Source organism: Anopheles gambiae, chromosome 3 (assembly GCF_943734735.2).
Source record: "Anopheles gambiae chromosome 3, idAnoGambNW_F1_1, whole genome shotgun sequence".
NCBI classification, from domain to species: domain Eukaryota; kingdom Metazoa; phylum Arthropoda; class Insecta; order Diptera; family Culicidae; genus Anopheles; species Anopheles gambiae.
The window spans coordinates 62,790,099-62,929,349 of NC_064602.1; the positions used below are offsets into that span (position 1 = coordinate 62,790,099).

At 39.6% G+C, this 139,251-nt stretch overlaps 3 protein-coding genes and 1 long non-coding RNA gene across 6 annotated transcripts; 1 reads left to right on the top strand and 3 right to left on the bottom strand.

Annotated features, from left to right (window-relative positions):
* Positions 1-15,640: 15,640 nt before the first annotated feature.
* LOC1269203 (somatostatin receptor type 2) lies at positions 15,641-38,946 on the bottom strand. The gene is made up of 2 exons (XM_061662731.1): positions 37,710-38,946; positions 15,641-19,562 (listed from the first exon to the last, which is right to left on the bottom strand). The coding sequence occupies exon 2, from the start codon at positions 19,417-19,419 to the stop codon at positions 17,905-17,907; it is 1,515 nt and encodes a 504-aa protein (XP_061518715.1). The 5' UTR covers positions 19,420-19,562; positions 37,710-38,946; the 3' UTR covers positions 15,641-17,904.
* Positions 38,947-46,353: 7,407 nt separating this feature from the next.
* On the top strand, positions 46,354-48,229 carry LOC4577923 (uncharacterized). Its single transcript, XR_009766037.1, has 2 exons — positions 46,354-47,384; positions 47,508-48,229. It is a non-coding gene; the product is annotated as an uncharacterized LOC4577923 (long non-coding RNA).
* A 19,329-nt stretch (positions 48,230-67,558) lies between these two features.
* Positions 67,559-109,100, bottom strand: LOC133394082 (uncharacterized). 3 transcript variants are annotated; one of them, XM_061662733.1, is made up of 4 exons: positions 108,907-109,100; positions 71,689-72,224; positions 71,345-71,607; positions 67,559-71,255 (listed from the first exon to the last, which is right to left on the bottom strand). In XM_061662733.1, the coding sequence occupies exons 2-4, from the start codon at positions 72,188-72,190 to the stop codon at positions 67,728-67,730; spliced, it is 4,293 nt and encodes a 1,430-aa protein (XP_061518717.1). In that variant the 5' UTR covers positions 72,191-72,224; positions 108,907-109,100; the 3' UTR covers positions 67,559-67,727. The 3 variants fall into 3 exon arrangements, with proteins under 3 accessions (XP_061518717.1, XP_061518716.1, XP_061518718.1); XM_061662732.1 differs by lacking the exon at positions 108,907-109,100 and adding an exon at positions 88,958-89,155; XM_061662734.1 differs by lacking the exon at positions 108,907-109,100 and adding an exon at positions 88,958-89,155 and having other exon boundaries at positions 67,559-71,607.
* A 1,488-nt stretch (positions 109,101-110,588) lies between these two features.
* Positions 110,589-113,874, bottom strand: LOC1269202 (2-methoxy-6-polyprenyl-1,4-benzoquinol methylase, mitochondrial). The gene is made up of 4 exons (XM_061662735.1): positions 111,437-113,874; positions 111,238-111,370; positions 111,087-111,175; positions 110,589-111,018 (listed from the first exon to the last, which is right to left on the bottom strand). Exons 1-4 carry the CDS (start codon positions 111,874-111,876, stop codon positions 110,805-110,807), a joined length of 876 nt encoding a protein of 291 aa, XP_061518719.1. The 5' UTR covers positions 111,877-113,874; the 3' UTR covers positions 110,589-110,804.
* Between the last annotated feature and the right edge of the window lie 25,377 nt (positions 113,875-139,251).

A 139,251-nucleotide genomic window follows, 5' to 3' on the forward strand; every position in this document is an offset into this window, starting at 1 on the left:
AATTGACCGTGCCCCCATACGTAGGACTGACTATCCAGCTATGGTAACAATAAGTCACTGAAAGCCAAGCTCACTTCAGCAGTGGGGGTACAGGCAGGCCTAGACCGACAGCGAATGTTGTGCCAAAGAAGAAGAAGAAGAAAGGCGTGATAAATGTGTTATGTTAGGAGGGTTTGTAATGAGTTCTATTGTTTTATTTGTAAAGGACATACTTTGTCTTTCCTTTTAATGTCTGTAGGCTAAAATGGTTTAAATTAGTGTATGTATCATACCCTCTTATTTCCAATCTTTCATCGTAAACCTCTTGTAAACATACAACATCTACATACATTAATCTAATTGTAGCTTGTAGGAACTCAACTTATGCAATGCTTGAAATATTGCACGTGTTTATAGTGGCGATGCGTAACCTTATGTTTATTTCACTAGGCATTTTAAGATTGACCGAGCACAAGCGATGTTTTTTTCTCCTTCTCTCCGACGAAATGTCCCTTAAACTATCGTTATCACTGTCACTCACAGTTAATGCCTCAACTGAGAGAATCATACGCCGGTTAGATGAGCATAGCTGTGGTTTGTTCGGTGGTGATGAGCCCGTTGTTTCACTTGTGCTGGAAGGCGATCGTTCAGCAGTTGATTTAGCTTGCGAGCGGAAATCACTCTCAGCTATCGTTTTCTCTTTTGTGTCACTTTCTTCTTTAGGCTATTTTTTATTGCTGGTGTTAGATGCAACCGCATCTGTGTTAGACTGTATTAGGGCGATGGCAATGCTGATCGCATGCGATTTTATCGGACGAGATTTATATGGGATTTAGTTGTCCGAAGTTATCTGTCAAATCCCACATAAAAATTTGACAGGCCGTCCGATAAAATCGCATGCGAAAAGGCGTTGCCACGGCCCTTAGTCTCCTGTTTACGCTAGCTTTTTGTACTTTTACCTTTGACGCTGTTACACAGTTCATCCCGAAATGTAAATTTGCTCCACAATACTGACACGTTCTGGCCTGACCACGATACGTGGCCAGTGTTGTTTTACCTTGTACAGTGATGTATGAAGGAATCGCTACGAGTATGACCATCCTTACGTAGTGATAGCCGTTTGGAAGGCCAGCACAAAGATATTTTCACAACATACCCCTTGCCTAATTGATAAAACCTAACTGAAAAATACATTGCATGAAATATTAATTCATTCGATGGGGAGGGAGGGGGTGCATGAGTACTGGAATGAAATATGTTATTCGTCTAAAGTAAAAAAGATGCACTTTAGACGAACAACAAGATGGGAATTAGCTATGTAATTATAAAAAATTAACCAAATAATTAGAAAATAGCTGGTCTCGTGGTACAGTCGCCAACTCGTACGACGTAACATTCCCGTCATGTATTAAAGTTCCAAATAGACCGTGCCGTCATATGTAGGACTGACTATACTGCTATTGGGGGTAATCCAAAAGTCACTGAAAGCTAACCGCACAAGTGGTACAGGCAGGCCTTGACCAACAACGGTTGTTGAACCCAAAGGAGAAGAAGAATAGGAAATTAGTTAAAAAAGGCGACCGAATTTAGCCTGCCACAACTGTACTAATGGGGACGCCTAGTACCTCATATACCTGTATACCATGCAAAAAGTTGTTCAAACGGCAGTCAAATATGTGAGACAGCTGTGCTGTTTAAAAACATCTCACGCGCGTTGAATGCTGTTCTATACAAACTTCTTAGTCACTTTAATTAGTATTTCATTCTAGTTTTTAGTCATCATAATATTAATATTATACTCGACTGTACTCGATCGATCTTTTAGAATGGGCTTAAGAAAAAATATAAAGCATATTATTATGTAGGTCTTTTATGAATTTAGAAAAAGGAGAACATGTAAATATTTCTCGTATGTATGGAAGGACAATAGCCCAAGATGAAGTGGCAAGATAAAGGGATAACGGATGGGCAGACGAAGCTTATTTTGGATGTTTTACTATAAAAAAGCTGTTCGAGATAATAGTTATTATATTTTATGACAGGTCAACTTTAAGCTTAGTATATCTGACATCAAAATGCGTGAGTGCATGACATTATTCTGACAGCTCCAATAGCATCTAGCTTAGTATTTTTACCTTGTTTTACATTCACTAGGAACAGCTTCGGCCATGTTGCTTATTTTAACCTTTATTAGTTGATGATTCTTTGAAACCCGTATTATTGAATATAAAAAAAACTTTTTAGTTTAGATGTCTGGGGGGAGATCGTGATGTCTCGAAGTATATATTACTTAATCACTTAATCATCACTGACAATTGAATAAAAAAATAAGCGAAAAAGTAAGTTGATTTTTTAGTACGATTCTACAAAATAATTTTCCTGAAAGTAATCATAAATCAAAATAAAGAATGAATCAATATATGTTTACCCACATGTTGTTTCAACAACTATCTATATAGTATGGCTGACCCATGTATAATTTACCCATTTAACATTGGTGATATCGGTTCATGATATCAGTTCAATGAGTTCATTTTTTCAAACAAGCAATTGAATCTTCATTTTTCATTATCAAATACTATTAAACAATGCAGTTCAGGAATAAAATCGAAAACTAATATCGTTTTAAGACTATTTCATTGAAGAATATCTTTTATCGCTGATCTGAATGTGATTTTGTGTTTTCCCACATTGCGAGAAAAGCAGCTGCTGAAAGTTAAAAACTAAAACCATGTTTCCTTGATTTCTTCCGAAAGTTTGATACAGATTTCACTTAAAAGTTTCCTTTTTACACTCCCGGCCAGGTTAAAACCCATGCTGGTGTTACTGCTTAATCTTGTGCTCGAGGCACCCTTGTTCGTTTTCATGGACCAAACGCATGCAAACCGATCGATTGAACGGTCGGATTTGGAAAGTTTCTGGTTGGCCGAGAATATTGCATGGTCACTATCCTTATCATTGCACTGGGATACAGTTTAAGTTGCTTTCCGCTTGTCACCCTTTCGCCCGTGCATTGGACTACTCAAACGTTCGCACACCGTCCGACTGTGCCAAATTAGGTCAACCCATGTGAGCTTTCCACGGTTGCGGAAACAATTTTACGATTATTACTACCGCTCTATACCAACGACCCTGAAACCACCCCACCGGCGCATGGGCACCATTTAAGTGCATCCTTGCCGGATCATCGTTTTGGGCTGCATTTCTCCTTTCAGTCCGGTGCACACCACCGGCACACCAGCGCGTACCTTGCCTGCTAGGAAAGAGCTTAAATTTTTAGCGCTTAACTTTCGATTCGTGTTGGCAGATGAAAGAATTTCGCCACGTTTAAGGCGCTGGGACCTGTCATGGTGCCAGGAGTAACCAGTTGTCGGAGGGAGAAAGAAAGAGTGTAAGATAGACAAAGAAGGATAGAGGAAGAGACGGAGCTTTCAGCAGCTTAGATTCCACGAAAGTAACCGTAAAATACCGCTGCCTGCAAACACGTTAGAACTGATCCGTAAATAATGCAGAACTACTGCATTCATCAGAGCACCACCTCTGCGTAGTGGCGGATGGGAATGTGCGAGAAAACATTTCACCATTTCCACTAGCCGGTAACCGGTCGCGTTGCTCCACGTGCTGATGGATGATATTTTTCTCCCTTGGGAGAAATGTGCTTCACATAATAATTTCTTCACCTGAAGAACGAGCGCGGTTCACCTCCGGCTAGACGTGCCCAACGATTATACGAATTGTTAATGTAGTACGAAATCAACACGGTGCAGAGATTTCGCTAAACACTTTCTACTGACCTTACTATGCTATTCTTATACGCTACGACGACGGAAAATAAAGGAGCAACACAAGTTTTGCATTTCCTGAAAAGGGTTTCTCGAGCTTTCTGTTTGGTATAATACTCTACTACTTGAAAATTCCATTAAACAACATCGAGATAAGAATTAAATAACGATAAACAGGACGTGCTCTCCAGTTAAATACGAAATCGTAACAAAATAGAGAAAGAGAAAAATGTAAGATTTGTTCCCATTTTTCCCAAATCGCTTCATGGGGTTGAATTTTAAATATCTTGTTCCTAGCTCATAGTACAATTAATCAAAATAATGGCCTTTTATCTTTCTTTCTAAGAAACAACTTTAAATTGTATTAATTTACTCGATTAGATCATATATATCTTTGAATCGTTGCTATTATATCTTACTAACATCGATAACTATATTACAAGCGGAATTTTATTATATTTATAATAATGTAGTAATATCAACATATTTCATAATTGTCCACATACTTTAGAAATATTGATGATAATCTATGCAGATATCAGATGATAGATAAGCAATATGTTTTATACATAACGTATGCATTATGTAAATGAAATGCGTTTGCATAGAATAATGCTTTAGTTGAGCAAACAGTATAATTTTATGTTTGTAAGATAAATATTACATTATCGTTACTGTTAACATCTTTAGCCAAGAAAGTTTGTCCCCAACATTACTGCTGTGATAACTAGCGCGTTAACTTAAGGCATAGTTGAGTTATGCTGTAACATCTAGCATTTTGCCAATCATTATTTCAGTAACTCAATACAGTGTCAAAGATGGCCCGTTTAATGACGATGCACTCACACTATTGCTCTTTGTTGCCAAATAAATGCCAAACGCTACATTGCGTAAGCAAACTTTCCAGCAAAGTTCAATCCTCTCACTTCGGAGCGCCTCAAATTGGAAAACTGAAAATTGATTCCCAAACTCCGGTCCGATCGTAAACAATATCGCAACAGTTAATCTCTAGACGCAGCCCCGTTTTATCGTGCTTACCATCTCAGCGAAATCAGACACCGGTGCTCGTTACTCTAAATCAGATCATAAATAACCGTGCCCAAAACTGACCCGAAACCAATCTGGGTCGCCACACGAAGAGCCGCCCTTGCAGTTTTGCTACCATCGGGCTGCGAGAGCATAGTTCTTAATTCGCTTTTCCCCAGTGTCCATTAAATTACCATTTTGCCACTGCCGGCCAGGACAGGACCGAGGGTCACAAACGGAAATCAAACGCCGCCGGTTTCGGTGTCTCTGATGGTTTGATGCTTCTTGAAAAATGTTGGCAGAACGTCAACCAATGACCAGAAAATTGTTCGACAAAAAAGCCCCCAGCATCGTAAAACTTGAGGACCGCCTCTTAAAGATTGCTCGGACACTCTACAAGTTGGTGGTTTCCGTTTGTTCACTTTTTGTCGCTCGGCAAAAGTTATCGATTTAATGAATGAAAATGGAAAACAACATAGATTAGTTTCAATTAATAAAGATTCTTCTTTTGCTTGTGCGTACTATTTTGCTTTGGAAAGTAATGGGCGTGCCACATATTGTTAAGATCATACAATGTTTTAAACACTCTGCAAAGTCTTTAATTTGGAACGTATATGCAGTAAGCAATATAGGGAGTTTTGATCATTTGTTTCTAAAGTTGAAATGATTAATTGTAAGTCGAGCAAATTTAAACATTCAAGAGACTCAAAAACAAATAAACTGAGCAGCACAAAAAAATCTGACGATCGTTTCTACCCCAACGAATTGGCAGGGTCACATTCAACGGTTGGCAATCACGGCGAAAGGAAAACAATTACCAACTTTACTGCAAGGAGCTGCTCGGCGCAAAGACGTTAAACTTTACGGTGCGGAGAAAATGAGAAATAGTTGAATGAAAATAATAAAAGTTACTTTTGAAAGTGTTTACTGCGGGAGGTGATTGAGATTGTTTTCTCGAAATAACAATAATATTTTTTTCCAATAATTCTGAGCCCTACATTATATAAATATTTATGAAATATAATTATTTTACTATTTCTTTGAATGTGTGTTGAAAATGTGAAAGTTTGCAAATATCGTAATAAATTATTCACTACACGCTTCAATGAAATTGTCATGTTGTCATATCAACATTTTGTCAAGCGAGGTATCTTTTTTACCTAGGAACATATAATTTCCAATATATCTTTTATAATACACTAAGCGTAAAATTGATGTTCATTGACCTTTTGGAAAATTTAAATCACTAAAATTGCGAGCAGACTGTAATCAATGTTGGCATTCTTTGGACATAGATGAATTTGTGTAAGATAGCATCACAGAGTGTTAAAACCAATGCCTTACATTAATACTTTAGATCGCAGTCAAAAGCATTATGATCGAACAAATCAAATAGTCAAATATTAAATATATATTTTTATTAATGTTAAATAAAACAATTTTAACTTAAATAGTCAGTCTTTTTGTCAGTCACAAAGACACTACCTACTCCCACAGAATGTACATATACTGTCATATGTTATACTAGATAAAGCAAAGATGTACTGAAAATGAAGGAACTGCAACATTTTCTATATTATAGCGGTTTTCCAAATTAGAGCGATTACAAATTACAAACAGTTGATTGTATATGCATGTATTGTCTAAACACTTATCAACTCGTTTAAAATGTTTAAAAACAAAATTAGGTTTGCCAATTATCAAAGTTAAAATAATTGAAATGCACATTTTTCTAACTAATCCCTGAGCACTTGATACATGCATCCACTGTAGCTACTGTAGATATTCATGATTAATGTTTTTTGAGGCGTTTTTCATTAGCCCAATTAAAAATAAATATTAATCATGACCTCATGAAAGAAATTGCCCGGATAAATACACAATCACACTCTTCTTCAATGGTCACGCACATTTACGATTCCACAGGCAATTCAACGGTGCGCTGCCGAGCCCGGTAAACAATTTATTTTTAAATGTTTCGAACAGTTTGCCAGCTTTTTCTTATCTCGGCTCGTAGTACCGAAGGAGAAATGTTCTACCCGTTGCAAGACATGATGGTGGATTAATGTTAACCAAAACCATCACTGTCAGCGAACTAAACCAAATGAAATCCATCATCATCCCCAGCATAAGTACGCCTTCACCAAGCGGCGTTTTCTTGTTCATTCTTCACACTGCTATTACTGTTGGTGCCGTTTTCTCCTCAAATGCACGGCCCTGGACGGGGTCGGCAGCAGTGTACCCACTTGAAGGGCAGCTACTCCGTTACAGTTACATTTCCCTGATCGATTCGTTCAGCTTCCCTCGGGTGGCGCTGACATTGACGAATGATGAAGATGGTCTAAAAGATCCACACGCACACATATACGCCGTGTACATTTGTTTGGTGAAAACAGAAGGGCAACTAATCTACCGTCAGCGTGGCAATGTAATTTGTTTTGCTGCTGCTGTTGCTGTTGCGGATTGCACTACCGCGGGCAGGACGCTTTCTGTTCGCGCTGTCTTGCAGTCAATCAGTAGATTGAGCAAATTGACACTAAAAAACGATTGCTTTACAATCGTGCTTAGATGGTTTACTATTGATTGACAGAAACAGCCGACAGTAGTGTGGTTTACACTGATACGATTTGTTCATGAGCGTACAACTACTGCTCTCCACAGCTTGGCAAATCTTGGAAAAAGTGTACAAAAATCCGCATGGATTTAGAATGGTCAAATTAGCAAGATTACAAAGTACCGGCAAAGGCTAGAGGCTAACGAAAAATGAACGAAATGTGTAACCAAAGCAACACACTTTCATAAAATTGCTCGAAGAACATAATTAACGGAATTAACCGAGCCTTCAACCACCATTAGATCTTAATCAGTCTCTGCTGTTTATCTAGCTTGCGAGTGTGGTTAATCGTTAGGTGAGCTTGTAATTAGCGAACACGGCTTGAGTCATGTTTGCATGGATATATTTTCGTAATATTTTTTTGTGTGGTTTTCCTTAAGCGCATCCGCGGAGGCATCAGCATAAGTTAAACAGAAATGATTATTTCTGTTCGTCTCAACAAAATAGATACTAGCGATGTTTCCTATGCTTAACTTAGTTACTGCTACATTTTTTAAACTAATCTCTTTGATGTTGTGGGTGATTTATCTCCTAAGATGCTTACGCCTATTGATGTTTGAATAATGAACAGTGACATTCGATTGGAAAAGAGCATTTACTAGTGTGGCTTTCATTTGCGATCCTTTCGATTCGTTTCACAACGTTAGGCATCACCACGTTACCGTCCGTTTGAGTCATTCATGGAGTGTTATTTATACCCGCTCAAGGATGAAATCTCATTCGCTGGTATTGATGGTTCCGAAGGGACTGCTTCAACATCAGCTACAAAAAACCCCGAGCTGTTCAATAAAATGAATGCTGCTGAAAGCTTTGAAGCAGAAAAAACGTCATGATCTAGTTGTGACCTTTGTCACTCTGACAAATCGTTATGATATGCGTTGTGCGGTAGAGAAATGGCTAAGGATGTAATCATTTTTCACGACAGGTAAGAAATAACGTTCCACACGCAGCCACAATACAAAAAAAAGGTGAACGACAAGCATCATTACTCGATGCGAAGGGTGTTTTTGGTAACCCAATCTTTCTAACACCCATGAAGCTGGTTAAGGATTTTCTTCATTGTCGTTTATCACTGTGTTGTCAATAATCCGTGTCTGATTTGCTGCACTACGCTTTCATTTCACTGAAAGGTTTTCCAAATCGCACACTGCATTTTATCAAAACGCTGCGGAGTGGTATTGCATGATCATATTACTGATTGCTTATTTCTTTTCACAAATCCAAAAGGCCTTCTTTGTGTTTAGTATGCATGTTGAAACAATTTTTTTAACATCACTACATAGTTGGAATTTATTATCCCTTGAATAGATTTATGTCTGTAATACATAAAATCATCTCATTTGCGTATCTCAACCAATTTAATTTATAATATAACTCACCTAATTTTTCATTTAATGAAAACATTTCTGAAATGTACTATTAGTTTTTGTATTTTTTTTGTTTTTTTTTGTTTTTGTTGCAAGGTGTGCTATGATAACAGCTGCAAGCTATGTGCCGAACCTGTAACTAATATTAAGATATCTAATATTAAGATATTAAGATATTAAGATAAGACTAATATTAAGATAAGTAACTCTTATACCGTTAGTAAGTTAGTTCTTTTATTTCCATTTTTAAATTTTGAAATCTTACGCGATAACAGGTGCGAAATTATGTTCTCTCCTCATTGAATTCTATGCTTAATGGCAATCTTGGCCGGAAGAATTTAGTAGATTTAAAAAAAATGCAAAATTAAAAAAGAATTTAACTAAGGGGAAAAATACAATTGAAATTTACAACCCCTTGGCTGAATAAACTTTTATACAAAACTAAGCTATTGAAACTAAGCAATTGTATAAATATGACAGACATGTCTTAAGAAGAAGTAATGTAAATGTAATCTCTTCAATCATACAAATAATCACACAAACCCAAGGTTTGCTCACACCTTTACTTAGAAAAACTATTATTAAATAAACTTATTTGCATACACCACATGGATCAGGATAAAAACTCGAGCTGTCTACTAACAATGACACACCTTAAACACAGCTTTACATACAAAGTTTTATTTACCATCCAACCATCAACGGAAAAAAACAATCACACAACTACACCGTGCGAAAGATAATACCAAAAAGAAGTTTTATGTAATCCACAACTTACAACTGCAAGTTTTCCTTGCAGTGCAAACCGATATAACAGGATTAACGCCTCGGAAAGTTAAGTCAAACTGGCCGCGACTAGCATGAAAGCAGCGATAAAATAATCGCGCTTCCGCTTGTAAGGAATAATTTTCTTTCCGGCCGTTTCTTTTCCTTGCCTTTTTGCTCGTATCTCAGCCAGAGTACTACACCTTCAATCACCATTTTGCATGTTGCGAAAATCATTACAATGCATAACATCTCGTTAAGGTGCAAAGTACAGCAGCGCACCAGCCCTTTGCATACGCAAGTACATTGAAGAATAAAAAATATGCTCGCCAGCACCCGGTTTTAAATTTTCCGGAACAGTTTCTCTTTCATCCGCTTCTTTCTTCCATAGATTCAATTTCCAGTGAGTCCTTGGTCTCGTGAAAGCAACATGTACACACACGGTCAAGCAGGGCCGAGGTAAAGCAACCCTTACCGGCCTGAGCCTATAGTTCCCATTACAACAAAAGCCGCCCGTAAAGAAAGCTTCGGCAGGGTGGGTTTTCTGCAAATTACACATATAACTCTAAGCTTATCAGCAGTTTTCATCCTACGCGATTGTATTGTAGGTAATGAGAGGGAAGGAAACACTACACACAGACACACACACACACACACACACACACACGTACGCTACGGTACATTTCCATCCGTCTATTCGTGAGGTTGTGCCACAAATTTACTAGCACGTTCGTTCGTTTGCAATGTGAAGGTTTTTTATGTCTTCCTGTTTTAACTCCCCGCCTTGCAGATGGTTCAAGCTCCGTACGGATCAACGCGGCTGCATTGATATGCATCCCTGACAACGATAATGAGAGTGGGTTGTGCTACCTTAATAATGCAAAACGGCCCCATTCATCAGGCTTCTGACGATGCACGGATACGATCTGAAATGTAGCTCAAACGGTCGAAGCGTGAGGACTTACCGCGGGCACAGAGTTCATTTCACCTTGTTGCATCTAAGCAGAGGTAACGCAGCTGACCAGTTTAGATGTGTTGAGCTAAGAAGCATGGTCGTAGCCAGAGACAATGTTACGCGTGTGTTTAACGTTGTTTTTGTCCATGACCTTAAAGGTGTTTATAACTTGTTTCACAGTTTCTGTTCAAATGTGTTTCATCGATTTAGCTACCAACGGAAGGAAAATGTTGGAAAAATCGCAATTAATTGTTATGCAAGTGTTGTAACACACTCCATCCCGACCCCACTGCAGCTAGATGTTGTTTGGTGGCAAATCTTTCAAACTCTCTAAACCTCACGTACGCAAGTAAGATTAACAATTATTGCTCGAATTGTTCAACAGCGAAACAGTTGGATATAAATCTGAATGTAAATCTAGCTCACATTCGCTTCGCTCCATTTGCGTGTACTGTTGGTAATCTCCTGGTACGGCCGTTCCGTTGAATTCTAGACATCCTATGCTATGCACTACCGGTCACTGCTATTGTTTTCTTATCGGATATTGCTTTTGTACGCCTTCCTGCCGTAGCATCTCTGTTCGCCTCTCTGGACGGGATCTGAGTACGATGTTCCCCTCCTAATGGATACGCATCCCGAGCAGGAGCTGTTACGCTGCAGTCTCTACAATGAAGCCTTTGTCGCCACCAAGCCGGTCAACCATGAGTCGGATAAACAGCTTTCACACTGAAAAACCGGAACCATTCTGCCTCTCCTTCCCGGCGCAGGCCAGTTCAGTTGTGTGGAAAGGACAAAGTTAAAACACATCTGCACACCTCCGTTTTCTGCACTTACTGATCCACCCGGTTTCTTTCTCGGTTTCCACTGGTTCGATGCAATTTAGTATCCAGCAGCTGAAAAGTATTCCAGGATCCATGTCGGTACAACTGTACCGACGACTGTTTCTGATATCAGCCACCACGTCTATTCCGTCCTCGCATTGGGAAGAAAATCAATGACAAGCCAGCGAAATAAAAGTATTGATCCTATCCAATTGGTTGAATCAATATTGCCTGCAATATCGTTCAATATCGGTGGTCATCCTCTCGGGAGCGAATCTCGCACTGCTGCGGCTAGTTCGTCTGCAGCAAACCGCACTCGCCCCTCCGATGACAGCGTCGGTGACGACGAACGATCGACATACCGCTATCACAGCACCGCCAGCATGGTCTAAGCTGGTGCCTACCCACCAGGGCCGTCCCGCCAGATTAATCCAATCAATTCGGTGTCGGGAGCGTCGTGTCACAAAGATAAACACGTAAAGTTTGCAGAGGGGCAATTATTTCCAGCTGGCAAGGTTATTATGACTTTATTGACACACACTTGACACTTTTGGAGAGAAAAAAAGCTCCTCCCAGTGCAATGGCATTGCCTGGTGCACCGGCAATACGGACCAGTGCGGATTGGCATTAATTGGACGAGGAGGGCAACGCTGCTCAGCAGTTCAAAACCGACCGAACAGGCGCACAGCCAACGACGAATGTCAAGCTGGATTGCAGGAAAAACTTTGCAGACTAATGGCACGCCATTTCGGGATGATGTTCTGTGCGTTGACCCATTCCGCTGTGGAAATGGTTGGAAAAATAAATCATGCATTGATTTCGATGCACTTTTTGGAGGGATAAGTTTTGTCGGAAAGTCTTTAAGATAGAATGCGCGTGAGTGAATCGATAATTTTTGTGCAATAGTTCGGGGTTTTTTTTATACTTGAAAAAACTAACACATTATAAATAACTGTTTTCTTAAGGGATGTTGCTTACCATGACTGGTGCTTCGTATGAATCGAATGAACATGAAAGGTTCAAAATGCTACTATTTTGGAAGGATTAATTTGAGTCATTCTTTGATAATGTTTAACAATTAACGTTATAAAAATAATTTTAAGACTATTTTTCAAAGCATTTAACAAGCTATGATTTAACGAAAATGCGCACTAAATACGATCGCTGCTAATGTTTGACATTAGCCACAGCCATAGCCGTAGCACCTGAGGTTTACATTGAAATTATATGTCTATATAATAAATCGTAGCTCTCCACGGGGACAGCTACAACCGAGTGCTACGTAAATCAGTTTATAAGGTTATCCGTTAATTTGCGATTCCCAGAACAAAAACAGTGAATCAACTGCGGAAGAGAACGCGTTCTACCAGCCAACACCATCCCGTATCAACTGATGTGATACTCACCCAATACGCAGGATATGACCATTTACAACATCCTTCCCCATCCTATACACCAGCGGTCGGCAAACTTTTAAAGTAAAGTACTCGATAAGTAAAGGGCCAAATTTGGCTAGTAATCCAGAGTCGTGGACCAAGGAGCAAACGTTTGTTGTTTTTTTTTTTTTTTGAAAAAAATTCTTCTTCTTCTTTGGCACAACAACCGTTGTCGGTCAAGGCCTGCCTGTGTACCCACTGGTGAAGTGAGCTTGGCTTTCTTTGACTTATTGTTACCATAGCAGGATAATCAGTCCTAGGTATGGGGGCACGGTCTATTCGGGGCTTGAACCCATGACGGGCATGTTGTTAAGTTGTACGAGTTGGCGACTGTACCACAAGACTGGCCCAAGGTCGGTAATTACTTTTATTAAAAGTAATTGTAAAAATTTATCAGTAAAGGATTGGCAACAGAGTGCGTAAAAGTGTGATCAGTCAAAACAACAAGGTAATATCAATAATCTGAAATACGACCTTTTCTTACCATTCTTCCAAATATATGTAAGTATACAAAACAGTACAACATCCTAAACGAGTGAAAAATTATTTGTTTCTATCAAGTACTGTTTGGCAAATTCATAACTGATTCCATATGAAAAAGCTCTTTGACAATCATTGTAAAATACACCTGTGTATAATCACAACAAGTATTACATACTGAAAATTAATTAAATAAATAATGATTCATCCGTAAATCCATATTATAATAATCAAAGTTGGAAGACTTTGACGGTATAAAGTTTCATACTAAAAGACGTTTAGTAATTTTTATACGAATAGGTTCTTTCCATTTTTCAAAATCAGATAAATCCTTTCGGGCCGGACCCTCTTAGATGACTAGTTTTAACGGTTTGCCGAAACAGTTGAAAACGTCCAATTCAAAGATTAAGACTCCATTTCATCCACTACAATACCGATGCAGCTGATCAAGCACTTCAAGTAGAAAGAGAGATTAAGTTTGATAAAAAAAATCTTTGAATCAACCTCCATATGAACAGCAGATAATGATGCACAAAAAATGGACTTTATTTGGCGAACTGCAACGCTCACGAGCAAGATCATATTTTTAACCTTTCGAGAATTGCTATTATAATTCCGAGATCGAACTGAAGACAAAATTGAATAGAAAGGCCACACAAAAAAACACAAAACGAACGAACATAAGCTCGTAGAATTTTGATAAATGCTAGGTAATGTGAATAAAATTTAAGACAGTTTTGAAAAGTTAACACTTTTTCTTGTTTTTTTTTGCTGTCATCACTCTTAGAAAACAATTAATTTTGAATGCAAACATTATAAAAAAGTGTATGTTATCTTTTGTTTGATTCTAAATTACTTCTGAAAACAACAAACAAAGCCTTATAAACAGTATAAGAAACATGTTAGAATCATTACTACAATGTGTGATACATATTAACTTGAAGCGATTATAGAACATACATTTTCAAGCAAAACCATCCAATTGCGTGTCTTGTTCAACGCCTATCGATGCAAAATCATAAAAGATATTTGCATATATATTAGCAAATTAATAAACGCGCCCACGAACGCTCATGAGTGATGGCTATAAATTTTACAACATGTTTATGACACGACACCATGCCGGCAATGCACATCTCATGTTTGAACATTGCGTGACATTTTCCGATGTGTGTTTTTCCATCAAGTGTAATTTGCAAATGGGTGTGCTAGGAAGTAAGCATTCCTGTATTACATTCGTCCTCGTTTGCACGTGACTAATCGACGATTGCAGTTGACGCCGATGGCCACAATGTGTACCAGGTATGTAGGGAGTATTTTAAAATGTTTTTCAGTGTGTAAGCTGAAACCGAGCGTGACAACAAGCGTACTATTGGAGTTTTAATTTTAAAACGAAACGATGAAAAAAGTGTAAAGAAGTGAACAAAATAAAAATTAAAATAACTCATATGCCCAAACTGTCTCACATTAATCATGAAAGCTTTTGCTCCAGATACCTAAACTATCTTTCAAAATCGGTTACGCAGCAGCTTACGCTTGCCATCTATCTCCGCTCTAATGCGTAACGCTTTGATGGTGCCGTTTTGTGAAATAAGATTCGTGACATTCTTATCGCAGCAGCATGTGCTACCTCCGTCTGCTCTGGTTAAACTTATTCATCAGAATTAATCACACGCATACCTTGCAGCCCGGGACTGGAATGCAAGCTCTGCATACTATTTTCGGGCTTTGCTAGGTTTTTCGGGATGATCAATCGCAAAACTATGCTAACGGTGAATAGATCTCCGAGCACATGCCGTTACGAGTCAACGATCAAAGTTATTCGCTAAGGTTGCCTCCTGTCCGCCTGGGCGCGCCCGCGGTCACATCCCAAACGTAAGCGTCGCCGCTAGCGTTAATGCGAGCCGGTAATTTACGTGCAGAAGATAAATCGTCGCCCAATGGTAGTTGCATGCCGGATCTGGCCCGAAAGCAGTCGAGTAGAAACGAGAATCGGAAGGGATTTTGTAGCCATCCAATTTATTTCAATCCTGTCTGGTGGAATACTTCAGACGGAATACTGATAGTAATTAGTTAATTTCATGCCCTAATAGGTTTCGTTTTGATCCGTTTTCCTTCGAATGTGGGAGCTGCCAACGTAATAGTGTCAGGATGTGGAACGAACTCGCATGGAAACAAATGTAGTTCAAATCCAAATATTACAGGGTTTTGTGAAACCGTTAATACACATGCGGGAAGTATGACGCAGTACGGTCCCATTACTTAAAGCTGGGGTAAGTATATTTATGATAGATTTTTGGTAGATTTAACAACACACGAAAAAATATATTTTGTACATTTATTTTTTTTTACTTACCTTTATGTCAAAACAAAACAAAATATTGAATTCTACCCAATAGAAACATTCTAGCGAACTTATGTGTGAATTTGGTTACGTCTTTATTACAGCGTTTATTCCATTTAATGAAATAGTATTAAATTCGGTACAGACGTTTGATATTGTTTCCATAAGGAAGGGAAAATTGATTCGTTTCGTTTTTTTAAGAGAACTACAATTCGAACAATTTTGCCTAGCCCGTTACCCCCTGCCCAGTTCGGCAAGTTTTACACATTAATCGCTCGATTCACGTACAAAAAAACATATTTTATTGTATCTTTAGCTTTAGCTCTGTTGTCTCATATTTCGTACCATACTCCCGATAAAATCTGGATCACAACGTACGAAGCAATGTTTGCGGGGTTCGGGATTTTGTCGTTTAAAAACCATCCTGCGACTGCAACAGTTTGCTATTATCATTGTGCTACACCTTTCATCACTATACTATGCCATTAGTAGTCGTAAGAGCTGTAAAAACCTATTCGTTGGGCTTCGACGTATGTTTATCCTGCAGGGCGTTGAGGGAATATTGGCTATTAAATTTACATCTAACCTCCATTAGCACTGATGCCTTTCTGCCTTTTCCACTGGGAGAATCAAATGTGTATTATTTGCCGATTTTAAATCTCTTCGAATGCGCTCGACAACCTCACGGGCAACATCTTTTGAACATCGGCTCCTCACCTACAGTATGTGTCGTGTTTGTGATGAAATATGGTGATGCACTAGCTTAATTGATCTACCACCACGGTTTGTTAAACTATAGCCGTTCGTTGATTAATATATTCCAGCGGCTGTAAACATACCAAATGAAACATTCCAGCTGTCAAAGCAGCCCGTCTTTCTCCCTGTTCGCTCCCTCTGTTTCTCCTAACCGATTGGACCATCCGCATAGTTCCCTTCCCCCCTCTTTCCTCCCCTGGACGATAGCCAAAGGGAAAACTAATGTCTTTTTTGTGCTGTTGCTGTAAATCGGAATTCCGCACAAACAAACCTCCATTAACCGAACGCGATGAATTCCGATGATGAATGCATTCGATCGTACCTCCGTGCATATCGTTTCTGCCTTCCGTCCCATGCGCAAGCAAGCAACAACTCAATCAAACAATTTTAATCGAAACACCATCGCACCCCTATCGCACGCTAACATAACGAACCGAGAATGTATGGGTACGAAGTTCGCTAGGGCGATTTGAAGTTTGTGATGAGTAGAAGAGGAAAAACAAAAGGCAACGGGCAATGGGAACCATCCGTTACAAAAATCTATCACGATCAATAAATTAAACAAATCCGCATTGCTTAAGCCCACTCGACCCCGATTTATAAAAGCGATAAATATTTCACGTGCTACCAAAGGCACTCAACTGTATGTGAACACCATCATCATCAGCATCAACAACTACATCACCATCATCATATCCATAATCGGACTCGTAATTTATGTCTGTAAGTGCTATAAGTTCGAAAGATGTTCATTGCCGTAGTTTGTTTGCTTTCTTTCCGCGTGCCAGTGCGTGTTGTGGTACGGAACTCGTGAGCTCAGGTTTTTTTTTGTTACCGAATTCCGTCCCAGATTCCCAGGTCTGCAGTCGCACGCCGTGATGGTGCATGTTGCACGAAATGTCATCCATCAAATATTACTCCCAAAGGAATCATGCGTGTTTATTTGCATGGATTGGTTGTGTGTGAATATATATGTGTGTGTGTGTGTCTGTGTGAATGCGGTAGAATATATGGAATCCAAATTCCATCACACGATGGATACTTTTGGAGCGCGTGTTGGCTCACTGCCATCGTTTCACGCGCGATCACGTACGCGATCGACTGCAGTGGTGGCAATGCGGTGCAGAAAGTCTGTTGAGCGCAACCAAAGAGATTAACACGAGCGATCTTACCGTGATCGACCAGGCCGATTGGACCGCACCGGATGCTTTACGCCAGTACAAAAACACATACATGCTTCCCCACGGTTTGTGACATCGTTAACATTAATTTATCACATAAATAAGTTTTGCTTACTTCCCCTGTTGCCTTCGTGCGATTATCCCTTGGTATGACTTTTACTGTTTAACTACTTCAATTTTGGCAATGTTTATACAACACAAGAGTTGTAACGCTTTCGATTCTGGTTTCGTTCGTACTCTAGAGTATAGCTGTGTCAGCTTAGTGAAATCTGTTTCATACTCCAACCCGACTTTAAACTACATTTTACTTAATATTTTTGACAAAAAATTGATTTAGCTCGAAAGAACACACCAGTGTCCTTAATGCCCTAGGATCCATTACCAACCACTTGTACGAGTTACGTTAGTTTGACTAGCTGCTCCTCCAAACCGTTCCCGCACGGCACACTCAACGCTTCATTACCGTCACAGGAATCGGACATGTAATCACCTTTCCCACTGCTAGTGTTGCCACCATTGGCAGCGTGCAGTTGACTTCTGGCCGTGGCGTTCGTACCGGTCGTATTGGTATCGTTATTATTGTTACTATGGTTGCTACCACCATTGGATGATGCACAGGCAGGTGTTCCAGGTACGGTAAGGAGATGGTTGTTGTTCCGCTGGGTTTGGGCGGGCGGAGGGCTGGGATTTCGGGACGATACGCAGGATGCCGCCGTCGTGGTGGTGGTAGCGGTCGTTGTCGGTTCCACGAGCAACCGGTGCTGCACCTTCGAGCCGGTAGTTAGCTGCGTCGTATCCGAGTTGGTACGGGTGCGTGAGCGCTTGGGCATCACGCTGTTCTCTAGCTTCAGCTGTGCGTTTACCTCGGCCCGCGCCGCGCACGTGCAAGCCTTCAGGAAGCTCTTCTTAAAGTTCTCACTCAGATATGCGTACAGGATCGGATTGATGGCGGAGTTGATGTACCCAAGACAACCCACCAGCAGAAACAGGATCAAATCCAACCGCGTACTACACGTCTCGAAGTCGGACGTAATCAGGGCGACCTGCGATATCCAGTACGGTAGCCAGCACAGGATGTAAACGGTGATGACGGTCAGCACCAGCTTGGTTACCTTTCGATGCGAGCGCCGCTTGCCACGCGATTTTCCCGTCGTTTTAGGACCTACGTTTCGCAGCTTGCGGATCACCAGACAGTAGAAGGTCATGATAAAGCAGAGCGGAATCACGAAGCCCAGTATTAGCGAGTACAGTGTGAACGTGTACCCAGGCAGATGGCCATGCGTTTCAGGCCACAGTATCTGGCACGAGTATGTGTTCGGTTTTTGTTCTATCACGTCGGCATAGATCATGATCGGCAGCATGATCAACGCAGACGCAAGCCAAGCCAACAGCGATACGATGCGCGACACCAGCGGCGTCCGGTACTTGGGCGAGGAGATGTGATGGCAGATGGCAATGTATCGATCGGCGGACATGATGAACAGGAAGATGGACGACGTGAACTGTGTGACGGAGGTGCTCACCATGTACGCTTTACACATAGCGCCCCCAAGCGTCCAGCGCTTCATGTGCATCGTAGCGATCAGGAACGGTATGCCAATCAGGAAGCATTCGTCCGCGATCGCTAGATTCAGTATGTACATGTTGGTGACAGTTTGCATGTTGGAAAACCGGAGCACCACGTAGATGACGAGCGTGTTACCCAGCACACCGACCAGGCAGACGACCGCGTACAGGAACATGAACAGATAGTAGGTCGTTGGCATGTCCGTGGGCGGACAGGTAAAATTACCCATAAACGTTTGGTTGGGGTCGCTGTTCTCCAGGTAATTGCCAAGCTGGGACACATTTTGGTCCGTTAATGAGTCGTACTCTCCCAGGAGAAAGAATGACGTTGCATTATCCTCCTTCATGGTTGTGCTTAGTTAGCAGTGTTGCTTGAACTTTCTTCTATCCAGTTTTGAAATTCATTTACCTTTTACACCATTCCAAAAACATTTCCTAATGGGTTTGTTTGGAGGTTTTTTTTATTCCGCTGTAGCTCACGTTGGTTGCGCTGAAACGAAAAGAGACGAAAGAAAAGGCGCTATTTTAACAATGGCAATTTAATTTCTTCATCATGCAGAGGTTTTAACACCCGGCGTAATGCAAACACTAACCAATAAATGCTAATGGCGAGGCAATCTCTAACACAAAAACCCATCCTTGCCCAGGGAGTCATCATTTACATCTCAAGGGAATCCCGCCGGTTCTGGCGGTAAAATGTATTCGCCTACCATCGCGCACAAAGTTAATGGCCTTCTAATTATTCCTCGACAGAATCGCTAAAGCTTCCCGCGCGACAAACGCGTGGGAGCAGCCGGTCTTTGCAAATATTTCATAATTGGGAAACCATAAGCTGATTGCTGCTGTAGCCGGAAAGCGTTCTAATAAAATATCGGAATCGATATACCATCGATAGGTTTCGGCATTGTTGTGCGAAGTTGGCAATGTATCTTCTCTCAGGGAAGATATAAAGAATCTGATTACGGGGTGATTATTGCCCACCCGTTAAATGATGTGCACGGTAGAATTCTTTCCCGCCGCAATTTAGTGGCAGGTATGAGAAACCACTTTACTCCCTCCGGACAGCTAGCATCCCTCCCCATTCGGCCAGGAATATCCTTTAGTGGCATCCCATTCGCTTAGCATCACCACAGAAGAAGAAATTGGCACAGAAAGGAACCGCAAGGAGCGAAAGCCATTGTTTGACGATTTCAATTGCTACATCTTGCCCCATTCACCGGTGGTAGGTGGTAGTCATCGAAATTAATTAGTTTCTCATTGTCTATCCCATTGGGTCGGTTTACCTTTTTCACCACCTTCACACAGCCAACAGCTCACACAAGCAGTTCGGCGGGAGTGCGCTCCCTCCTCCGGTGACTTTGGAGGTTAATTGGAACCCCTTTGGCTCGAAATCAATACAACCGGACGTGCCGTCGGTCGCGTGACGTGAACGGAACGGTTTGACGGTACGCTTCCGTTCACGGGTTTAATGTTCCACTGTGCCAGCGGAAGCAATTTGCTAGCAGCTAACCGGAGCGCAAATACACTCCCGTTCACACAAAGGTGCACACTGTGTAAGGTGAAACTTGGCCCTTTATTCATTTGCATTGAAGCAGAAGTGCCCGGCGCGGGTCATGTGGAATTACATTGAAATCGGATTAAATTGCAGTTTAAATGGCGGTTCTTCGGAGCGGTTCGACCTGTTGAAGATCCACAACAAAGAGTGCGCGCAGTTTCGATTAATAGAGTTGTTTGTTGATGAATGATGTGCGCACGTTAGATTCTGTTTTATTTCCCTCGGCTCTGCCGACTGCTGCTTATACGATTGTTTGATTGTTATGGAGCTCGTGTTTATCAAGCAGTTTGAATGCATCTGAAGCAACCCCCCACGCGTAAACGGGATTGGTTCTAGTTTTTGCGTGGCGTGGAAAAGCCTCAGCTGGCATTTGTTTGCTTTTTGTTCTTAAAAATAGACCAACACTCCTCACGGGTCATACCGGCCACTGCTGCTCGATTCCTTGGCCAATCCATTGCGTAAACACAGCACCGAGCCAGTAGCAGTGATAAACCTGACACGCTGTTTGAAGCTTCAGCTTGCCCCGTCATGCGACACGGGGGGCGCGTATGGCTGGCTAACCGACCGTACCGTGCATTACCGCCATCATCGGCCGAGCTCCAAACAAACAACTGCAAACACCCGTTGGCGTTCGATTTGCGACACAAATGCGCATCGATTGCACGCAAGCAAATACTTTCTGAAGCGGGATTTCGCTAAAAATAACGCCCACTTCCGGACGGCGGCGACCACAAAACGGTACGGTTCGGGATTTACCGCGCAATTTAAAATGATTACCACTGCACATTAAATGGCCCTGCTGGAAATGGTCTTTCGAAACACGCAAGGATAATCAATCATAAACGGTAAATAATAGGCTATGTTCGGGTACCGTTCACGATACTTCCATATCCTTGACGCGGCCATTCAATGCCCAACGGCAAATAAGGAACGTGTAGACACGGGTGTGCGCTTAAATGGGTTATGTGTGATTGTGGTGTATGTGTAGATGTTTATATGTTCACATGTGCGGGTTTGATATTGGGTGCCGTTAGTAACGATGCGCGGACTGCGATTTTTCCTCCACACAGCGGACCATCTGGCAGATGAGATAGTATTACTGCTTAGTTTATGAGATACCCGTTACCAGCAGCTCATTTGGGGGTACTTTGGTTGCTCCGATTTCCTACAGGGGTAGCTGGCAAATTAGTATCATACAGGTCAGCGATTTCTCAGTAATCGTTATTAATATTTGACTTGATCACAATAGTGTTCTAATCGGCTAGATGTTATAAAATGACAAATTTTATTTTCAAGTGTTGCATAATTATATCATAAGATTGGCTTCTTTTTTATTAAATCCTCTACTGGTATGTAACGCATGGATGGTTGTGCACAGTGCATACCGCTAGACGATTTTTTTTATAAATATGTTAACATGTAATTCCAGATCAAATTGTGTTACTCGCGGTTACCTAAAACACATTTGGAGAAAGACATGATAATTATCAATGATTGAATTTTTAGCTACAATAAAAAGTGGCTAATTATTAAATGTGTATGAGCACCGAATTCCCTGTTTCAGAGTACTTTTCTAAGTAGTTTTTTTTATTTACCAATTTAATGTTTAAAGGAAATATTTTTCCTTAGCCGACTATAGGCTGGACAAGACTAAGGTAAAATGTAAAGATTAACACCATTGCCAAGTGTTGCCATGCACTTTATAATTATGATAATAATTTTTACAATTTTTATCCATTTTTATCCATTTTTTTTTCGATGGGCAAATTAATAATTAATAATTATTCATGAAACATGTTAACAACAAATGGTTAAAAACATTCAACCAAAATAAAGAGTATGAGAAAAAGCAAACAAATAACATTTGTGGGCTATAAGTCCCTAGGCCATTACAAGCAGAGAGGTGAGGGATACATAATCTGTAACTACTAAATTGTAAGTAATAACATAAAGCTTTAAGCTTGAGTTTGAAGAATAACTAGTTCTTTCCCTACCGCCTATTATAAAATTTAAAAAATTTTGATCTCCCACAACACAAGAAAATGTAAAAAATATTATACTTACTTATCCTAGTATTCCTAATATAAATAAAGGAAAATATTATAAAGTATTCCTTTTTCAATCTTGCTGTAATCGACAGATACTAAAACAAAATAATTTTGCCATAATAATAACCCTCAACACTCAACGGGAAACAAAACTCTGTAACTCCCGCTTATCAAATACCGAAACGTCCTCCGGCAGCGAAAACAGCCCTTCGGCAAACACGCATCCTCTTCTGCGCGATCGAAAGCAATCGAAAAGTGAGAAAACTTGTTTGTTTGCCTTGGCCATATTTGTCCTGGCTTTTAGTTGCCACTAATTTTGCCACCGTTTGCATTTCGGGCGCTGGGTGTGCTGGTGTGTTGTATGTGTTTCTTTTTTGTCTTTATTTTTCTTGCTATCGGAAATGCCCAGTGGTGGCCATCATCCGCAATTCCTCGAAAACTTCATTGTCATTCAGCAATTTCATCGCATTCCACAGTGCGTGGTCGTCGTGATTCAATAAATCGATTACAAACACACAGATCGACTGATAGCAAATGGACTGTGTGATCGAACGCAGAGCCAGCCTCTTCAAAGTTACAGGAGTGTCTTAAGAATGCTTTTGACGGTTCTGGTACTGCTACTGAGAAAAGAAAAATTGTGTAAATCCCGTTCACCCCAACGTTCGTGCTATCAGTTTGAAGAAATTTTCCAAAAAGGTAATAAAAATGAGATTGCACACCCGCTAAATTGCAGCCAGTCTAAAATTGCTACTAAACGCTTCGCAAATCAACTGTGTCCGAACCGGTTTCGATAGCTCTCATGTTTTTATTGCTCCGCCAAGTAAAGTGGTTATTAAATATTTATGATATTTATGAGAAATCGGTATTGGTGCAGCATGAATAATAACAACAACAGCTACAAGAAAATAAAATGGGATATATATGCGTCTATATTGAAAATATTGAAAAGTTTTTATTGAGTGATCAATGAAACTGACGAAATTCTTCAACGAAACTGAAGCAGAAGCGAATAAAAAAATAACACTTTCTATTGAGCCACTTTCACAGCCCTCGCTCTATCAGTGTGTTTACGTTTGAACACATTTACAGTGTACTTTGAGATAATAATTTTAGAGCTATATTGGCGGTTTGTTCGTCAGAAAAAAATAAACATAAATAACATTCCGCGGACAGTTGTAACATTTTTGACGATGTCAGGATGGCAAACACTTAAAACAAGCGCCTCGTTCGAGTGTGCGTTTGTTAGAGTCGGTTTTTGTGTGCGTTTTACCTACGGTAGAATTTAATGCTTCTCCTCGCCTGTTCGCACTCGTACCATCCGGAACAATATTTTTCCATTTGCTTGAATCAACGTAGACAACACGGACACACAAAAAAAACATCCCCACTTACACGCACACACACACACAGACACGGTAGCAACATTTCCGCAATGTCCGTTACAACAAACTGGGTCACGTGCAATCGATCCATCCAAGCGCTGGTGACCGACCTACACCGATGATCCGGAATTGGCTTCCGGTATGGCACGATTGTGCAACAGTCGCCTTATGTCACCCCGGGGCAAGATTTATGACACCGAACCTGTAAACCCGAGAAAATCCATAGTGCTGGCGTCACATTCCCACCACTAGCGTCCAGACCGATGTCCCGGCTTCAACCTACCTCTACCATCCCTAGTCCTGCTTCCCAGTCAACAGCAATGCAATGCTCATAATTCCCCCTCCTGCATTCCCTTTTTGCCTACGTTCATCAGTCCCGGAAGATAGCCCCGTCCATGGCCGTTATCAAGATTTGACGCGGTGGATGGAGAATGGGTTCTGCTGTAGTGTGTGCAGGGGGGCGAGCGCTTTCATTAAATTAAAATCATAAAACCACCTGTTTCGGAATCAGCTTAGGAACTTTAATTTTATCTTCCGCGCGGAAGATAATACCGGCGCGTACGGTGTGATCCGGAAATCGAGAATAGATGTTTACCGCCTGGGGTCGCACCCATGGCGCCACAGTACACACTAATAAGTTTACCTTTACGGAACAAACAATCTGCGCACGGTACGTGAACGCAACCGGTGTGGACAGTGCGGCGGATCGAGTCGCGTACAGTGTTGGCGGATTTGTTAATTAAAGATTTTCCACATTCTACCACGTCTGTCCTGGGCAGAGAGCTGGTTGGTGGGTTTAGTGTCTAGCGACACTGCAGTACATAAGAGCAACGATTGTCTCCAATGCCAATTCTGGTGCCCGATAGTGTACAAATGATTTGGATGAAATTTTATTAAACCTTCACGAGACTGTCAATCTAATCCCTTGATTTTATGGCTGCACCGTTTACGAGCCTAGTAAACCCCTAGGAACAACGGCACTCATCAACTTGATCCTGGTTTATAACCGTGCTTAATAAATTTCAAGTGAATCTTAGATGATGAATAATAAAACCAAACTGCGCAAACCCCCCACGGTGCATTATGTTTGCGGTTCTGAACGAGTGGTATGTTTACGGGCCAGGTTAGCACAATACCTGATACTCGACACATCCCCATATTCAAACAATGTCCACATGTTGTTGGTTTTCCGCAAAACAAAATCAATTTGCTTGCAACTTTTTTCGCCTGCTATCAAGCGAGCAAATATTTGTGTTGGTTTGCTTTGGCAACAAGATCAAGTAACCTGTCAAAAGACATGCTCGATAACCTATCCCCCATTTTTGGTGCCGTTGCAGCGCGTGACCTATCAAATGTAATGTGTCCGCCGCCGCGCCCCGTGTGGCCCAGCGAAGGGCAAACTTGTAAAATCTATTCTCAGATCCCAAACTGTCCCGACGCCCGCCAACCGGAGACGAACGCTATCTCATTAGCATATAGAAAATAAACATTACAATAACCATACCCGTGCCGCCACGCTGTCACCATTTGACAACTGTCGACTCGATGGTATAACGGTGAAATTTGCACTATCCTTGCCACCATTCAGTAATAGCGGGGAGGTGTATGTTAGTGTGTGTGTGTGTAGGTCGGTCTGTGTACTCTCACGCACGCACGCACTCATGTACAACCAAGGGTAAGGCCACACCACAGGCCAGTAGGTGGTGGTTAGCCGTACAGATTCGTGCGATAGTGTCCCAAACAGCAAAAAACAACCTCGATACACAGAAAACAACACCAAAAACACAAGGACGAAGAAACTGGTGTCGCGGGAAAGGTCGGAAGACCTTCTTCCCAGCGCCAAACTGGTACACATTGTCTGGTTTGGGTGTGGAGAGCAAGTTGAGTGATGTTCATTTGACGTTGCCACTATCCATCAATAGCGCCCATGACGTCAGGTATCTTGGGTGGGATGAAGCATACCCTTCGAAACATTTCAATACACTGTGATACGCACGATTACAAGAACCGAAGCATTAGTCTGACCTGGAGTCCTCGGACTCGGACTTATTGGGCGGCAGATAATTAAATATAAACAAATTTCCATCCCCTCGAACGCACAAAATAGATAAACAAAGGCAGTAAGTTTTACTGCTGCGCAAATATTGCAGACCACTATTGATAACGCGTCCGGGTAACATGCCACCTGCCACCCGCTCCGATCGGTGCACCAAACAAAGCAAGCAAACAAAACTGTTAATGAAAACCCATCCCAAACAGACCTTAATTACAACCATTTCCCAAAAAACACTGCTATTTCGTAGGAAAACATGGCGCCAAATGAGACAAACGCACCCTTAGTTTGCCTTTTTCTGAATATCCTTCCTTTTTTCATCATCTGAAAGATGCTATAGTGTTTGCTTTTACATGTTGATGATGATGGTGTTTATTAGCAAGCGCTGGTACCAGCTTTTGTATTCCTTCTTGGGAAAACTGTAGCCACAAACTGCTGCATTGCTCGCATAAGAAAAAATACAACACCAAGCCCCTTTTGAAAGCTTGTTAAGGTGTCGTTTTTATTATCATTGAATTGCCGTTCAGTTTGGAAAGGCGTTTCCCGGACTGGGTCAAAACTTGGTTAATAACAATTCATTCATCGGATCAACGACCGGAACAGTCCGCACAATATATTATTCTTCCGCACCCGCACGGCCTCTTGGTCACCGGGCTAGATTGGCTAATATGCGCTCATAAACATAAACCTTCACCAAATTAAAATTTATGTTTCCACCACGGTTGTTGAACAATAAAAATTCTCCAGTTTGTTTTTTCGTTATTTTGCATGTTGCGCAGCGCTTCATATTTTCATTTTCTCATGAAATATGAAAAAAATATATATTCTGCTTTGTTTCATAGAAAGTTCCAGAACTGTGGTAGTTATTTTACAGTGATGTTTTTTAGCTGTTAATCGATGGGTTATGTTACACATTTTAATTGGGCTTTTAACTGAAAATATTACTGTTTTTTATCAATTACATCAAGTGGCTTTTGATTCACTTGCAACTGTTCAGCACTATAATTTACAATATTTATTTTTCTAAAATATGTGAGGTCGGATAAAAACAGACACGGTTTGTACAAAGTATCTATCACAGCATTATATCGTAGTAAATCCTGGATACTAGAATACTTTTCATGTAAACGGTGAAGATGCCATCTTAACGATACTTGTCTTTAATTTTCAATTAATTATGTTTAATACATTAGTATCACGAGTTTTTGTGTCCATTTTTAAAATAGATTGAAATATAATAAAGGTCTGGTAATTATTTCAAAACACGAGTCGACAAGGTTTGACGGGATTCCCATATACACCATCGCCCTTCGACTAACATTCCGGTTGTGTTATAATAATAAGTCTAGGAAATCTATAGAAGCCGTCATATGTCAAACGGAAAATTGTCAAACAAACCCATTCCAAACAAACGGAGATTTTATCGGTATTATAGAAGGTTGTTAGAGTCTTCACGCGTTGTGGGTTTGATCTTAAAATAAAAAATAATAATTCGTGCTGAAAAATGTTTACTTCAACCAGTTGTTCAATTGTAATGACACTGGCTTATTTTGGATTAAAAAAATCTAGCAGGAAATGTCTAGCAGTTGAACGTCAAAATTATTGTAACGTTTTCCATTTTTTAAATTATTTTCAATAAATGCATACCAGCACATTTAAGATCATGGAAACAATTATTTCATTTTGCATATAGTATTTCATGCGCATAGTATGGAAAAGAGAGTCCCACATAACGAGTAAAGCACTAGAACGGATTAATCTCGTGTAGGGTTCCATTACATTTTATTAGGGGACCTTTTGTGTGTTTTGCTATTCCCAAACTTTTTAATGTAATAAATGGTAATCATTCATTTATAAATATAATTACTTGCAACGAGTCTGGTAGAAATTGCAACTATAATAAACCATAGAAAGCTATAAGCTATGTTTGGCAAAAACTGGTCCCCGTTTTTGTCAGATAATGCAAATGTGTGACAAAACCCTGCGTTCAGTTCGAAATATCAAACCAGAGACAAATCGAGATGTCAAACATGCACTATAATACCAAATCTTCATTTTTAACACTTTTTCTCAAAGTAAACAGATGTTCTATTTCGCATGCTGTTTTACAAAAATATGAATTATGTTACTTTACAATACAATACAAGGTAAGAAACTTGATCAAGTCATTTAGTGCCAATCATTCAAGAATATACACCACATTGATTTAATTTCAATGCACTTGGTGTTGGTACAGCTAAATGGTAAGTTCTACAAGTTCGTTTTGTGATTTTCTTCTATTCTAACCATAACTACATAATCTTTTACCGGTCTTGTCTTTAAAATTACGTACTATATGTCAATTTTAATCACGCATTCGCATTTTAATAACGCAATGCTTTTAATGTAACGTTAATCGACACATGTTGATGTTATGCATAAACGTGTTAATCGTCAGATGTTCATTCGGTTTTCTATTATTTCGTGTCATCTAACAACCACTTTTGTGCTATATCACCGACTATTTTGAGTCACATTTAGAGTAGGGTAAATGTACCAATAGTGGTGCAATTTGTGGTGGTACAGATGTATTTTAATGGATTTAAAGTGTCAGGAAGGCCAATTTCTGAATATTTTAACATATAACAGTTGGAATATGTTTTATCTTCGCAATCACAACCATTTTTACCATGAAACACATCAAATTTACGAAAAAAATACATATTTTTGTGATTGCTTCGTTGTACCTATAATGGTGGTATGGTTCCTATAGTCGTCGTATTGTGTTCCTATAGTGGTGGTAAACAAAGATGCATCAAAAACGGTGTATAATATCAATGAAACTTAGTTTAGAAGCTGTTTTCGTATGAATAGCAAGGATTACTGCCATAATGTAGGTTTCTTGCGTAATTTGATCGTAAAAAATGTATGAATTTGGTTAATGAAAATATTGACTAAAGTACTGAATACCACCTGTCGTCAACCCATAGCCAGAAGAGTTTGCTTGATTTGAAGTCGATTTTTCACTCAGTCAAATAAGCGAATTTTGGCATTTGTTTGGTAAATTACTTACAGAAAACTCATTTTTGTTGCTTATTTGAATGAAAACAGTACGACGTGTCAAAAATATCGTCGAAAAAAATCTAAAATTACATGTTTTTATTGATTTTAGAACTAGGACCACTATAGGAACATGCCTGTTTGGTGTACCTATAATGGCACTATCGTAAAAATCACTTAAAAATACGTAAATATGGTCAAAAGCCAATGAATTTGAATAAAACAATATCATTTGATAACAATTATGTTAAAAAGCTAATAATTGCGTTGTTATGTGATCATTTAGAACGTTAACTAACATATGAGTATCGTTATGAAATCCTAAGGAATTTAGAAAAATGTGGATACCTTTAACAAAATAATGGATTTTTCGGTCATAAAGAAACGGAATGGCCCCATTTCATTTTTAAATCCTTTGTAAAAGGCTAGAGAACATTTCACACTATCGTAAATAACTTAACTACTGTTAATTTATCGTATGAGACGCATTTTAGTGCAATACCACCACTATTGGTACTAGCACCACTATAGGTACGTTTACCCTAGGTTGGATATGTTTGTACTTATAGAATTAACGGAAGATAGAACTACTAATCACAGAAGTTGTCATCTGACATAATAAAATCACGTGCTATGTTATACACAAGTCTTACAAAATAGGCTAATAAACAAAAAAGTCAACAATTTAAACAAAAAAAAGGCCTAGGACAATTTCATTTTGTTGTGCCAAGCAGCATAAGCTCATAATAGGCTAATTATAAAAAGAATTAGTCGAAATTCTACAAATATTGTCTATTATGTCATTATTGATTCATTCAATAAAATGGATTAATTTTAGGCGGTTTCTAGTTGACAAATCATACCCATTTGTTTTACAATATCATCAAGCTCCAAATTCCACGAAAAATCTTTAGTGGCATATACATTTTAATACTTTTGATAAACACGGTCAGTCACCGTGATTATGCGGAAATAAATAGTATGACAAAGCGAATTCTGGCAACGCGAAATTCGATAAAATGCAGATTAAAAACAACACTGTAGTCGGTTTGGATGTTTTTTTTTTAATTTTCTATTCTATATGAATGATTTATCTGCATTGCGTAGTGTAAGTACTGGAAACAAATGCATTTTTGTTAACATATTCTGCACTTCAAACAGAGCGGATTTAGATAACGCAGACAGGTCTATGAATGGGTTTCAGTGTTCAACGAAAAATGGCTGATCGCTTTTATTTCCAGTCCATACTAGTTAGATTAGGTTGATAGGTAGCTAGATATTAAAATAAACACTTCCACGCAAACTACCCTCATATGCAATTCACACTTGATTCACATCCTATGACAAAGAGTCTGATTGGAAAAAGTCTGCTCTTGATTAGCAAACATTAACATACCAATATAACGATGTAAATCTATCTCCACCACATGGTGAGATGTTTAGAAATGCCACTGTTTTAGTTTTATTTTAAGACTCACTCTAACCGCTTTACCGAAGGTACTTAGCACATCGTTGCTATGTTGATTGCTTTGGTCAAACAAGTTTGTTTTTTTTTTTTCGTGCGTGTGTTATGACCCGTACGCTGCACCGTTCACGTGTAACGGCAGTAATAAAAATTGAACAAGTCAAACATCTCCCAAAATCCAACAACAAACAAACACCGAAATCTCGTTCCAGCCGCCATAACGGCCGAAACATTCACAGGGAGCTTTCAATTATTCCCTACATAAACAGCTACCGCTTTCTGCCGCCACCACCATCCACTCAACCAAACTGTTAACTGAAGCCCGGCCAAAACCTTCAAAATGGGTCATTTGGGATGCTCGTAAGATAAAAACTAAAAACAAATATCCACCCGGTGAGAACGTCGGGCCGTCGCTGGTGCAGCATTGTCCGTGCTAGCAGAGCGTTGCATATTGTGTTGATATACGGCACTGTTACCTTTGTTTTTACTTTTACTTTTTATACTGAAGTAACGGCTCTCTTACGACTAGAAAAACTGTTGCAGAACAGTAAATGGAAATTTTCCGTACTCTTCCGAGTTAAAAAAAATACAAAAAAAAGATACAAAAGCACTAGCGCACATGGTTAGCGTCAGACAGATGAAGTTTTTCACAGACACTTCGGCAACCTCGAGTTTCTCTTCATTTGCAACCATTGAAACTAATAGTACACACAGTTTGGGTAGCGTTACATATTATGTTTGTATGTTTTCATTTCCTGAGGGATGAAATATAGCACACCCTTTGCATTGCTTCACTGCTTTAAATTTCATTTCGTTAGCAGCACATAAACAATGCAAAGCTTATAAGTAACAAAAACTTTTTACCATAAAACAATCGCTACACGTCTAATTAGTCTGCCAAATGTTGAATAATAAGAACATTACATTAGCTAGCGAACGATAACGTTACCTGATGCTAGCAAAATGTCATGCCACTCCCAAGTCTCACGGCCCGAGTTCAATGGTATTCTGTATATGTATAGCAATAAAAACCAGACATAACCTCCCCGATAAGCCTTATAAAGAGCGAGAATGTGTGTATGTGATTGTGTGTGTATGCTCCCAACGCGTCTGACATAAATTATGATTTATTGGTTCGAATTTCGGTCACTTCGAATGTCTTTGTCCCGGGTGAGGATGGGAAGTTCGTCTTTATGCCCGCTTCAAAATCATCAACGAAATGATCGCAAATGCGCTACACTTTTCCTGCCAACTAGAACAAGTGAGAAGTTGCAATAACTTATGACAAATTGGTAGCAAAAAAATGAAACCCCATCCGCGAAGAAGTATGTATTTACTATTACTTACAAACTATTGCCGAGTATGGGACAGAACGCGAACGTACCAAACATAGCCACATTGGATTGTGCCAGCCAACTTTTGTTTGGCATTATCTTTGCATTGTGTGTTTTTCAGTTATACTTTTTTTACTTGTTATTATACACTTTCGTGCATTCTTCAATTACATTGCCCTTCAGTTTGCCATTAGGAAGCGAGCAGGCAGATTCCGCGTGCCATGCCAAACTTCTTGAAACTTCCATTATGATGTGAACATTGCTCAGAAGACGCAATCGTGAAGGGGCAAAGTGATTGTGTATGTTTGTACGTGTGTGTCTGCATGTGTGTGTGAGAGTGCAAAGAATGACAAACGTTCACAGGCCTTCTTCTGATATTGCAAAAAAAAAATAATACATGCCGCTGAGGATGCTTACCAGTAGTAACTTCAGCTTAGCATTTCAAGCCACACCTTAAAGAGTGCTTGTCGAGAGCATGTCGTTGTGCTGCGCTGAAGAGCATTTGTTCGTTCGTTCATTCGTTTGCTACCCAAAGTACCAAACGATTCGGTTTGGGCTTCTGCTCCTGCTGGAAGCTGCAGAACATCACATCATAGAAAGCGTGTCACTATCTTTCGAACAGTCCCATCTGTTTCGGCTGGTGCGCCACAAACAAGTGTGATGCGCCTATCGTTCTTCGCCATTTGATTTTACTGGCGTGCTTTTTTTGCATTCACAAACAACCATCGGCAGGCTCGAGAGCCCATAAAATAGATGTAACAGCATAAGGAGTTCATGTTGAATATATTTTCTTGTGAGCAATATTTCACTAGATAGTTTTTTTTTTGTTGCTGTTGCTCGGCTGGCAGTGGTGTGCCATTCGGCGGTAGACTGACATAGTTTTTGTTTCGTTTCCAGGCACGTAGCAGCAATAAAAAAATGAATAGTTTGCAAAGCGCAAAGAAGCACAACAGCTAACGACTTTGGTAATAGTGTAATATCATACAGTTTTTCTCTTCCCATTCGCATTCCACCAGTAAACGAATCTACAAATGATGATGCGTTCTGTTCAGAAACTGATAAACGTTACAAGCTTAACGAGAAAAAAAAGAAATATACATAAATTTCTGCGTATTGTTGTATTTCACTTGATTTGGTATAAAGTTTGAGCAAACACACGGCACGGCTTGAAATAGGAACAATAAATAAAGAAGCCTTAATAAAATATAGTTCTGCAATAGGCGATGTGTGCTGCTCCATTTCACAAATGGATAACATACGCAACAGCCCCTCCCCTGGCGGGGTTGGAAGAGCCCGAAATTCCACAACCCTTACAAATGACGGTCATTTGTATATGCAGCTGTCCTAGCTTGTCTTTATGTTTCACACGCAAACGACACACCCAGCGCGCTTACTGTGCTGACCCCAAAACTGGCTGCCCACAGCAGCCAACCAGTCCCGGCAGGGAGGGACAGCGCGCCGGAATCGTGAGCGTAAGTACGAAACAAACTTTAAATTTTCCATATGTTACCGAGCGCCGGGAACTAACTTTGGCAGTTGCACTACCCATCCAACCGTGCAAGGAAGAGCAGGGACAGCGAGGGAAGCGTACCGCGGGTACTGGCAATACGTGCTAAAAGCTTTCGTCGGTAAGATCCGTGTGATGCTGGCCACTGATACTGGGTTACTGGTTCGAGAATCGCCCGAACCCCAACAAGACGCGCTCGATGTCCCCCGATGCACTTACGTCAGATGCAGGGTTACGCTGATGCAGCACCAGACTTCGCGATGGCTCCCTGTACTCCCGCCCTCCCCCAGTGCAGTGGTGCCATTTTCCGCCCCAAAAACTATCTCGTAAGAAACAACGAGTAACGAAATTGGGTCACACTATGTTTACGTTGGGACGCTACGGAAACAATTTTACGATTATTACCGTGGCGCTGTGCACAAACTCAGTCTCATTCGGCCCGGGGACCGGGGCTTTCGGACGGGTTGTGCACATTTCAAGTGCATCTTTTCTTCCCGGGTCACCCGGGTGTATCTGGCGCGTTGGGTGCTTACTGTCGCCGGGCAGCTGGTTTCAACCGCCGGCAATGGTCGGACACGTTGGAGGAATTTGGATTAAAGGAAAAGAATTCTACCACAGCACAGGTGTAAACCTCGCGCTCCCGGCGCTAGTTTTTTTTCCCTCAATTCATATACACGCGCACAGAAAAACAAAAAGGCATGTGGTAGGAAAGGTGAGTATTTCATTTTTCGTTTTTTGTTTCGTTTGTTTCGCTCACGGAACGTTGTTCATGGAATGTGCCTTCGGTATTTGGTTGAAAGCAGCACGCGTCACTCGCAGCAACATTCACCGGACGGGAGAAGCTTATATCTTGAAAGGTAAAATCAGTCTGTGATATTCTTTTCAACTTTTCAACAGCATACAGCATCTCGGACGCCGACCTTGTAAACGGGTGGCGGGGGAAAAGCTAAATGGAACCTCCTATCCGGATAAGATGGTAGCAACGTAAGATAGGAATGACTAAAAGCTTGTGGACGTGGATGTGTATGCATGTGTGTGTGTGTGTGTATGACAGTGTAAGTAAAATCTAAACAATTCCTCACTCGTGGCACCTTTGCATGTCACCGTCGAGAATTGTGATCGTTAGCAAAAGAGCCAAACAAAGTCGGGCAGCGTTCACACCAAGACGATGGGGCTGCCTGGTAGTTGATGATTTTTTAACGAAGGTTTCCACCCTGTGTTCGTGGTTGCACTATTTTTGCTGTGTGTGTGTGCAGTGTTTTAGCTATAGTAAAACCTTTTTGGAAATGAGCTGTTACTCAAATTGCTTTTTTTTTTATTTCCAAGTTATGACCCATTACCCTACCAAAGCTCAAATAATTTTAATCGTAATGAGCCGTATAATTCTTTGCCAAATCTTCGTTTTACAGTTGGCAAGTGTCTTAAAACTGTAAATTCAAAACAATAACTAGTTTATCAGAATTCTGATAAGCTGGTGAGCTCATACTTCATTTCGATTTGTGATGGAGCCGCCTGGTATTCGTCGTTAATAAAAAGATTGCACTTTTAATCCCCCAGTCTGATTACAAAATAAATTTTGTAGGTCCAGTGTGAAGGAAAATTATGAAAGAGACATATGTTCAAACCATTGCTATATCCCTGTAGTTTCATTGTGATAGTCGCTAGCGCTAACGAATTGCTGTGTAATAGGTACAAAGCTGTAGAATGAACCAAATCCGTCATATGAATTCGTGGTTAACCTATTCACGTGGGTATCTCCAATAAATTCAAAAGTTTACATATTTTATACAGTTTAAACCTCACATGCTTTGTGTATTTGTATCCATATAAAAATAGAAGTTACATTTTTTTTTGCAAATCGTTATGACCTGATGAATATTACTAAAATAGGTAAAAATAATACAAGATTTTTAAGGTTGTTAGGAGTCACAAACTTCCCAAATGATCATAAGTTCCAAATGAAATAAGTTAAGTTAGAAAATATCCCATACATTCCAAATCCCATGTGCTTCTTAAATATGTTATAAACTTTATAATGCATTAGTATGCAAATCAATCTGTTTAACAATTATAAGCGTATCAAAAACTCAACCCAACCCTAACTATCAAATAGTAGTAGAAATGTCTCCCCTAGCCGAATCATGGAACATCACAAAACGGCTACCTTTACGGAACATTCAAACATACGGTAAATTAAAAAGAAAACACATTTATTAAACGGACTATAGACCAGAGCCATGTCGTATTTGTAAATATCTTGAAGTAAAACAGCTATTCTCTAGCTAATTTAAGAAATCGACACCATGAGTGCAAGATGTTTAATGAACGCGGAACATTTTTAGTTATTTTATTAAATTATACTGCGTTTTCAATGTTGAATATTAAATATCTAGGTCATTACAATACATTTCATACACCTTTCTACAGTAGAACTGATCCAACAAAAGATAAACAATGAACAAGCGAAAAAATATTGAACAGGTCAATGTTAAAAAACCGAAAAAATAACACTGCTACGCCAGACCTGCCAAAATCAAACATGGATTAAGTGTGATCCTATACCGGGTATATTAAACAAATTCATTGCTATAAAAGTGGCATAAGAAATTTAAGACCGTTTATACCATTTGCACAAGCATATGACAAAAACACTTGTATTACCACTTGATTTACCACTTGATTTACATACATCGTACAATAATTGGTTCATTACTAACACATTTAAATCATTAAAATATCCAAGCGTGTCATCCAAAAATCCTCTCGCATCATTGCGCAGAAGATGGCGAGAGCTCTCCCGGACTCGAGCATAACATTTTGAGCAAGTCGCTAAGTGTTCATAAAACACATTTAATGCATCCCCCATCAACCGGCTGTAATAGCTTCCTAAGCCCAACAAGCACCCCGTACCTGAGTTAATATCCATATCCGGAGTGCTCAATCAACTCAACATAATGCACGAAGATTATCACTCACAATCTTTGCCGATCTTCCAGCATCAGAGCAGTGCCTAAAAGACTGCCGCCGAATTCGGCCACTCAAAATTGCTCACTTATTTTTAAGCCACCGTCGAGCGTCTTTCGGCCACAATACAACGACACGCACCGCAAACAAGGGTACACGTGTGCTGCGAAGTGCCGTAAGACGACACACACCTGTAGCGGCGCTTACGGCAGCAGCTTGTCCTTGGCTCTGTCTGTGCCTGCGTGAGCAGGTGTGTGGGTGTGTGGGTGTGTGTAAGTGTGTTTGTCCCCTTCGGCACTGTATGTTCACTTCCCGTGGCGAACGGATTTCACCGATTTATGGCTGCCTCTAATGGCGATGACAACCGGCATCCGGTAACGGGGTGTGTTGCCTCCCGGCTTTGGCTTTTATAACTTTTCCGTCGAAGTATTCTTATCGATCAAATTGGAAATCGTACAGGAGCAATACCGCCACCGCCGCCCATTACCCGTGCCCCCCGTCCAGCGACGAGTTGGCATAACAAAAGACGCTTTCGGGAATGTTAGATGTGCCGCGCGCCAACAACGATTTCTTGACTTTCGCCGAAGGCTGTCCTGGCAACGCACCTCGCTTGCCGGTGCGAAAACATCCTTCCCTGTCCCGATTCACTGGCCTTTGCATTGCTCCCGCATACGTATTCTTATTGGAAGTCGCTTTGTTTAGAGGCCGCGGGACGTAGGCAACTGCTACCAGCAGCAGTACGATTGTATCCGCTGGCGGCAGTCGCTTGTTCCACGCCTAGACGCTCAACCAACCCGTATCATGCCGATTTAATTTTGTGCGCCTTTTCTTCTTGCTGATACCGATTGCAAATTGGAATTTCTTCCGATATGATGCGACGACTAGCTTCACGTTTTTTTATTGTTTTCCTTTGTGTTTTGGGGTACGAATGGCTTCCCAGTGTTTTTTGTCCCCAATCCCCGCAACAGCTAGGCGTAACAGCAATAGAAAAAATGGCGCTCAACAAGGACCACCCAACCACCGAACCGTGAAGCACGATCACAAACGATTAGGCGCGCAGACTTGGCAGAAAAATATGCTGCTATCGTTAAAAACTCATAAATTTTCCATCGCCAGCACACATCGTAAATATTTTGCAAGAATACTCCCGCGATGGCTATTTATGTGTGTTATTGCGCTTGTTGCCTGTGTGTTTGTAGCTGGTGCGTCTTCTTTTTTCCCGGCTCGCATCCCACCACCACTTTCTCCAAACGATTTACCCCAACCACTACCCCCCACCCACACACTTACTAGTCGATGCGACGGTTGCTGCTTCCTTCTTTTGCCGGCCGCCTGCTGCTTCACTCACGCTCGCTGGCAGGTAGTGCAATGCCGTCCAAACTGCATCCCCACGGCTCGTTTAGTGTTTATTTTTATTCCTGCGGTGCGGACGGTTTGCACGGCCAATGATCACGAAATGGCCATTACGGACGATGGACGAAGCCGGCACAAAACGGTGACCCTAGTACCCAGTCGACACTCAACCCGGTGGCGTGGGTGGCGGGCAAACGATCTCTGTATGTATGTATTTGTGTATGTATGTGGATATGTGATCACGTTGCAGGTGCAGCGCACTCGCTAATTATCTCTTCATTTTCCGTTCACAACATATACGCACCAGAAGGCAGGCCAGAAATGGAGTGGAGAGGGAGAAAAATAACGCTAACGACCCATAGCCGCACATGTATCTTCCAACATAGGAAAATGCAATAAAACACACACACAAACACTTTGCACAAACACACACACACACTCACATACATAAACACATACACACGTGGCACAGTAACGCTGTATGGTGCGATCCCGCCGGGACCTTCGATAACGGTCAATTACCGTTCATTGTGTGCGGTTACTGGAAGAAACTTTGTTGGAACTTCGCGGACGGAATGATACACTGTTTTGTTTTGCACGGAGACGCTTTGCACCAGCCGCTAACCTGCAACATCGATCGTGTTGGTCAGCATGCACCAAACCGCTTCTTACCCAAACCGCTTTCCCATACAGCCACCGGTGACCAACTGGAATTCGTAAACACCCCTCACACACTGACGGCAGCAGTTCGATCAGCGATCTTGCAATGCTAATGCATCACCATGTACAGCGGGAGTACAACAAGCGTCGGCCGTTACAGACCGGTAATCGAAAATTCCTCTACCAATTCCAAATGCCACCGTACACTATTACACGCTCTATATCGCTAGCCAGCTCACTGCTGTTTCACAATCATCCGGAAGGAATGCACCCGGCAAGGTAAGCATGGGGCCGTAACAGCAACCGTGCAAACATGCCCCGTATGCAGCGCGTACGAATGGCTTCAGTGGGCCGCAGTGTGGCCGGCACCATTCCGCGTGCAACGAACTTCGACGCGCGTTTCGATCTGTACTGGGTACACGACTGGAGCCAAGTGCTACTGCCGCTGCTGCCGGTAGTGCAACCCGGTTCCGTTGACAATGGGAAAACGACTGGTCGCAGTTGAATGTTTTATCTTGGTACTCATTTCCCTCTGGGGCACTCATTTTACCGAACGCGGCACGAGAGCACGGTGGATGGTGAGAGTACTCAGCATTCATCGTCGGGGTTGGTCAATGAATTCAACGGACTCAATTTTGAATTTGTTCCGTTGCTCTCATGGATAGCATCTTTGCTAGAAGCGTTTCTAGAAGAATTGTGCACCGACAATAACAACACATATTGTGTTAACTATAACATTTATTACGTTGTATCATAGTTGAACAATTTTTTTATTTTTCGGACACATACACAATGGCAAGATGGTTGATAAATGTATTTTAATACCGTACATCAAAGCACTCATTTTCACGAACAAGCACAAATATTATCGTGAGTGCCTTCTCGTGCGATACGAACCCGTACTCGGTTGTACTCAAACATTCATTTCTTACCTTTATAACATCAAACAAACGAAAATGAAACTGTAACGTATAGCATTGTTTTTTTTTTATTCTAGCGAATCCATGTATAGTGGGAAACTTGTGGTGTAAAGGACACATGTTTTCCTAGTGTAGTTCGTATTCTACGCTTAGTTTTATCACATTTATTGTCTGTAAATGTATTGCAACCCAGTTTAAAAAAATAACGTGCGTTTTTCGGACGAATTGGTAAAATTCATTTCTGCTGCATGTTTAAAATTAAGAGGAGTTGTAAACTGCTTCATTCACATATTTTTGTATAAGCCGTTTAATGGCTGCAAAAAATCCCACACTTAGAAAACAACAAAAAAAAAATACACACATTACAGGGTTTCTCAAGATTTTTTGTTGTTTTTGCAAATTTTGTGTTTCCCATTTTTTTGGTGTTTTCTCACGATTTTTAAGGCCGTTTCCCAGATTTTTTTAGTTCAATTGTATTGATGTCCAATGGGACGTTACTAATAATCGTAGGAAATCCTGTATGCACAGACTACACGTTTTTTAACATTACTTTTAAACATGTTTGTGTGAAAAGTAACTGGCTAGCCGTATTTTTTTTAAATATTGCCAGGTTGGTCTAAAACATTTTGTCGTGTCTACAATACAAAAGACAAACAAAACAATTTATTTAAAAAAATGCACGTCCATACTAGAATCTGACGGTAAAATAACGTCCTTCACTACTTGAATAAAAATAAATATAGAAACTAACATAAAAATTCAAAGGGCTCTGCTTTCGTTAAGAAGATCATTCCTCAAACGTAAATGAAATACGCCTGTTTTCACTTTCTGTTGAATCTTTAACTCGTTCTGTAACTTTAACTCGATGTTCCTCACGTTTCTCTACATAACAGACGATTTGTACAGCAACAACTTTATATTGTGTTTTTAAAGTTATGTGAAGCTCACTTTACTATTTCTACATTTTAGAGTATTTGACCACATTTGCCGAACAATTTCGAGCGAAGCACTCAAATGTTTTTTAACAATGCACTGGGACACTGCAGGAATATGAAGGTAAAGCTTTTTTTAAAACCAAATACTAAAGCATTCTCGACCCTACAGTGGCGGCCACCTAAAGTCGAACAACTCTTATTTTCACCTATGATGAGACATTGCGGCACCTTGGACAGTTCTGTAGACCACTTATCGAATTTTTTCCACCCATTGATGAGAACACTCTTCAGCTATATCGTATATCTTCAAAAATCTCGGAACACTATGCATGAATGTGATGAAAGGTATGACATTTATGGACAATATGGTTCTTAAACCATTGGTATCAGTTATTAAAGGCCCGTCGACTAGTTTTGGTGGTCATCTGCGTATTACATACCCCATGCATGAATGTGATGAAAGGTATGACATTTATGGACAATATGGTTCTTAAACCATTGGTATCAGTTATTAAAGACCCGTCGACTAGTTTTGGTGGTCATCTGCGTATTACATACCCTAGGCCAAGCGCTCTGCAATCTGATTCATTCAAATACCGTTGATAGAAGGTCAACAAACGTGGCATAGTAATTTTGAAGAAAGGGTTATTGTTTTTCATAATTTTATAGTTACTTAAACTTTTAGAAGTATCAAAAATGAAGGAGTGGTGGACATGTATCTCGTTACCTACCATTAAAGACCATTAAAGACCATAGCAAGGTAATGATTAAGACTTCGTGCCATAAGCGTTCATGCATCCCCATAACTTTCTAGATACCCTAACAAATTCAACTATTTTTTTTTTCCTATTCTTTTTAACCGAGGAAGAAACCTTCATTACAACCGTAGCCGGCAATAAAGCTTACAGTGTGTGCAAATTAATCCGGTGAAAACTCTCCCGTAAACAAAGGAACTATCAGTCGGATCACCCGCGAAGGTATTACTTCAACTGGAGTCCTCGGTCAACATCGACCATGGCACCGCATCCTGTGACAGTTATGCCTTCTGTCTGGCGTATGACACTTACGTCCGTTACTGAGGACCGATCAGTGGGGCCCTTTCCGTTGTAAGTTCGTAGACTGAAATTTCAGCCTGTCAGCTGTTTGCATTGTAAAGCAGTTTTCTTGCAGCTATCTAAGTGAGTATAATATACAGGTGGGCTTATCCCAAGGTGTATGAATTTAGAAGGCTGATGTTTATCGCTTCTGCTACTGAATGAAGATTTTAAGAGTGTTTTGAATTTTCGTCAAGCCTCAAGAAAGCACGTTTGAGCAAAAGTTTTCATCCATCCTGTCAAAAAGTGATATTCAAATTTGGTTATAAAAAATATAGAATGAGACTACCTGCACTACATACACTTTGACTCTAGATTCCACCACGTGATATCTTTAATGCACCTTGGGGTAAGGTAAATGCCCAACTGACATTTTATAGCACGAATAATCGGGGATTCGAGCAAATTCCCTTAAACTGGAGCCTTAAACTTCCCTCAAACTGCACCAGTTTAAGGGAATTTAGAAAAAGTCTTTTAAAATCAAATGTGTTGCGGCTTTTTCGTTACTTTCTTCTAGATTCGCTCGGAAACGATGTTTCCTTTCGTTATAGTTGGTCATGTACCCATTTTATACTTATATAATATCCATTTTTTATAGAATAACGTCAGACAAAATTAGCTTTTGTTTTTCATCAAAAAACCATAGCTATGAATGAAAAATGAGCTCGACGGCGTGGTCCATCGACAGAGGAACGTCTATTTTACGATCACACCAAATCTTGGCGCTTTCAACACACTTGATCACACACAAATCCACAATTTCAGGCGTATCGAGTACTAATCGAGCAGATATGGGAAAACAATTTCGAGCAAATGTCACTAGGGTGTAAACAACACCGTGTTTTCGAGCATGTACTCAGTCTAGGTAATTCTAGCTTTAAGGCTAGAATAATCTAGACTGAAAATTGCAGGCTATTTTTTTGTGTGGTTTTGTATGGAGTATTTACATGATTTCAGCCTCCAACTGTCAAACTCCATACAAAAAAACTCACTAGAATCGTGAAGGGCCTCGTAAATAGAAAATGTTATTGTTATGTTGCGCTAGCTGTCAAGTCCATACATTTTGCCAGCAACAATGTTGAGCGCAACAATATTAAACCGATGCCTTAACAACCCTTACTCCCTATCTACCAATCTTAATAAAAATCTCCATCCATCATGGCTACCAAAAACAGAGCTAAAGACCCACCTTTGCTGCTTTGTTTGCTTTGGATACAATTATAGTATATCATAGCAACCACAGAAATGGATGCTCATTAGGGATCATTCATATTACACATAGGGTTTGATTCTATCAACATGCTCACTACTATAAAAGCAGTGCAAGAAGCTCAGTGGGGCACATTCAAGTGTTTAATTTAGAATAATAAAGATTAGTTCTCAGTTACACTACTTCTAGACGACTCAAAAAATCTTCCGCGACAATTTTTTGCGACACTTTCTATCTGTCAAATCTGTCCTTGTTTTAGCACGAATGTATGGCTTACTTTGATCGTAATGTCGCGAAACGCGAGCGTTGCCTTTTTGTGAAAAATTCACAAACTCGCGACAATCACGATCGCCTCTGATTTTGTTATAACTAGTTATTTTGGCCCGGTTGCAGGATTTCGCAACAGAACCTTAGACGTGTATACTGACTGCAGGGCACATTTAAAGGGTTTCATGCACATGTAGATAAACAATTCTGTTCTCTTTTGAAGTCTTTTTACTAATACTCTAAATGACCGTGTTGCTATCTTGGTATAGGTTCCTATCCAATTATTATCCCGGTTCATAGCCCATCCATTTCCTTGTTTTATCTACAATATGTGGTAAATGTTACTGTTTCCATTACATTAGTAACCATGGTCCACTTTCTTTCTCAGTATGTTTGACTATCGGCTGGACTCGTGGTACAGTCGTCAACTCGTACGACTTAACTACATGCCAATCATGGGTTCAAATTCCAAATGGACCGTGTCCCCATACGTATAACTGACTATTATCCTGCTATGGGTTATCAAAAAGTTATTGAAAACCAAGCCCCGCTGTGGTACAGGCAGGCCTTGACCGACAACGGTTGTTGTGGCAAAGAAGAAGATGTTTGACTATTCCGCTATCATTGACCATTTTTACAACCACATACGACATACAAAAATTTTATTTAGTCGTCCTTTTATGGAGACTTTGAGCCGATTGGCCACATTTGCCTCTTCTAATAATTTTATTTATACCTAAAATTTAACAATCTTCTTTGCAAGCCATTTGTGACTTGCAAATTACCTTATACCGGGTAGTCTCAGTTTACTTAAAGCTATCCGTTGATTTTATTGTCTGTTACAATTGTGGTTTTGGTTAGAGTTGTTTATAAAAGTTAGTACTATGAAGGAATTTAAAAAGTTTACATTGGCAACCGCTGTCCGGTGAGAGAATGTTGTCGATGCTGTGGTCCAGTTGGCAGGTGATGCGTTCTGCTGTATAACCATGGCATTCGGTTAAGATGTGACGGATAGAAATGTCGACGCCACAGAAAATTTAGTCGTTCTGGACTAATGGAATAGCTACTATTAAATGTCATGACATGTTCATATGATATATGTATCCGAGTCTCCCATCCACAGGGCTCAACGTCACGGCTTATTATTGACCCGTGCCCACCTTCTGCAAGAATATTTGAGCACCAAGCAACCATGTATGTCCATGAGTGCCAAATGCTAATAAAAACAATTAAACTAACTTCATTCAAATTTGTTGCCTTTTCATTTTCCTATATATAAAAGAAACCCTGACCTAAGAATGTCCTTATTCCGTATATGTTATTGTCCCATTACCTTTCCCTATAGGAGTTGCTGTTCATTTCAGGTTCTCAGTTCAGTTTAGTTGTAATGCCACTGCTGAACCATAAGATAGTTTTTCCCGCAAGATATACGTCCAATGGATGAATAAATATTAAAATTCAATTATTCAATTTTTGCCTTTTTTCAACTGTTTAACACAACTCGTACAAAGCCTTATCCTCGCATCTACGCCTGATCCACGGGAAATATAAACCCGTTATATGCATGTTTTTAAGATCTTCATTTGGACCTAGTTTTTCAGCTCTAGTGTGTTCACTATATTGCATTGTACCCGAATTTTTGGATTAATCTATAATGAAAAATTGTATTTGTTCAACGTTCACAGTGTACGATTTTGCAATCCTTTCAAGCGAGCATTTGATTTCACTTGGATGATAGTTCGAAGCAAGTACTTATTTGTCTTACTTTTTGTTTAAATGTTTTGTACCACACAACACTACTACGCATGATCAAATAGATGGAACGGGGTATAATCTCTACCACAGAATTATTTAGAATTACTGGGAATAATTTGATGGTTCTGAAAGACGCTGCGTACTTTGATGATACAGCTAGCAGTGTTGTTAATTGTCGACATTTTTTATGATATTCACAGTAAGCGGGTGTCAAAATCATTTTTTGATCATGATATTCATGGTTACCATGACACGACTTTCCAAAAGCGACAATCATTTGTGCATTAACAATCAACGCTTTTGCGATGACATGATTGCAAAAAATGTAGAATGAATGTCATTTGACATTTTTCATGAGACGCCAGAATTGCTTAATCGTGCATTTACCGATACTTAGCCATTAGACCACTTGATATTTTCACTCAGTGAATCAGGAAAACGGTGTTCTCTTACAGGAGTATAGAAATTCACGCGAAAACACGAAAAAAGGACCCATTTTCGATGAAGATCTAGTTCACTTGAAGTACGGCAAAATCAAAAAGTCAAATGATTGTAGCAGAAAAAATATCATCGTGTCAAATGATATTTTTTCCGTGATTGTCGAATGAATGCGTGGATCTAGAATGCGATTCTTCAAAAAGTATCATTTTGTAGAATTTTATGTCGACGACTATCACCGTTCGCAACACTGTCAGCTAGGCTTCGACTAGGGTAAGAGTACCAACAGTGGCTATAGCACCAATTATGATTGTAACTAGTGATGGGTAATCCGGAGCGGAGTCATGGATCAACTCCGACTCCGGTGCGTTAAATATGAATTCGACTACGGATCATAACCGAATTCGACTCCGGATCATAACCGGGTACGACTCAGGATTATAACCGGATTCGACTCTGGATCAGTCCGGATCAGTCATGATCAATTCGGATTAGTCTAGATTAGTCTGGATCAGTCCGAATCAAATTGGATTAGTTCAGATCAATCTGGATCAGTCCGGATGAGTCCGTATTAGTCCGGATGATAAAACAATCTTTTATTGTTCAGTGGACAAACAATCAGTGGACCACAGGTTGTAGACCACTGCTTTAACTGACTGAGCCTCCGGCAAACAGATTGTTTGACTTCGTATCATCATCAATCCATATCATCTTTTGCTGATTTGCGTTTGATTATGGAGTATACCTCGCACACACCGGCAGTTGTCCATCCAATGCTGGAAGCAGGGCGCGTCCCGACTGTCATTTTTAACGAAAAACATAACAATTTCCAATTAATTGATTGCACGTTGAATAGAAGACAGATGAGTCTATCGGTTTTCATAAGACCCTTTAGAGATTTGAATTATTCTAAAAATATGTCCAAAATTTTCGCACTGAACACCCTCGATCGTGACCTCCAGCTCATTCCGGTAGAATGAGTCTTAGATAGTGTTGTGCAATTTGAGATGGAATCGTAGATCCACTCCGACTTCAGCTCAGATAAATGGAATCCGACCCCGAATTAAAACCGGACTACGGAAGACTATGGACGACTCCGGACAATCACGGTCGACTTCGGTTGAGTACAGATGAGTCCCGTGGCCTTTGGTTGAATCAAGATGAGTTCGTTCGACTTCAGAGGATTCCGGATGTACTCCCTTTCATCATTCTTCCATACAAAACGTATGGCCTACCCGTGTAGACGGTTGTACATGCGAGAGGTATATAAACCTAAATTATGACAACAAATTTGCACTTAATTAGAAAACACTTTTTCTGAGACATTTTCATGATTTGGAAACGCAGAGGTTTCTTAATCCAAAGTTATTTTGAAATAAAGATGCAAAACTTACCGTGGTAGGCGATTATACACTTTTTTTTGTTTGCTTAAAACGGTTTAAACGTTTAAAGCGCATATTAACACTTTAGACTGCGAAAATGACCGGATTTGTTCACTTGTAAACTTTGCACTACGACCGAAATGACAAATGTAAACAAAGCAACCATGGTATACTGCGATAATTGGTATATAGATGTTTAGTTGTATCAATTATGGACATACGAAAAAAAGCAACATTTTAGATGAAAAGTTGGTACATTTTGATGAGGAATTGTTAAATAAGTAACATTTTAGTGGCCAGCACGGAACTAATGAAGCCCAATGTTTTAAAATGTTTCAAATAAAAAATCAATCAGTGGTTTCAGTACGAAAATTGACTGTTTTAGATCGTTCGTTACAACCAGATGGGTAAATAGAATAGTTTTCCGGAGTCGAATTCGTTACTCCGGAATGTTTTAGCCGGTGGGGTGGGGTGTGGATTTGTGGACGAGGAAAAAATCCGGACTCATCGACTCTGAATCCGGACCAGTTCGACTCCGGAAAAATGGTATTTACCCACCACTAGTTACAACGAGCGCCCTAAAACAGTCAATTACTGAATCCACGGATGGATTTTTTATTTCAAATAACAATATTTTAAAATATTAGGCTTCATTAGTTCCGTGCTGGCCACTAAAATGTTACTTATTTAACAATTCCTTATCAAAATGTACCAACTTTTCATCTAAAATGTTGCTTTTTTTCGAATGTTTATAATTGATACAACTAAACATCTATATACCAATTATCGCAGCATACCATGGTTGCTTTGTTTACATTTGTCATTTCGGTCGTAGTGCAAAGTTTACAAATGAACAAATCCGGTCATTTTCGCAGTCTAAAGTGTTAATATGCGTTTTAACCGTTTAAACCGTTTTAAGCAAACAAAAAAAGTGTATAACCGCCTACCACGGTAAGTTTTGCATCTTTATTTCAAAATAACTTTGGATTAAGAAACCTCTGCGTTTTCAAATCATGAAAATGTCTCAGAAAAAGTGTTTTCTAATTAAGTGCAAATTTGTTGTCATAATTTAAGATTATATACCTCTCGCATGTTCAACCGTCTACACGGGTAGGCCATACGTTTTGTATGGAAGAATGATGAAAAGGAGTACATCCGGAATCCTCTGAAGTCGAACGAACTCATCTTGATTCAACCAAAGGCCACGGGACTCATCTGTACTCAACCGAAGTCGACCGTGATTGTCCGGAGTCGTCCATAGTCTTCCGTAGTCCGGTTTTAATTCGGGGTCGGATTCCATTTATCTGAGCTGAAGTCGGAGTGGATCTACGATTCCATCCCATATTGCACAACACTATCTAAGACTCATTCTACCGGAATGAGCTGGAGGTCACGATCGGCGGTGTTTAGTGCGAAAATTTTGGACATATTTTTAGAATAATTCAAATCTCTAAAGGGTCTTATGAAAACCGATAGACTCATCTATCTTCTATTCAACGTGCCTTCAATCAATTGGAAATTGTTATGTTTTTCACTAAAAATGACAGTTGGGACGCGCCCTGCTTCCAGCATTGAATGGACTACTGCCGGTGTGTGCGAGGTATACTCCAGAATCAAACGCAAATCAGGAAAAAATGACATGGATTGATAACGATTAGAAGACAAACAATCTGCTTGCCGAAGGATCAGTCTGTTAAAGCAGTGGTCTACAACCTGTGGTTCACTGATTATTTGTCCACTGAACAAAAAAAGATTGTTTTAAAGAAAAGCTAAATTTCTTACATTTTTTTCCACAATCAAGATTGGATTTTTTAACAGGCACGTCTAGAATAAGATTAAACGACATGTTTTAACTAAGTATATAAAATGTGTGCCCTATATATGTTGACTGCGGCAAATGTATTTTGAAAGCCAAGTAGTCAACGATCCTAAAAAGGTTGGAGAGCACTGAGTTTGTGGTGGATTGCTTAAAGCAATATCTTAGTTGTAATCAAGTAGCCATTGGTTACAGCAACCGTGGTTACACTAAATATCGAATTAATGTGGTTAGTCTTAGTTCACTCTTAGAACGGTGTACATCGTCTTTCAATTGCTCCCACAAGTTAAAGGACCCGTTTGGGAAACAGCGTATCATACTCGACGGAAAAAACTTCGAGGGAGTAAAGGAGTTTAGCTTTTGGAACATGGATCTTGGAACGTTAATAACTTCGGAAAACCAAACTAGTTATTAATTAACTAGTTAATTTACTACGAAATTTACTATGGGCCAAAAACGGTCTTTATCAGACGTTCAGCTCCAGAAAACTACAAGAAAAGGCAATTTGGAAGATACAGGGTTTTGAGTCATATAATGGAATACATAGTTCAACCGGTTAAGAGAATATTTCAAACCAGTAGTGGAATCGAGCAAGCATTCTACGGAGGTTTGCTATCATATAATGGAGTGTTTAAACCGAATTGTGGAATTTTGCAAGCATACAGTGGAGAGTTGTGATATGCCCTTGACAAAAATAGTTTTTCAGCAAGAACTACCTGTGGCTACAGCTTCGCATCGATGTAGATACTTGATCAAGATCAACAAGATCTGGTCTATCTGAAACATTTAACAAGTTCACTGCGCTCCACTTTTTCCTTATCTCTATACTGCATATCGCTGTCGAGCTGCTAGTTCGAGTTTAGTATTTTAACTTTGATGGCCTGTCAATAATTCAATTTATACTCATTATTCGGTACATTTTTTCATCCGAAACTAAAAAAACCTACTGGAAAGCTGTTGTAGAAAACAACGAGGTCGGCGAAAAGTGACAAATTGTTGTTTACAATTTGTGTTTATTGTAAAGCCGTTGACAGCCGAACCGAAACGTCGCCGATTTGCCGTTACCAGAGGGAGCAGAAAAAACATCGCCGCGCGAATCGAAAAACGGCCATCGCGCGAGCGCCATGAGATCAAGTCAGAAAGCGTAAGAAAGCGTACGTGAAATTTTTTAACCAATCCGCCGCGAAACTTACTTTGCTACGTTGTAAGATTTTGTTCAATAAAGTAGTGCAGTAAACTACGAGTTAAAAGATCACGTTTTAAGTTTGAGTTGAAGAAAGAACTTTGCTTCTAGAACATTTTAAAAAATTTCACTTCTTAATTTGTGAAAGCCCCGTGTGAAGCTTAGTTGAGTGAACATGAACCGCGAGAACGCTGAGTCCAACCCCGCCGCGAATTCGACAGTGCGACAACTTTCCCCGGTGCACGATTTAGAGGAAGACACTGTTTCGATACAGGACTTGGTCCAGCAAGCCAGGGAGGCTAACGAAAGCTTCATCCGGTTAACCGCGCAAATCGCTCAGTTAAGCCCGAGTGTGTCACGGGGCCTTGGAGTGTCGCTGAATGCGCAATGTGGAGGCACGGTCTCCCCAGTCAGCCAGGGAACCGCCGAAGATGTGCTCCTTCCTTCGGCCGTGCCCGTACCGCGGAGATTAACGCAAGGTACACCTGGCCGCGGCAACACGGACCGTGAACCTGCGAGCGCACCGTCTCGATCGAGCATTGCTTTCCCGGATTTTCTGCGTTACAACGCGCGAGCTAGCACTTCTGCGACTTGGCGTAGAGACGCAGACCAGAACGCTGGACCCAGCCAGCCTCCAGCCACGCAGCCTGATCGAGATCGTGACCTACAGCGAGCTTTAGAAGACCTGGAGATCAAGCAGCTCAGAGAACGGAACGAGTTGATGCAATCGTTCCAGGCCACCGGTCATCAGGGAACAACGCATCAGCAAACAAGCGCAACTGGTCATCAGGGAACGTCTTCTCAGCAACCACGCGTGAGTATCGTTCCGGAAAGATTTCAGGCGAATGTTTTCTCAGCCTTTGATCCTTCGCAGATGCAATACACGGTCAGACACGGTGGAGTACGGCTACGGGACTTGCCGACGTTTGCCGGCAACCCCGAAGAGTGGCCGATGTTTCTTTCCTCCTTCGAATACACCACGGAGGAGTACGTCTACAGTGATGTGGACAACCTAGACCGACTTCAAAAGGCTCTGAAGGGAAAGGCGTTGGAGTCAGTACGTTGCCTCTTGATACATCCGTCCAATGTACCGAATGTTATCAGCACATTAAAAATGCTCTACGGTCGTCCTGAGATTATTGTTCACTCGCTAGTAAACAAGGTGCGCGCCATGCCCGCACCTAAACAGGATCGTCTCGATACGCTGATAGATTTTGGGATCGCAGTCCAGAATCTTTGTGCGACAATCACAGCCACAGGTCTCGACGAATACATGTTCAACGTGGCTTTGTTATACGAGCTGACGGAGCGCTTGCCTTCATCGCTAAAGCTCAATTGGGGATGTCATCAAATGAACTTGGGACGTGTAACGTTGTCAAGCTTAAATGATTGGCTGAATCATTTGGTCCAAGCAGCCAGTTTGGTGACTGTTTCCTCGGTACACGTCCCAGAAAGTCCGTATACAAGAACTGCATCGAATGCCACAGCGAACAGGCAACATCGACACGTGAATGCGCATCTCACTGCCGCTCCAGCGCGACACACTGCATCGAGTTCCAGCAGAGCCACACCACGTTGCCCAGTATGCCAACAACAATGCGCCAACGTAGAAAGCTGCCCTGACTTTCTTGCCATGGACATAGACGCCCGTTGGCGAGCAGTGCGAGAGAAACATCTTTGTCGCAAATGTCTTGAACGACACTTTAATCGTTGCGAAAGAAGAACGCCGTGTGGCACAAATGGTTGCGTTTTCCTACACAACAGATTGCTTCATGATGGTCGGAGAACCACAGCCGAAGCGCTATCAGCCGGAACCGGCGGACACCATATGAGCAACCACCACCAAACCGCGTTAGCGAAGCCGCCACTCTTCCGTTATGTCCCGGTAACACTTCATGGCAATGGCCGCAAAGTTGATACGTTTGCGTTCTTGGACGACGGCTCGTCCGCCACGTTCGTCGAACATGCTTTGGTAGAAGAACTTGGCCTGCAAGGAACTCCTCATCCGTTGTGCCTCTGGTGGACCGGAAATCAGAAAAGAGAGGAGAAGAATTCGGTGAGGGTATCGTTAAGTTTGTCAGGACGTGATGAAATCGGCAAGGTGTATGTCTTACCAAATGTGCATACCGTACAGAGTCTGGCGCTACCGAGACAGTCACTTAGCGCAGAGAAACTTCAAAGCACATTCGATCATTTGAGAGGCTTAAAGCTTAATTCATACACTGACATCACGCCTAGGATCCTCATTGGTATGGATAACTGCCATCTAGGTAATCCGATGACATACCGTGAGGGAAAGCCACATGAACCTGTTGCCGCCAAGACACGATTGGGCTGGATAGTGTATGGATCGTACCCAACGAATACCGGTAATGGCGCGAATGGCTTCCTAAACCATCATAGCCCACAAGTTTGCCCGTGTGTAGATAGCACAGACGATAGAATCGATATTGAGCTTAAGAAATATTTTGCGATCGATTCGATAGGCATTACCAAATTGCCCCATCCAGTTGGCTCTAAAGATGATGAAAAGGCGTTGGAGATCCTTGCAACCACGACTCATTTAAAAGGAAATCGTTATGAAACAGGTTTACTGTGGAAGTATAGCAATGTTCAGCTACCACCAAGTAAACTCATGGTCATAAGACGTTTCGAATGCCTGCAAAGAAAAATGCAAAAAGATCCGGTGTTGAGAGCTGCTATCATCGACAAGATGAACGATTACGAAACAAAGGGCTACATCCGGCGCCTCACACCAAACGAAATAGCTGATACACGGAATACAGACTGGTTCTTGCCGACATTTCCGGTAACGAATCCTAACAAGCCAGGAAAAATCCGTATAGTGTTCGACGCAGCCGCCAAGTCTAACGGAGTCAGTTTAAACACGTTCCTGCTCAAAGGTCCAGATCAGCTGGTAGACCTCCTGACGGTCCTGTATAAATTCCGAGAGCATCGAATAGGCGTAGTAGGAGACATCAAGGAGATGTTCTTTCTGTTGAACGCAGTCAATGTTAATCATTCGCTGAGTAAAACAAAAGAGAACAAACCAATTTGTTCTGCTGCGCAAATCCACGTTTTATTCACATCTATTTTATCCACACACGGAAGCTGTCAGCGCGGCTCGATGACAGCTAAAACACAGTTCAATGTCTTAGCCATATTATGGCGTGGAAACACCGTTCAGAGGAACAGGGTTTATAGGAACAGGGTTCTTCGGCATGACTTCCAACACTCCTCCTCATGTCGAAGAATTTCTCTCCTCAGTTATTCTAACTTCAGCATCTTACGAAACATGTCATGTTTCTGCGGACCTAATGGTTTAGTCATTATATCTGCAACCATGACAGTCGTAGGGCAATATTCCAAAACAATTTCCTTCTTCTCACAAAGTTCTCTTATAAACCGCTCTCGGGTATCGATGTGCTTCGATTTCCGACTTATTCTGTCTGTTTTTACAAAGGCGATACAACCTTGGTTATCTTCTTTGATTGTAGTCGCGTTCAATTGATCTTTCTGCCCAGTATAGCTACTGTCGCCGCAATATCTTTTGTTCCTTTTAGATAACGAAGTATGCGTTTGGCAGCTATCCAATCCAGATGTTGAACGTCTACTTTCTGAATCGCCTGCCCAATCGGCATCGGAATATCCGATCAGGCCTTGGTTTTTGAATCGGACAGATATAGCAATCCACCCACTAGACTTCGATACATTGTAGCATCTTCGAAATTCTCTGCATTGGCACTTTGTTTCAGGTATCCAGGGTCCATTGGTGATCTAGCAACTTTAGCTTCTTGCATTCCGTGATCCGTTAGTAATTTTTCTATAAACTGTTTAAGCCGAATTCCATATACTCCATCGGTACTTATCACTTCCATACCTAAAAAGTGACGTATTTCGCCCAAGCAATTAATTTCAAATTTCTTGCTTAAATGATCGTATATCTTCTTGGCCTTTACTTCGTCTGCTGCTGCGATCAGTATGTCGTCCACATAGACTAATAAGAAGATATGTTGACCACCATGAATCGACTTGACAAATAAACATTGATCTGCGAAAGAGGATTTGAAACCTAAATTTGTAAGTACTTCATTTAGCGTCTTATGCCAACAACGAGCTGATTGATGTAGTCCATATATACTACGTTTCAATCGACACACTAGCTCCTCCTGTCCTTGAGCTTCAAACCCAGGTGGTTGATGCATATATACTTCATCTTCTAATATTCCATTAAGGTATGCGGTTTTGACATCATAATGACGTACTGTTAGCTTTTGCTTCCAAGCAATTACGAGAAAAGTTCGCAAGGTAGTGTGACGGGTAACTGGTGCATACACTTCTTCATAATCCAGTCCATATTGTTGTTTATAGCCTTGCGCGACCAGTCTGGCTTTATGTTTAACTATTTCATCATCTTGATTCTTTTTGATTTTGAAAACCCATTTCGAACCTATTACCGTTTTACCCTTTGGAAATGGTACGAGTTCCCAAGTATTGTTTTGTTTGTGAGAGTTAATTTCTTCTTCCATCGCATTTTTCCAATTTGGTTCTTTCATTGCTTCGCGGTAATTAACTGGTTCTTCTTTCGCGCAAGCTGCTACTCCCATGGCTAAATCAAGGATATAATCGTTTAAATGTTTAGGTAGTTTTACTTTTCTCTTTTCTGGTGGTAACTGTTCTTTAGTTGTTTGAATATCAGTTTCAGCATCCGTGAATTCATCATTAGAATCATCCTTAACCGTTTGATCATTACTGGTTTCTGATAGCTCCTCCAAGAATGATTCAATATTAACTTCTTCCGAAGTTTCTTCTTTATCTTCAATAAAACGAACATCTCGGCTTATGGTGATTTCATCAGTTTCTAAATCAACAAAACGATATCCTTTATGTTCTAAGGAATATCCAACGAACGTTAGTTTTCGGGCTTTATGATCGAGCTTGCTTCGTTTTACATCGGGTATATGTACATACGCTTGACTTCCAAAAAGGCGAATATGGCTCAAATCTGGCTTTCGACCCCACCACAATTCATAAGGTGTTTTAGGAACAGTTCTCGACGGAAGCCGATTTATAAGATAGGTAGCTGTTTGAACGGCTTCTCCCCAGAAACGCTTGTCTATGTTTGCATCCAGCAACATACAGGTAGCCATTTCAGTGATAGTTCTATTTTTACGTTCAGCCACACCATTGGACTGAGGTGAATATGGTGTGGTGTACTGTGGCTTTATACCCTCTTCTTTATAAAATTTACGTAGCTCTGTATTATTAAATTCTCCACCACCATCTGAACGAATAACCCGAGGCTTACGTCCAAAATTGTTTTCTACCCATCGTACATATTCTTTAATATTTTCTACTGCATCAGATTTGTTTTTCATTAAGTATGTAACTGTATATCTACTGAAATCATCAGTAATGTGCATCATGTAACGGTTACCGCTGGGTGTTTCAGTTTTCGATGGCCCCCATACGTCGGTGTGCACTAAATCAAGAATTTTGTTTGATTTTCTGTCAGAGACGGTTGGAAAGGGAGATCTACATGATTTACCTTTCATGCAACATTCACATGTTATTCTTAAACCACAATCACTCACCCTTATTCCGGTTCCTAGATCTTCTCTATACATTCTCTCAATCGCTGACCAGTCACGATGCCCAAGCCGTCTATGCCATTGATGTTGACAATCTGCTTTGTGTTTTACCAGTAATGCAGTCATCGAGGTTTCTACCTCGTCTAGAAAATATAACCCACCGTTTATAGATCCTGTAGCGACCACTGCACCACCGGCACTCACAATTTGACATCCCTTTTCATTGAATGTCACTTCCAGGTTCTTTTGTGCTAATTTCCCGACAGAAAGAAGATTAGTAGAGAGCCCGGGTACGAATCTAACATTATTCATTTCGATTTGCATTATTTTGCCGGAACCGTCAATGCCCTGTATAATGCCTTTTCCTTCGCCACGAATTTGTGATTTGTTACCGTCGGCCATGGTGATGAATCCACCTTCGTATTCATCTAATGATGTAAAAAATGATCGATTATTGGTCATATGCGCGCTAGCGCCACTGTCGATGACCCAGCTATGCGACTTTTCTATTCTGCCCACCGTGAACGCTATTGTTCGCGAGTCGCTTTGTGCTGCTTTTGCTCTTCCGGAATTATTACCGGCACTAGTAGATTGCTCTTCATTTTTCTTGATAGCCAAAAATTTCCTACAATTCTGCTTGAAATGGCCTGGTTTCTTGCAGAAATGGCATGTGCGTACCCTACCACCTAATTGATTATTGAATGGCTTACCCTCAGCAGATCGCATAGCCTTTTCAGTTTTAGAAGATTCACCTTCTCGTCGTTCCATTTGACGATTATATTCATCGATAAGTTTAGATTTTACTCCTTCAAGAGATATGTCTTCGTCTGAACGACTATCTAACGCTGTAACTAAACCATCATACGAAGCTGGTAAACTGCGCAATAACATGCACACTTTTGTATCTTTATCTAATGCTGTACCTGCAGCTTCGAGGCGGTCGAATAAATCGTCGAAAATGCGCAGGTGATCTTCCACGTTACCTTGTGTTGCCAGGTTTGTCGCACATAATTTCTTCAAAAGAGATACTCGAACAGATCGTGTCGTTTTCTGGTGGTATGTTTTCAATTTGTCATAAACGTCGTGTGCAAACACGGAATTCTTCACCAGTGGTAATTGGCTATCGTCGATTAGTAATATTATTGTGGCCTTTGCTTTTCGGTCTGTTGTCTTCCAAAACGGGGTGCGCTCGATTTCTGGGGGAATGGGTGATTCTACAACATCCCACAAATTTTCTCGACTCAGAAGCATTTCTATCCGAATACTCCATGTTTGCCAGTTGCTCCCATTTAGCTTATCGATTGTGAATTTTGTCTCACTCATTTTTCACGTCGTAGCAGCACTGATTTTACAATGTGAAAAGAAATCACTATCCGGCTCTTCTCGGCCGAATCTTTCAGCTGAATGTAATACTCTTGTTTTGAGTCAACTTGCTGGGCCCATAACCTGTTGAACGCAGTCAATGTTAATCATTCGCTGAGTAAAACAAAAGAGAACAAACCAATTTGTTCTGCTGCGCAAATCCACGTTTTATTCACATCTATTTTATCCACACACGGAAGCTGTCAGCGCGGCTCGATGACAGCTAAAACACAGTTCAATGTCTTAGCCATATTATGGCGTGGAAACACCGTTCAGAGGAACAGGGTTTATAGGAACAGGGTTCTTCGGCATGACTTCCAACACTTTCAAGTGGCTATGCGACCCGAGGATCAGCGCAGTCAAATGATTCTATGGAACGGTGGCGAGACTGATAAGGCTCCAGACGTGTATGTTGTTACCGTTATGACGTTTGGGGCGGCGTGCTCGCCCTGCTGCGCGCATTATGTAAAGAATTTGAACGCTGAAAAGCATAGAGATGAGTTTCCTCGTGCCTTTGAATGTATTGTCAACGAGCATTACGTCGACGATATGCTCGCCAGTGTCGAAACTGAAGACGAAGCAATTAAGCTGGCGAAGGACGTACGTCACGTGCATGCGAATGGCGGATTCGAGATTAGAAACTGGCTCTCGAACTCGCATTTGGTGATGGAACAGCTTGATGTACCTGTAAAGATAGAGAAGGATGTTAACGTTGGCACAGATGCGAGAACAGAAAAGGTATTGGGAATGTGGTGGGACACGCAAGCCGACACATTCATGTACAAAGTCTCACCTAGAAACGACGAGCAGTTACTGGCAGGAGCGAAACTGCCGACTAAACGCGAAGTGCTGCGTATCCTTATGAGGATTTACGATCCTTTGGGTCTATTGGGGAACGTGTTGATGTTCCTGAAAGTATTGCTGCAAGAAATATGGCGCGCTGGTGTCGGCTGGGATGAGCAGATTGGCGGCCGTTTAGCAGAACAGTGGGAAAGGTGGACTAGCATTTTACCTGCCGTCTGCCAGATCAAAATACCAAGGTGCTACCGCCAGCGTACGTCGGCCCTACCTCGTAACGTACAGCTTCACATATTCTGCGACGCAAGTGAAAACGGGATGGCAGCGGTTGCCTATTTCCGATTTGAAGAAGGAGAAACAATAGAATGCGCTCTAATAGGTTCAAAAACTCGAGTAGCACCGCTACGGTTTCTATCGATTCCCCGTTTAGAATTGCAGGCAGCAGTGATTGGCGCACGGCTCGCACATACGATACACAAATCACATCGTTTAATAATCACAAGAACAATCTTTTGGTCGGACTCAAGGGACGTCATCTGTTGGTTACGTTCAGATCACAGACGATACAGTCAATTCGTGGCCTTCAGAGTCGGAGAAATCCTAGAGTTGACCAAAGTAGACGATTGGCAGTGGATATCAACGAAAGCCAATGTTGCAGACGATGGTACGAAATGGGCAAAAATACCCGATTTAAGCACCAACAGCAGATGGCTCAAGGGTCCGAGCTTTTTATGGCAACCGGAGAGCGATTGGCCAGCTTCACCGACACGACCAGATGATACAGCAGAAGAACTACGTCGCAACTTGCTGTTCCATGTCACAACTAAGCCACTCATCCATATCGATCGATTTTCTAAGTGGAATAGACTTCTGAGATCCGTTGGATATGTCGTTCGATTTTTGAACAATTGCACTCATAGGGCCAATAAAACACCGATCGCAACAGAACCGCTAATACAAAAAGAGCTTCAAAGAGCTGAACAGATAATACTGAAGCAAATTCAGCGAGAAGCATTTCCGCAAGAAATCAAGTGCCTCGAGAATCCTCCAACATTAAAACATCCGTGGTCAAAAAGCATCGAAAAATGTAGCGTACTGTACAAACTCTCACCAACACTCGACGACCATGGTGTGTTGAGAATAAGTGGCCGGCTTGCAAACTGCACTGCAGTGGATGAACCGCTTCGGATGCCCGTGATACTGCCCAGGCGACATGTAGGGACAGATTTAATCATTCATCACTACCACGTGATATATCAACATTGCAACCATCAGACCGTCATCAATGAATTGCGATCCAGATTCTATATACCGCGATTGCTATCGGAGTATAAACGGGTACGAAAAAACTGCCAACACTGCCTTAATCGGAAAGCTGTTCCCGAGCCGCCGTTGATGGGGTGCATTCCTGAACAAAGAACGGCTATAGCTCAGCGTGCGTTCACATGTACCGGAATAGATTATTTCGGGCCGATCAACGTAGTAGTTGGTCGCCGCGTGGAGAAGCGTTGGGGAGTGATCTTCACTTGCTTAACAACACGAGCCATCCACCTAGAAATCGCGCATTCAATGACGAGTTCGTCATGCATCCTGGCGATCCGGCGTTTTATCGCTCGGCGTGGAACGCCGCGAGAGATCATTAGTGATCGAGGTACGAATTTCGTAGGAGCTTCGAGAGAGCTCAAGGAGGCCAGAAAGAGTGTCGACGAAAACACTTTGATAGAAGAGTTTACTAGCCCTGATTTGAAGTGGACCTTTAACCCGCCGGCCGCTCCACATTTTGGAGGCTGCTGGGAACGCCTCGTCCAGTCAGTGAAAAAGGTTTTCGTTCAACTCGAATTGCCACGTCTGCCTAACGACGAAGTATTGCAATCTACCATGGCTGAAATAGAAATGATCATCAATTCGAGACCGCTGACTTACGTGCCGTTAGACGACGATTTGGCACCACCGATAACACCGAATGACTTACTATTGGGCAGCTCAAACGGCATCAAGCCACCTGCACCGTTCGATGATACAGCGACGGCCGTAAAGTCGACATGGAAAGCGTCGCAGTGTAACGCCAACTTGTTTTGGAAAAAATGGATAGCCGAGTACCTTCCGACCCTGACCCGCAGAACAAAGTGGTTCCTTCCATCTCGTTCGATCGAGGAAGGTGATGTAGTGTTGATTGCTGATAACAACCTACCGAGGAATTGTTGGCCGAAAGGAAGGGTGATAGAAGTGGTTAAAGCCAACGACGGCCAAGTAAGGCGAGCCACCGTGCAGACAGCAAGCGGAATCATCGAAAGACCTGCAACGAAGATAGCCGTGTTGGACGTTCGTAGACCTTCTTCTTCTTCTTCTTTTGTGGAGCAGGATGTAGTCTTCTATGTTTTATAAAGCCTATGCTTAATAAAGCCACATTCAAAGACGTACCGCTCTTAGGTTTTCGACTGCCTGAGTCATATACCTCTCCAATGTTGGTACCGTTGTATTTGTGTTGTTTACTTGATGATGGTTTTGACATTTCTATGTTGTGTTTATGATTTGTCTTTCAAAGTTCATATGATCATGTTATCTATGTTTTTGTGGGTAAAAGTAAGGCTCAGCCCTCTACGTTACATTGGAGAAACGTTACATCCCTTAAAATATTCCCAAGCAGCATTTTTACTACAGTTTTGTCATCCAGGCGACCGACCAGTGTACATTATTTGAATAAAAAATATTTTAAATTGAGATGAAAAAAAGATAATTGCTGTAAGATGAACCGATTTCAAGGAGATTTAATTTTTAAATAACAATTAAATAACAGGTTTAATATTTTTCATTGTTGCATTATGATTAATGAAAAAAAGTCTGAAAGAAGGAAGCTCATGAACACCCCAAAAGCTTTCAATTGGAGTAACATTTTCTATTAGAAAACATAAAATATTAAAATATTTTTAATTAAATTATATATATGAAATATAACTATTACCTTTTCAATCTATGTTTCTGGCCATTTTCAATAAAAATTACTTTAGATGCAAGGGCTCTTTTTAAAATGAGGTTAATGAAGTTAATAAATACTTGTAAGTATTTCATTATACTACTTTATCAATAACTGGGTAAATAAAAAAAATAATCATTTTTTTTATTATTTACATCTTTTATTTATAAGATTGTTAAAATTATAATTCTTGAAGTTGTGACAACTTTTCTAATTATCAACAAAGCTTTTCTAACTATCATATAAAAGTAAACAATAATAAGACATGATTATCTCTTAATTTGCTCATCAACGGCGGTTAAAACAAACGTTCAAAAATGTGCTTGGGTTTGTGATTAACAGGCGTTACGCGTAACGCTAGCGTAACGTAGAGGGCTGAGCCTTACCGCGCGGCTACATGAGGTGAAATATACAGCGAAATGAACTATTTGACAGGTGAAATATTTGACAGGTACAGCTAAAGGGTTGGGGGAGACACAACATCCGTTTTCGAAATTCTATTAAAAATAATATATTCTTAAGCAGAACATTCCCTAATTAGAAGAAATTATGAACTGTTGACTGAAAATTGACTATGTACTCGATATTGAAGTTATTTAATGGATCTAATTACGATTTTGTGCACGTTATTTGTTTACATTGCACATCAGCTGGTTGCTGAGATGCTTTATCCGTCAGATATTTCGCCTGTCAAATAGTTCATTTCGCTGTATATTTCACCTCATGTAGCCGCGCGGTTACTTTTACCTTTTTGTGTGCTGTTCAAACTTGCGGTTTTTTTCCATTATAGGGAGATTTTTGTGTCTTGTATGAATCTAATTATTTCCTTTATTATTTTTCCATCATTATTTTTCCAGTGTTTGCGAAATAGGTCTTCTTGGATGTTGGGATATTTCTGTCTTTCATTGTTGTATTTTGTACAGTGAAATATTTGGTGTTTGCCCGTTTCCTGTACAGGCGGTCCCCGAGATACACGGTACCTCTTATACGCGGATTCGGAGATACGCGGTTTTCTAAATTTGACAGTTCGTTGAACAAATTGTACTGATTTGACACATCAATTGTAAATTGCCAAATAATTTCCGTTTTGATCGAATGTTAAAAACTATTTCAAAACGTTTAAAACTGTTATATTCCGTCAGAATCATATCAAATAATTTATAAAGCGACTAAAACCGCCCCCTACATGCAAAATTACACGAAAATTATTGATATTTTGGATAAAAATCACGAGATTCGACTTACGCGGAAATTCGAGATACGCGGTATTTTGCGGCCGTTTTCGGTCCCCATTAACCGTGTATCTCGGGGACCGCCTGTACTTGGCAAACATCGCATACAGGCGGTCCCCGAGATACACGGTTAATGGGGACCGAAAACGGCCGCAAAATACCGCGTATCTCGAATTTCCGCGTAAGTCGAATCTCGTGATTTCCAGCCAAAATATCACTAATTTAAGTGCAATTTTGCAAGTTAGGGGTGGTTTTAGCCACCAAATAATTATTTGATATGTTTCTACTGAATTGAACAGTTATAAACCTTTTGCAATGGTATTTTACATTCGATCAAAACGGAAATTATTTTGCATTTGCTAATTTTTGTGTCAAATCTGTAAAATTTGCTCAAAGAACTGTCAAATTTGGAAAACCGCGTATCTCCGAATCCGCGTATAAGAGGTACCGTGTATCTCGGGGACCGCCTGTATATCATTTTCTTCTATTTTAAGTATTTTTAGCCAGTATTTGGAGAAGTCATGTCCTGTTAGTATCCGATTCATAGTCTTTATTTCATTTGCATTGATATTTATCGTTTTATGCCAGTTATCTCTTTTGAATTCTTTCTGGTATTCTGCGAATTTTTTCCCTTTATGTTGTATTTCCGTTGTGTACCATTCCTGCGTTTCAAAAATCATTCTTTGTTGAAACATAAGTTTGATGTCACTTTTTCTTAATTTGTTTTCCATAATGTTGTCTGCCGTCACTCCTTTTTTTGCTAAGGCATCCGCCTTTTCATTACCTTCGATATCGATATGTCCCGGTAACCATCTGATTTGTGCATTTATTTTTAAACTGTTTTTAATAATATTGTATGTACTTTCCTCTATATTGTTGTTATATTGTTCCCTTTTGATGATGCTGCAAGCCGCTTTACTGTCCGTATATAGTATAGGATTTATTATGTTGTTTTCCACTGCTATTTGTAGTGCCTTATCTATTGCAGTCAGTTCTACTGAGGTAATGGGTGTGTTGTTTTTTAATTTATATTTGTAACTCCAGTACATATTTTTGTTGTGTGGCTTGATGTATATACCTATACCACAACCGTCATCTGTTCTGCTTCCATCCGTGTAAATAATTGTGTTTGTTTTTCTAAAAAACTCTATTTCTTGTTGGTAATGTCTTTTGAGGATTTGTTTGTTTGTATGTTGATTTTTCGTTATATTATCCGGGGCATTGGATATTATCGATACTCTTTTAGTGTTATCATTTATTACTATATTATCCATTTTGTTTATGATATTTTTGTTTTCTTCATACAATTTTTCGTAATATGTTTTGTGCTTGTTGTTGTTGTTTCTGGTGTTGTTATTTTGGTTTCTGTCACATAGTAGATTTCTGTGAATTTTTGAATGTGCAATCTCTTTTGCTTGCTCATTGCTCGCGAGGTATTTTGCTCTTATGCCTAAAGGAATTTCTGCCGCTATGGCCATTAGTGAGGGTATAGGAGTTGTTTTGGTACATCCTGTAACTTTTCTTAGAGATTGATTTTGTATTGTATCTAACTGTTTCAGTAGTTCTTTTTTTGCATTTCTTATTGATGCTGTTCCTATTTCTAAGTTGCTTCTAATAAAACTTCTGTGAATTTGTATTGTTTTGTTAGGATTTAATTTATTGCGATAATTACAAATTCTTTTTATTGTCATTAGTCTTTTTTGTGTTTTTGTTTTCATAGCATCTATTTGTTTTTTGAATGTTAGTTTATTATCTAACCATAATCCTAAGTATTTGTAGTTATTAACTTTCTCTATTGATTTTCCTTTTATCCTTATTTTTATATTATTATTTTTCGTATCAAAAATCATGAATTTAGTTTTTTCAGTGTTAATTTCTAGTTTTAATTCATCTGTTATGTCTGAAAACTGTTTCATGATCTCCTGCATTTTTGTTTGTAGTATGTGATGACTATGACTTTGTGTAATAATTGCGAAATCATCCGCATATTGAATTATTTGTATTCCCAACCTATTTATTTTGTCATGTATGTCTTTAGTATATATGTTAAATAGGCTTGGCGATAGCACATCTCCTTGAGGAAGTCCGTCTGATATTAGTTTATTGATTATTGTATCTTCTGTGTTTAATTCTATAGTTCTGTTATTCAAAAAAGCTCCTATTCATCTAATAATTTCTTTTGGTGTTTGATATTTTTCTAATTTAGAGATAAGTATATCTGTCCGTACTTTATCATATGCATTCGTTAGGTCTAAGAAAATTATCCCTGTTGCTTTTCCTTCTCTTTTATTTTGACCTATTCGATACGTTATGTAATTTGTGCAATTGTTTATCGACCTGTTTTTGATAAATCCGAATGTTGTTCCTGGAATTACTTTATTAATATTCCAATACCTGTTCATTTCTTCCAACACTGCACTATTGGCCATTTTGATAATCGCTGGTATAAGAGCTATACCTCTATAATTCAGTGGATCGTTTTTATCTTGGTTTGCTTTTGGAAAAGTTATTATTTTCATTTTTTTGTAATGTTTTTTTATAATTCCTTTGTGCCACATTTCATTTATTTCATTAACCATTACAAGTCTTGTTTTTTCATTTATTTTCTTTAGTATTTCATATGATACTCCATCGTGACCTGGTGCTGTGTTTTTTTTCTTTTTTAATAAGCGATTCCATTTATGTATATCTATGATATCTTTGTTAGGTTTAAAGTTTCTATAAGGCTTCTTGTTTCCTTTTTTATTTTTAAAAAAATGTTTGTCTAAGAAAATTTTTGCTGCTTTCCTGTCAGTTTCTATTATGTTTCCTGCTTTTGTTTTACTTTTGAATTTCCCTTCCATTTTTTGTAAGAATTCATACAGTTTTATTGGATCTCTGTTGAAATCTACTTCCTCTAGCTTGTCCTCAAATTTTTTTATTTTATTAAGTCTTTTTTTCGTTCTAAATTCAGCTATTCCTTTATTCATGTTGATTTTATTTTCCGTGCTTTTGTCATTGTTGAAAATTTTTCTAAGTTCATTTTTGTTTTTCCATGCTTTTTCTGTTTCTATATTCCAGTATATTTTTGGTTTTTTTTTCGATGTGATTTTGTTAGATTTTATTAATTTTTTAATTTGTTTTGTTACCTGGTATGCTGTCGTGGTTTCTTTTACCTCGATTGCTTCTATTTCTTTGAACAAATTTGATTTATTTGTGTATGTTACTGTGTGTTCCTGTATTATTTCATTTATTTTTGTTATTATAGTTTTGTGGTTTGTTGCACCCATATGATGTTCTGTAACTGTTCTTTGGCACTTATCTATTATATCTTCTGATATGATAGTAAGGTCAACAGCTGTTTCTCTTTTGCTTCTATCGGTGGGTATTAGTGTTTTTTCCTTGTTGTGTAATAAGCATAAATTTGAGTCATTTAATTCATTTAATAAAAAGTTCCCTTTACTGTCATTTGTTGGGTTCCCCCATATTTTGTGATGACAGTTTAAATCTCCTGTTATTATATTTTTTTGATTTCCTGATCTGTTGTGTAGTAATTTGCTAACATTTTCTCTGAATCTATTAATTTTTAATTGAGGTGACATGTATACACTTACTATATTTATTTTTTCCCTGGTTAATTTTATTTCTGTAATTTGAACTTCTTTATCTTTTATGTCATGTTTGATAACTTTGTATGCTAAATTTTTTCTAATGTATATGGCTGATCCTCCATATCCATCTTCCCTGTTGCTGGTAACTAAATTGTAATTTGATACGTTTACTTTATTAACTTCCTCTTCTTTCATCCATGTTTCGGTAATGCACGCGATAGTAATTTTGTTTGCGTTCATCATCCTCTCTAATTCTTCTTTATTTCGTTTTAAACTTGTTATATTAGTCTGTAATAGGCTAATTTCCTTTTGATTTATCGTCGCCATTTTTATTTTCATTTAATTTTTCTTTATTGTTTAGTTTATTAGTTTGTGTTATTGTCTTGTTTTGTTTCCTGTGACAGAGTTTTTGTTTTTTTGGGTCTTCCTTTTAGTTTTTTTAATTCGGTTTCTGTTTCCATGCAACTTTCATCCTCAGTTTCTGTTGTAGTGTGGCTGTCCACTATTCCTGTGCGCTTCTGAGCATTAGCTTTGCTAGTGCTAGGAGCTTCTTCTACGCTCTCATACACTCGTCGCTCTTTTATTGTGTTAACCGGTTTTTTAAACAAAGTGTTATCTTGTTTTTTTTCCCCTGAGTTCAATCCCTCCACTGCTCTCTCTCTAACTGTAGTCTATTCTGTACCGAACTCTTTACCCCTTCCTTCCGTACCATATTGGCATACGTACCTTCATCCTCGTTGTTATTCGTCACCGTTTTTTTGTACTGGAGACAGGTCATGCCTAAATGCATGTTGAGTTCACAGTACTTACATGTTCTCTGCTGTCCATTGTATTGTACATGCGCCTTTTCTCCTTTAATAGATACGAATGATGGTATTGGTGTATCTATTACGATGGTTACCTCTCGGTTACCATCTCTTATTCCCGCTATCGGGGATGGCGCTTCCCATACACAGTCAATGACTTTCTTTACTTCTCCAAATTTCATCATGGCTTTTTTAATCTCCTCGTTAGTTATCTGATCCGTACAGTTTTTTATTATTACTCTTGTCGAGTTATCTTCCATTTTTATGGGTATGAAATATTTCTCCCCATTGTAGTCCACCGCGTGTTTGCCATCGTGGTTATCCACTATTTTTATGGCCTCTCCCGATTCTTTTATTTGCACCACTGCAATAGCCGTTGTCGTCATCAGTTGCACCTTTAGCAAACTCTCCTTTTTTACTCCAATTTTCTCCAAAATAAATTGTATCACATAGCCCGGACTCGGTCTTTGTGGCATTGGATTGAAATCCACTTTGAAGGTATTGTCATTCGTCACCATTTTGCGAAATCGTTTTTTGTATCACTCGTTCAACGTTTGCTTTGAAAAACTGTGTTGTCCGTTTGACGTACCAACTTGGAATGGCCGTTCGTAGACCTAACAAATGAAGAACGATACGGTCAACCCACCAAACCCAGAACGTATTTGTGGTGATGCGGCACCAGCGTAACGGTTGAACGATGGACTGAAGTAGATCGCCGACTTTAGTAGGGTAAGTTGCGTATACCAGCAACGTACCGGGCGGGAGAATGTTGTAGAAAACAACGAGGTCGGCGAAAAGTGACAAATTGTTGTTTACAATTTGTGTTTATTGTAAAGCCGTTGACAGCCGAACCGAAACGTCGCCGATTTGCCGTTACCAGAGGGAGCAGAAAAAACATCGCCGCGCGAATCGAAAAACGGCCATCGCGCGAGCGCCATGAGATCAAGTCAGAAAGCGTAAGAAAGCGTACGTGAAATTTTTTAACCAATCCGCCGCGAAACTTACTTTGCTACGTTGTAAGATTTTGTTCAATAAAGTAGTGCAGTAAACTACGAGTTAAAAGATCACGTTTTAAGTTTGAGTTGAAGAAAGAACTTTGCTTCTAGAACAAAAGCATTAACCTATTGACTTCAATCCGACTATAATCGAGAATCATTTATCAATTAATAACTCGATTATGCGTATTACAGGGTTTCCCACGATTTATTGGTCAGTTCCCATGATTTTTTGGTGCATTCCCACGATTTTTTTTATCGTATCCCATAGATTTTTGGTTCATTCCCATAATTTATTGGTATTTTTCGATTGGTTATCAATACAATTGCACCAAAAAATTCTGGGAAACGGCCAAAAAATCGGGGGAACGCACCAAAAACAATATGAGAACCCACCAAAAATTGATGGGAATCAACCAATAAATCGTGGTAAACCCTGTATGAATTATTAATTATTGGCTCCTATTTAATCTTAATATGACTTCACTTACGGTTAACTACACGGGATCGTTTCATTGAATAATGTAGTATAATTAAGCCATAATGATAAATGCAATCAACTTAACGTTCAGTGTCGTACAGCACCAGATTACATGTTACTGGGTTGTTAATTTTCTTTCCAAAAATGTCTGGAAGTGCTTCCTATATTGTCGAATTAACGTTTAAATACCTGTTATGCATGGTTGACCGGTATACCGGTAGACGGATTAACTCCTATAAAACGTCGACGTAATTCACCGCCCATCTAAAATAGAAAAATACTTTGCAACGCAGGCAGTTTATTCAGAATATTCATTTATTTTACGATATCTCCTACTACTAATTATACACATATGATAACAAAGCCTTAACGTAACAATAATGAAACAAAGTGAGAAGTAATTAAAACTTATTGGTAGAAGCATTTTAAAACCCAAATTGTACTCTGCAGTGTAATTTATGTCAAATCACGGATTCGTATTACCTTCTACCAAATCACTCACTTCGACAGATGTGATCTTGATCACAGGATATTTTTTCTGATTTTGCATAAACAATTTGCATGTGGTTTGATTATCTTCTTGTTCTTCTGTTGTAAGAACAGGCATCAGCATCAATTCCTTATGCGTTTCTAAATCACTCTTCTGTTGTGCATAATACTTCTGATAGCCTTCTTCCAACAATTGAATTGATCCATGGCAAGTATACTGTGCCTCGCGCTTTGACAAAATAAAACCATTGATGAAACACATTTTCACCTCTAGCAGCGTTTGGTCTTCAATCATGGGAGCAGCCGATGGTACAACATAATCTTCATTACGATGTATAATTGTCATATGGTCGTAAAGCACCTTCAATTCCTTAAAGGTTGCATCACACTGCGGGCAATCGTATTTCAACGCATGTCTAGCCACATGCTGACCCATGCTTAACTCGTCCACAGTTTGTTCAGTACATAACCCACAAATGTATCTTATTACCCTGCCGTCTCCCTTGTTTTCAACGTTCTGCTTCTTACCAAGCGTTAGCGCCCAGTCAATAAAGGTATCGTCAATATGATCAAATGGAGACAAATGTTTAGCTCCACTACTGTGGTGCTGTTGATAGTGATGGGAGAAATCTTTCTCATGGCCAGAACCATTGAGATACGCACACAGTCCACATTTGAGTGGGTTCCAATAATCAAGACATACGAAAGTTTTATCTGCGTGCGTCGTTTCACAATGGGTCCGAAGCGCCGAAAAGGTATCCTCCTTGTCACAATAAAAGCAGCGTTTAATGCTGCACAACCGAAATCCGGTAAACGAACCAATTTTATCGCTCTCCTCTGTTGGATCATTGAGAAAATTTTTGCTAATCAAACCATGGACAATTCGGGAGTGCATGTGCAATGATTTATAGTGCTCGAAGCAGTCATCACAAAAGAGGCAACCAAATTTGGTGCAAACACTCCAACGACAGGTTACGTCTTTCTTTACAGCAACCCGTTTTGAGGCACGCCTTTCCATCGCAAAAGCATTCATTACTGTATTTGGCGACATGCTCTGTTCCATCGCTGATTCCAAGGATTTTGCACGAGGCCGTTCACTATGATTGTCTACTGAAAGGTCTTTATTAGTCTCACCTGTAGCATTACTGTCCTTAGATTGTTGGCTGTCCTCCATTGCAGTATCTTTATTTGCATCCGTAGCAGCTGTGTTCGTTTCATTCGTCATGGTGTCACTTTCGAGATCCTTTTCCACTTTCACCTTTGCAGCTGACGCTGAGACAACTTCTTGTTGGTCAGTTTCATCGGTAGCTAGAAGAGCATAACTATGCTCTCGTAACACCGGACATAGCATTAAATTCTCACGCCTGCTACTACCCTTGCCTACTCTTCTATGTTCTGTGTTTATGCGTTCATTCAAAGAGTCGTCAAAATCTGCCAGCCTTTCGTCCAAATCTTCTGCATCATCAATCGACGAAGAAATTGTGATTGCCTCAACTACTTTCTCTATGATTTGCAAATCGTCGGAAGATTCTGATTCTGTGTCTTCGTTGTTTGATGATTGTTCGATTTCCTTCACATGGTACATCTCAATCATCACGACGTCCTGCTCATTATGTTTGTCTTTAAAATGTTTAATACTTTCCGCGTTAGTAAATGTTCGAAATTTGCACAGCGAACACATGAAACGCTCACCTGGCAAATCGTGCACATTCTGCATATGCTCCATGATCGTTTGCCTTAAGGGCGACCGCAACTGGCATACATTACATTCCCATTGCTCCGATGATTCACGCAACACGTTTATCTCACACTTGGACGAATGCATAACGCTCTTGATGTGCATGGCTACATTCTCAAACAAATAATGGTAATAGGCACAGTTTCCACACCCGTATAAATTTTCCCCATGGTAGTACAGATGCTGAAAGATAGTTTCTGGGCTTTTCAGCCAATCTTTGAATGTTTTGCTGCAATGCGCACATATGTAAGAGTTGTGATTTTTTCTCTCAGGGCACTCAATTAAGTGCTTTTGAAATGATATTTTACTGGTCTCATTACTGCCACAGAGACCACACTTATAAAGCAAGCTGTAGTGTGCTTGTTTGGGATATCGTTTATGGCTCACAGTACCCGTTGCGGTAATTCCAGCAAAACTCGATTTAGACCATAACAACGGTTTGTTTGAGTTGATTTTCGTTTGTATGAGCTTTTCTCCTATTTCTATAGTTTGTTTCACATACTTTCGCTTGTCTTCCACTGATATTCTGCCTGGCATGACGGTAATTATATCGGACAATATATCCTTCTTTACCGGATGAGCAAAGGACAGCTGCACCGAAGTACAGCCATGCTCCGTGTTCATGTGTTTCACAACACTAGGTAGCAAAAAATGTTTGTAACAGCACACGAAACAAACATACTGATTGAGACTGTGCACTGTGAGATGATAGATGTAAGTGTTTATATTGTTCAACTTAAGTAGACAGTGACTGCAAGTGATTGGTAACGGGGCTTCTGTAGATAGTATGTGATGATAGCTTCGCATGTGCTGTACTAGTGCGTCGTGATTCTCGAACCGTTCCGTACATGAGATCATTCCGCACGTGTTAATCTCCATCGGGGTGATCTTTTTTCTGTTTGCACGTAAACACAAAAATCGGTAGTATCGATCGATTAGATCAGGAAATTCTTCAAAATGAAAACCTATTTGCTTTACTGTAGCTTCTTTTTCGCCATAACCACTGTACGAGGCAACAAAAGGTCTATCGAAAATTGTCATGCTGGGTATCTTGACTCTATTAGAGATTTCGCTGTTTTGAGCGCTAGTTGCGAAGGCTCTTTGTGTCACATCACAAAATTGCTTCGAAGAAGTAGGTTTATCGAATGATGAGGTTGTAGAGCTGGTAGTCATACAGCTGTCTGTAGAAGATCGTACGGTTTGCGTTGTACGACTTGTTATTATTGCTGGGTGCGTTCCATTTGGCCTAATTGGTCCATTTCCAACCATCAAGGGAGACCTAGCACTTAGCCCCGTAATGGTAGATGGTTTCGCCACAGTAATATTGGCATTCGAAGAAAGTTTTAACAACATTGTTCCAGTTTCGGAGCGTATCAACCTAAATCTCTTGTTCGAACCTAACACAGGCGAATCGCTTACTCGTTTCGTACCACGATTAACGTTCACGTTAGCGTTGGGGAAAGAAACTGTACGATTGGCAGCCGCTATAGGCAATGTTTGCTGGGCAGTTAGGATTTTCCCTGCTGTAGAGAGTTTAATTCCCCCTTGAACGTTAAGAATTTTTGGTATTTTGGTGTCCACATTTGGGTCTTCCTTTTTTATGTCCGCCGGTAATATCGGTGGTACTGCAATCGGTGATTTTTCATTATTATTAATACTAGTTTTTGTAACGCTTTTCGAAGTATCGGGATCCAAATATTTCACAAGTTCGTTAGGTACTACTACTCTTAAATCTAGCAAGTACTTTTTATTAGGCTGATTCGATTTCTGAAAGAGAAAAAATGGGTTTAAAGTTAAATTTAATTTTAATTAAAGTTTTAAAAAGAATGTGAAAGTAAAAGTGTAAATATACAGACCATCACTTCTCGCCTTTTAGAACAGAATAATGGTTTGTTAGGATGAACATTACTAAGATGCCGTTGCATCATTTGCTTAATGTTGCACGCATAATCACAATACAAACATTCATATGTTCCGATGTAATGGGTAAGCAAATGAGCGGCAACATTGTCCTTCTTAATTGTTCTTAAGCACCAGCAGCATGAGATAGCCACACCACAGTGGACCGTTTGTACATGTTCTATAAACGATGATATAGCCAGATATTGCTTATGGCATACTGTCGAGTGCAAATGTAGAAAAAACAGTGTAGGAAAAATTAAATATAAATCGTTTAGGAATGTTTTGCCTTCATTCATACCTGTACATTTCAATATTTTTTGCCGTACTTTTCCTTTCAAAGCAGCAGACATATAATTAATCTTAGGAATGTCGCGGCGTTCGGGGAGTTCGATGATTGATTTTTCACCGCTTCGATCTTCAGCATGATATATTTGCTGATGATTTAACACATTAGCAGCATCCAGTGAGCGATAAAAGCAATAACCGCACTGAAAACGGCATTGCCCATGGTCTTTCTTGATGTGATCAATAAGATCAATTATTTTATCACAAACCATAACACAATAAGCGCAAGTAAAAATTCCGGCACTATCATCGTGTTTCGCTAAATGAACCACCATGTCACAGGAATCGTTCGTATTAAAGCTACAATAACTTCCCATACACTTGAACAAATTGCTTAAGGATTCTCCATCCAGCATCGGACTGCACCAATCCCAACATTTCATTAATGGTTCTTTGGTCCATGGTTTTAATATATTTTTAACGGTTGAAACATCCTTTTGCGCCGCCGCATTCATTGCAGAAAATATGTATGTATTTGAAGATATATATCTGAAATAAAAAAATAAATAAACATCTTTAATTTAAATATTAAAACATCGATTTTAAAGTCACTTGATTCATCTGCTCAAAATGATGAATGATCCAATTGCATTTAAAAATATTCAGATTCTATTTTAAACAAAATATTATACCCAAATTTGAAACGACATCGCGAATAAATGATCGCATTTTAACAGTCGTTTAAAGTTCCTTTTGGTTTCCCCGAGTTTTTGTTGTACATTTCTGTTAAAATAAACCAGTTAAAATAAGCAGTGAACGACTGCTCGATTTCACATATAGGCAATCACAGGGAAAAATTCGAGCAATATAATTCAACGACTGTTAATTTGTATCGCATACGCTCTTGATGATCGTCTGTTTAAAACATAGGGCATAGGACCAGTCGTTAAAATTGTTAAATCAAAAAAGACTAATGACAATAAAAATAATTTGTATTGTAAATATCGCAATAAATTAAATCCTAACAAAACAATACAAATACACAGAAGTTTTACAAGAAACAACTTAGAAATAGGAACGGCAACAATACGAAATGCAAAAAAGAACTACTCAATCAACTAGAAACAAGAGAAAATCAGTATCACTAAGAAAAGTTACAGGATGTACCAAAACAAGTCCTGTACCCTCACTAATGGCCAAAGCGGCAGAAATTCCTGTTGTTATGAACCAACGCAAGATGATTCTCATGAGAACTGGATTTAGTAATGAAAACACAGAACGAAATTTTATAGCAAATAGAGAGAATTATATTGTCAAAATTAGGAATAAAGAAAACCCTCTTCCGTTACTGCATCCAACCAAACAAGACGTGTTTTCTCTAAGCTCCGAAAATTACCCTAGTAATTTACAACAGGTTATGGGCCCAGACCCAATCCAAAATTAAGTAATTAATATTCTATCGAAGATAAAAGTGCCACACTTCACATCACCCGAACAAAGAGTGAAATTTTGTGTACGAGAGAAATGAGCACGGAGGAAGCGAATTCCGCAGGACCGAGCAGAGAGAGCAGCGCAGGAGCAGCAGCACTAAGCGGCCACGCGGTCGGGAGCAACAACCTCGCAATGAACGTAGGTATCGAAAAGTTGAAAGGACGGGAGAACTACGTTTCGTGGGCCTTCGCGATGAAGATGATGTTGTGTAGAGAACGGTGCTGGGATATTGTAACGGCTAGAGACGATAAGGCGCTAGACAAAGACATGGACATGCGGGCATTGTCCACTATCGCGCTTAGCTTAGAAAAGCACAATTACAGCCTTGTGATGGACGCTAATACAGCAAAGGAAGCTTGGGAAAAGCTCAAAGCTGCGTTCACTGATGATGGAATATGTCATCAAACGACATGCACGTACACTCCAGAACAAAATGGAGTAGCGGAGCGGATGAACCGCACTATTGTTGAAAAGGTTCGGAGCATGCTAAACGATGCGCAGTTACCAAAGCGATTTTGGGCGGAAGCAGTTAACACTGCTGTATATTTAATTAATCGGAGTCCTACGAGAGCGTTAAATGACATTACTCCAGAGGAGGCATGGTCAGGCAAAAGACCACATTTGGGACATCTCAAAATATTTGGCTCTACAGTTATGGTACACAAGCCTAAGCAGAAACGAGTAAAACTCGATCCAAAATCCGAACGGTGCATTTTCCTTGGTTATGCACACAACACAAAAGGATTTAGAGTTTTTAACGTTGCCACCAACGAAATAATTATCAGTCGTGATATTATTGTCGTTGATGAAGGTCAATGTGAAGGTTTTGGCAAGGAACAAACAACTCCTGTTGAGTTTCTGGAACTGTTTTTTGCTGAAGGAAAGGATGAGTCAAATAGTACACGTAATAATCCGATTAATATTTCACCAACAGAAGAAGCATCGGATGGTCAGACAGAAGAAACCCCAACAAGGTTTGATCAGAGCAATGAAACTCCAAGGCGCAGTCAACGACAACACAAACTTCCAAGCAAGTACAAAGATTATGTCATTAATCGCAAATTTGTTCCTTCATCAACATTAGCTAACGAAGCAGAAAACGTATCGAGTGACTCGGACTATACGACACCAGAGAGCGAGTCTGATGAAGCGTTAGTTGTTTTCTCGCAGCGAGAAGATCCCAGAAACTATGCTGAAGCTATGAAGTCTGAAGATGCTAAACAGTGGATGGATGCTATCCAAGAAGAGCTTCAGTCTATTGAGGCTAACAATACATGGTCACTGGTAGACCTACCACCGGGACGGAAGGCGATAGGCAGCAAGTGGGTCTTCAAGACTAAGAGAGATGTGGATGGAAATTTGTTGCGTTACAAAGCTCGTGTTGTTGCGCAAGGGTTTAGTCAGCAGTTTGGAACTGACTATGATGAGGTATTTGCACCAGTTGTTAAGCAGACGACTTTCCGTGTGCTAATGGGGATTGCGGCAAAAAGGGGAATGGCGGTAAAGCAGTACGATATTAAGACCGCGTTTCTGTACGGCGATTTAGAAGAAGAAATCTTTATGAAAGTTCCACAAGGTGTGAAAGTGGAAGATAACAAGGTTTGTAGATTGAAGAAAGGGCTATACGGCTTAAAACAATCAGCAAGATCGTGGAATCAGAGACTTGATCAAGAACTAAAGCGCCAGGGATATACGAATTGCTTAGCAGACAGTTGCTTGTACAGGAAAAGATGCGGAAAGGAATGGTGCTACGTCTTAGTATATGTAGACGATTTGATAGTTGCGGGAGATAATCTTGACATGATTGAATCATTGCTTGCTGAATTGAAAAAGTCGTTTGAGGTTAACATTTTGGGCGACATAAGATTCTTTCTTGGAATAGAAGTAGAGAAAAATAAGCAAGGAGATTATTTTGTTAATCAGCGCAACTACATCAAAGATGTAATTATCTCTAGTGGATTAACAGATGCAAAGCCTTCTAGTATTCCTCTTGATCCAGGGTACATAAAGATCGAAGCAGAAGAAATCGAACTTTCTGATAATAAGGAGTATCAGCAGTTAATAGGCAAATTGCTTTATATTGCGATTAACACGAGACCAGATATATCGGCAGCCGTATCAATACTTAGCCAAAAGATAAGTAAACCCACACAACGCGATTGGTGTGAGTTAAAGAGAGTTGTGAGATATTTAAAGGGAACCATTAACTATCGTCTACGATTGAGCGAAAAAGGATGCGATAATGGTATAATTGGCTATTGTGACTCAGATTGGGCCGAGAACAGAATAGATAGAAAATCCAACAGTGGATATGTTTTTAAAGTAAACGGCGGTACGGTTAGTTGGACTTGTAGAAAGCAATCATGCGTAACGTTATCAACAGCCGAAGCAGAATTTGTCGCAATATCAGAAGGGATACAGGAAGCGCTGTGGTTGAAATTACTTCTTGAGGAATTAAACGATGTACAGGAAGTTATTATTCACGAAGACAACCAGAGCTGTTTGAAAATCTTATCAGGCGAAAAGTTGAGTAATAGAACTAAGCATATTGCAACGCGCTATCATTTTACTAAGGATCTAATTAAGAAAGGACAGATCAGCTGCGTCTATTGTTCAACAGAAGAAATGATCGCGGATATATTAACTAAACCATTAGCCAGGATTAGAATACAGAAGTTAGTAAGCTTGATAGGGTTAAGTGTTTCACTGTGAGATATACAACGACAGCGTAAGGGAACTTGCGTTGAGGAGGAGTGTTGTTATGAACCAACGCAAGATGATTCTCATGAGAACTGGATTTAGTAATGAAAACACAGAACGAAATTTTATAGCAAATAGAGAGAATTATATTGTCAAAATTAGGAATAAAGAAAACCCTCTTCCGTTACTGCATCCAACCAAACAAGACGTGTTTTCTCTAAGCTCCGAAAATTACCCTAGTAATTTACAACAATTCCTTTAAGCATAAAAGCAAAATACCTCGCGAGCAATGAGCAAGCAAAAGAGATTGCACATTCAATAATTCATAGAAACCTACTATGTGACACAAACCTAAATTGCAACACAAGAAACAACAATAACAAATTCAAAACATATTACGAAAAAATATATGAAGAAAACAAAAACATCATAAACAAAATGGATAAAATAGTAATCAATGATACCACTAAAAGAGTATCGATAACTTCCAATGTTCCGGATAATATAACGAAAACTCCACATTATAGACAAACAAACATTACCAACAAGAAATAAAGTTTTTCAGAAAAACAAATTCCATTATTTACACGGATGGAAGCAGAAAAGATGACGGTTGTGGTATAGCTATATATATCAAACCACACAACAACATAAATATGTACTCGAATCACAAATATAAATTGAAAAACAACACACCTATTACATCAGTAGAATTGACTGCAATAGATAAGGCACTAAAAATAGCAGTGTAAAACAACATACACAACCCTATACTATATACGGATAGCAAAGCGGCTTGCAGCATCATCAAAAGAGAACAATATAACAACGACATAGAGGAAAGTACATACAATTTCATTAGAAACAGTTGAAATATAAATGCACAAATCCGATGGTTGCCGGGACATATCAATATTGAAGGAAATGAAAAGGCTGATGATTTAGCAAAAAAGGGATTGACGGCAGACTACATACTGGAAAACAAATTAAGAAAAAGTTATATAAAACTTGTTTTTCAACAAAGAATGATATTTCAAACGAAGGAATGGTGCACAACGGAAATCCAACATAAAGGAAAAAAAATCGAAGAATACCAGAAAGGGTTTAAAAGAGATAACTGGCATAAAACGATAAACATCAATGCAAACGAAATAAAGACAATGAATGACTAACATCCGAGAAGATCTATTTATCAAACACTGGAAAAATAATGACGGAAAAATAAAAAAGGAAATAATTAGATTCATACAAGACACAAAAATCACCATGTAAAAAACAGTAAATTTGAAAAGCATACAAAAGCAAAAGCAAGACACCATGATCATATAAACTCTGAAAGACAAATCATAAACACAACATAGAAATGTCAGAACTATCAGCAAGAAAACGACACAAATACAAGGTTACCAACATCGGAGAGGTATATGACTCAGGCAGTCGAAAAATTAAGAGCGGTACGTCTTTGAATATGACTTTATAAAGCATAGGCTTTATAAAACATAGAAGACTAAATTTTGCTTCACCATAGAAGAAGAAGAAGAAGAAGAAGAAGAATATTGTCAAATTTAGTTTAGTATTTATGAATCGATGGACCATAAAGCCCTCTCGAGACAAATGTTGTTTACAATATACATTAGATGACGAACAGAACATTTATATATTGTTATTGTTGGACGCATTTCAAACACTTAAACGTGTAGTCAGTTCTACTCCCGTTATTTCAGGCTCATAGACATCGTTAGCTGAATTTTTTAGACGTCACATACAAAGAAGGGTGTTGCGAGAGCCAAAGGTTTTTTCGGGTTTCATCGACTGCCAGCATCGGCCGGCGACGGAGTATTCCGGCAGGAACATAGAGGTGAATCCTCGAATGCAGCTCGGGACAGTCGATTTAAGATTGCCGTGATAAGGGCCGTGTATGTGCTTCATCGCTTGCGATCTTATGGCACGTGCTGCCAAACGCTTTTTCGTATAAATTTGCGATTATTTGGATGTTTCCTAAAATTAAGTTGAAATTGTTCCTACAAAACACCCCACATTTAGTTTGACAGATAAAATTGGATGCGACGTCTGATGTAATCAAAAATTTTTGATTGCGTCGTACGACGAAATCGCACGTTCGACGTTATCTGTCAAATCTCATGTAAAATTTTGACGGGCCTTCCGATAAAATCGCACCCGATGCAGCACAGACACGGCACTAAATGCCAGCCTGGCGTTCTCAACATGGTTAATCTGAATCTGGTTAATTTTTAACGAGACTGCTGTGACAACTTACACTGTGTCTAGAAGCTCCGAAAAGCACCAAGATGAAATTTTTGAACGATATTGGAAAAAATCGATTTTAATCGCTAAAATAAAGTCAAGAAAATTCCATTTGCTTTTAATAAATATGTATGTGCTTATTGAACTGCAAAAAGACTAACTATAATTCGTTCACCATAAACTGCAAATTGAAATTTTGTTCAGCATTGTTCTTTGCATGCCGAAGAGATTTCTCTCACCGAAAATGCTGTCAGTCGCTATCAAAGCATGCTGTCAGTTGCTCTCTCGGTATATGTAAAAGAAATGAAATGATAAGCCGGTCTTATGATATTATCATCAACTTTACAGGCTTACATAACCTAGTTTCGATTTTAAAATGAATTACTATAAGCAAAACATATACCCTGTTGCAAGTTAAAAAAAAAAGATAAACAAATCATTCTAGCTTTTGAGGTTAGCTTAGTCAAGACTGTTTTTAGTTGATACGTACCTTGTCTGGCATGAAGCTACACACTATTTTTTTCAGCAGTTCAGTAATATCTGATTCTGATATTTAGTGAGACGACAAATTTGACACTTATCAGCTATTTGATTTTCAGTAAAATTTGCTGTACTGAAATGCATTCAGTAAAATGTTTTACTGAAGATCATTAAAAACATAACATTAATGCTGAAATTCAGCAAAACTATCTATTACTGAATAGCTTTCAGTAAAAAAACATTAGTGAAGCAAACTTAGAAAATGTGCTGAGTAGCCAAAGAAAACGCATTTACCTAACACTCATAAATAATATCCGTCATTATCACGTTATATGCTGTAACCACAGAAGAATCACTTCCGTTATTTTGACTTGTGCGAACAGTGCGCCAAACCAAGGTGTATGGATATTAGGAGGGCAAGTGCTCCAGAATAAATTGATATTTCACGACTTGACATAACAATACTGGGAGCTACAGTATTAAAATCGGAATGGACTGGAGGGGGGTTTAGAAAATTGTATGCGATTTGACATACCATTTCTCAATGATGGCGCCCGGAAAACGCGCTAATAATTCACCTTTTTCATGAACACATCTTGCGCCAAACCAAGCTGTATGCATATTAGGAGCAAGGTGTATGGATATTAGGAGGTGAAGTGCTTCAAAGCAAATTGACATTTCACGACTTGACATAACAATACTCGGGGCTCCGGTACTAAAATCGGGAAGGGCAGGAGAGGGGCATAGAAAATTGTATGCGATTTGACATAATCCTGTCAAAATTTTATATGAGATTTGACAGATAACGTCGGACATGCGATTTCGTCGTACGACGGAATCAAATTTTTTTGATTTCGTCGGACGCCGCATTCGATTTTATCCGTCAAACTAAATGTGTGGTGTTTTGTAGGAACAATCTCAACTTAATTTTTCATAATCGTTATATTATTAAAATCATCCAAATAATTGCAATATTATACGAAAAAGCGTTTGACAGCACGTGCGATAAAATCACATCCAATGGAGCTCAGACACGGGCCTTATTCATGTATTTTATCTACAATATTTTTTCAATTCAATATACTTAATAAACATATTTTGGGCTTTGCGAGTGAAACTTTAAAATATACACACTTATTATATTATTTTACTTGATTCGAGTCGAATAGAGAAATTGGACTAGATTGCTCTATGAAATATGCTTGCTATTTTAGATGTCTGATTGGAAAAAATCAATCGAGAAGGGCAGTAGGCGACAAATACACAGACAAAATTTCGAATATTAAAAAAAAAAACTCTTAGGCTGGAAATAGACGAACCGAGATCTCGGTTCGTCTATTTCCAGCCTTACAAAATTAGAATTTTGGCCAAAAATAAGTAATATCCTAAATTTTAATTACTGAAAAATTGAAAGAAATATTTCAATGTATCAAAAAAATACTAAAATATTTTCCAAAAAGGGCATCCATCAAACACAACAAATTAACAGGAATTGTATACTGCGAATTCGAGTATTACGTACGGATTTGTGACCACACCGGACTGTGATAATTTTTGTGACCGAAATAAAGTCGTTGCCACCTATTTTTACCACCTGCCCTATACCATCTATACCAATTTTGGCTCTATACCATCAATTTTTGACAGTGCGCATCAATTTTTGTCGCTAAGGAATCAATTATGTACAGTGCACATCAATTTTTGTCGCTAAGTAATCAATTATGAGCAGTGCGCATCAATTTTTGTCTGTAAGGAATCAATTTTTGACAGTGTGCATCAATTTTTGACTCTAACGCACCAAATTTTGACTCTAAGTCATGTATTTTTGACCCTTACCGTATTAATACACGATGCGCAGTCTCAGATTGCGCATATATTCGTTTTATCAAAACATAAGTCATTTCGCGAAGCCAATCCTGAGCTATAAACGTCATTTCCATACATTTTCAGATTGCGCCAAGATTGCGCATAAATTTTCAAGATTATATGTCCGAGATATATAAATTTTTTTTGACAGATAAATATATCAAATCGACCCGTTTGACAGATAAATATATGCGCAATCTGAGATTGCGCATCGTCTATTGCAAAGTGGGTATAGGGACTAGGTGGGCTTATAGGTTTGGCGGGAAGGCCATATTGGACGAACGAATGACAGGAGGGGATTCGATTGTGATACGTAGTTTTTCACCCACACTACGACACATCATCCAAAATAGCCATTGGAATTCACACGCACACATCAACAAATGATCGAATCCCCTCCTGTCATTTCGTTTTCATTTTTCTACAGTACGGCTGTCAATTTGTTCGGGATAAGCCCACCTGTATAATAAACCCACTTTGGTCTATTGCTACGGTTAGGCTTCTATTTTTGACATGAGAAAAACGAGTCAATTTACTTTTTTCAGAGGATTAAGGTGGATTAATTACTATTTATGAGCAAAAGCGGATTAATTACTATTTATGAGCAATTATTGTAACAAAATAAATAATTTGCTTTTTGTGTAAGCATCTGAAAAATCTTTGTATTTACTTCTTGTTTCCATGCATCATACCATCATCCATGTATACGTGTATCTTTTTAGAATCTTGTTTTCAAGCTTTCAAGGCGCTAGCTATAAACCGAATTTTAACAGACCTCGAATAAACGTGCTATTTAATTGTGTGCATATTTATGTGAACGTGTTCAAAGCTCTTAAGTTTTTCGTCCAACTCATAAACAACTAATTTATCTAGTTTGATAGTAAGATGCGCAGAAATCAATAACGATGAAGAATTATGGTTTAATAGAATTAAGTTATGCGACTTGAATACAATGAAGATACTCCAAGGAATAAACATATTTATATTTTAAAAGAGTAACAATTAAACAGCACGTACTGTATTTATCAAATGTCATTTGACATTCACGATGTCAGTGCTAATATTTTGAGTACAATTTTAGTCCAAACAAACCAGGCCGAAAAGGAGAAAATGTTCCTAAAGACTACACTACTATCAACAACTATCAAAATTTTGTACAATTTCATTGGCATGTTATTGATAATTGATAAGTTTATCAATAAAACTTCAATTTTGGCTTCGATACTCATTTATATGACTTAACTTCCAGCATAAATTGGCATTGGAAAAGTTTTTACATCTACCAATAATACACAACATTTTTTTTTATTTGTGTTAAGTAAAATGGACTTAAATCAAAGCACGAAAAGAAAAATAATATAACAACAGATGCAAACAGAGAACGTGTGTGCCATTTGTATAACAGTGGAAAAAATCCGAAAGAAATTTGCGAAATCTTAAACTTTAAACGTACTACAGACCTAGCTATTGTGAAAAATATCGCGAAAAAGGGGTAATCCATCCATGTTTAGGATGCACAAGAATATATAAGGAGATGGTTGGATGAGGATTGCTGCTTATCCTTAAAGGCCATCAAAAATAAGCTTCAAAATGAATGCAACCTTTTAGTTAGCACCTTCACTTTACAGCGAACGATAAAAGGTTTTAATTTTTCTTACACGCACATCAAGAATACCTGTAAGACGAAACTGTAGTTCTACAATTAGCATAAGGAAGACATATGCTCTGGAGTTTATGGCACACTAGCTACGATGCCTGAAGCTAACATACAGTCAGTCCAAAAAGTATTCGTCTAGTTGAATATTTTTCAGAAAAAGGCGAATTATGGCCGCAAAATGCATGGGGTGGTAAAAGTAATCACGGGGTTTGATAAATGGACTATCAATACACACGTACTGCTAAAAATAAGCTTTAAAATAGTGCAATAACAACTAAATTATTTAAACAACTAAAAAAAGTCATTTGATTGGTGCGCAAAAAGTATTCGTCTATCAGACTTTTGGCGTAATAAGCGTATGAAAACAAAGGTTATGGAATCAAAAAATGTCCTGATCTTGTTTCTTATTGCATTTATGACTATTGATGACTACTAGCACAACGCAAGAACTCATTTGAACCTTTAAAAAGGCGTATTTTTGATCCACTCATCCTACAAGACTTGTTCCAATTATTCTCTGGTAGAAAAATGGCATTTCCAGACTACGTGGCCAAGTTCCATTGAAAAAATGGCAACTGATATCTTATTGAGAGTCTACTAATCCATTTTCATCATTTTGGTGTCAGCTGGTTTGGTGTTTCGGGCAAATGACAATGCTCTGTATGTTCTCCAGCTCGACTGTTCTTGAAACATGTGATACATTTTAAGTAAAATTTCTCAGAACTGGGACTCAAAGTACTTAAAAACGTCATGAATATGTTTCTCCATCTTGTCTCCTATCAATTTGAATCATTTTTTTAGCTCAACTTTCCTCACGGAGACCTAGTATCATGACATCATAGTGCTACCGTTACACGAGGTTTTGCTGCTGCACCTTAGTAGACTGTTTTCGCTATGGTAGACGTCGGCTGTATAACCTTGGCGATTTAAACATGTTTTAATATGTTAGTAGAGCCTAATTTGAAATAAATTCCTGAATTATTTGATGCACCTTAACAGATTTGGCCACTTTCTGTGTACGGTATTATTCAAACAAAACATGTTTGTAACAACTCACTCATTCAAGCTATTACATGACCAGCTACGATGAAATGCAGCATGGCCCATCAACCAAATGTGACCCATCTCTTTTCCTGATCTTATTGGTCATCAAAAAATGCACTGATTCCTTGGTAAAATTTAATTTTTTTGGACATTAAACCGCTTCTTTCGTTAGATTAATCGTTAAGGATGGCTGCTTACATGGCAGTTTGTCACACAATTAGTGTCAGAAAAATGGCCAAACTCTGATCAAATGAAGGAACGAGGCCTCCCACACATTTTGTAACCTTCAAAAATTGGTAGGATTGGTTGTGCATAAGTTAAAGATACGATTTTCGCCATCATGCTCCAATCATTTAACTCCCCCGTCTTTAGTGCCTCTCTGACCGCTTGAAGTGCAATTGAAACAACAGAAATGCATTAATTTAGAAAGAAGTCACCAGTAGATTGATAATAATAAATTCAATTCACGTCTACGTAGTGTTTGTCCAGTGTAAATGATTAAAAAGCTAGATAGACGAATACTTTTTGCGTGCCAATCAAATGATTTTTTTTTAGTTTTTATATAAATTAGTTGTTATTGCACTATTTTAATGCTTATTTTTTAGCAGTACGTGTGTATTGATGGTCTCTTTATCGAACCTCATCATTACTTTTATCTCCCCATACGTATTACGGCCATAATTCGCCTTTTTCTGAAAAATATTCAGCTAGACGAATACTTTTTGGACTGACTGTAATTTTCATAGATAAAGTTGGATTCAGCGTATTGCTGCGATCTGGATACGACAGAAGAGTATTTGCGATCAGGTATTATTTCAATTTGTTGTGCCATGAGCAAGCATGAGATAGTTGCCTATTGATCCCAACCTTTCCCATTTAATACAAATTCATTTGATACGTTCTTGGAGGAACTTTTTGACACATTGGCACAAAAAAATATAACAACTGGCGTGCTAGTAATGGACAATGTTCGATTCTATCATTCCGGTAGAGTGAAAGAACTGATCGAAGCTCAAGTAGGGTTCAAAATATTGTTTCTTTCTCCTTATTCTGTATTTTTAAACCCTATTGAGAACATGTTCATCATATGGAAGAACATTGTTAAACGAGGAAATCTAGAAAATGAGGAAATAGTTAACATGGTAGACAACGGAAGTACTCTGATCAAAAGAATGGATTGTGAAAATTGTTTGAGCAATTTGTTTAATTATCTACCGCGTTGCCAGAATGAAAAAGTTATTGAAGATTAGTAACTCAGTTGTGAAGATAGAACTATAGAATTTTCTGATGTGAAATACGTATGTTATTTAGTTTGTAAGTTATTTGAAATAAATAGAACTTCTTTTTCTTTGACATTAATTGATTTATATTATTTATTTGTGTTTATGAATAATATCAATGTTTATTTTTACCATAAAGTATAAAGATGGTAGGCATGTGAGAAAAATTGATGCGCGCTGTCAAAAATTGATGAGTTTGAATCAAAAATTGATGTGCACTATCATAAATTGATGCCTTAGAGATAAAAATTGATGAGTGCTGTCAAAAATTGGTACCTTCAAGACAAAAAATAGTGACTTATAGCAAAAATTTTACGGCAACGACTGTATCAATAAAAAAGCACTTAACAGATCACATCCGATGGAGCACTGATACCAAAACTTGTAAGACATTTTGTATTATTTAAATAACACCAAGATCTTACAATTAAGCGCTGATACCCCTCCACACAATGCAAACTGATTACCACACCGCTCTCTCAGCAAAGTCACTCAATTCAGCGAGTTTGATTGCGGTACGGTTGTTTCCCGGTGTAGTGAAACCGGACGGAAATGAACATGAAAGTAAGTAGAAGAAACGTAAGTCTTCGTTTGATATTTACATCATTTAGTTTGATTGTTTGCATTTTGTATTCATAACTTTTCGTAACTAAGAAATTTTTTGTAAATCATTTTTAAAACGGTATTGTTTGATGATATTCCAATGGAAATAGTTATTTAAAATTATTATACAAAAACGTTATAAAAGACTCCAGAAAAACACCTAGTTTGTTATATTGTTAAGAATCTGGTGCTAAGAAAACAGTTCATTTTGAAAAAAACCCTTATATTTAGAGCGAATTGACGCTAGGAAAACTTGTTTGTTTTTTATGATTCTATAAAATTAAGATACTCAATCAGACCACCATAATATACAAAAATTGTCACCAAATTAACACTTCATTAGATTTGATTTGCATGCATGTAAAAATGAACGAGCTATCAAGTCCTATATTTTAATGTATTAGTGCAAAAAAGAGCTATGCATCTGTATCCTACATGAACTTTGAGTTGGCACGCAATTGTTGGGATACGATGTGAGGTTAATTGTAATAGAAGGTGGGCTTATGGTGTTCTTCCTCACTAATACATCGACACAATATTTGACAGCTCGATCCATAACAAAGTCTGGTACAATGTGTAGCAGAATTTGGGCCATGAGTGCCATACGGACAAGAGTGCCCACAAACATCTTTTACATTAAAACTTGTGTTAAATGACCAATTGAATATACAGATGGTTTTATCCTGATGTCTACTGTATACTGTATTAAATTTTATATAGTTTTATCAATTTTCCCGTTGTTTGAACTGCTTTATGTTGAGTATCAAAATTGAGCAGAAAATTATAGTTTTTCAACCATACCAAATAAGGCAAAAAACTTAGGACCAAACAACCGATAAAATATGTATACCTGCGTAAAGCTGAGAAAACGTGAAATTTGTTCTGGAAATAATTGAAAATAAACTTTATTTTAACGCTGAAAAATTCAATTTCATAAAAGTTACACCTTTTGGGGCAAAAGAGCCACCTCTATTTGCGGCAAGTGTGCCACTCTATTTCATAAGCACGAGCTATCAAAAATGTTAACATTGGTGTAGCGTGCAGCGGTATGTATGGTGCGCTATAATGAGCGGATTCTACCCCGGAAATAAATCCAGTAACAAACCATATTGCGATTTGGTTTTTGGTCAAAAAAGGTTCATTGTTGACTCAAGACATGGAGGAATAAATACACTAGTGTCACACGTAAAAATAATCAATTGTCTGAAAAATACGTTTATTTCCTCCAGGTAGCCGTCTTGCCCCATACGCATAGCACTCTTACCCCATAGCCTAAAAAACAACGTGTTTTTCGACCATTTTTAAAACGCTTCAAAAATAGTTTTGTTTGCACTTATTTCAAGCGAAACTCATTTTTAGGTGAGGGAATAGATGTAAAATGGCTATGAGATATAAATCAGCATGTGCTAAACAAGTTTTAGTGAGGTATAACGTGAAATGCTTCAGATGACACACTTGCCCCAAATTCCGCTATGTATTTAGAAGATTGATGTTTATCGCTTATGGTTGGTGATATTGTGGAAGACGTCCCAAATAACCAAGATACCGAAAACGCCACCAATTTCTTGTACTAAAAATCCAATTGCATCAAACAAAGCTAAAAAATTATCAATTTGGTGGGTTAAACTTATTGTTACCATAGCAGAATAGTCAATCCTACGTATGGGGCCACGGTCTATTCGGGGATTGAACCCATGACGGGCATGTTGTTAAGTCGTACGAGTTGACGACTGTACCACCAGACCGGCACTGGCCCGTATACCATTTCAAAAAAAAAATAATTTGATTTTTTTAAACAGTCACAGTATGAATTCTTAATTAGTTTGAGTTTGTTTATGTTATATTAGCTGTAATTGTAAAGTAAATAAGTAAGTTTTTTTTGTATATTTATACCAAATATTTTTTAGATTTTTTACAAAATTTGGACGAATAATATTTGTACAAAGTCTCACATGATGCATCGCTGTTTCTCATAAAACCATTTCCCAAATGATTTAATGCAGTAAACTATATATTAAATATGGAAATCACTAGTGGCCGGTTCCAGCAGTTCAACACTGACAACTAAGGCCCGTATCTGTACTTCATGAGATGCGATGAAATTGGACATGCGGTAAAATTTTATATGGGATTTGACAACTAATGCTAAAGCTAATTTTGTCAAACGGCTGAATAAAAGAAATGGAATTATACAAGATTTGTAGGAACAAGCTCAAACGCATGTTTTTTATCGTTATTGTTATCGTTCAACTGACCAATTGATCAAAATAATCATAATATCAATCGAAATAGCTGCTGACAGCACATACGATAAAATTGTATTTCGATTTAGCACTGCCACTGCGAGTGGTTCTATGCGACCGAGTGGAACCCCGAGAAAAGGAAATCTGCATCTCAATCCGTTGGCTTAAAATCTCTAGTACAATTTTCAGATCGACACTTCAGAAAGGCTTCATTTGTGTGACTGCTATGAACCAAATCTGAGGCATCTTCTTTAAATAAAAAAGAATGTATTTTCTCGTGCAGATTACCACACCTCCCCCCGTCCCTCCGCTTAACACTTCAAAACATACCAAAAACTACCGAAAACTACCGATATAATTTTGACGCTCCTACCGAAAACTGTCAAAAAAAATCTGGCCACACTGGCGGCCACTTCGATGTTGTTGAAGTACATTTTTTTATGCACGGTTAATTCATTTCCTCAACATGTTTCACCCCAAAATGTGATGAATCATGAAAAGAAAGCTATTAAACGTGTGTCTATTGATTTTTTGTGAAACATCTTTGTGTAAAATGTGTTTCTGTGTGTTTGTTTACTAGCAAATGGATTCTTTCATTTCGCTGGTCAGTGCACATTTTATTGACTAATCTGCACATTTTATAGACTAATACTATTCCCGAAGTTATGCTATGATGTACGTGAATGAGTTAAAATAATCAATGTGTTGAAATCCTGTTCAGCATATTGACCTTAGCTCGCACATGATCCATCTTTTTCTAGTCAACATGTTTAGAAAAGGTGGGCCAAGCTTGGACAAGGTCAATACATCTTATCAGAACTGACCACTCCAATTGTTCTAAAATTTGGTGAGTTAACGACAGAATCGATCTCCACTAACCCACGAGGGCTTGGAGTGGCTTTACAGTGAGTTGAAGCCGATTTGGTTATTTAGGATCTGTCAATCCCTGTATACACACACGGAGTGTTGACCCCGTATCAGCCCTTCCGATTTTGATACCGATGCCAAAGGGTAACACAATGCTGATGATGTATTCTGTGTTAATTATCCATTTTGTTTTCGTTTAATGCCGTAGCCTCTACTTAAAAGTTATAGGGCTGTCAAATAAAGTCGGAATTAAACAGCATAAACTTTAACTAAAAATCATGCGTTTGTTTGGAAAAGCCGGGTTAAAAAATATATACTAACATAACGAACCTTATTGAAAAGAATTGAAGATTTTAAAAATAGGAACCACTCTTCAAACAAACTCATGCGAAACTTTTGATGCGATTACGTTTACTGTCTATTTTCTAACTTTGAAGAGAACAGGTGCAATTGGCTGATAAATTAATTTGAGGGATTCATTCGTACTCTTGGAAAAACAAAAAAATAGAGCGAAAAAAAAAACAAACAAAAACTTTTGCCTTGCTGCTTCGGAAATCATTTGCATACAAAACGAAAGCCCTGAGAGATTAAATAGAAAGTAAACAATATTTTTCGCGTCTGTACATTCTGCCAATAAATTAACAACGGGTGGTTCGAAAAACACTGCATCGTGTGATGCTTTCCGAAATGTCAAATTCGCCGAGTACATGAAAAAATGACAGCCCTTGAATGACGTTCCGCAATTGATAGCCTGCAACCTAGTTGCCAAGCATGCCCAAAACATACCTGATGATTGTTGAAACAAAACACCAACCACACCTCGATTTTGGAATAAGCGTACGCAATTACGTGCACTGCGGGTTAGAAATCACTCACTTATCAATATTCACACTTTTATTACGGTGGGTACTACAAGTAAAATGAAGCAATTGCAGAGCGCGCACGTCCGCTCCTCTCGATGTGTGTATTGTCAATAAACGTCAACCAAATGGTTGGCTGCGTTTTGTGTCGAAGTGTTGATTTGGCTGCGTACGTTGAATGTCAACAAAGTTAATTTTGTATTCTGTATAGGCGCGGCGCCACGGAGGTGACAAAATGTTTAAAATTTGTCAACTCTGTAAAAACTGCTTGTCAACAGCAAAAAACAGCAATGCTCATCGGAAGCGATTTTATCGGACGAGATTTATATGGGATTTGACAGCTAACGTCGGACGTGCGATCGTCGTCCGACGTTATCTGTCAAATCCCATATAAATCTCGTCCGATAATATCGCATCCGATGAGCGTTGCCACCGCCCTTACACATGAACGACGAAAAGCTCAAACCTCTGATTGCCATCGATATTTTGTTTCAGAAGTACAGTGGAGCGCCGTTTATCCGGGTACCTTTTATCCGGTTGTCCGTTTATCCGTGCTGTTGAAAAATGACAGTTCAATACTTAGATGACATTGCGTGCTGAGGAGGATATTTGAAATAGCGGTTATCAGAGCATTTTGTCATAACAAAATACGCTATAATTCACAGCACATTTCACATGTTCTCTTCGGAAAAACATGAAGTTTATAAAACTGGCTAGGTTTTACTAAAACATAATATTTATTACAAAAACAAACTAGGATTTTGTGATCAAATAAATACTTTGACTCATTATCCGTGTTATTCGACTGTCCGTGCGAGGGCGAGTCCCGTTTAAAAAAAAAACTGCTGATACACCCTCATGTTTTATTACTTTTCAGGGAAAGTAATGTTATTTTGGTTGGTAAACTATTGTAGCACGTTTCGCTATTTTTTATTTGCCACTTCAAAGCCATTTTTTAGAAATATTAGTGAAAATACAAACATTGTTTTGCTCCTATTTTCGGCAGATTGTTCCAAGGTGTGTTTATTAAGGTGAAGGTGAATTATTAGCGCGTTTTCCAGGCGCCATCATTGAGTATTGTTATGTCCAATCGCGTACAATTTTCTATACCCCCCTCCAGCCCTTTCCGATTGAAATACCAGAGCTCACAGTATTGTTATGTCAAGCAAGGTGTGTTCATGAAGAAGGTGAATTATTAGCGCGTTTTCCGGGCGCCATCATTGAGTATTATTATGTCAAATCGCATACAATTTTCTTTGCCCCTCTCCTGCCCTTCCCGATTTTAATACCGGAGCCCCGAGTATTGTTATGTCAAGTCGTGAAATGTCAATTTGCTTTGAAGCACTTCACCTCCTAATATCCATACACCTTGGATTGTTCCTATTTTGTGTAAAAAAGCTTTTTTATCATTGATTTTATCAAAGTCTATATAATACAGAGGTCGAGTCGTCCAGAACATTTGATCAAAAAGCGTGGGAAAGTTTTGACAGCTGGATGAAAAAGCTTCAATAGTTTCATCGTAGCATTTGTTTTTTTTTTTTTTTTTTTTGGCTCAACAACCGATGTCGGTCAATGCCTGCCTGTGCCCACTTGTGAGCTTGGCTTTCAGTGACTAATTGATTCCCCCCCCATAGCAGGATAGTCAGTCCTACGTATGGCGGCGCGGTCTATTTGGGGATTTAACCCAAAACGGGCACGGGCATGTTGTTAAGTCGTACGAGTTGACGACTGTACTACGAGACCGGCTAATCGTAGCATACATTGAGGTTTTAGTTGTTGTGCATGCAGTGGTCCGAATGCATTTTCGGTCATTTTTACATCGTTTGTTCGTAATATTGCACTTAAAAAGTTGACGAATATCAAGAAAAGATAGAATTATAGTACAATTATTAATTATAACAAGATCAGTGCCCAAAATTAGGACGAAATCATGTGCAGCTCAATAGGACCAAACCTAATAGACTTGTTTCCTGATTTTGGTCGTGTTTAACTGATGAATTAGTGAAAAAACTACTCCATGCCACGTACATGAGAAGGAAATGTATGGTTACACTAGGTTTTGTGCAGAAAAAGCACAATTGGCCTAAACAGTGTTTGGTTGTGTGGAATCGTTTACAAACTTTTTCATCTAACTGTCAAAAATAAGCTTTCAAAATGGTGGGCCAAAATCGAGCTATGCATCGACCTCTGTATTATATAGACTTTGGATTTTATGTTGCCTTTTTTGCCCGTTTTGACAGCCTTTTTGATGGGATATATAAACAGAGCAACCATTGAAGGAAAGTGACAGCTTTACAACGTACGGCACCGGCTGCTCACACATAACTATTTTTCTCGTAAGTTATTGCATTATTTATCGTAAATTTATCGTATTTGATAGAAGAAATTTAGTAGTAAATATTGACATATTGTTGTGTTTTGATCAAATATTTAAGGAATATTCAGCCAAAGTGTGTTATTGTTATGAGTTTCGGCACAAGCGTAAAGAGGCGAAAGAACTCCGTTGGAGCCAAACCCAAGTGCCACAAATCCACTAAACGACCACTAAACGGCTTTTAAACGACTCAAGCACTCTACCTAAACGGAATATAGAAAGACTTTGTTTAGCAGACGGCAAACGACTCATGCATTCTAAAAATAGCAAAAAAGCTGGTGGCGCCATCTGTTTGTGGGATTCCCAACCAGTTGAGCTTCATCGCTTGGAGGAAAGCTTTCTCATTTCCTCTGTACTGTTGTATGGTTTCGCATTGAAGTTATGCATCGCTAGAACTAGAACGGCGATACGATTGTTTAAATACTAAACTCCAACCGAGACCACCAGTACTGAAGCAAGTGAGATTTGAGTAATGGTCGTTGGTGTCGGTACACACGTATCTGACCACACGACCATTCATATAGATTTTTGCTCAGAAAGTTAGAAGGCTATATAGGTCATGATAAGATGAAACTTGTCGAAACACATTGCAAGAAAAGGATAGCAATATAATGATGAGTTGTAATACGCCATCTATTGATCAAACCAATGAAGCTGTGAAGCTTTCATTTTTTTCTATGGATATTCAATTTTTCAGTCGTTTAAGCTTAATCTGTGGCGCTTGGGAAGCCTCTATAAACTATTCAAACAAACAATATTTCGGCACAAGCCCACATAATAGAACTGTCAAAAATATATAATTACCTTACGCATACGCATTTTCGGCAGCATTGAAAGTGAAAAATAACTTGTTTATCGTGATTTTAAAATTCCAAACAAAAAAACAAGCATAAAATATTTCATATACACCACCTTTTCATAGGTTAACTGTTCTGCTTCGCTTAATCTCAAAACCTGTCGAACTATTGACTGCCAACAAATTTGCCGAAAAATATGTTGAAAAATACGCATGGAAATGGTGTAAAACTCCGTATATGAATAACAAATGAATATACTTTCACTACAAAAATGTATTTTGTGACATTTGTGCAGAATTTCGTCCTGTCAAATTTGTATATGGGATTTGACAGATAACGTCGGACGACGAAATCGCACGTCCGACGTTATCTGTCAAATCCCATATAAATCTCTTCCGATAAAATCGCATCCGATGAGCGTTGCCACGAGCCTTAGACCCGTGTCTATGCTCCATCAGATGCGATTTTATCGGAGGGTCTGTAAATATATATATATATATATATATATATATATATATATATATATATATATATATATATATATATATATATATATATATATATATATATATATATATATATATATATATATATATATATATAATATTTATATGTATTTCGACAGATAACGTCGAAGTGTGCGTATTTCCACATAAGTCGAATCTCGGGATTTCTAGCCAAAATGTCACTAATTTTCGTATAATGTTGCAAGTAGGGGGTTTTAGTCACCTAATTAATTATTTGATATGATTCTGACTGAATATAAAAGTTTTAAACCTTTTGAAATGGTTTTTAACATTCGATCAACAGGGAAGTTATTTGGCATTTTACAATTGATGTGTCAAATCAGTAAAATTTTCTCAAAGAACTGTCAAGTTTAGAAAACCGCATACGCTGATATGCGCTATGAGGTAACGGTCAGAACCTCGCCGCATGCGATTTTTCCGCATGCGGCAAGAAAAAAGTGTTCTCAACTTTCTAGCTTTTCAAGGTATTATAATGATATTTTGTTGTTTCTTTATAAAGATAATCATTATTTGATATGATTTTAGACATTTGACATCTGAAATGCGCATGCGGCGATGCGGCAATGTCAAATGATTTTGATTTTGCCGCATCACCGCATGCGGCATATTCGCAATTGCTGTCATTAACGTCAAATCCCATACAAAAGCTTGCGGCAAAATCGCATGCGGCGAGGTTCTGACCGCTGCCTGAATGCGGATCGGCGGCAATAGCAAAAGCAATCTCGACTATTAGCGTAAGTCGAATTTAGAGGTTTTCAGTCTAATTATTTCACATATTTTTGCTTGAAGTGGTAGGTTTTAGCCACTAAATTAGTAATTTGATCTGATTTCAACTGCAGATTACAATAGTGTACCCTTTAAGACGGTTTTTGGAATTCAATCAAACGAGAATTTATTTTGCATTTGATATTTCATGTGTCAAATCAGTACAATTTGCTCAAAAATCTGTCAAATTAAAAAAAATCGCGTATGTCAAGTATGGCGTATATCGGGCAAAACCTGTATCTCCGAATCCACGTACAGGAGGTACCGTGTATCTCTAGAACTTCCTGTATCTCTATTCTAGATTTTTGTTACTGATATCCAACGTGGATTAAAAATATCAGGTGGTGGAATCTACACCAATTTGACAATTCGTCACTTGTCGTAAGGTCCCTGATAATTTTAATCCACCTTGACTGATATCCAATGAAACGACTAATTTGACACTGATTTTGTTGATTTTTAGTAAAATGTGCATTACTGAAATGCATTATTTCAATTGTTGTGTGTTTTGCCCGATTCTCTCTCGGGTAAACAGAGAGAGCGCTTTGAAGTGATTTGCCCGAGAGAGACTCGGTCAGATTTCTGCTCTCAGTTTTGTTTCGTTCTTCGTCGCGCGTCAATGTGAAACAGATGTGCGCTTACGGTATTTTCGATTTTATTATCTGAACTGATCATTAAATTCTAAGAATCTTGGAGTAACAACCTACACAGCTAATGTACTCATCCTACTTCAGTAAAGTTTTTTTTATTGAAACGGTTCAGTTGAGGTCCATGGATGCATGGATGTTTTTTGTTGAGGTTATATTCATTCAATAGCAATCGCTTTATCTATTAGAAACGCAACGCCGAATAAGTTTTAAGTTTTTTGAAAGTTAAGGAGAAGAACGATGGAATCTGTTTCCATTACTTGCTATATTTTTCTGATTTTTTGCTGAGAAAGTATGTATAACATCGGCTACCGTAAATCGGATACTTCTAGTATGCTTCATATGTGTTTCCTTACCGTATTCACATATCGATGAGAACATTCTTCGGCTATGCTGATGTTGTGGGCAGCCGTGCGTGCCGACCCCTGGACTTGTCGAACGACGGGAACGTAATTGTTACAGCAAGCGTAATGGTTACACTACACCCAACCAGTAGAACGATAGATGGCGGTTCTACTTCAATTGCATACGTGGATCGAATACCCAGCTTTTCTCTATTACACAGCGGGCAACTGCTATGGTATGTAGTCAGTATGGAGTCCGAGTTTGGCAGCTCGAATTCCAGAATTTCTGCACTATATAAGCGGGTTTTTTTCCTTCATAAATTTAGTCAAGTTCCAGAGTTCAAACTGTGCATCTCGTGTCTCATCATTTCGCAAACTTCAGCTTCATCATTAACAGTTGGTCCTTCGGCAATTGGATTCACGTGCAAGTGATCGACAGTTCGGTTTAGGGAAGTTTGTGAAAAGTACAGTTTGTGTTAAACAGTGAAACTATGCCCGTTGACCCTTCGCCCGCAAAAGAAGTGGTTCCAGTGGTCGACAACATGGAGGAAAGCCAAAGTTCCACCACCAGAGAATTTGGCTCCGTTCCAGACGTCACCAAATTGGACCGTCAACGCACTCACCTGGAGTAGCAGCTTGACCGTCTATAACAGATGTACGCCAAACACAGCACCGAAGTTCACGCGCTGAAAACCATAGCAGACCGAGTGAAGGTGCTTGCAGCGGAATACAAACTATGATACGACTCGATCATGAACGTTGTGAGCGACGACCAGGTACAGGAGACAATCGAGCTATATGGCGTGTTCGACGACAGGATATTCGAGTTGAGAGGAGAAGCATCGCTTATCCCATTGCCTACAACACCAAACCCATTTGCCGGCATTGAGCAGAAACCCACGACAGTCCCGGTGCGTGCAAAACTTCCAGAAATCATGCTACCACATTTCGACAGAAATATTTGGACTGCCTTCCAGGGCGCGTTTCAATCGCTTATCCATTCGTCAGAGCAGCTGATCGAATGTGAAAAGTTGCATTACCTTGCTGCGTCGCTTACTAAGGACGCACGCGCGGTGATCGACGCTCTGGAAATCACAACAAAAACTACGACGTATCCTGTAAGCTGTTCGGACTGAGCGCTACGAGAACAAATACATCATCGTTAAATCCACCGTGGAGGCGTTATTCAACATAGCACCGCTGAAGAGAAAATGTGCAAATTCTCTTAACTGACTCGTCGACGATTTCGAGCGTAACCTTCTAATGCTCGAAAAGGAAGGCGAGAAACCGGATGCATGGAGCACGCTGCTGGTGTTCAGGCTGAGTTCGCCTCTGGATCCGACAACCCTGCGTCATTGGGAGCTTCACTAGAAGTCTATGACCATGCCAACGTACACAGATTTAGTGCAATTCTTCAGCAACCATTGCCTTGTACTGAAGTGTTTTTCCAAGCCAGCCAGCGGATCCAGAACCGGACACACAATGCGCAACAACCCTCGAGTGCAAACCATCCATGCTGCGACCAGTGCTGTGAATAGTGCATTATACGCAACACAGTGCAAATTGTGCGGTGTATCAAAACATTCAGTGTTCCGTTGTGAAATAATCAACAATATGAGAGTAGCAGATATGAAGCAACTAGTGCATTCGAAACGATTGTGCTTCAACTGCTTTTCTCCAATTCATTGCCTACGACAGTGCACATCAAGCGAATGCAAGATCAGCAACCAACGGTATTATACGTTGCTGCACGAAGCAGCACCAGCAACTGAAGCGACGGAAGCTCCTTCGACGAGTTCTACCTATCCTTTCCAGTATCTTACACACTATCCTATCCATATCGACAACAGTGTTGTGCACTGCACGTCCCTTGCTGGATTCCGGGGCACAAATCAACATCGTCACCGAGCGCCTTAATCATCGGATGGATGTGGTGAAACGGCGTGAAAATCATCGCATCTGAAGAATTGGAGAAGTTTCTTTGACGTCACAACATACGGCTGTGTTAAGGATTCAATCCTTAAACAACGAATACTCAACATCCGGAAAGGTCCTTATCCTCAACAAGCTCCCTCGTGAGCTCCCATCGAGCAAGATCACCACAAACAGGTGGCAGATACCTCGTCACGTTCAGCTGGCCGATCCTTCGTTCCACAGTCCTGGCCTGATCGACCTCATCTTCGGCGTAGAGCAATACTACAACGTCTTAAAGGAGGGACTCATCAAGCTATCCCACGAAAGAGTGACACTTCAAAACACTGCTTTTGGTTGGGTGATAGCAGGCAGAGTTAACCTTCATCCACCACCGATGGTCTTCATCCATCGTTGGAAACGTCTGCAGTGCTAGCATCGAAGAGCAGCTGAGCAAATTCTGGGAGCTGGAAACATGCCGAGTTACCAGCACATTATCCGTCGAGGAGAGCAACTGTGAGAAACAGTTCGCGGACACAACCACTAGAGACGCTGACGGTCGATTTATTGTGCAGCTATCAAAACGAGAAGATAAACTGGCTTTTCTTGGAGATACGAAAGGAATACACGTCGGTTCCTTGCCTTGGAACGCCGACTATCCTCGAATGTCTCATTGAAGACAGCTTACTCACTTGTACACTTGGCCTCTATTTCCCTCAGCAAAGCGGTGACTCGGATCTTTCTAAAACTGATCCATGTTTCACTCACTCATTTTATAGTTCCAGATCATTCGAACGGATCCGGATCGGATCACACATCCTACGTAGTCGCCTTGTTAGTTTGTAGTTTGTTTGTTAGTTTGACATGGACACTGTCCATATCTGACGAAACCCTCTTAGCCGCGTTCGATAGGAAGATGCTCAGAAGGATACTTGGCCCCGTATGTGTGGAAGGACAATGGAGGAGCCGTTATAATGACGAGCTATACGAGATGTACGGCGATCTCACTGTCGTGCAGCGCATCAAGCTCGCCTGACTCCCGTGGGCTAGCCATGTTGCACGCATGGAAACAGAAGACCCAACCCGTAAAGTCCTTCTAGGCCATCGACAAGGACAGAGGAGGCGTGATTGACCCAAATTTAGGTGGCAAGATGGCGTGGAGGCGTCCGCCATTAAGACCGGGATAACGGACTGGCAGATGAAGGCGCGAGACCGTGAGCGGTTTCGGACACTTCTGAGGCCAAGATCTCAAAGCGGTTAAGCGCCGCATAAGTAAGTAAGTACTTTCATAGTAAGAGAGGCTCACGTACTTCCATGCCCACAACACTCGAAAACGTCGAACCATCCGACCGGCAAGAAATGTGCGAATTATTTGCGCAATTTTTGTGCCGTAAATATCCTCTGCCAACAACGAATGTGTAGAGCAAATGAATTCGGTTAAAGTAAACGTACCCAGTGACGCTGTGTCAGCTGCTCTCTCTAACGTCGATGTTTGTTTCTTTTCAGTGCAAAAAGCGATACAACGCCTAAAACCGTCAAATTCTTGCAGTCCAGATGGTACTCCAGGTATAGTACTTAAGAAATCCAATGCTGTTCTCATCGGACCATTTATTCGCCTGTTCTCGCTCTCCATTTCAACGACAGTTTTTCTTGAAGCATGGAAAGTTTCGTGGCTCACACAGATCCATAAAAACAGATCTAGAAGCTCTATCGAGATCTATCGTGGAATCACGATGTGTACAAAATGCTCCTTCACTGGTGCTTGACTATCACGCACCATCAGCACAGATTCTTTCCTGGTAGGTCTGTCACAACTAACCTGACCGAATTCGTATCTTTTTGCTCGCGTACTATGGACACAAGCTCTCAGGTCGGTGTCATGTACAGTAATTATCCGATATACGGTTTACGGAATCGAGCGCAATAGCGTATCTCAGGGTTTCGCGTATAGCGGATTCCAATACAAAAATGGTTTATAATACCGGTTCAGGGGTCGAAAAATATCGAAACAGAATTTTGAATTAAATATTTTAATTGAAAACAGATATATTTTCCACAAATTTGATGCAACATGGTTTTTGAACATTAGTAAAATTCAAAAAGAGCATAAAATATTTCAAAATAGTAAAATATTTCGAAAAAAAACATATGGAGCTATCATTATGAGGAATCGCGTTCTGCGAATTCGCGTATATCGAGTATCGCGTACTGCGGATAATGGCTGTATTGAATAGCCACGTTTGGACGAAACGATTTCTGCTTAAAAACTCCTGTCAAAATTACCGTTTCCCATGGCAAAGGAAAATCGATCAAAATTAGGCGAATCTTTTTCGTGCAATTTCGTGCACCGCAAGCTGGATGGCACGAATCTTTGTTGGTGGTGCGAATGACTGGTGCGAAGAAAACTGTGTATTTTGTTATTTAAACATATTTTTGGGATTCCTGCGCTTTCGTTTAAAGGTTTTTAGTGATTTCCATAAGGTAAAAACAAATATTCATGTGTAAACATTCATGAAATCGCCATATTCGAATCCACATAAGAAGAATCGTGACATTGAAAAGCATCCGTTGTTTCTAAAACGGCATCACGCTGAAGGTTACCTTCGCACTTGATATCGCAAGCCTATCACAAAGGCTTTTGCGGCTTGAAGCAATCGTTTAATCAGCGCTTAAGACCCCTTTCAATTCAATGCACACACCCAAACATTGAAAATACAGAGTTAAGTAAAGTGTTCGTCCTTTATAAATGTGAATTTACGAGAGTAAGAATTGTGTAATTTTTCTCTAAAACATGAAAACAATTGTTCATGCTACCAATTGACCTAAATCCGTTTAAACACATGTAGTTGAATACTTGCTTGAATCTGCAACACTGGAATTGTGATATTGTGTACCGCGCTTGTGATATTAAATCGATAGCATGTAGTAAAAACACGAAAAAAAATAATTGGGTGTTTCTAAAACACTGATGTACACAAAGGTTATACGTGTAAAAAAATATTCGACCGCATGTCCTCGGCGCGGAACAGTGTGTTCGAGAAATGCGCCGTAGATTCAGCATTACATACGATGAATTTAGGTATCATCAACGTTTTCAGGTATCATCAACGGTTTCAAGCATCATACCGCAGTCTTGGCATTGGCTAAGGCAGCGGTCTAATCTTGTTGCGCGCAACATTGTTGCTGGCAAAATGTATGGATTTTGACAGATAGCGCAACATTGTTGCCGGCCAAATTCAAGCAAATTTGATTTTTGTCTGGCAACATTTTCTATTTACCTTGGTTATGATAATCGAGTGTATGAAATGACACAGCAGCAGTGTGCGTCTGTTGACATCCGCTAAATTTGGAATTTAAGCATTAAGCATAAAACATTGTTTGGTGTATATACAGTCAACTCTCTCTTATTTGAGAGACGATGGCACTGTTGAATAAGAGGGATTTTCAAATTAAAGAGGTTGAAAGTGAATGAAAGGTCCATACAAACATGAAAGAGAAAGAACATTTAGTATGCAGCCTTAACTGTTGCTATAGGAAACTGCGAACACGATTGCCAATATGAGCATACATCATTCAATAACCATGTCACCACCATACACAAATAAGAGGGATACAGATTTCAGAGGTTTTCCAAATTAGAGGAACAAAAATGTACTGGAATTCAAGGGACTGTGCAAAATGTTCAAATAAGATAAGTTTTTCATATTGGAGAAGTGTCACATAAGAGAGGGTTCACTGTATTTCTTCAACTCTTTATTCAACAAGTGAATGATCACGTCGCGGTACCGCGACGATCTCGGTTCGTCTATTTCCAGCCTAAGGCGGCGCTCTGGGACCAATCGAACGAGACAAACAAACACGACTCCCCGCACGACAAAATCGAGAAGTTTTGCAGCTCGGATTTTCGATCGCTTTCCGCCAAAAGCGATCGAAAAAGCGAGCAGAAATGTCAGGGAAAACGCTTGGATTCCGATCGAAGAAATATATCAATCCAAAAATTTCAGCGCTGTAAATTTCGAAATATTTCATTTATAAGTTTTTAACAATTTTGAATGCGAAATATTTCACAGCCATGGGCTGTGAAATATTTTGGAAGTTTGAGTTTGAGAAGTTTTCGATCGCTTTGCGCAGCGGGTCTGTTCGATAGGTGCTCTGTCAGCTGTTCGATGTCTTATAGACCTGTCATGATGCACTGCAATACGCCTATCTTTTCATCTCGAAAATGAAGCATTTTCATAGTTTAAATTGATGTCCATCTGCAGGGGGAAGATTCAACAAAAAATTTACTAGTTGTTCACATGAATAATAACATAAAAATCATTCGATTTTAATTTTCAAAAATGTAAACAAACCTCCATGCCAAAACACATACAGTGCATACACATTCATTGTGTACATACAATAGTTTAATACGTTTCAAATCTATATATTTGATGTTATAATTGATAGTGAAGCCTTGCAAATATTATTGATAGCTATTTTAAACATTTTTCATGCAATTTTAAGAAGAAAAAGAGACAAAGTACATAAACAAACTTGAAAATGTCCCGCATTGAATTCTATCTACTGTAGCTGCGAAGCGTTTGACATCCAAGATACTCACAGCACACCCGCACGACAAAATCGAGAAGTTTTGCAGCTCGGATTTTCGATCGCTTTCCGCCAAAAGCGATCGAAAAAGCGAGCAGAAATGTCAGGGAAAACGCTTGGATTCCGATCGAAGAAATATATCAATCCAAAAATTTCAGCGCTGTAAATTTCGAAATATTTCATTTATAAGTTTTTAACAATTTTGAATGCGAAATATTTCACAGCCATGGGCTGTGAAATATTTTGGAAGTTTGAGTTTGAGAAGTTTTCGATCGCTTTGCGCAGCGGGCAGGTGGGTATCGAACATCAGAGCGTTTCTACATACACCGAGACTACAGCTGAGAGATGGCTGTGAGAGAATTGACAACCGGTTTCTCACGCTGGTGTGTGTAGAAGCTCCGAAAAGCGTCGAGATGAGACTTTTAAAATGATGTTGAAAAAAACCATTTTAATCGCTAAAATGAAGTCAAAAAAGTTTCTTTTACTTTTTAATAATATATCTACGATTATTGGACGGCAAAAATGCAAAATATAATTGATCGATCGCTATAAACTGCCAATTCAATTTTTTCTCAGCTCCATCGTTCTTTGCATGCCGAGGAGAATTCTCTCACCGAAAATGCTGTCAGTCGCTGTCAAAGCATGCTGTCAGTTATTTTCTCAGCTGCATTCTCGGTGTATGTAGAAACGCTCTCACAGACAGAATCAACTGACATGTCCGACTCGAGGTTTGTCTTGTTTGTTTGTTTATGTCTGACAGTGCACCTTCATATGATTATATGGGTTTGTTCGTGTCGGATGTCGTGTTCGATTGCTGCTAGAGCGCCGCCTAAGACAGATTCGGGAAAAGGTCCCGCGCTTGAGATAAAGTGTGAAACCCTGTAATGCACCTAGGGATAAATGTAAACATCATCTTGTTTTACCATTTTTTGGACCAGGTACACGAATCTAATTCTAGCTTTGAGGCTAGAATAAACTAGACTGAAAATTGCAGGCTAGTTTTGCGTGTGGTTTTGTATGGAGTTTATATGATTTCAGCCTCGAACTGTCAAACTCCATACAAAAAGCTGACTAGAACCGTGAAGGGCCTCATCGTTATGTTTTTTAAGACTTTTTACATAATTTGGGCCAATAATATTTGTACAAAGTGTCACATATTTCATCGCTGTTTCTCCTTTTGCATCAAGTATTAGTATTTATAATTGCGTAGGAAATATATTTTATAAAGTAACAATGTCGCGTAGGACGGTCCCGTGGTACAGTCGTCAACTCGAGCGAGGTTAAGCTTATTTTCGAAGTGGCAAAAATTACATCAATATGCTACTAAACCTTATTTAGCATTTTTCTTGGTTATTTGTTATGTAAGGGTTATGAAACTTACATGGTGTTCATAGAACACTCTAATGAATACATTTTGAGCATTGGAAGGTATCTTTGTAGTCAAATAATGCTTAATGTTGGAAACTGTTATAAGGTTTCAACAAACTGTCAGCTAAGGCGATGTTTTGTGTATGGAAATAGGCATAAAAAGGGAGAAAACCGCGCAAAATGGGATAATTGCGATAAAAACACCCAAGAGCGAAGATAACGGAGAATATAGAAATAAACTAATTTTTTGGTGCACCCTCAGTGCTTACCTAACAAATTCACTTTGTTCTCTTATTTTTTGGTTAGAACGCCAGTTTCTAACACTTAAAAAGAGTGTGCCCATTTTGCCCCACATGCCCATTTTGCCCGCTTTCCCCCTATTAGAATATTTTACTAATTTGTAGCATAAATGTCATATATTTACTGATTGTCAGTAAAATAATTTACTGAATACATTTCAGTAATACGTATTTTACTGAAAATGAGCAAAATCAGTGGCAAATTAGTCATTTTATTGAATATCAATAAAACAAATTACACTCTGCTCCCGAGTTACGCGGTTTCTGCGTTCCCGACGAATCCGCGTAACTCGAATATCCGCGTATGTCGAATTTCACGTTTTTTGACTAAAATACTATTGATTACTCTGAGTTTTTGATCTAATTTAGTAATTTAATATACTTTATCATTTACTTGATATGATTCGCGCTGAAAATTCTAAAATTTATGGCTTTTAAGCGGTTTCAATATGTTAGCAAAAATGCAAATTATACCGAACTTGAAGCAAATTGTACTGATTTCTGATCTGTCAAATTTAGAAAACCGCGTATCTCCGAATCCGCGTAAGGCCCGTGTCTGTGCTCCATCGGATGCGATTTTATCGGAAGGCCTGTCAAAATTTTATATGAAATTTGACAGATAACGTCGGACGTGCGATTTCGTCGTACGACGGAATCAAATTTTTGATTTCGTCGGACGCCGCATCCGATTTTATCTGTCAAACTAAATGTGTGGTGTTTTGTAGGAACAATCTCAACTTAATTTTTCATAATCGTTATATCATTAAAATCATCCAATAATCCAATATCAATAATTGCAATATTACAGGCGGTCCCCGAGATACACGGTACCTCTTATACGCGGATTCGGAGATACGCGGTTTTCTAAATTTGACAGTTCTTTGAGCAAATTGTACTGATTTGACACATCAATTGTAAATTGCCAAATAATTTCCGTTTTGATCGAATGTTAAAAACTATTTAAAAACGTTTAAAACTGTTATATTCCGTCAGAATCATATCAAATAATTTATAAAGTGGCTAAAACCACCCCCTACTTTCAAAATTACACGAAAATTATTGATATTTTGGCTAAAAATCACGAGATTCGACTTACGCGCAAATTCGAGATACGCGGTATTTTGCGGCCGTTTTCGGTCCCCATTAACCGTGTATCTCGGGGACCGCCTGTATACAAAAAAGCGTTTGACAGCACGTGCGATAAAATCGCATGCGATGGAGCACAGACACGGGCCTAAGTCGAGAACCGTGTAACTCGGGAACAGACTGTACTGAAAATGCTGCAATTCATTCTGTCAAATCGACCTGTCAATCAGAACATCAAAACAAAACAACGCGGTGCCCACTTGCACGTCCCGCAGTGCAAGTGACAGCGATTTGCGAGGGCGCGCGAGGGCTCGCACGCCATACAAGTTCACTGCTCCAGAGCCCTCGCATTAAAGAGCTTGCGAGCCTTGGAAATGTCATATGAGCGAGACAGCTGTATGTCAAGGGTATGGCTATCTCTTTCTGGCAAGAAAAAAGCTCCGAAATGCAAGGGTGTTGGTGGACAAAATTTAAATGGCCAAAAATTTTGACCACACACACTCTCTCTCCCGGTGCCTTCCCCTGTCTTCTCTTCCTTCAAGCCCCTTCCTCTTATTTTCGCGCGCCGCTCGCTTGTGTGCGATAGCTCATCAGCTGGTACTGGTATATGGTAGGGTTGTAGTTGTATCTTGAATTGGCGATTGGTACATATATATGTAGTGTATTTGGTTTTACCTGTGACCTTGACGATGCGAGAGCCGATCAATTCTGGTGTTGAAGCAATATTTGTGCTATGCTGGTGGTTGCCGTTCCGTGCCGTTTCTGATGTGGCCATTTGATCGCCATGTCGATCAACGGTTATGAAGCCAATTTCAAACGAGCGAAAGTGAAGGAATAATTCCGTACCGGAAATTTGATTTTTTATCACGTGTGATACTCCAATGTTGATCTCAACCCGATGTAAGCTGGTTTTAACGGCCATATGAGATAATGTACTCATGTGTTAAAAAATGTGGCATTTTTTTTCTTTCCTAATTTTCCCGAAAATTGACCCATAATTCAATACGATTTGACTATTTTAATTGATTCCTCATACAACGCATGGAAAGAGGTAAACTGGCCTCGCCAATTCATTCATCTCCGCTCCCAACCATTCATCACCCGAACCACCCTTAACCTCATCATTCCATCCACATGCAACGACATTTCCCTCTTCTTTAACAGCAAAGGTCTCAACCGAAGCTTCTACAGACTGCTGCTTTCCATTTTCCTGTTTCTTCTTCTTCTATTTGCCGTATCCATCTACCTGGTCATGCCAGCCAATGCAAGCTTTAGCGTCTTTTTTTAGTACCACACACCCGGCTGGCCAGTCCTTACTACGAGGGGACCGTCTATATGAGGCTTAAACCTATGACGGGCATGATATTATCATCCTTTATGTATCCAGTGGCGGATCTAACGGTAGGCGGACTAGGCGGTCGCCTGGGGCCCCGCCGATTAAGGGACCCCGTAGATCGCCATTCTATAGTATGCCGTATGGACAGAGTACTAGCGACAAGGGCCCCCGGAAGGATGGACGCTGGGGCCCCGAGGCTGGCGAATCAATTTTAGAGCCTGTGACTGATGATCGTAGGGCCCCCCGACGGCGTTCAAATTCCCAACAGCCAGTTTAATGCCGCTAACACCCCCCCCCTCCTCCCGGCCCACCATTTACCATTTACAGGGGGCCTCAATTCGTCTTACCGGCTAGGGCCCCCGATACCCTTAATCCGCCACTGTATGTATCCTTTATTTACAACCCTTACATCTGAAATGCATCCAGTTCATTTTTATTTCCGTGTCCGCATAAAAAATTACACAAAATGTGCGACAAAACAACGCATAAACGTCGTTCAACAGCTCTTTGGTTTATTTCTTTTAAAACATGATTATAAAGCCACCTACATAAGGAAGAAGAAGAAGAAAGCCACATACAAAAACACATGCGGAGGGAGGGGGAGAATGGCCACTCTCGGTTCCGTGTCAAGATCCTCATTGAGGACATCACACGCTGACAGCGCCTTTTTCAACGGTGAGCCCTCAGGATCGGGCCGTGATCTGTGCACATCCATTTGAACGTGTCACCAACTGATAATAAAACATTAGAAACAGACTCTCTCACCTGCAGGTACCCATTTTCTACCATCTGTTACACATTTTTTGACACACCATGAACAGCTTCCTTTTGTCTGTCTTTGCGAACGACTATGGGCTGGATCGTTCACTACCATGACATGGCCAACCCATCGCGGACTGGCGAGTATGGTGCGCTACAAGCTACCAGATCCACCAGGTTAATCCAATGATAGACTAGCCGCATCCTTGCTGTTGGGGTTTGTAAAACACAAGACGAGGCAAAGCGACATGCGCATTCGAAAAGCAGTCCGCAAAGAATCCAGATAAAATAAACTAGTGAACGTGCATACAAACCTTCTAACAAACTAAATATATGTCATCATGTTCATTCCCCCTTTAAAAATGCGTAGTGTTTTATGATACAGGGTTTCCCACGATGTATTGGTCAGTTCCCATGATTTTTTGGTGCGTTCCCACGATTTTATGGTCGTATCCCATAGATTTTTGGTTCGTTCCCATAATTTTTTGGTATTTTCCGATTGGATATCAATACAATTGGACCAAACAATTCTGGGAAACGACCAAAAAATCGTGGGAACGCACGAATAAAATATGGGAATCCACCAAAAATTGATGGGTACCAACCAATAAATCGTGGGAAACCCTGTAATATAAACTAAATTTATTTATCTTTAATGTTGTGCAAAACCCACACATACGAGTGGAGGCCCTAATCAGTCACATAAATGTAAGATTGGTTTAAGCGTCTAGCAGGGAAATATTCTAAACTAGCGAAGGATTTAATAGCAATTTAACTTGCGAATGGGGGGTGAGTTCCTTTTTTGGGCCCCCTCAAGACCACGGGGCCCTACGCGGCCGCTTAGTTTGCTTAGCGCTCATTTCGACCCTTCGCACACACGCGCATTTCAAAACACTTAACCTAAAATTAGGCATATCGATGTATGCCTTAAAGCGCACTTAAGATTAATCTTAACTCATTAACGTATTTTTTTTTACAATTTACACAATAACACTATTAACGCGATGTCGTGTAGATGGGCGGAAGTGGGTTCACGTTAACAATTTGCCACTGTCGCCACTGTGATGAGTGTTTGTCGCCTTTCTGGGGTTATTCGGTGGCATGTTGGTGCTGCCAGCGAGCGGCCGTCGATGAAATCGATACACCTGAGGGAATATAAAACATTTGCTTTAGAGGGAAGATAAAACAACAGATCCAGATGTAGCGATAGTGCATCTAGAAGTAACTCACTTGTGGGGTTTTTTCTCCTGCCAGGAAATTTGACCGCAATCAGTAGTGCGGTCGGTTCGGTCCTGTTGCTGCTGCAGCTATTGTGAGGCAGAGGATAATGATCCGAAGGGTTGAATTCCTGCCCCGAACGTTGTTAACGAGCGCGCTCGACACCGTCTCACGGCGCAATCGGGGCACCCGGTGCCGGCTGGGCCTCTAGCGTGTTGTGCTGGTTTAGCAAAACTCGTCGCCGTACAGCTTCCGGAGGATGTTCTTAAATGGTTCCTCGTAAGCCCACGTTCCAGAATAGAGGAAAATTGGCTGTAAAAAAGGAAAAAACACCATGATTAGCATCCTAATCCCTAGCTTCGCCAAACAATCTTCTTCTTCTTTCGTGGTCCGCTTACATACCGAACATACCGCATCACATATACAATGCAACGTACAGTGGCAAACACCCGCGGCAGGTCCATATCATTTCTGCATTTTATCTGCAAGTTAAAAGAGGGCATATCTATTAAAAAAGTGTTTCTTCATCATGATAATCGCTGGATAACACTTACCTGCTGTCTTGTGCTGTGTTGTTCATCACGCCACTTTTCTACGCCGGTACATACACGAACCGCTTCCGACGGAGCCAGCACGCATTGGGCAGGACTTCTACCACTTAATTTAGCTAAAATGGCACTTACTTACGTAAAATTAAGAACTTAATCATTAAAAAACTTACCAAAATTGATCAGCCAACAACACTGTTTACGTTTTTTTTACACACACAACCTGACTTCTACAGTGACAGCAGCCGCAGAGCACCAACACAACGAAAGGTGTCAGGCAAGACGTCAGACGATCTTAGGCGAGGGGTAGGAAGGAGATCGGTGATGAGGGACGTGAAAGCTCAGCTCGACAGAATCGCTATAGGAGGAAGCGAGGCAACTAGACTAGACTAGAGAAATTAGAGCGAGAGGCACCTCACCAACCCTCGCATTGTTTGCCGGGGTGATGTAAAAAAAAAAAAAATTGGTAGGCGCTTACAGGCACCCCGGTAAAATTTCAGGTGAGATTTCGGCTTGCGGGATTAATTTGAAACAATTGGCAGCCGTGTTGGTGTGTAAAATCTTAGCTACATTACACAGTGCTTGATGAAATTTCGTGGTGTCTGTAAGCACTCACTGAACCATCAAAACTTGTTGCGGCAAAATACAGTATGGAAACTGTATTATACAACATAAAACATAGATGAACATAAATTGAGAGACTGTCAATCTCTGCGCATGAATAAAATACTCAATTTTAAAGATATATTTCACTTTTCAAATGCTACCTATTACTGAAAAATCAGCAGTATGAGAATGGCCTTACTGTGATTTCAGTAAACGAGTTGTCATTTTGGTGAGCACCCAAAATTACTGAATGATGCAGTAAACATTCTTTTTACTGAAAGAAATACTGAATTTTCAACGAAAAAAATCAGAAAAACATGACTCAAGAGACTTCAAGAGAACATATGCAATCCGCTTATTAATTCAATCGAGATTTTTATATTCTCGAAAAAACAAAAAAAATGAATCGAAAAACAATAAAGTGAGAAAAAAAAAACAAACAAAAACTTTTGCCTTGCTGCTTCGGAAATCATTTGCATACAAAACGAAAGCCCTGAGAGATTAAATAGAAAGTAAACAATATTTTTCGCGTCTGTACATTCTGCCAATAAATTAACAACGGGTGGTTCGAAAAACACTGCATCGTGTGATGCTTTCAGAAATGTCAAATTCGCCGAGTACATGAAAAAATGACAGCCCTTGAATGACATTCCGCAATTGATAGCCTGCAACCTAGTTGCCAAGCATGCCCAAAACATACCTGATGATTGTTGAAACAAAACACCAACCACACCTCGATTTTGGAATAAGCGTACGCTATTACGTGCACTGCAGGTTAGAAATCACTCACTTATCAATATTCACACTTTTATTACGGTGGGTACTACAAGTAAAATGAAACAATTGCAGAGCGCTCACGTCCGCTTCTCTCGATGTGTGATATATCAATAAACGTCAACCAAATGACAGGATGCATTCTGTGTCGAAGTGTTGATTTGGCTGCGTACGTTGAATGTCAACAAAATTATTTTTTTATTCCGTATCAGTATTTCTTTGTGGCTTCAAAACATTTATATTTCGTGTTAAGTAAACATAAAAGATTTATTATTTTATTTTATTTTATTTTATGAGTTTTGAAATTTCACACTCAAAAAGTATCACCGCACTTGAACCATAAATACTAAACGTTAGACCAAAAACGGTTCTTGTGAGCTCGCCAACGCTCCAAATCGATGCGATTTTCCCTCGGTGGTGATTCTTTTTGAAAGTAGTTGTGACGGTTTTTAATGCTTCGAGCGAGGGGTTTTGAGAGATGACCGCTGAAGACTGAATTTAAACATTGTATGTGATTTTTTTATGTTGGTGTCTTTCTACCAGCAAGGATAATAATTTAACGGTTTTTATTCAAGTCGAATCCCCTTCATCTTTTTAATTACTTGTAGAAAAAATCTGAAAAAAATATGTAAGACGTGTAATATACAGTTCTCTAAACTACTTGAGCTTTGAAAATTTGTAAAGTAATGAAAAAAATGTTTTTTGCATATTGCAATATTTTTCAAAAAAAAATACTGTTAACTTTGAAAAGCTTTAACTTAAAAATGGTAGTGAGTTGAACCAATCTATGCACAGTCATAGAAACTGCATTAGTTGATTCAATTTTTTTCAAAATATTGCATCGATATTGGATTACGCATTCAAAAGTTATAAGCCGCCAAAGTCGCTGGCAAAAGGGGGAATTGCAAAAATTAATTATAAAAAACAGGTTTATTACACTCATTTAAAAAAAAATCAAGAGAAAGATGGCTGTAGTTTACACACATATTTCAAATTTCAAGTCAATCGGCTTCCTAAAATCGATTTGGCTCGGGTAGGGTAGCCGGTTGCCTGAAATGGGGTTAAAAAACATGCATTTGAATTGAAAATCGGTTTTGAAAATATCACAAAATCTCACGGCCCGTTGAGAAAGGTTTCAGATTTTTTTTTGTATAGACATTCCTTATTAAAACACATACAGCCTGTTCCCGAGTTACGCGGTTCTCGACCTACGCGGATTCGGAATTATGATTCGGTTTTCTAAATTTGACAACTTAAATGTCAAATCAGTACAATTTGCTTTGAAAATTGTTCAAAAGTCATACATTTCAATCGTATCAAATAAAAGATAAAGTGTATAATAGTACATAGTGAATGTAATCTAAAATACCGAGTAATCTTTTGTTTCTGACAGTAAAATTCGACTTACGCAGATATTCGAGTTTCGCGAATTCCTCGGGAACGCATAAACCGCGTATCACGGGAACAGACTGTATTCAATAATTAGCAGGGAATCGAAGTTCCAACAATGAGTTCAGACTGTATGTAGTACCCTCATGAGCTATCGCGCTCTATGCTTTACCAGTTCATCTTTATGCCAAATACTACATTTTTCGACACGGATATGGATTTGTGATCTAGTTTAGTGCTGTTTATTTTCCTTCGTTATATCCATTCTGCATGCCCATCATGGATTGAAGCCTCGATTGGACTGTGCCCCCAAATGTAGAACTGATTATCCTGCTATCCGTATTCAATGCGTCACTAATAGTCAAACCCATTAGTGGTACAGGCAGGCTTGACCGACAACGGTTGCTACATCAAAGTAAATCCATCTTGTCCATCTTACAACTTAAATCCGGAGTGTATCGCAACGACACCAAAGGTTAAATTTTCATATTCAACACATTTGAAGCCAGCGTTCTGAATCATTGCTTTAAATTCATTTTGCTGCGGAAACTTTCGGATGCTCTCTACCAAGTACTGGTACGGCTGCCACTGATTAGCTAGTATTTGTCCCATCGGTGGAATCACTTGGAAGGAATACTGATCGTAAACCCTGCAAAAAAAACATCATTTTAGCCCAAAAATATACTAAAACTATATAAAATATATGATTCATATTACCATTTAAGATATTCATTGTTCACATGACTGAATTCTAGGCACATAAAACGTCCTCCCGGTTTCAGCACGCGGTGAGCTTCCGAAAGTACCTAAAAGACACATCTAAATGTTAAAAGCTTCCTTCCATATTTTTAAAACTAGCGGTACGTGCTTTGTCAATATGCGTGCAATTTCTAATCCCAAATGCGATCGTGTACACGCTGAATGATGAATCCTCGAAGGGCAGTTTTTCGGCATCGGCACACACCCATTCAATTGTGTCACCGGCTGTAGGTAAGTTCAATCTGTAAACAATAATACCATAATTATCATTTTATATAAGGCACATAACTACTTTCATTTCTACCTACTTTTCCCATCGTTGTTGACCCACATCTAGCATATTTTGATTGATATCACAAACAGTAACATGACTAGGCTTTCGATCTGGTGTAGTCTGCTTTTGCAGATATTTCATGTATCGGAACGCTATATCGCCAGTGCCACCAGCCATGTCCAGCAGTCGTATTCCATTTCCCACCGGCGATAATCGTTCCATGAAAATATCTTTCCATACACGATGAATTCCCATCGACATAGCGTCATTCATCAAATCATAGGATGCCGCGACCTCCTCGAACACTTTGTGAACCTTTTTCCATTTGTCGCTCTCTTTTACCGTTTGAAAACCAAAGTGTGTATCCGAATCGTGTTGCGTTGCGCTTTGGGTAACATTTTCCCTTGCATTGCTGGAAAAACGCGCAAGCGGAAGTCTGTGTATCAATAGAGAGGTTCTTCGAAGAGGCAACATTGCGTAGGTTTTGATTTGGGTACTGCGAAATCATGTCATGTTTATTTTGATAACTTTCGTTTCGGTTGATAGCTCGCGTATACACATACCGAAAAATGACATTTCGAGAAAAAACGCTTCACACACTTTCAAAAACGCTTAACCTTTTTACACACAAACAAATTGGTAAAGAATATGTTTGTCTTTGTTGTTTCGTTTATCACTACAGCAATTATCCGCAGTACGCGATACTCGATATACGCGAATTCGCAGTACGCGATTCCTCTAAATTTGACAGCTCCATATGTTTTTTGCAAATATTTTAATTTTTTGAAATATTTTATGCTCTTTTTGAATTTCCTTAATGTTCTTAATGCATTTTGCATTAAATTTGTGCAAAAGATACCTATTTTATAACAAAAAACTTTAATGCAAAACTCTGTGGCGATATTTTTCAACCCTCGAACCGGTAGTGTAAACTATTTTTCCATAGGAATCCGCTATACGCGAAAACTCGAGATACGCTATTGCGCTCGGTCCCGTACGATAGCGTATATCGGATAATGACTGTATACAAATTCTACTAAATTTCCTAAGCTATTTAATACGCTATTTCCTACGCTAATTCCTACGCTAATTCCTACGTTGCACATTAACTGCCGGGTATAGTTTGTTGAACTGGTAATGCATCCGTTCCTGAACCAGGTCCAAGTATCTTTCTGAATTTATATCCGGAATAGTTCCTAGAACTTTCCTCAAAATGATAAAATCAGTAGCTATATTTGGATCAGCATGGGATTTGTTTAATTTGTTTATTACTCGTTCAATGGATAACAATGGATCCGTGTGAATGTTCTTAAGTCTAATATTAGATTAAAATAAGTAGTAAGATCATCTTAATAATTCGCTTCTAAGGCAGTTTTTAAAGGATTGCACTGAGGTTCCAAAATGACGAACTTCGTTAAACACCCTAATCATGGAGTTGAGGGGGTCTCTAGATCCATATCCAGTTCGACTACGGTTCAGGGCAAGTAACGGACGAGAGCGAAGCTGAACAGCAGGCGCGTAAAAGTTTAACTGCTGGAGTAGGGAAGGACAGTCGATGTTACTTTGCAGTAAACCAGCCACAAATAGTTGTTGTGCGGTACGGCGTCGGATGTGGAGCGGTTGCAGTCCGAGGAGCAGAAGTCGCGATTCATAAGGTGGTAACTGACTGCCAGGTGGCCAAGGTAACAAGCGTGTTGCGTATCGGGATAAGCGACGCTGTATCGATTCCATTCTCTCAGAAAGTCTTTGGGTTGAGGGCTTCCAGACGACACAGGCGTATTCGAGTACCGGGCGGATAATACCACAGTATAACGCTTTGATGCAGACTGGGTCTTTGAAATCTCTTGTTATCCGAAACAACATGCCAAGCAATTGATTACCTCGGGTAATCACCTCCTCTGTTTGCTGGTCAAATGACAGCTTTGAATCAAGTATGACTCCGAGATCCTTCATAGTATTAGTGCGTTCTATTGGTAAACCGTTAACTGTGTATCTGGTATTCTTAATTTCTCGTGCGCGTGTGAATGAAATGACTCGGCATTTTTCAATGCAGAGGCTCAGGCGGTTTCGATTGCACCATCGGTGAAAATCGAGAAGGTATTGTTGTAGCTCGGAGTGGTCTGTGTCATTTTTTATCGTCATGTAGATTTTAATGTCATCTGCATACATTAAATGATTCGCTGCTGGTACTACATACGATAGGTCGTTGATGAACAGTACGAACAGTAGCGGACCCAGGTTGCTACCTTGTGGCACACCAGATGATGCAATGAAAGACCTTGAATGGCACCGTGAGAAAGATACAGCATACGATCGATTGACAAGGTACGATTCTAACCAGCATATTAAATTTCGCCCAAGTCCCAACTTGTTCATCTTGGCTAAAAGGATGTTGTGATCGATGCTATCAAAAGCAGCCTTTAAATCCATATAAACTGCATCTGTTTGAATCCTGCTATCCATGTTACGGAGACATTGTGATGTAAAGTCAACAAGGTTAGTAATCGTCGACCGCTTTGGAACGAAACCGTGTTGTTGAGGGCTAATATAGTGATATGAAGCCGTGAGTAAACTTGTTTGGATCACTTTCTCAAAAACTTTGGCTCCAGCACTGAGTGATGTTATGCCTCTATAGTTGGCTGCATCTTCCTTGTCACCTTTTTTAAATATGGGGACTATCCATGAACTCTTCCAAATAGAGGGGAATTCTCCTTGTTGCAGCGAAAAATTAAAAATTGTGGTGAAGATCGGCGCAATGGACTCACAGCATCGGCTGAGAATGATGGCAGGAATACCATCTGGGCCGGGACTAGCTTTGGGCTTGACTGCTTTGAGCACATTTAGAACAGATTCTTGCGATATATTAGTTAAATTAAGGTCGATGACATCATTAGGAGTATTAATTAAAGCGTTGGTGATAATATTGTCGTCAGTAGTTGAGATTGTGTATCCCTCCTCGAATCTACACGCAAATATATCACAAATATCTGAAGCAGTTGAACCAGCTCGGTCATTATGGTAAATCGATTTAGGTGTCGCATTTGTACTATTGTGTTTCTTACGAAAACTCCAGAGAGCTTTGGGCCTTTTGATAAAATTCTTCTCCAACCGAGACAAGTAGCCACCGTAGCGTATTTTATTGTAACTACGGTACAAGCGAGTTGTTTCATTTAATATGCTTTTGTTAACAGGTGATCGGTACTTCGTATATTTTTTTAATGCAGCTTCCTTAGCTCTTTTAAGTTTTTTTAGGTGGCGGTCAGACCAAGCAGGGCCGCTCTTTGGTGTGATAATTGGTACACACGAATCAAACGAGGATAAAAGAAAGCGTATAAATATCGATAAAGCTTAATCAACAGAATTAAACTGGCTAATTCTGAACTGGCTATTAAAATTAGTTATGAGCCGAGTAAAATTGGTTTTATAAAAATTCATCCTAGGTCTACTTGCTTGCGTCAGTGTAGGATTAGGCATTGTGCTTGGAATTCGAACCGTTAAATCGATGGCTGGATGGTACAGGTCAGGAGAGACTAGTGGTGTTGGGCATGGGGTGCAAATCGATGCAGTAAGTTGCGGCAATAAAATTTGCGAATACTAAGTCGAGCTGCCGGTTAAGCGAGTTTTTGATACAGCTTATTTGATAAAGATCGCTAGCGTTAATTTCATCCAAAAACCGGGATCTGACCGAAGATGATGAATTTGCCACATAGTGCGCGAACGATGATGAGTGACCAAATGTTTGTTGTGCTAGTGACCACGATACTGCCGAAAAATTAAAATCTCCAAACAAAAATATTAGATCATTAGTTTTTGTATGGTTTACTATTGCACTTACACTTTCAACCACAGATGTAAGAGTATCTGTGTCGTTAGCTCGATTAGGAGGAATGTAAACAGTCCCGATGAATATCGTGCAAGATGATAGGCGAACGGTAACCCACACTTGCTCAAGTGAGTTACGAGGTAGAGTGAGTTCACGGGTGTTCAATAAGGATGAGCATGCGATCAGTGCGCCACCACCACGAGTATGCATACTATTAGACAAGCTACGATCACATCTATACACCGAATAGCCCGGGTCAAACAGTAGCGATGATGGAATTGAATTGTCAAGCCAGGTTTCGGTGAGTATTATTATCTGATATTTAGCGTCCAATGTGTTCAATCCAAATTCTGTGAGTTTGGTACGTAGTCCTCTAACATTTTGGTAGTGAAAATGTATATCACATGGTTTCAAAGCAGTGTCAGTCGGTTTGGCATGTGAAATGTTTTTAATATCGCGAACTGAAAACATTTTCAAGTGAGTTGCTGTGTTAGTGCGTGCGTGGTCATTACATGAAGTGTTAGTGTGCGAATAGCGACTGGCTGATGCTTCTTGTGTGCGTAAGCTTCATGAGCTGTGTTCGTGATGAACGTCATTGTTTTGAGCCGTACGATCAGCTGGGATAGGTGAATGCTCCATATCGTGCACTATTGGTTGTACATTACTAGGTGATGAACTATTTGGCTTTTCATTGATGGTTTGCTCTGCCGGTTTCGGAATATTATCGATAGGCACTGCATTGATGCTTCGAAGTGGGGTTTCATGTGCATTCATCGGTGTGAGACAAGCCAAAGGATGGGATGAGGCTGGACGGTTATCACGTAGTATAAATTCACGTACACGTAGATTAGAAGGCCAAACCGAGGACGATAACGCAGTTTCACGAAGGTGAGCCGGGATGCGAACCTTAAACGACATCGGTCTAGCCAAAGTAGTGTCGAAATTTTTGCCCATCAAGCTAAATGCAATGACGTCGGTTGTGGCCAGCCGTCGTTTCACAGATTCCACGACTTGTTCACAGGAAGTGCCAGGAGCAATGTTAGCTAAATGAAGCCACATTTTGGGTACAAAGCGGTTTTGAACGGTTGGAAGGTTTGGAGAATCGTTATCCGTGCCATAAATAGCAATTGGCTGGCGAGAAGTGATGTTATTTGTGATGTTAATATTGTTGTGCTCAGCTAGTGACGGTACGGCTGTGTTATTGTTGATATTGTTGTTATTGATGTTTGTTGTTCTTTTGGCGACAAGCGAGATAGCACGTGAAGTGTTTGTAGCACTGACCAACTCGGAGAATAATCTCTTCGCTGGTAAAACTCTGCGCAATTTGGCAGGAGGGTGACTGCTCAGTGGTGTTCTCTTCTGCGATTCATTAAGCTGCGATAGACCAGTACGAATTTCTTTTGCTAGAGGTTCAAGTGCAGATTTGAGACTATTGGCGACGGCATCCATTGTTGTTTGTATGCTCGACTGGGCCAAAGCTTGTTTGATGTATTTAGTGCGAGGATTAATAATCACATTGTTGCACGCTAGGCAGCACCAGTGGAGTTGTTGGTATTCGTTGGTTAGCTTCAGTGCATTCTCAGGAATGCGCGAACAGCGGATGTGGAACGGTGAGTTGCAAATATAACAGCTAATCAGGTTTTCGGTGATCTCGGTTGCGCAAGAGTTGCAAGTATGCTCCATTTTAAAAAGGAATTCACAGGTCGATGCCTTGACCGGTTAATAGACGCACTACGCGGGTGATGCGACCGACGAGCAATTGAAGAAGAACTAGCACAATTGCTAAAAGTATGTATAATACGTTGTGGGCAAGCTCACTACACAACTTTTTAACTTAGAGAAAACTGATTGTTTGTTAAAATAACCGAAATACGGAAAATAAATCACGGAGCTATACGTAAACACGTCTGACTATGCCGATTTGACAGCTGATTCAATCATGATTGATTCCTGGACCGGTATGTGTTCAATATCAGTTCCAAATCCTTTATGGGTTTACTTGTAGTTTCAGGACCGATATTGATTCATGAGTAGTTCCAGAACCAGTATGTGTTCAGTGTTCAGTTCCAGGATCTTTATAGGTTGCCTTTCAGTTCCAAGAGCGCTGTGGGTTCGTGATAGGTTTCGGCCGATTTGGACCGGTTAGGACCGATATGGGTTCATGGTATGTTCCTAGGCAAGTATGGGTTCATGATCGGTTCCAGGACCAGTATTGGTTCATGATCGGTTCTAGGACCAGTGTTGGGTCAAGATTGGTTCCAGGGCCGGTATGGGTTCGTTATCCGTTCCATGGCAGGTATGGGTTTGTGATTGGTTCCTGGGTCGGTATGGGTTCATGATCGGTACCAGGATCCATATGGGTTCATGATCAGTTCCAGAGCCGGTATGGGTTCATGATCGGTTTCAGGGCCCGTATGGGTTAATGATCGGTTGATGGGCCCGTATGGGTTCATTATTGGTTCCAGGGCCCATATGAGTTCAGTATCAGCTCCTGGACCTGTATGACCAGTATTATTTCCAGAACCGGTTTGGGTTTCTGTACAGGCTTAGGTTCAGTAACCAGGTGCAGGACCGGTATTAGGTAATGTGCAGATTTTGAACCAGTTTTTGTGCAGCTTTTGAAGGTGATGTAATTGTGTGAGGACCAGTATGGGTTGGATTTTGGTTTTAGGTTCCTTAATCGACATAAGGACTTACTTTTATTTGAGTTTAGAAACTATTGCTTTCCATGTGCCCTTTACAGTAAAGGAGATCTGTTGTGTTTAGACACTTTTGTATTTAAATACACGTATTAACAACATATAAAATAAATAATAATATAATAATAGCCGGTCTCGTAGTACAGTCGTCAACTCGTACGACTTAACAACATGCCCGTCATGGGTTCGATCCCCAAACCGACCGTGCCGCCATACGTAGGACTGACTATCCTGCTATGGGGGGGAATCAATTAGTCACTGAAAGCCAAGCCCACAAGTGGGTACAGGCAGGCCTTGACCGACATCGGTTGTTGAGCCAAAGAAGAAGAAAATAAATAATAAAACACAATACAGAACTGATACAACACACTTTAAAATGATACAATTGCGGTGGCCGCGCACCAGCCGCACCGAGCGCCCCTGCCGAGAGCTCCTGCTCGATCGGCTCGCAAACACACTCTGCTTGTGCGCTCGGGACACACTAAGCCTTGCGCTGCTTAGTGTGTGCGACAGTGTGCGTGTACACTGTCGTCCTCCTGGACGTTGACCGGTGGCAGCGCAACTGCCACGGCAAGTCCAGGGGTCGGCACGGCTGCCCACAACAAGATCTTTTAAATTTAGTTTCGTAGCCCTGTAACCTGGCCAAATTAACTAGTTTCACTAAAATTTGCTAACCTGTAAATTCAATGATTACAGGTGACCCCCAAGGTACGACTGTATTTGGGACCGAATAAATGTCTCAAATCACGGTCTAAATTTAAAAAAGTGTAGGTCGAATATCTGGCAATATAAAGTTTGCTATGCTTTATAGCTATGATAACGTGCTTTGTACTCAAAAAATGTTTGATTTTGTATTAATTGTACTCCAAAAGTCGTTTACACGACCACAAGTTTGGATAGTCAAGGAATCTTTGTGAATGTCCCATGCGCCACAGATTAAGCTTAAAAGACTGGAAAATCAAATATGCATAGAAAATAAATTAAAGCTACATAGCTTCTCTGGTTTGCTCTATAATTGGCGTATCATAACTCATCATTATATTGCTGTCCTTTTCTTGCAATCTTCATCCAATCATAGCCTTCTAACTATCCGTGCAAAAATCTATATGAATGGTCTTGTGGTCTGATACCATCAATACCATCGACTATTATTAAAATCTCACTTGCTTCTGTGCAAATGGTTTACATTGGAGTTTATTATTTTAACATTCGTACCGCCGTTCAAGTTCTAGCGATCTATATTGTCATGATCGATGGACATTTTTCTTTGACAATACTATTTATTTCACTTTTATCAAAACTGTTTTTTTTTCTTTATTTCCTCGCTTTCAACCTCCCCACAACCTTACTACAATCGATCTACCACAAAACTGATGTCCGTCTTCTCCAACTTCCTTTACTTTCCGGTTTCGCCCGGCCTGTCTTGCGCTTGACGCTCTTTCGCCCTTTCAAGCAAATTGGTTGATTAATTAATTAAATATTTTCTTGCAAGGGTAATTCAATTTTTGTTTTGAATATTATTATTAACCGTTCCTATCAGTATTAATCCTTCTCATTCAACTGATATATTAGTTTATCGCCTGCTTCCTTTTTTTTATTTTATTTATTTATTTTTTTTATTATTGTGGTGGGTAGCTTGCTGTAACGCCAGGACTCCACAGAGCATAACACGGAGCGCAACATAACAACTGACAGCTGCCAAACGCTTGAGAAAACGCTTGGGAAAGGAGGTTAAGCGTTTCATTAACTATCGGTCATCGCAGTAGGTTGGTAGCTTTTCAACGAAAAATGAGCGGCCTACTAAGGATATTCGAAACATGGTACCGGCAATAAAGCGTTTTATGAAGCGTTTAGCAGCTGTCAGTTGTTATGTTGCGCTCCGTGTTATGCTCTGTGGAGTCCTGGCGTAATACACGATCTGGCTCAAGGATAATGTATTTAGAAGGTTGATTTTTATCGCTTTTGCTGGGCGACATTGTGGGGGACATCTGTCACTCTCTGCATACAAATGTCATTACCCCGCACCACCCCTCCCCGATTTTTATACTGGAGCCCCCGGAAGAGAAATGTCAACTCGAGAAATGTCATTTTGCTCTGAACAACTTCACCTTGTCATTTATAACAACTTGATCTGGCTTCACTCCGTTCTGTATGTGTTCTGACTATCTGTCATCGTTGTCAGATTATACCGCGCTCTAGCTAGGAGCGGAATAAAGCCGAGCTCTTACAACACATACCACATCTCCCTTTTTTCCGAATAATGAACGATAAATACAATTCCCCAAATTATTTATTTACTATTTGATTTCATCTGATTATTTCACCCAATCTCTTAATCTATGATAGGAACCTAGCTGTACTCCTTCCTCTTGGTTATCCACCACCGTCTCACAACCATCCCTATGATCGTCTGGGTCCTTGTACTCTTTTAGGTGGCTCGAATTCCTGTCATATAATTTCCCGTTTTGCTCATCCTGTACTGTTACGCGAGAACCTTGCTTCTCAATTACTTTTGCAATCTGTGGTCCAAAGGGTGTACTCAGTTTGTTGCCTGGCATTGTATTCCTCAATAGGACTCTATCTCCTACTATTATATCAGACGGTTTAGCTTTGCGTCGTTGATCTTCTGTCACTCTTCCCTTTTCCTTCATACATGTGTCTCTATCCCTGTAATCAGACATTGGTAATGCAGATCCGGTACTAACGTCTCCCAATGATGGTATTTTTGTCCGGATATTTCGGTTGAACATCAACTCACTCGGTGTTTTCCCTGTGGTGCTGTGTGGAGTGGCGTAGTACATGGAGAGATACGCCCCAAATCTTTTTTCCAATCCCCGTTCTGAGCCTGACTTATCTTCAGCCTTTTTAGCAAAGACCTGTTCTGGCGTTCAACCAGACCATTTTCTGGCGGCCAATATGGGGTTGTCTTGTTAAGCAATATTCCTCGCTGTTTGCAATAGTTGTCAAAATAATTGCTCACAAATTGCCTTCCATTGTCGAGTGTTATGGTTCTCGGATAGCCAAGACGCACAAATATTCGTTCAAGTCGTTCAGATGTTTCAATCGCTGTAATTTTCTTAACAATTTCGACCTCTTTGTACCGACTGAAGTAATCAATGATAACTAGTAGATAATCACCAGTTGGTAGTGGGCCCAAAAAATCGATTGCTACATCTACCCAAGGCTTATGTGGTAGTGGCCTTCGCTTCATGGGCTCCGATTTATCTGGTTGGCTGACCAATTGGCAGCCTGAGCAGCTGCTAACCAGTCGAGCAATAGCTTCATCCATTCCTGGCCACCAGCAAGTACATCGCAGCCGTTGTTGCATTTTAGTGCGTCCAGGATGCCCTTCGTGTGCCAGTTCTAGCATTCTTTGCCGGATAGCTTTCGGTATTACTAGTTTGCTACCGCGGACTACTAGGTCTCCAACTGTTCCGAGTTCCAATCGAAATGCTTGGTAAGGTTTCAGTAGTTCATCTGTATAATTCCACGCACCTCTTTCCAAACACTCCTTAAGAGCCCGCATTTCGGCATCATTCGAAGAAGCAATCTCTACCTCTTGCACATCGATTGCAGCATTTTCCATCACGCTGCGGATATATACTGTAGAATCTGGATCAAATTCTGATACTTCAGTAGGACTTGGCAACCGAGACAGAGGATCAGCTATATTCGTTTTTCCTTTCCGATAAATTACATCATAGCTAAAAGCCTGCAGCCTTAAGACCCAACGCTCAATCCGCAAACAAGGAGAAGATGTGGGGCTAAAGATAGCCTCTAGAGGTTTATGGTCCGTTTCCAGCTCAAATCGTATTCCGAATAGATAGATTTGGAACCGTTCCACAGCCCATACTAACGCTAGTGCCTCCTTTTCTGTTTGTGCATACCGTTGCTCGGTACTCGTTAGGCTCTTGCTGGCATAAGCTATTTCTTTAGGCTGGTCGTTCTGGAACTGAAGGAGGACGGCTCCTAACCCTACTGGGGACGCATCTGCCACTGCTCGGGTTTTTAGATGAGGATCAAAATGGGCTAATCTTTCGACGTTAGAAACTAACCGGATCAGTTCGTTAAATGCTTTGTTCTGGTCTCGCTCCCAAACGAATTCGGCGTTGTTCTTTGTTAATTCGCGTAGTGGGAATGAAACTGTAGCTAAGTTTGGAATGAACGTTCCCACGTAAGTAATTAATCCCAGAAAACTCCGAACCTCTTCACAATTTTTGGGTGGTCGAAAGCTTCTTATTGCTTCAATTTTGTTTAGTGCAGGGAGCATTCCGTTCTGGTTAAAGCGTTGGCCAACGAATTCGATTTCTGTGAGTTTGAAAACACACTTGGATTGATTAAGTAAAATGCCATATTCCTCAATCTTTTCCATCACTTTCTCTAGTGCTAAATCGTGTTCGGTCTCAGTTTTTCCCGTAACTATGATATCGTCGATAAAATTGACGGTGTTTGGACAGTCGGCCAAAACTTGTTCCAATATTTTTTGGAATTTCTCTGGAGCGCATGAAATCCCAAACATCATTCGTTTATAACGATTAAGTCCACGGTGGGTGATAAAAGTTGTGAGAGTTTTACTTTCTTCATCGAGCAGTAGTTGATGAAAAGCATCCTTTATGTCAAGGCGAGAAAAGTATTTAGCACTGTTCAGGCACAGCCCTGTCACTTCATATCGTGCTTAACGAAACACGAACATTCTTCGTTCAATTTCGAGTGTTCGGCTCGATCGAGTAGTTTATAAATAACAGTGTATGTCGCGAATAAACGCTCTCTTCCAATTTTGCTGCACAACGAATAACTGCTGGTAAATATTAAAGGTTTGAAGGTTACACCGAAACGCGGAAAATAAATTATCCGAAATAGTGAGATTAAACAAGCACCATTCATTCTCCAACGTATGTCTTCTATGGTTGGTAGTGGATGCATTTCTCGCAAAATTGCTTTATTAACTTGCCGCATGTCTATGCAAAGCCGAATACATCCACAATCTTTTACAACTATCACCATGGATGAAACCCAGCTGCTCGGTTCCGCTATTATGTCTTTAGCGACCAACTCGTTTAGTTTACTATCAACTTTTTCTAGCATGGGCAAAGGCAATCGTCGCAGTCGCTGAGCTACGGGTGTCACCGTTTTATCAATTGGAATGTGGATGCTGACTCCACGAATTGAGGGGAACGCGCGAAATGTTTCAACCTGGTTGATTGATTCATGCTGGCTAGGTAATCCAACATATAATACTCCAAGCTGTTTTGCAGTGATTTTTCCCAAAAGTGGTTGTGGACCATTTTTAACTACGTAAAATTTGGAAACTGTTCGGAGTTCTTTCAACCCGTCCGCAATAGCTATTTCCGCCTCAAACATCGTAATTATTTCTAAACAATCGGTCTGAGCGTATGCCTTGAACTTCCGATCCGGACTCCGTGCCTCGCCGATGATCTTGACTTGGTTATTCCTCATTGACGCCCACGTTCTATCGTCTATGATATTCGACTGGACTCCAGAATCAATTTGCATCTCGATAAGGATACCGCCTACTTTCGCCCAGATCAATTCGTCTGAGTCGTTTGCCGAAGATACCATCTCCACTAATTCGCACTCAAGAGGTTCATTTTCGTCATCCTGGATTGCGTGAATTTTCCTTGCAAACTTTGCCGTTTTCTTATTTGGTTCCGAATCATTAAAGTGCCCTCCGAACGGCCTCTTTTGCATTCTTTGATTCGTATGTAGTCTATTTGAAGTTTGTCCAGCATTTGAGTAGCATACAACAGCGAAATGACCTCGCTTGCCACATTTTGCGCACGTTTTGTCTCGTGCCGGGCAAGATTGTTGCCCATGGGTACGACCACAGAATCGACACAATGTTTTTATATGATGGATGTGTTGGTTATCTATTTCAAAAGATTTGCTCCTACCGCTCATTTGTTCGTTGGCAACTCGGGATGTTTCATACGAATTTATTTGTTTAATGACTTCGTCCAGAGACAAGTTTTTTTCTTGCAGAAGTTTGACTCGCAAATTTACCAGTACAAACTGAAATACTTTGTCAATGATTGCAATCCCTGCACTCTTTGCCGCCGTTGCCCCGAAATTGCACTTGGAGCCATGAGCTTGGGCACGCATTACAAATTTCTCTAGCGTTTCTACCGGCTCCGGTTTCATTGACCAAAACAAAAATCTCTCGTGTGCTTCGTGTCTTTGTGGAGCGAAATATTCATCCAATTTAAGAATAGCAATCTCGTATGGGTCTACGCCCTGGTCTACGTCCGCCTCTAGATCTGCATCTGGAATGCTGAAAAATATTTCTTGCAGCTCGAGAGAACCACAAGTTAAAAGTAAATTCTTTTTCTCCGTTCCGTCCACTATCTTCGCCATACGCAACCAAATTTCGATCCCCCGTTTCCACGTCGTCCATTTTGTTCGCCGCTCGGTTAGGGGAACGCCTGCTAACGACAGTGGTGGTAAATTCCCAAATAATTTGTTTGGTTCCATCGCTGATTCCCTGAAATGAAGCAGGTTGTGAATACGGTCAAGTATTCTATTAGTTCACTCTTTCATGACAGATTCATGACTCTTTCCCGAGTCATAACTCTATAAATATCGAGTATTTCCTTTTTTCCTCGCTCACTAGACGCGCATTTATTAAATTCTCTTCCTTCCTCTTCTTCGCTTTTTTTCCGCTCTCTAGACGCGTACTTATTTGATTCTCTTTCTTCCTCTTCTTCGTTTTTCACTACCGCTTCCAGACGCGGCTCATTAAAGGCATTTTCAATTCTTTCAACCGCTTGCAAGACGCGGCCTTGCTGTTTTCAAGACACAGCGATTTTTATAGATCTTATAATTTTGCCTTTCGCTTCCATAACGCTTCACTGCTGTTTGCTTGACACAGCTCTTTCTACACATCTCTTTTGTTTTTTTTTTTCTCCCGAGGCGGCCATTCTGTTTTCTCGACACAGAGCATTCACTTCACTTATCCTTTTGTCTTCCTTTGTACTCCGCATAACCCAAGCCAGCACTAACACTATGACGCTTTCAACGCTTTATTTCATTTCTGCTCTTAATCTTTCTTTTCCCCATTTCTTTCGTCCTTCTCTGATAACTTACCCTATTTTATCACTAATATTTGGAACGCGCTTGACATCTCGGACATTTCTAGTTAGCTTATTCCCGGACCCGTCTACGATAACAACCTTGGCGCCTTCTCTCGTTAATACCGTGTACCTTTCGTTGGAAAAGGTAGGATCAGTTTTTGTTCTTTGAGAAGTAACTGTTAAAACTATGTCGCCGGTTGCGATGTCATTTTCTTTTGCTCCTCGATGTTTGTCTGCGTACTGTTTACTTATTAGTTTTGATAAGTTGTCATTTTCCCGTACCTCGTCTCTATCCGGTTCGTACTTGGACCTCCACAAGCAAGGAAAGGTGCCTCGATACCGCCATCCCACTAGCAGTTCAAAGGGTGTTATTCCCAAACGCGAGTAATGTTTTCGTGTGTTATGAGTATGGACGTACTCGTCCAATGCTATTCTCCAGTTACTTCCATCTGCTTTTGCTGCTGCTACCGCCTTAATGACACCTTGGTTCTGTCGTTCTAACGCTCCGTTCGACTATGCGCTTAGGGGTATTGATTTTCTAACCCTAACCCCTTTAGCTTCCCAATATTGAATAAATTCCGAACTCTGAAAAGGAGGCCCATTATCGCTTTGGACGATTAAAGGCAACCCCCATATTGAAAAGACTTTAGATAGGGCTGCGTTGGTACTCTTAGCACTTGTCAGTCTCATTTCTGACACGTGCAAATAACGAGAATACGTATCTAGGATCAGCAGAAACTCCCCCGATCCAAAACCCTGTAGGGATAGAAAATCGATCTGTAAAATCTCCCACGGTCCGTTAGGTAATTCTCTACATGATAATGGTATAGGTGGGTTCCTTTTCGAGACTACGATACAGCTCTCGCAATGACTCACGTAATCCGCTGCTTCCTTCGACATATTCGGCCACCAAAATAATTCTCGCAGTATCTTCTTTGTAGCCCCACAACCGACGTGACATCGATGGGCTGCTTCTAGTGCTCTAGCACGAAGATTTATAGGTAGTACTATAAGGTCGCCCTTGAAAACGATAGGTCCTAATGTTTCGAGGTTTTTGCTTTCTGCCTCATATCGCCGGAGGGATTTTATCCACTTCCCGTTTTGAATTGCCGTTCTGACAGCTTGCAGTTCTTCGTCTGATTCAGATGATGTTTGTATATCTGTCCATGAGATATTCATATCGCCAGCGTCCAGTGCATATAGAAAATGTTTTTCGTTATGTTCATCGAACGCGTCGTCTGTTTGAGACTTACCGATCAATCGTGAAAGTGCGTCGGCAACGTTCAAATCTCCTGGTATTCTAGCTACATTAAATTGATATGGAAGAAGACGTAAAGCCCATGCTTCTGCTCTTGTAATTGCTCTTTTACCCGTACGTTGGCAGCTGCCGAATATAAACTCATCTGCCTCAGAGCCTGTTCTAATTGTGAAGAATTTGTTTATCAAGTAATAGGTAAACCTTTCTACACTCCATACTATTGCCAAAGCTTCTTTCTGCGTATGAGGGTATCTTTTTTCTGATGATGTGAGTGATTTGGAAGCGCAAGCTATTATACGAGGTGTTTTTGTGTCGTTAAATTGTACAAGTACTGCACCGAGTCCTGTTGGGGACGCGTCAACATAAAGTTCTGTGGTATCCTTTTCATCAAAATATTCGAGTCTATTAATTGCATTAAGAGCTTCACCAGTCAGAAATTGAAATTCATTTTCTTCTTCCCTCGTCCAGTAAAAAGTCTCTGATCTGGCAAGAGTTCTTAGTCTCTCTGTTTTTTCGGCTCTTTTAGGGATGAAATGTTCTGCAAAATTCATTAGCCCTAAGAAACTTTTGACTTCGGATAAGCATTCCGGTCTACGAAAGTTCTCGATGGCTTTTCTCTTGTCGTCCTCAACTCTCCATCCGTCACCAGATAAGTTGAATCCCAGAAATTTAACGGACCTTGCACCGAATATACATTTGCTGTCGTTTAAACGGACATTATGTTCGCGCATTCTTAAAAGGGTTGAATCCAAGTGTCGATCGTGTTCTTCCTTAGTAGAGCCAAACACTAGAATGTCGTCTAAGTAATTAAGGACTCCTGGGCAGTCAGCCAGGACAATGGTTTGTAAAAGTTCCTGGAAGATATCTGGTGAGTTGCTTAATCCGAACGGCAATCTTTTGAAACGATAAGTGCCGTTACCAGCGAAGAAATTCGTTAGATGACGACAGGATTCGTGGAGCTCAACGTGGAAAAAGGCACTAGTCAAATTTATGGTCGAAAACTATGATGCCCCGTTTAGTTTTGATAGTATCGCCTCCAACGTTGGCATTCTGAACGGCGATCTTACGATACATTTATTTGGTCCTCGAAGATCAACGACTAGTCGGATGTCGGTTTTACCCTTCGGTACTACCAGGAGTGTCGAGCAAAAAGACTTGTCCATTTGTTCATTTACGCGTTCTATAATCCCGGAGGATAAAAGATCCTCTCAACGCTTTTCTGTTTCGTTTCTGAAAGCGATTGGTATATTGGTAAAAACGTTTCGAGATGGTGGTAAACTTCGATCGTATGAGAGGACTACAGGAGCAACGTTGAATTTTGGGAACTCTCCCGACATTGATATCGCCAGTATTTCTCCCGGTAACAACCGATTATAGATTTCTGATGCGCAACATTTTACTGGCACGTTCAAGCCCAATTGCAGCACGCTATATCTAATTGCTGTACTTCTACTAAGCAAAGGCTTTGCTTTTGCAATAACGTAGATTTTTTCTAAAGATCTTGGGCGTTCTTCAGATATGTAGAGCTTGGCTATGAAGGAAGCAACCACGGGAATTTCCTTCTGTACCCCGTAAGCTTTCAATGTCCGATCGGTTCCATCTTTTATATTGTATATCGGGTTCGTTCTAGGGTCACTTCCTCTTAACTCTTCATAAATATCTTCAGCTACTGTGTTCACGTCCGCTCCGGAGTCAATCATGAAATTCACAGGAACGCCTGCGACATATCCGACAATAAAGCCTTCGTTGTCGATTCCCTTCTCGACTGAGCACAACTGGTCATTATTTATAGCGGTTGTCTGTTCAGGGGACTTTGTTAACTGTAAATAGCTGTCTTTACTCGCCACTTTCATAATATCCTGGAAGTACATTAAAATTCAGTATGTCTGGTTTATGTATATACGTGTGTACATATAAGCGCCCGCCCGCATATATATATATATATATACGTGTACGCCGTATATCCATGTATATATGTCCGTATGTATATACATACAGCATGTACCTTTATAAAAGATTCCTTCAAATAAAATATAATAACTATCCGTACTCTAATTTAATATCGTTCCGTTCCGGTTCCGGGGTCCGGTCGTCCCGGACTAATAATAGGTCTGTTAGGTGTACCATGTTAAATATAGTTGTAGCTTGTGCAATATATTTTTAACTTATATTGCATATATTATATTTTGTATTAATATTATTTATTTTCTTTTATATATAGATATATTTTTATTCCTAGTTGCAAACCATAACAAATTTTAAGGTGTTAATTCTTGGAATTCTATTTTGTGAACAATTTAGAAGAGTGAATAAATTTAGAAAGTGAGTGAATAGAAAAATCATAGAATTCAGTATAGGAATATATAATTTGATCGAGCGGTCAGATAAGATCAGATGATTGTATATCACTTACGATCTCTTTATCACTGGTTGTTTCGGGCATGTTATTGCTGTCCATAATTGCTTCCGGGTCTTAATTGCTGGTGATCCTGCTTCTTCTTCCTCTGCGCGACGTATGGTTTTATCCTGAATCCCCTGACGGCATGCACGTTCGATGTGCCCTACGGTGTGGCAGTTGCGACATCTTTTGCTGATGGCGTGGCAGTTCTCAGAAGAATGATAGTTGCTAGTGCATCTTCCACATTGTTCGCGACGACCTCCGGAAGGTCTATTTGATGAAAACCGCGATGGTGTTAGTCTAGATGTTCCTCTTCCGCTTTGCATGCCCCAATATTTCTGATGGTACAGTGAGTTACCGCGATGGAATCCTCCCATACGAGGCCCATTGGACACGGCGGCCACTAGTGCTGATGGTTGGACTTGCGAGCTTTGCTGGTGGGTCCTTGCGAAATTTATATCGTTCATTTGTTCCATTTCGCATTCTCGCACTTTGTCCAAAAGATCTGTTATTGATCCACGTTTCCTTAGAACTTTTATGCCTGTCTTACGGACTCTTGGATTAGTAGCATGTGCTTGGATCACGTCGACTACTGTTTCTATCAATTGGTTTTCTTTGCAGAGCTTTGCTAGGTCAATTATTTTCTTTACGTATGTTAAATCGGACTCGCCGTCATTCTGATTCATAGAGCGTAATTTTTATCGCTGTAGGAAAACGTAATCGTGTGAGCTATAGTATTTATGCAACCTTTCCATTGCATTAGTATACGGGAATAACTGTGTATCGCTCGATGAATAATTCGGTAATGTAGCTTCCAGAGTATCTAATAAGGAATAACCTGCTTTCATTTTGAAAGCATTCATTTTCATGTTTTCGTTAAAAATGCCTGCGAATTTCATTGCTGCTTCGAGCTGTTCCTTCCATCGTTCGAAAGATGTTTTATCCACTTCCTCTCCTTCCTTGGGAGTACAAGTGGAAACTTGTAACGAGGCGAATGACATCGATGTAAGCATCGAAAGTTCGTTAGTAGACTGTACTGGTGTTTGGATCTTTGTCGAGGACCCGTATGGTTCGGAGTCAAACGGTTGATTTTCCGAAGGTTCTTCTATCCAGGTGTTATGCCGGATCTTTTTACGAGTTTCCTTAAGTTCTTTCTCCAAGAGGGCATTCTAGTTTTTTCTGCTAATAAAGCCTCCGTTAATGCATCAATGTTGACCTGTGTCATGCTATGATAAAATATTAACAAAACGCGAAAACAATACCACCATAAATAAATTAACTATGAAGACAAACAAAAATATAGTTCTGTTAAGTATTATGAAACGCTGATAGAGGTGCTGAGACCGTATCGTTCGCGTCAGAAGTTAATACTAGAAGTACACAGCCTGTTCATAAGGTACGAGTTTACGCGTTCCCGAGACGTATGGTTGAATATTTAAGTATAATATTTAAATGGGGGTAATTTGTGATGCATAATGTTTTTTTTTAACCTTAAATTATTTTTGGGTACATATCCGTGAAAAGAGATAAAAACTATTTGTTGTTTGTAAATTGATTTAAAATTATACTATTTATCTCGGGTTCACGTGTCCCGGAAACAAGCTGTGTCTATGTCATACATACATTTTTAATTCATGTTTATATATATATATATATATATATATATATATATATATATATACATATATATATATATATATATATATATATATATATATATATATATATATATATATATATATTTATATATATATATATATATATACATATATATATATATATATATATATATATATATATATATATATATATATATATATATATATATATATATATATATGTATTTCGGAAAATTCCTCTCAGGGAAACAGTGTCCTCTCAGGGATACATGGTTAATTTTTCAAGAAATTCCTCTCAGGGAAGCACCGTCCTCTCAGGGAGCTGGCTGTATTCTTGAATTTTAAATATTGTCAAATCACTCAGGATTTGCTTGTCTAAGTATTTTTTTTTTTATAAGCGTATTATTGCCTGCATATGCACATGAGTATGTACATGCACGCAAGTGCCCGGTGCGCACAGGTACGCGCGTATATATTACACAGTTATCATATGTATTACTTTAAGCTATTAAAATTTGTTAGAATAGTAACCATCGAATTGGAGTAGCCTTTACTTATGTGGTAATAAATTTTCATTCTGTGTTACACCTCCAAACCTTGCAGACGTAATATTCAATAGGTTATGGGCCCAGGCTACGAATCTGTTTTTTTTTTTTTTTTTTGAAGAAATACTCAAGATACGGTTCTATTAATAAAAAAAAATTGTCGAAAGCATTTTTGTGAAGCATGACGAATCCGAGACAAGCAGGAGCATCATTTTCTCTGCCTTTGCGGGAAATACTTCGAGGATCGGAAAACTACAGCTCTTGGTCTTTTGCCACCAAGATGGTCCTGATTAAGGAGAAGACCTGGTGCGCAGTGAAGGAGTTAGCTGAAGGTGAACCGGCAGTGAGCGAAGAAATATCCCAGCAAGCTTTGGCTACAATTTGTCTCAGCATTGATTCAAGCATATACGGACTGGTGCGGGATGCTAAAAATGCGAAAGAGGCGTGGGACAATCTTCAGAACACGTACGAGCATAGTGGATCAACCAGGAAGATTGGTCTACTGCGACGGCTCACAGGTATTCGTTTGGTTGGAGCTGAACGAGATGAAGACATCATTTGTCAGACGACTCAGCAGTATGTGAATGAGTTGTTCACGACGAGTCATCAGTTGGCAGAAGTTGGATTTAAGGTCGATGACGCTTAGTTGGCCAGTTTCCTCATGAAAGGGTTGCCAAAGCAATACGATCCTATGATCCTTGGTCTGGAATCATCCGGAATCAAGCTGACTGCGGATATAGTGAAAGCGAAAATCTTGTAAGATGTGAAAGTTTGGAGAGAAAAGCAGGCTGTGGAAGCATTCCTGAACAACTCGAAATCGACGATGAAGAAGCGTAGCGATAAATCAAAATCTAGTATACAGTGCTACTGATGCAAGAAAATGGACCACTATGCATCTCAGTGTTCGAGTCAATCATCTGACAAGAAAAAAGAAGAGAAGCACAGCAGCAGTGGTCATGCTGCATTTTTCGCAGCTTTTAATGCATGTCAGTCGCCTGCAGCAGCGTAGGAAGAATGGATTTTTGATTCTGGTGCGACGTCTCATTTGTGCCGAAATGGCAACTTGTTGGTTGATGCAGAGAATGTTTCGTCAAGCATCAACGTAGCCAACAATACTGCTGTTCCAGTGGTTGCTAAAGGTTTGGTGAACATATCGGCAGATGTTGGAAGATCAACGTGTGAAATTTCGATGAACGATGTCCTGTTTGTACCGGAATTGGCAGTGAATCTTTTATCCGTTAGCAAGATGTGTCAGAAGGGCTACACAGTGACGTTCCGAAAACAGACGTGTAAGGTGGTCAGTCCAACTAACGAAGTGGTTGCGATTGGTCAAGAATCTGGCGGTTTGTACAGATTGAAAAGAGCAACCGGATTATCGGTGAACATGGTCAGCCGGATGGATGACAGCTTTCAACTTTGGCATCGTAGGCTGTGTCACATGTCTGTTGGATGTATGAAGCGGCTTGGTAACATGGCAAGCGGTGTTGAATTTAACGTGACGAATGGAATACAGTGATGGTACGCTAATGGCTATCGATGCTAATGGCGATGAAGCAGCAGCTGTTCAACATCATCGTACTCTGAATCGCTGTCATCGTCGTCCATATCATTTCGGTCTTCAATTGTCTCCAAACGTTCTTCTTCTTGATGCTGTATGACAGGCTTACATACAATTCTCCAAGATCAATTTCAGACGATGATTCTCCCGCCTGAGGAGCTCGATTCGTTGCACACTCATCTAGGAATATAACATCCCCCCTTAATTGAGAATTGGCTTAATTCCAAGACCAGTTTCAAACTTGCTTATAGGAAGTACCTTAGTTAGCAAGTCTGCTTCTTGATTTTGTACAGCCTGTCATACAGCATCAAGAAGAAGAATGTTTGGAGACAATTGAAGACCGAAATGATATTGACGACGATGACAGCGATTCAGAGTACGATGATGCTAATGGCCAAGGTCTATTGAGGATAGAGGTCGAAGCATAGCTTGTTTCTGTTCCGACATTTTGAAGCTGCGTTTGACACTTCGATTAGAAAGTGTTTACAAACAACTCACGCAGCAATCTACAGCATCGAGTGGAACATAATCGATACCTTTACTGCAAAAGAACAAGGAAACAAGAGATATGTAGCATAATTTTAAACTGCGTTCAATACGGAAACAATATTTGTCAACAACGTTCTTTCATACAGGTGCTGAAAACAACTTTATACAGCATTCTTCCCACAGGAATTTGCGTCTCACAACTTGCCTTCCAGTGAGTTTGGTGAAGGTTTTCGGTATATATGCGAAGAAATAAGAAATGCTTGCAATGTTTAATGAGGTACGTATTCTCCATAAGTAGAAACTACAAGATGCAACTTAAAACAATTAGCTTTTTTATCATTTTGTAGGTGATATTCTTTTGAATGAAGCATGTTCAAACCAGCTTTTTTGTTGTACAATCCAACGATCCGGCTGCTGTTCTTATCAAATAATGCTTCAAATATCGCAGCGTTTGTTTTACGGTAGCTGAACAACACTTTTAAACTAGCTTATAGATTGCAAGCACCAACTCGCAGTGTATAACTGGAACCAACCACAGAACCTTTCTCGCATAAAGATCGTCGTCTAAACATGCTCAACAATGGAATACGGTGATAGTATATGAAGCGCGGCGTGCAAACAACACACAACTCCCAGCCAATCGCTAGCGATTTCTTATTTTCATTGTGTTTTCTGAATGTTTGTGATGGTGATCACTCAATGCTTAATTCCAGGTTTTTGTGGAGCACCTGGACAGGAACGTGCACAACGTGCCCTGAAGATGCAGCTAGTCGGCTTGAGGAAGGATTATATTTGGGGCCCGCAAATGGGGAGGAATATATTTGTATATTCCGTACCCAACGAAGCGATGGTACGGTGCAAAGTGTAGTGTCCAGGCCAACAGCTGTTCCGGCAGTCTGAGAGTTCGGAGTTTGACGAGTAGTAAGGAATGTGGAACAGTGGCGGATTAAGGATCGGGGGCTCTAAGCGGTAAGACTAGTTGAGGCCCCCTATAAATGGTAAATGGTGGTAATGGTGTAGGGGATAATCATTGGCTCAATCACAGGTTCTAAAATTTTTGCTGGCCACGAGAAGGGGGGGGGGGGGGGGGGGTGCAAATGAAGCCTCGGGGGCCCTTGCCGCTATTACTCTGTCCAAGGCATAATATAGACTAGAGAACTACGGGGCCCCTAAATCGGCGGGGACCCAGGCGACCGCCTAGTCCGCCTACCGTTAGATCCGCCACTGATGTGGAACACTATCGAAAGCAGCCTTGGCCGATTTGAAGCATCGATAGTGTCAGCCGAGTGATTCGTGCGTTGTGATCGCTGCCTTCTGATTTCCGGCCAGCATCTGCAACTGTACGATGGCAAACCTTACCTGTAGCAGCTCGTTTGTACGTCCGGCCAACAGCTAAACCGCATAGACCTGAACAGTAGCATTAATAGTGCTATGGCAAAAGTTAAAGGCGATTCGGACTGAAGAAGTTTGAGACTGCACAAGGTACCATGGGCAAATCGACATTTGAGAAGGTGCGTAGGAGCGATGTAATGCCGTTCGGTACAAAATCGCTACAAAACTATACAAATCATGAGCGGAAAGATTCTTTCTCGTCCATTTTAGCAGACGTAGTTACGGAAGCTAGAGGTTTTAGGTTTGGAGTTTCAAAGTGTGCGAAGGTTCCTTCTAGATCTACGACCAAGGCATCGCAAGCCGACGCACTTTATAGACTATTATACTTCATTTCAACTATTTTACTGCAGAAAAGACTCCATAAATTGTAGTGGCTATCAAGAAATTCACATAAAAATGTATTTCATACTAATATCTTTCTGTACAAAGTTCTGTATTATTAGTTATATTTACAGGATACAAGTTTAATAGTCGATATACTGTATATCATGAATAAACTATGTACATAAACAGATTCATAGCTCTACTTGACAAAGCGCAATCATTAACTGAAATTCCTTAAATGCAAAGCGCATTCCTTGAATTCATTAGCTTTCCTAACTTACTAATCTTAACAACTAAAAGGATGAGTATTTCATACTATAGCTACATATTACAAGATAACTTGCCTTAGCTCTAATCACTATTACCACTATTACACTATTACTGTAATATTCAAAGGAACACAATCAATAAACAGTAATCACTAAGATTTCATTTTAACACATAAAAGAAAAAAATCGTATCAGTACGTCCCAAAATTATAATTATGTACATTAATTTTACATAAATAACATACGTATCGATGTGCTACGTTGATCATGATGTTAAGTAATGTAGCGATTATTGAATGATTGATGATACATTTTTAACGAAATGAAAGTAAGCAAAGATGATCCGGCATGAAGAAGAACAGAATCGCTATTTTACAAGCGGGTGCAATTAAAAGACTGAAACAACTAAGTCAATTGTAACACATTTAAATTGAAACTTATGATTGGATTCAGGATCAATTACAAATATAATTGAATTGAATTGGTAATCTTTTTAATGAAGAATGGGCCATGCAATCTAATAATGAAAAATATTATTAAATTAACAAATAAATAAGTTAATAAATAGGTGAATAAATAACTACATGTGTAATACCTTAAGTAAGTATATAAATAACTATAATCACGTAGATAACGTTCGAAACTATGACAGCAATACACTCCGAATAAATATAAATAAATAAGTTAACAATTGATTAATAAATAAATAAATAAACAAATAAACTACTACTAAATTGTTATAAATACATTTGAATTGAACTATGCACAACTTGAACAATTATATAAACTATAAATAAATTGCAAAATGCCTTATCACATTTAAATTATCAAATCAATAAGGTATAAATAAATATAAATATCACAATAAATTAATAATAGGCATCTGAATAAATTACCGATTAATTAATAATTTTTTTCATTTTTTTTGTTGCTTTTGAATGCGGTTCAGGGTATTTCCGCTTGCGTCTCAATTGATTCTCGGAACTCCTTTTCATGTTAAGAAAACGCATTCGAACAATGACTCGTTGTTTTGCAAACGTTTTTATGATTTCAAACGGCAGTTCCGGAATTTTTTTCTGAATGGTCATTGCAATTTTAGCCACAATCCCCTTCATTTTAGAAAGATTACCATTCTTATTGATTTTGTTGAACACCTGTTCCATTTTATACCCGAGGGTTAAAAATGTTTGGGATGGTTCAAACAAGCCACCTACTGATAAATGCCTGACAAATGTTGGAGGTTGGCAGTAGCAGTGATCAGAATTAATTTTAAATGTTTGACAGCCTAAGTTTAAATGAGGATATTTGGAATTATACTTATTAGCTATATAACCCATAATATATTGCAGTCCATCAATTTCTTGCTGTGATTGCATAACAACGCTGCTACCAACAGTACTGACTGAGTCTGAATCACTGCTATTGTCCTCCACTGCCTGGCAAATATCATTGGTTTTTTCCATTTCTTCCATATCAGGAAGGGATTGTGGAATATCCACTCTAGCGAAAACAGTTGCGGATAAAAATTCTTCAACGTGCTCATGACTAGCTTCTTCTTCGATATTTTTTTGGCTTGTATGGTTTTTTAATATTGTAGGTGATTTGCCAAGAATAATTATTCTTATTCTATAGATGCAACTTAATGGAGACGGATGATCATATACCCCTCCAATTTGGCGTAGTTGCGAAAAAAAGTTTTCTAGCACGTCCTGATTGAGCTGAAATAGAAATTAAATTAAAGTTATCCAATACATACATATAAATATAATTATCTTATATAATAATTACCTTATAAGTTGAAATGAATGTGACACGAGATCCGTACTTCCTTTTCATATCTCCAAAAAGCAACTGAAGCGATGAGATATGCATCAGGACAGATTTCTGGAATACCTGCATTCCTTTCTTTCCAATTGCCCTCATATTTAACATTAAATCAAACATGTCTTTTAATGCTCCTGTTTGGTTTTCATTGCCATTATATGATTTTTTAAAATCTAATTTAGCCTTTGGAGAGTATGAATTTGCTATATTGAACCAAAGATCTACCTTTTCGATGAATGATGCCAGTTCTTTTGCATCACTATCTTCCGGGTAGTATCTTTGCAAAGCAATTGAAGTGGTTCTGGACAACAGTTCTGCGGCTTTCCGAACATTTTGGCGTTCTTGTGGTGTCATATTCAAATGATTGTCTGTAAGTTTAAATATTGGAGTCATTTCAGCCACGTTTCTATTTCTTATCAGTTCAATCAACTTGTCTAGTTTAATTATTTTACCATTGTACTCAAATCCAGTGTCTAACAACCAGTTCCGTATTAGTTTTAAGATATGAGGTGCATCAGGAAAAACATAAATATTGCAATTTGTAATAGGATGGTTAAAATATGGACGAGAGTAGTCATGAGCGCCAAGATCCTTCCAGCATCCAACATTTGATTGGCAATTATCGCTTACGATACCCACGACATTTATATTTATATGATGTAACCGTCTGATAATTTCATGGAGAATATCTTTTGTCATCTGTTGATCGAATCCAATAAAGACTGGTTGTTTCCAGTTTTTAAAAAGCCCTCTTGCCATAACCACTTGCAAATAATTATGCGGTCCAAGAACTTCATCAGCGGCCGGATCATACTCCAAAGTTTTGCTTACTTTCATTTCATCAAACGATAATATACATTCACGTTCGTTATCATTCATTTCCCAGGTAATGTTATTTAATAAAATTAGCACATCATTTAAAATACCTTGCTTGAGGTCAAGTTTACTTGAGTACCGTTGTAATGTACATGGGGCTGCTACAGGAAAATACATATCCTTTCCAAGATACTGATACGATCTTAATCCAAAATAGCGTAACGTAAAAAATTTACTAATTTCTTCTTTAGTCCATCGAACTTTTTTTCGTTTCCCTGTTATTAAATCTATCTGATTTGAGCTTAAGGTTTTTTTTAAAACATTTTTCATTTTTTTTTCGAACTGGGAGGGCGACAAAACAGTTTCTTTAAATTTGTTAAAACTAACTTGCTGAAGTTCGAGCTGCTTTTTTGAGTTTTGTAGCTCTTTGGAGACAGATTCCAATTGCTTGGATAATAATTCATTTACTTCCAGCAATTGACGACATTTCTCCTGAGCCTTATTTCGTTCTGCAGTAAGTAATTTGATATAATTTTCTTTTTTATCGCAGAAAACACACGTCGGCTGGGTGATATTATCACTGGATAGCTCAAAACACTCGGTAGTGTTTGCTATCGTATGAGATTCAGAGTCATCATGATTAACGTCTCGTGGCGGAGTCAAACAAACTGTATGGCATTCAATATTTTCTTGTATTTCATCATTGCCATTTAAATTAGGTTTAACAATTGTTGGAAATGCTAGAAGAACAACGTCGAAATAATAATAGAGTAAAGTTAGAATAACTAAGAATAATTCATTCATCAATTAGTGTATCGTCCACAGCGGCTTCGGTCATATAAATGCTTATACAAAAGTAAATTTAATAATATAATTAACATTAACGCACATACGCTCGTGGTCAACTCAACAAAATATTGCAAAAAAAAATAACCATTTTTTGCAAATTTGTTTCAATACAGTGTAAACGCATTACAGCCAGAATTGAATAGTTGAACGCTTTCTAGTTGGCATGCTTTTTAGCTGAACGTCCGTTAGTTGGCTTACAGTTTGATTAATAAGCATGCGTTTGTATAGAAAACACGAGTTTTGAAAAGTTCTCAAAAATATCACGGCTTTCCGAGAAAAATTAAAGATTTTTTTTTAATTAGCCTATTAGCCTAGAATAACCAAAATCAAGTTAAGGGGGGGGGGAGGCTGGTGCATTGGCAAAGAAAATAATAGAAATTGCAAGCAGTATTACAAAGGAAACGCATAAGGAAAAGGAAAGTGCTTTGGAAGCTGAGGAAACAATTAATCTGAATGATTATTTAAATTGATGATTCAAATTCATAAAAAGGAATCACTTAAGCCAACTATCCAACAAGCAACTAAAAACCGTGCCAACTAGAAAACCTTTAACAAATGAGTTCTGGCTGCATTTTTCACACAGAAGATGGTTTTTTATGATGGCTGGAATTATTGAATCCGTTCGTAGCGGGAACGTACGGCGCTCACATGAAATTCTAGGGATGGCAACACATCTCATCAGCCCGGCCCTACAACGCCGCGGTGAATAACTGTAGCAACCATCTAGTACGTTAGGAAAATGAGTGTCGGGACGTACGCCGCCGCTACGAACGGATTCAATAATACCAGCCGATAGCTTAAAAATGTCGCAGGTTAGCGGCGGATTAATGGTAAGCGAGGGTGGATTCGCCTCTTGATAGCTCGGATCGAACGCGGCCGCTTGGTTTGCGCACTGTTT

Excerpts from the sequence above, each read along its gene's own strand:
- LOC1269203 (XM_061662731.1), bottom strand. The coding sequence starts at position 19,419 with ATGAAGGAGGATAATGCAACGTCATTCTTTCTCCTGGGAGAGTACGAC.
- LOC133394082 (XM_061662733.1), bottom strand. The coding sequence starts at position 72,190 with ATGAATGCGGCGGCGCAAAAGGATGTTTCAACCGTTAAAAATATATTA. Across the intron at positions 71,608-71,688 it reads AAAAATATTGAAATGTACAG|TATGCCATAAGCAATATCTG; the intron begins GTATGAATGAAG and ends TGCACTCGACAG. Across the intron at positions 71,256-71,344 it reads CTAAAAGGCGAGAAGTGATG|AAATCGAATCAGCCTAATAA; the intron begins GTCTGTATATTT and ends TTTCTCTTTCAG.
- LOC1269202 (XM_061662735.1), bottom strand. The coding sequence starts at position 111,876 with ATGTTGCCTCTTCGAAGAACCTCTCTATTGATACACAGACTTCCGCTT. Across the intron at positions 111,176-111,237 it reads ATTGCACGCATATTGACAAA|GTACTTTCGGAAGCTCACCG; the intron begins GCACGTACCGCT and ends TGTGTCTTTTAG. Across the intron at positions 111,019-111,086 it reads AACAATGAATATCTTAAATG|GGTTTACGATCAGTATTCCT; the intron begins GTAATATGAATC and ends TTTTTTTTGCAG.